This window comes from Lontra canadensis, unplaced genomic scaffold (genome assembly GCF_010015895.1).
Source record: "Lontra canadensis isolate GAN:19392208 unplaced genomic scaffold, GSC_riverotter_1.0 scaffold43, whole genome shotgun sequence".
NCBI classification, from domain to species: domain Eukaryota; kingdom Metazoa; phylum Chordata; class Mammalia; order Carnivora; family Mustelidae; genus Lontra; species Lontra canadensis.
This window is the reverse complement of record NW_022631037.1, coordinates 16,294,276-16,423,212: the sequence shown is the minus strand read 5'-3', so window position 1 is coordinate 16,423,212 and position 128,937 is coordinate 16,294,276. Positions and strand designations below refer to the sequence as shown.

At 44.9% G+C, this 128,937-nt stretch overlaps 4 protein-coding genes and 1 long non-coding RNA gene across 21 annotated transcripts; 3 read left to right on the top strand and 2 right to left on the bottom strand.

Moving 5' to 3' along the window:
* The first annotated feature begins 10,319 nt into the window (after positions 1–10,319).
* LOC116875958 lies at positions 10,320–12,877 on the top strand. The gene is made up of 3 exons (XR_004384296.1): positions 10,320–10,566; positions 12,373–12,437; positions 12,687–12,877. It is a non-coding gene; the product is annotated as an uncharacterized LOC116875958 (long non-coding RNA).
* A 4,581-nt stretch (positions 12,878–17,458) lies between these two features.
* On the bottom strand, positions 17,459–22,180 carry TMEM106A (transmembrane protein 106A). Of its 3 annotated transcripts, XM_032871758.1 has the most exons (9): positions 21,695–22,180; positions 21,023–21,088; positions 20,640–20,863; positions 20,232–20,295; positions 19,470–19,623; positions 18,812–18,952; positions 18,660–18,703; positions 18,113–18,166; positions 17,459–17,744 (listed from the first exon to the last, which is right to left on the bottom strand). In XM_032871758.1, the coding sequence occupies exons 3-9, from the start codon at positions 20,845–20,847 to the stop codon at positions 17,624–17,626; spliced, it is 786 nt and encodes a 261-aa protein (XP_032727649.1). In that variant the 5' UTR covers positions 20,848–20,863; positions 21,023–21,088; positions 21,695–22,180; the 3' UTR covers positions 17,459–17,623. The 3 variants fall into 3 exon arrangements, with proteins under 3 accessions (XP_032727649.1, XP_032727648.1, XP_032727650.1); XM_032871757.1 differs by lacking the exon at positions 21,023–21,088; XM_032871759.1 differs by lacking the exon at positions 21,023–21,088 and having other exon boundaries at positions 22,142–22,158.
* An 830-nt stretch (positions 22,181–23,010) lies between these two features.
* NBR1 (NBR1 autophagy cargo receptor) lies at positions 23,011–57,142 on the bottom strand. Of its 4 annotated transcripts, none has more exons than XM_032871753.1 (22): positions 56,675–57,142; positions 51,358–51,468; positions 48,288–48,350; positions 47,253–47,271; positions 45,993–46,015; positions 41,542–41,733; positions 40,597–40,674; positions 39,918–40,132; positions 39,250–39,417; positions 38,760–38,969; positions 37,437–37,596; positions 37,048–37,338; positions 35,748–35,897; positions 35,212–35,287; positions 34,444–34,554; positions 34,048–34,212; positions 31,449–31,872; positions 30,515–30,609; positions 29,793–29,850; positions 28,831–28,939; positions 25,155–25,406; positions 23,011–23,935 (listed from the first exon to the last, which is right to left on the bottom strand). In XM_032871753.1, the coding sequence occupies exons 2-21, from the start codon at positions 51,457–51,459 to the stop codon at positions 25,233–25,235; spliced, it is 2,883 nt and encodes a 960-aa protein (XP_032727644.1). In that variant the 5' UTR covers positions 51,460–51,468; positions 56,675–57,142; the 3' UTR covers positions 23,011–23,935; positions 25,155–25,232. The 4 variants fall into 4 exon arrangements, with proteins under 4 accessions (XP_032727644.1, XP_032727643.1, XP_032727645.1 ...); XM_032871752.1 differs by lacking the exon at positions 56,675–57,142 and adding an exon at positions 56,320–56,441; XM_032871754.1 differs by lacking the exon at positions 56,675–57,142 and adding an exon at positions 56,320–56,441 and having other exon boundaries at positions 40,597–40,671.
* Positions 24,030–24,599, top strand: LOC116875913 (putative protein SSX6). The gene has a single exon (XM_032871756.1). The coding sequence runs from the start codon at positions 24,030–24,032 to the stop codon at positions 24,597–24,599; it is 570 nt and encodes a 189-aa protein (XP_032727647.1).
* BRCA1 (BRCA1 DNA repair associated) lies at positions 56,586–122,955 on the top strand. 12 transcript variants are annotated; one of them, XM_032871745.1, is made up of 23 exons: positions 56,586–56,635; positions 58,446–58,531; positions 68,466–68,519; positions 78,568–78,645; positions 80,033–80,121; positions 80,699–80,838; positions 82,496–82,601; positions 83,605–83,650; positions 84,783–84,859; positions 85,686–89,129; positions 89,520–89,608; positions 94,699–94,870; positions 100,600–100,726; positions 102,700–102,890; positions 103,976–104,286; positions 106,552–106,639; positions 109,667–109,744; positions 110,182–110,222; positions 113,597–113,680; positions 118,520–118,574; positions 120,164–120,237; positions 120,617–120,677; positions 121,723–122,955. In XM_032871745.1, exons 2-23 carry the CDS (start codon positions 58,452–58,454, stop codon positions 121,866–121,868), a joined length of 5,631 nt encoding a protein of 1,876 aa, XP_032727636.1. In that variant the 5' UTR covers positions 56,586–56,635; positions 58,446–58,451; the 3' UTR covers positions 121,869–122,955. The 12 variants fall into 12 exon arrangements, with proteins under 12 accessions (XP_032727636.1, XP_032727635.1, XP_032727642.1 ...); XM_032871744.1 differs by lacking the exon at positions 56,586–56,635 and adding an exon at positions 57,303–57,504; XM_032871751.1 differs by lacking the exon at positions 56,586–56,635 and adding an exon at positions 57,303–57,504 and having other exon boundaries at positions 58,419–58,531; positions 82,499–82,601; positions 85,686–85,799.
* Positions 122,956–128,937: the final 5,982 nt, after the last annotated feature.

Here is a 128,937-nt window from a genome sequence, read left to right as displayed (position 1 = left end):
GGGGGGGGGGCAGGGTCAGGATGGAGCTGCTCTGGCTAAATAGGCCCTTACACTTGTTAGGGTCCGTGATCAAAGGAACGAGACTGATGCAAAGCGAAAGTCAAGCAAAGCTGTATTTCGCGCCAAGCATCAAAAATCAAACCGACTGGTAGGGGCCATCTCTTATGAAGAGAAGACGACGACGACCCCGACAAGGCCGCTCCCAGGACGAGGCCGCTCCAGACGAGGCCGCTGCCCACAAGGCGACTCACCAGGCAGGGCCGCTCCCCAGAATGATGCCGGGGGGGGGGGGGGGGGGGGGGCGGGGGGGCGTGGCTCGGTGGTGGCAAGGCCGCTCGCTGTGGCGAGGCTGCTCACCGTGGTGCCCCTGCCTATGACTACGATGACCAGGATGACCACGACGCTCCAACTCTCCCAAAGACTACCCTAACGGCCATCCGAACGGCTATTCTAACTCCTACTACTACTCCCCGCCACCCAGCCTCACAGACTAACCTTTATACAGGTGGTTGAGCCCAGCCCACACACAGGTGGCCAATGGGCTTTCAACTCACCACAGTAAATATATGCACGCCCCACTGATTGGATGTCTCCATCCGGCCTGGCCCAACCCTATAACCGGGGTTTACAAGTGAGTTCCTCTGGCTAACCAGACCCTTACATTACACTTATGATATTTTACATCTGAAGAAATTGAGGCTGGGAAGGCGCAGCTCCCAACTTCTTCAGCTTCCTCTTCCTCTTCCCACAGAATTGAGGGGACCCTTACTCCTGTCTGGTTTTACATCTTGGTGATTGGAGGGTCCTTATTCCCAACCACACTGTGAGGAAAGTGGATCCCCATTTAACAGATGAGAAAAATGAGAATGTAAGGGCCTATTTAGCCAGAGCAGCCCCACCTTGGTTGAACAGCCATTTTGTTGTTTATGCAGTAAAACTTACACTGACCCTGCCCGCCCCCCAGAGGAACTTACTTAAAAGCAAGTCCAGGAAACCAGTCCCGGGTAACAAAGCCCAAATACTAGGGTGGGTCAGGTCAGGTGGAGATAACGGCCCGGGCCGGAGTGCAGGGATGAGTCGGGTCAGGTGGAGACATCCAATCAGTAAAGTGCGCATGCTGTCTCCCTAGTTACCAAGGAGTGTGGGCCCCGCTTTTGGGCACCAATTCTGACTAAGGTGATAGGCTAGTTCAAAGAGCTACTATGGGGTAAATCGTAATTCAATTGGCCACCCGTGTGTGACCTAGCATGACTGTGCAGCTTTCTCTGTGTGTTACAATATCATTCGCCAACTGTGTGTCGCCAGGTCCAACCACATGGCCTTTGCTCTATAAAAGTTAGTCTGTGAGGCAGGGAGGGGTTGCCCTCCCTCTCTGTAAGGGGCGGCCCTGACCGGTCTGTTTGAAGGTCAGTTTGATTCCTTTTTTTTTTTTTTAAGATTATTTATTTATTTATTTGACAGAGATCACAAGTAGGCAGAGAGACAGAAGGGAAGCAGGCTCTCTGCCAAGTAGAAAGCCAGATGCGGGGCTCGATCCCAGGACCCCGGGATCATGACCTGAGCCTGTAAGGGCCTGCTTAGCCAGAGCGAGCCATTTTGTTGTTTATGCAGTAAACTTAGATTGACCCTGCCCCCCCAGAGGAACTTACTTAGAAACAAGTCTGGGAAACCAGTAAAATATGACTGACCAGCCCCTGATAACAGAGCCCATATACCAGAACATGTCAGGTCAGGAGGAGGTAACAGAGCCCAGAATACAAGGATGAGCCAAGCCAGATGGAGACATCCAATCAGGAAAGCACCTCCCTAACCACCCAAGAATGTGGGCCCTGCCTTTTAGGCGCCAATTCTGACGAGAGTGATAGGCTAGTTCAAATAACTACTATAGAGTGAATTATAATTCAATTGGCCACCTGTGTGTGGCCAGGCTCGACAACATGGCCTTTGCTCTATAAAAGTTAGTCTGTGAGGCTGGGAGGGGTCGCCTCTTTGCAAGAGACGGCCCTGGCCGGTCAGTATGATTCTCGATGCTTGGCGCGAAATAAAGCTTTGCTTGACCTTCGCTTTGTATCAGTCTTGCTCCTTTGACCATGGACCCAACACACACACACATAGGCAGAAAAATATAAGGAGACCTTGTAACTTGCATTTAAAAATTCCTGCCATGGGGGTGCCTGGCTGGCTCAGTTGGTAGAGCATGGGACTGGATCTTGGGGTCTATTTTTTCAAGTCCCAGGTTGGGCATAGTGTTTACTTTAAAAATGTCGAGCCGGGCAGAGAAAGAATTACTGCTGATGAAGTTTTGGACTACAGGTGAAGTTCCGTGGGGTGGAGTCCAGACCTGACAACCAAGGTGACACTTCCAAGGTGGCCAGATTTCTGATCATAGTACTATAGAATCCTTTCAAATATCTTGTCACATTTCAGTGTGGACAAGCAATAAATATTTCAGACTGTACAGCACAACCCTATTAATTTAATTTACTTTTCCCCTAGCTGTTTAAGGGAGTAATGTGGCAGTTTATAGAGAATCTCTCAGAATCCTATCAACTTTGGGGGGCATTCATGGGGGGCCCTCCTCTGAGGGTATATGTGGGGGCATTTGAGTTGATGTTACAGAATTTGTAAAGGGCCTTTGAGGACAATCTCTTCCACTATCCCAGTTGATTACCACTGAGATATCACCCTTTGGGCCTGTGTTTTGATGGTGGAGCCCTAGAAGGGTGCCATCTGGGAAGATAAGGAGTTCTTTTTCATGCCTGGCCTTGGAGTTGTTCAGCTGTAAAGTGAATAGCATGGTGGGCCTTGATTTACAGTCTTGTTCCAAAGTTGTTTCAAAGTGCTCAGTCACGGTCACGAGTTCCCGCAGAGTGGGGCCCTCCCATGATATATTCTGCCTTTCTAGCAATCCGCTAATCTCAGGAGATAAGCCAATTACAAACAGGGCGGCTAGAGCAGGTGGAGTGACCTTAGGAAGAGAGCTTCCAAACCCGCTTTCAAGTCAGACACCGTTTCCTCTTCCTTTTGTTCACATATTTGCTGTGGTTTTAAGGTTTTATATTTTTTAAGTAATCTCTACACCCAACATGGGGCTCGAACCTACAACCCCAAGATCAAGAGTCCGTTGCTGCATTCACTGAGCCAGCCGTGTGCTGCTCCTTGCATATTTGAATAATAGATCCATCGGCGCAAACAGGGAAGACTCTAGCAGCGGCTTGTCGAAGATCAGTTGCTATTTTGCAAGTTTTTCTATCTATGAGAACATATTGAAGATTGAGGACCTTGAATACCATCCTTGGGGGTTTGCTATTTTGCTTCCTGCTTCCATTCTTGGCCTTTACTGGGTTCTATGAACAAGTACATAAGTGGTAAGTACCTGGCAGCCCAGGCCCATAGGCCCCAATAATGACAAAATTCTTCAAAAAACTTGTGGGCGGGTGGGTGCGGGTGTCGGCTCTAGGCTTAGGAAATTCTTTAACTATGACCCTAAGTTTAGCCTTTGACTAAGGAGTGACCGATGCTAAGGAGGACTTTCATTTCATTTCATTTTTATTTATATCTTTTTATTTATTTGAGAGAGAGAGTGCAGGCGCACAAGTGGGGTGGGGGCCGGGGTCAGAGGGAGAGAATCTCAGGCAGAAATACCACTGAGCGCATATCCAAGGTGAACCCTGAGATCATGACCTGAGACTAACCAACTGAGCCACCCAGACACCCTGAGAAGTTTCACTTTATTATTTATTTATTTATTTATTTATTTATTTATTTGACAGACAGAGATCACAAGTAGTGAGAGGGAGAAGTAGGCTCCCCGCCGAGAAGGGATCTTCTCCATGTGGGGGCTCAATCCCAGGACCCTGAGGTCATGACCTGAGCCGAAGGCAGTCACTTAACCGACTGAGCCACCCAGGCGTCCCAGTCATGTGCTCTTTTGCCCTGTACCTTGCTTTTTTTTTTTTTTTTTTTACCCTGTACCTTGTTGCACAGAAATCTCCTTGGGGTTTGTGGTGATCTAGTGTCCATCTAACCTGTTTCATGACCAACTTATCTCAACGCGGGAGCCTTATTTTATTTTTTTTAAAGATTTTATTTATTTATTTGTCAGAGTGAGCACAGGCAGAGAGGCAGGCAGAGGCAGACAGAGAAGCAGGCTCCTGCTGAGCAAGGAGTCCATTGTGGGACTTGATCCCAGGATGCTGGGATCATGACCTGAGCCAAAGGCAGCGGCTTAACCAATTGAGCCACCCAGGCATCCCTATTTTATTTTATTTTTAAAAGATTTTAAGTGGGGCACCTGGGTGGCTCAGTGGGTTAAAACCTCTGCCTTCGGCTCAGGTCATGATCCCAGAGTCCTGGGATCGAGCCCCACATCAGGCTCTCTGCTTGGCAAGGAGTCTGCTTCCCCCTCTCTCTCTGCCTGCCTCTCTGCCTGCTTGTGATCTCTGTCTCACTTGTGATCTCTGTCTGTGGAATAAATTAAAAAAAAATCTTTATAAAAGATTTTAAGTCATCTCTGCATCCAACGTGGGACTCGAACTCACAACCTCGAGATCAAGAGTTGCATGCTCCGGGGTGCCTGGGTCCTGGGATCGAGCCCGCATCGGGCTCTATGCTCAGTGGGGAGCCTGCTTCCTCCTCTCTCTGCCTGCCTCTCTGCCTACTTGTGATCTCTGTCTGTCAAATAAATAAATAAAATCTTAAAAAAAAAAAAAAAGTTTCGTGCTCCATCTACTGAGCCAGCCAGGTGCCCTCCAACGGCTTTTAAATTCTCGACCCATGCTTTCCGTCTCCGGCACTTTTGGCTCCCAAGATTCCCGTTACCAGGGCTTTTTACTTATTGGACCCAGTTCAGTTTAGGTTGGACCCAGTCCGACTCCAGCTAGTAACCATCAGCAGTTCCCAGTGTGGCATCTGGGGACTGGGGAAAGGACTGAACCAGCAGACCCACAGAATGGGGACCGCGGACTGATTCTAACTGGGGAATTGCAGCTGTCACCACGCGGTTCCCAGCATGGAATCTGGGACAAAACCAAGGACAAGGGTTTCTGATCAAATAAGAATCTGTGCAAAGTCAATTACGTCAGGGCTTGATGCAAAGAGAACAGAGTTCAGACTTAGAACTTACCCATGGCCCTCAGAACCGGCCAGAAAGAGAAAGCGCAAGCTTCATGGGGTACCACACCTGTCTCTCATCCCCAATGCTGTCAGAAGTTTGCTTGGATGCTGTCCCTGCCACTAAATGTATTAAAACAAAACAAACAAACAAACAAACAAAAACAAAAACGGGGCACCTGGGTGGCTCAGTGAGTTAAGCCTCTGCCTTAGGCTCAGGTCATGACCTTGGGGTCCTGGGATCAAGCCCTGCATCAGGCTCTCTGCTCAGAGGGGAGCCTGCTTCCCTCTCTCTCTCTGTCTGCCTCTCTGTCTACTTGTGATCTCTGTCTGTCAAATAAATAAATAAAATCTTTAAAAAAAAATCAACGGGATACATTTGGAAAATAAATGTGGTCTTATTCACTGATTCGTGGGTTAGGTAGCATCCTATCGTGCATGTAGAAAAGGGCTCTGGGGAGCTGTACAAAATGGAAGACTTTTATAGGCAGAAATGGGGCTGGACAAGGAAGTTATTAGCAAAAGAAGAGAATGGGTTGTTGTGGGCAAGGTCCTTTGAACAACTTCCTTTGAGGAGAAATGCTGGACATCTAGCATGCAGATTTACCTAACTGGTGTGGATCAGAAAATTCCAGATTGACTGGTTAAAAGTCACATTCCTGCAATTAAGTCTTGATAGGCTGTCCTGGGGGCCAGCAACTCCATTTTGTGCCGTTCTTCCTTCCTTCCTTGTTTATTCTTAAGTCGTCTCTACACCCAATGTGGGGTTCTAACTCATGACCCCAAGACAGTGGTAGTGCTCTTGTGACTGAGTGAGCCAGGCATCCCACTTTCTTTGTCTTGTCTTCACTTTTCTCTTTTCTTCTTTCTTTCTTTCTTTCTTCCTTTCACACATGGTTGCACACCTTTTTTTCTTTCTTCCCTTCACAAGTACATAAAATCTCAATAACATCTTTTTTTTAAAAGATTTTATTTATGTATTTGACAGACAGAGATCACAAGTAGGCAGAGAGGCAGGCGGGGGGGGGGGGAAGCAGACTCGACGCCGAGCAGAGAGCCCAATGTGGGGCTCGATCCCAGGACCCTGGGATCATGACCTGAGCCGAAGGCAGAGGCTTTAACCCATTGAGCCACCCAGGGCCCCTCAAATGATAACATCTTATATTTATGAGATACTATACAGATGGCCCCCATTTATGACAGTACAACTGACATTTTCTTGAGTTTACTGTGTGTCAAGTGATAGGCATTCAGTAGACATTGTACTTTGAACTTTGAATCTGGGTCTTCCCTCGGACCAGCGATATATGGTATAATTCTCTCTCGTGATGTTGGACCACGGCAGCCACAGCTCCCAGGTAACCATGGGATCTGGAAGGTAAACCATTCTCTCCTGTACAACCATCCTGTTTCTCGCTTTCAGCACAGCATTCAATCAATTACATGAGACAGTCATCACTTTATTACCAAATGGGCTTTCTGCTAGATGATTTTGCCCAACTGTAGACTAATATAAGTGTTCTTGTAACCAGGCTCAAGGAGTTTGCTGCTTGGGATACATCAAATTGAACACAACCCAAGGAAGTGTTGAAAGCAAAGAGCTTTTTAATTACTTGTTGCAAGTAAGGAGACAGCAGATAGCTCTGCAAGCACTGTCTCTGGGGCTCCTGGCTGGCTCAGTCTGCAATGTGTGAAACTCTTGATCCTGGAGTCGTGAGTTTGAGTCCAACGTTAGGGATAGTGCTGACTTCAAAAAAAAAAAAAAGGTACTATCTCTCCTCGGATCAGTACAGGAGGAAGCTTTATAAAAATCAATTAATTAGGGGCACCTGGGTAGCTCAGTGGGTTAAAGCCTCTGCCTTCGGCTCAGGTCATGATCTCAGGGTCCTGGAATAGAGCCCTGCATCGGGCTCTCTGCTCAGCGGGGAGACTGCTTCCCTCCCCCTGCCCCCCTCTGCCTCTCTACCTGTGATCTCTCTCTGTTAAATAAATAAATAAAATCTTAAAAAAAAAATAGTGGCGCCTGGGTGGCTCAGTGGGTTAAGCCTCTTCCTTTGGCTCACGTTATGATCTCAGGGTCCTGGGATCGAGCCCCACATCAGGCTCTCTGCTCAGCAGGGAGTCTGCTTCCCCCCCCTCTCTCTGCCTGCCTCTCTGCCTACTTGTGATCTCTCTCTCTGTCAAAAAAAATAAAATATTTTTAAAAAATTAATTATGGATCAAATAATTTTAAACAAATTTTTAAATTTTAATTAAAAAAAAAGGATTTATTTATTTGACACAAAGAGAGAAACAGGGAGAGAGGGAACACAAACAGAAAGAGAGAGAGAAAGAGGGAGAAGCAGGCCTCCTGCCGAGTAGGCAGTGGATGCGGGGCTTGATCCCAGGACCCAGAGATCATGACCTAAGCTGCAGGCAGACCTTAAACGACTAAACCACCTAGGTGCCCTAAATTTTTATTATTATCTTTTAAATTTCAATTTTAGGTAGTTGACATGCAGTGCAATACTGGTTTCTGGAGTAAAATTCAGTGATTTGTCACTTATGTAGAACACCCAGGGCTCATCCCAACAAGTGGCCTCCTTAATACCCAGCACTCACCTGGCCCATCTCTCCCCACCTCCCTCCATCAACCCTCCATTTATTCTCTATCATTAAGAGTCTCTTGGGACACCTGGGTGGCTCAGTTGGTTAAGGGTCGGCCTTTGGCTGAGGTCATGATCCCAGGGTCCTGGGATTGAGCCCCCTGTTGGGCTCCCCACTCAGTGAGTAGTCTGCTTCTCCCTCTGCCCATCCCCCTGCTTATACTCCCTCTCTCTCTCCTTCTGTCTATCTCTCAAATAAATAAATAAAATATTTTTAAAAAAGATTCTCATCATGGGGCTCCTGGGTGGCTCAGTGGGTTAAAGCCTCTGCCTTTGGCTCAGATCATGATCTCAGGGTCCTGGGATTGAGCCCCGTGTTGGGCTCTCTGCTCAGCGGGGAGCCTGCTTCCCCCTTTCTCTCTCTGCCTGCCTCTCTGCCTACTTGTGATCTCTCTCCCCGTCGAATAAATGAATAAAATCTTAAAAAAAAAAAGTCTCTTACGGCTTGTTTTCCTCTCTTTTTTTCTTTTCCTCCTTCCTGTATGTTCCATATATGAGTAAGATCATACAGTATTTTCTTCCTCTGACATGTCACTTAGCATAATACACTCTAGCTCCAGCCATGTCACTGTATTTGGCAAGATTTCATTCTTTTTGATGACTGAGTAATCTTCGTGTGTGTGTGTGTGTGTGTGTGTGTGTGTGTGTGTGTGTTTATCATATCTTCTTTATTCATTCATCAGGTGATGGACATTTGGGCTCTCTCCATAGTTCGACTATTATTGATAACGCTGCTATGAACGTCGGGGTGCATGTATGCCTTCAAATCTGTATTTTTGTATGTATCCTTTGGGTAAATGCCTAGTCGTGCAATTGTTGGATACCAGGGCAGTTCTATTTTTAACATTGTGGGGAACCTCCATACTGTTCTGCAGAGTGGCTACACCAGTTTGCATTCCTACCAGTGCAAGAGGGTTCCCCTTTCCTCCTTGTGCCCACTGACACCTGTTGCTTCTTGTGTTGTTAATTTCAGCCGTCCTGACAGGTGTGAGATGGTATCTCCTCGTGTTCTCGATTTGTATTTCCCTGATGCTGAGTGACGTTGAACATCTTTTCATGTGTCTGTTAACCATCTGGATGTCTTCTTTGGAAAAGCACCTATGCAGGTCTTCTGTCCATTTCTTAACTGCGTTATTTGGGTTTTTTTGGTGTTGAGTTTAATAAGTTCTTTGTAGGTTTTTGGATACTAAATCTCTGTCGGATATGTTGTTTGCAAATATCTTCTCCCCTTCTGTAGGTTGACTTTTAGTTTGGTTGACTGTTAGGAAGCTTTTACTCAGTGTATTAGGGGGAAGGGGCGGGGACCTCACATAAGCACTTTAGTTGAACTGTGCATGTCTAGCATGTCAGCATGTTAGTGCATAGACGGTATAGTGAAAAAAAAAAAAAAAGGAGTGAACTGCACCCATAGGAGGAGATCTTACTATTATAATGAGCTAAAGGGAACTTCAGGACAACTCAGGGAAGCTTCTTTTCAGGTCATCAGCTCCATTCCAGCACAGTGTTTGAAACTGTGGCTGGCTATGACGGCCTTTTTCACCCATGCCCTTCACCTGCCCCCAGACCCAAAGCTGGACTCAGGCTCTGCTGCTTCTAGATTGTTTTTTTTTTTTTTTTAAAGATTTTATGTATTTATTTATTTATTTGACAGAGAGAGAGAGAGAGAGAGCACAAGTAGGCAGAGAAGCAGGCAGAGAGAGGGGGAAGCAGGCTCACTGCCGAGCGGAGAGCCCGATGCGGGGCTCGATCCCAGGACCCTGAGATCATGACCTGAGCAGAAGGCAGAGGCTTAACCCACTGAGCCACCCAGGTGCCCCTGCTTCTAGAAAGATTATCTGTGGGTAAGGGCATGTGGGTGTAGGAGGGACCCTAGCAGTCAATAGCCCACCTGGTCCCTCCCCCCAGAAGCCTTCCTGGATTGCAGGAAATGACCCCTTCCCCTGGCTCTTCCACCCACGGGGGATGAGAATCAGGTAGGAGAATAACAGATATCAACCTGCCACCAGATAATTTTCTGCTTTGTCTTGTACATTTCTCGCCCATTAGTCCACTTGGTTCTGAAGCCAGTCCTGTGAAGGAGGTAACAAGTAATACCCTTCCCATTCTACAGGCAAGGACACTGAGGCCCAGAGAGGTTAAGTGGGGTCTCCAGGGTCAGAAGATGAGGCAGACCCTAGGCTTGCGCCCAGCTTTGTAAATCCCCAGGCAAATTAGCCACCCTGCCTTCACAGGGGCTCAGACCCGAGTGAACGTCCATTGCATTTTATATTTTCTTAACACTTGTCTCAGTACAGCAGGAGGAGATGGAGGACTGGGGGATGGTAACTCCAGAGAACTTCTTCGTGGGAGGGTGGGTAGGGCTGGCAGAGGGCCAGATGAGGATGCTGGGATCCTGGGAAGGGCAGAAGAAAGAAATCGGAGAGAAAAGCCAGTTGACCTGGAAATTGTCCCTGGGGGCCCATGGAAACTCAAAGCTCTGGTGGGAAGGTGTCTACTACCTTCACAGGTCCTTGGAGAGAAATGCAGTTCACAGACATTCCCTAGGCAACTTAGGAAGACCACCTCCCTCCTCCCATTGTGAGGCAGTTCTGGGTACAGGCAGTGGGGTAGGGTGGGAGGAAACAGAGGCGGTAGGGGCAGTGACCTGGGCTCTGCCTGCTTCCACCCCCTTCTGACGCCTTTGGTCACCCCCACCATCATGGGCAGTGCTTACCACTGGGAGGCCCGGCGTAGGCAGATGGCTTTGGACCGGAGGAGGTGGCTGATGGTCAAGCACCAGCGGCAGCAGCAGGAACAGCAGGAGCAACAGGTGCAGGAGAGGGTCCGGGTTCATCAGGGTCCTTCCCTGGGGTGGGGGTGGGACTAGAGGGGAGTGGGGAGGGAAGACCGATGTCTAGGAAGCTATTATTTGGTCAATGTATTTTTTTAAGATTTTATTTATTTATTTGACAGAGAGAGATCACAAGTAGGCAGAGAGGCAGGCAGAGAGAGAGAGGGGGAGGCCGGCTCCCCGCTGAGCAGAGAGCCCAATGCGGGGCTCGATCCCAGGGCCCTGGGATCATGACCTGAGCCGAAGGCAGAGGCTTAACCCACTGAGCCACCCAGGGGTCCTGGTCGATGTATTTTGCTAGGAGTAGAAAGAAAGTCAAGGTCCTTCGACATTCTCTTAGATGGACTGTGTCTGTGTGTGTGTGTATTGTGGTAATTCAACTTTGCTGTTGTACTAGGCTGAGGCCTAGTGTGGGATCCAGGGAGGTTCAGGCCTGAGAGATTTTATTTATTTTTTATTTTTATTTTTAAGGACTTTATTTATTTGACGGAAAGAGAGAGAGAGAGAGAACCAGCAGGGGAAGTGGCAGACAGAGGGAGAGGAAGAAGCAAGCTCCCTGCCCAGCAGGGGCCCTGGGATCATGACCTGAGTGGAAGGCAGACGCTCAATGACTGAGCCACTCTGGCACCATGGCCTGAGAGATTTTAAGGCTGCCCTGTCCAATAGGGTGGCCACCAGCCTGTGTGCTGTTGAGCCTTGAGACGGGGCTAGTGAGACTGAGGAACTGAATTTAAAATTGTATAGAGGGGGCGCCTGTGTGGCTCAGTGGGTTAAAGCCTCTGCCTTCAGCTCCGGTCATGATCCCAGGGTCCTGGGATAGAGCCCCACATGGGGCTCTCTGTTCAGCAGGGAGCCTCCTTTCCTTCCTCTCTCTCTGCCTGCCTCTCTGCCTACTTGTGATCTCTGTCAAATAAATAAATAAATAAATAAATAAATAAATAAATAAATAAATCTTAAAATTGTATAGAGATTTAATTAATTTAAATCTAAATTTAAAACCAAATACTCTTTATGTATTGGAAAACTTTGAAGTATGTTTAGAACGACTTGGATAGAACAATTTTTCAACTGTAAATTAATGAAATCTAAATCTAAAGCAGTTATTATTATTATTATGTTAAGATTTTATTTATTTATTTGACAGAGAGAGGCACAGTGAGAGGTGAGAGAGGAAACGCAGGCAGGGGGAGTGTGAGAGGGAGAAGCAGTCTTCCTGCCCCATGCAGGGCTCGATCCCAGGACCCTGGGATCATGACCTGAGCTGAAGGTAGACGCTTAGCGACTGAGCCACCCTCGTGCCCCTAAAGCAATTATTTTTGATCAAAATGTAGAGTCCAAATTCAGATGTGCTGTTAAATATAAAATACATGCTGTATTTTGCAGACTTAGTACAAAAACACAGAATATAAACTATCTCACTCATATTTTCTTTTTCTTTTCTTTTTTTAAAAGATTTTATTTATTTATTGGACAGACAGAGATCACAAGTAGACAGAGAGGCAGGCAGAGAGAGAAGGAAGCAGGCTCCCCGCTGAGCAGAGAGCCTGATGCGGGGCTTGATCCCGGAACCCTGGGATCATGACCTGAGCTGAAGGCAGAGGCTTTAACCCACTGAGCCACCCAGGCGCCCCTCTCACTCATATTTTCATATTGATTATATGTTTTGGAGGTATTGGGCTAGATAAAATATATTAAAATCGGTTTCACCTGTTTTCTTCCTGCTTTTTCATGTGGCTACCAAATTTGTAAATTACTTGTTGCTTGCCTTATATTTCTCGTGGACAGTGCTGTTTCAAAGTGTTTGCAAGAACGTATCCTTTATTCTCCCCTTACTGCTCCCAAGGTAGGAGGTAGGTGAGCGGAGACTGTTGTTTCCTGGGCCGGGGGCTGTGCCAGGGGGCACTGTCACAGAAGAAACAGGTCTTTGGTGTTGTGGGGCGAAGGGAGATAGCCCAGCCTCCAAGTCCAGGGAACAGAGACTTTCACACCACCTCTGTCTCTCCACTGATCGCTTGCCTTGCTCCCTGCAGTGTCTCTGGCAGATGGGTGACTGGGTAGGGAGGGAGGAGGATGCCACTTGTCGGGGGGCTTCTTGCCAGGAACTGAAGAAACTCCAAGAGGAGAAAGGCCAATCTGAGAAAAAACCCCAGTCCCCTCGGGGGTCACGAGAGGAGCAGCAGCCACCACCGCCACAGAGGCCACCAGGAGCGCAACCACAGCAGCAGGCGCCCCCTGCCCAACCGCAGCCTTGCCGACCGCAGGTCCCCGAGCAGACACAGACCCCACGCGCCGGGCCATCGCAGCCACTGCAGCCACCGCCGCACCAAGGCAACAGAATGCCCAAGACCCTCTTACGCAGTGCACCTCTGTGCATGTTCTGACCCAAGAGTCAGGTCCCTAGCTTGGCTCAGTAGGGACCCATCAAGCTGAAGGGCAATCCAACTTTAACAGATTCCCAGGAGGAACAAAACCCCCTCAAGGCCCTAGTAAGTGAGATGCCTGGGAGGGCAGGTGGTGAGAACTTTCTGCTCCCAGAGTCCTATAACCCAGAGTCCACGTCCGTCTTCCCACTGTCTCTGATACCCTCTTGGGGCATCCTTGGCTTTTACTTGGGGGCCACTCCCCCTGGGATGTATGCCTCACTCCAGGGGTGCAAAAGAGGCTGCTGACTTTTGCAGGGGGCAGCAGCTCCTCCTCTGAGACGAGGGTGTCAGAGGGAGTGAGGGTGGGCTTAACAAGATACTTACCCAGCCCTGGCAAGTCTGGAACAGGGAAGGACAGTGCAGGGTTCCCGGTTGTGAATTTTCAGGGTAGGCTCCGTCGGTGCCTTGCCCTAGGTGGGGGCTGCCGCCTGGGCCCCAGACACATAGTAGAGTCCAGCTCTGCCGCGTTCCTTTTTCAGAAACTGTCAGATGCATGATGTTGTGCTTTCTCTCACCGTCAGGTTTCAGGAAGTCATTCCAGTCAAATCCAGATAAACACGCAGAGCACTCACGATTCACGGTGAGACAGTGTGAAAGGCAGGTCGACTCTGGCTGCGTGTGTAAGTGTGTGCGGAATCTAGGGAGGCTTCCTTGGTGGGAGGGGCTACAGTTATTTGTATTTTATGAAGTCAATTACGTAAAGCCTTTATACAGCAATTGTATGGTCACTGCTGGATGGCCCATTCCTTCATTTGTTGACTTCCCAAAAAATGTGGAGGAGGACCTGTCGCTCAGCACTTGGCAGAAACGGAGGGCTTGAAGATCTATTCAGAAAGACAGGACTGGGGCCAGAGAAGCAAACCAGAGGGGCTGTTTTTTAAGTGCCGGCTGGGGCAGAGGCAGCTGGAGCAGGAGGGCAGGACATAAAGTCAGAGATGGGAGTCTCGGGATCGCCACTCCCCAGCTGCGGGATAGCATCTCTGGGCCTCGAGGGCCCGTCCATAAACTGACAGTGATAACACCACTTCCTTGACAGACATGTCAGGACCACTGAATGTGGCAACTGAAAGAGAAGGCATCACAAGCCCTTAGCTTTGAACCTGGCTCAATCCAGGGCTTCGAACCCGGGGGTGGTCACCCTTTATGAGGACGTGACACAGTACAAGCTTTGGAAAGAAGGTTTCTCTGACACAGGTGCAAAGGACGAGAGAGCCCGATGCTAGCCCAGTTAGGGTGGGTGAGGACTGGGGCGCTCCATTTTATGTTTATTCCTCTGGCCTCAAAAGGGCCAATACAATGTTCTGGAACAGCAGGCCCAGAAATGGCTAACTAACCCGGTTTGCCTCCCGTCTCTCCCTCTTCTCAGTCGACGAATTACGTGCAGCAGTGGTGATCCAGAGACAGACCCTCAACCCCACTGGCCATCAGCAAAAAAACCCAGATGACCGCTTTCTCACCCCCTCCCCGCCCCCAGCATCTCCACTCCAAAAGTCACTCCTCTTGATTCACTCTAGAAGAGGAGGCTAGCTGGGCATAAAATGTGATTTCCTCTTGAAAAGAATCAAGAGACTGGTCAGCTCTGTGAGACTGGAAGCGAGGGGAGAATGAGGACCTGTGAAAGGGATGGAGTGGGTGGGAGAAGGAAGTAGGTGATTCCATGCTTCTGTAGGCAAAGCCAATGGGAGAACTTGGTCTTGACCATCCCAAGTCTATAGCTCCATTGCTGGCTCTTTTTTTTTTTTTTTTAAGATTTTTATTTATTTATTTGACAGACCGAGATCACAAGTAGGCAGAGAGGCAGGCAGAGAGAGAGAGGAGGAAGCAGGATCCTTGCAGAGCAGAGAGGCTGATGCTGGGCTCTATCCCAGGACCCTGGGACCATGACCTGAGCCAAAGGCAGAGGCTTTAACCCACTGAGCCACCCAGGCGCCCCCCCCAACTTTTTTTTAAAGATCATTGCTGGCTCTTCTTTAGCAAGGACAGGTCTGTTGGGGGCTTCAAAGCTTTTATTTATTTGAGAGAGAGCGAGAACATGTGTGTGCTTGAGGGAGTGATGGGAGGAGCAGAGGGAGAGGGACAAGCAGACTCCCCCCCCCTTTTTTTTTTAAAGATTTTATTTATTTATTTGACAGAGATCATAAGTAGGCAGAGAGGCAGGCAGAGAGAGAGAGGGGAGGAAGCAGGCTCCCTGCTGAGCAGAGAACCCGATGCGGGCCTCGATCCCAGGACCCTGAGACCATGACCTGAGCCGAAGGCAGAGGCTTTAACCCACTGAGCCACCCAGCCACCCTGACAAACCGACTCCTTGCTTAGCACAGGGCCGGACACAGGGCTCCATCTGGCAACCCTGGCTCAAGCCGAAATCAAAAAAGTCAAGTTGGATGCTTAACCAACTGAGGCCCCCCGGCACCCCCCCTGTTGGAGGCTCTAGGTTTAGGACTCTCGCTGGAACCATCACCCCTCCCCACTGGCAGATGCTTACTGAGAAGGAGGAGTTGCATCACACCAGAGCAGGCCTGGAGCTGGACTGGAGGTGGCAGGCAGGGCCCCCCTGAAGTCCAGTGTAATGCCTGGCCCATAGCGGGCACTGAGCTGTGGCATGGATGACGGGACGCAGGGCTGGAAAGAGCTCAGAGGAAAGGCGGACTGTCCCCTTAAACACAGGACACCTCATCTTGGGAAGGGGAGGCAGACTGGCCCACAAAACCCCACAGGCCTCTTCCTCCACCTCAGCCCTTCCCGGAAGCAGTCAGCCTTCACCCCCTCACCACTTCCTGAAGCGGACATCCGGGGTCTCTCCCATAGCCTGTCCCCTTTTCCACCTGGCGCTGATGAGGGGATGCCTGGGCCTTTCACGGAAGCCTACGCAGGCTGAAGGGGCCCCTCAGTGCAGTGTTTCCCCTGGGGGACCTGGGGTAGGGCACAGAACAGGAATATTAAAGTAGGGAGGGAACTTAAGAGACACAAGGTGAAGGAAGGGGGAGAGGGGATGGTTGGCAGAGGGGCTCAGGGCCTGGGGAGGAGAGCTTGGCACCCACTCAGACACCCCCAAACAGCCCAGCAGTGTCGCGCAGGTCCAGCTCTCCTCCCAACTCACAGGAGGCTCTTTGTTTACTCTTTAACACTGTGAAGTGTAGTTCACTGAATACAATATAAATCCTTTACATTTGGCAACTGACACTCAGCAGAAACTCCAGGCTGGCCTTTCCGGACTTTTGTGCTCCTGCCAGCCTCTTCCTGACTCTAGTTACTCAGGCATGAATGCGGGGAGACAGGACAACCTCTTTCCTTCCCGTTGTCCCCCGCAGCCAGCTAGCCAGGTGCTGTCCCCACTGCCTCCTCTCCACCCATCCAACTTGGCATTCAGCTTTCCCCACCACCTAAGTTCATCTCCAGGCCTGAGAGAAACCACAGCTGCCTTTAGCGAGCAATTACCATTCCTGCTCAGTGCCTCCAGCTGCAGCCCAGTGGGAGCCCGAGTTAGCTGGGACTTCGCTTCTTCATCCGAGTGACAGCAAAAGAGAGGTTAAGACCAGCCCCTCCTGATGTGCGGTTCCAGCCTGCCCATGCCCGAAGGAAAGCAGAGGCCTCTGGGAGCAGAGGATGGGCCTTGGAGCTAAGCCGGGGAGGCCGTAGAGCCCAGCAGCTTGTGGCCGAAGCCTGACAGCTTGACCTCTGTAAGCTATCGCAGAGCAGCAGCTGGGGCCACCGGCTGACTGACCTGGGTCCAGGGTTGTGGGCCAACCACCAGCCAGAAGCCTAACTTCAATAAATGCCTTCCCAAGTGACTCTGGCTTCATCTTCTTTTTTTTTTTTTACTGGAGAGACGGAGGGGGTGCCAGATGCCTCCCTCTCCTCCCCTACTATGTTTGCTCCTGCTGTCATGGGAATAATAAAACGATTTTCTGGTGAGAGCTTTAGCCAGAGAAAAGCTCTGTCTTCCTAGGAACGGGGGCAGCCTTTAACCGGGGAGGCCGCCGAGCTGCAGGCTCTTAGCCAACCTTGCCCCTTGCCGTCGGGCAACGGCACAAGTTCCCAGGAGAGAAGCCGACCAGCCCCACCCCTTTGTCACGTGACCAAAGCCAGAAGGAACGAGACAGCACGGACATCCCTCAAGTCACCCTCCCAACACTGGGTGGGGAACTTGAAAAAGATCCATGTTTTAAAAGCCAGATAAAATGAAAGATTTCTCCCTTCAGGCAGGAGGAAGGCCAGCCCCAGAGGAGCGAGGCAACCAAGGTACTCAGTACAGAGAACAAATGCCACCTCAAGGCTATATCAGGTCAGGCTCTCCTCAAGACAGACACAGGGGAAAGCCTGGCACTGGCTCCTAGAAGAACCAGACTTCTTTTCTGGTGGAAGTCAGAGGACGTGAGTGACGTGCATCTGTGCTTGCGTGCGCACGTGTGTGTGTGTGTGTGTGTGTGTGTGTGTGTGTGCAGGTAAAGTTAACGTCCACATAGGGCTTCCTGTGGTTGAGGGGGTGTGTGTGGTGGGGGGAGGTAGAATAAAGAAGAGCTTTTCCTTTGGCAAAGTCACCGTAGTCCTTCCTTGGGTTCTGGGAGATACAGCCCAGGCTGGCAGCGGCCTGGAGTGCGGGACCAGCAGGCAGGTCACGGAGGATGAGGGACCAGCAAGTGGGGCACTGAAGAGTTTCCCCGGCAGTCCACGTACTCATAGTTCTGGAAGACTAGCTGCTCTGAATGGCTCAGGTAGGAACAGGTCAGGGTGCCCCTGGAGAGGAAGCACGCTTTGTTGCTATGTCTGGTGGCGGAGGGGCAGGGGGAGAAGAGGAAGCTCTGGCCCTGCTCTGCTGTCTGGGGTGGGGGATCCCTCAAACAACCCCCCTTCCTTCTGCTCCCTGCTCTGCCAACGCACCTGGGACAGCTGTCCCACCTGTGATCCAGACAGCTCGGTGGCTGTCACACCGATGGCTTATAAGCAAGGCGGGGTCTAAGGAAGGGGTGGGATCTGCCTTCCCAAGAGCCAGCAAAGATCATGAAGTTAGCTTTGGAGGACCTCTCCCACAAGGTGAGCAGAGCACAGCTCTGCTGGGGTCAGGAGGCGGCGAGAGGGACACCCGGGCTCCAAGCCCTACTTACTGGATGTGCAAAAGCACGTGGTGGACTTTGATTTTCATCCAGGAACAGATTTTGCTGAGAGAGAAAGAACATGTGACCATGTTTCACACTGAGCAGCCCGGCAGCTCGGAGGAGACCTGCAGGTCGGTCCCAGGCTCCGGGCCTCTTTTCCATCAGGGGCCCCAAATGCCGTGCCCACTCTTTCTCCCTCTAAGGTGAGCACGTCACCCTTGCTGCAATGTCATTCCTCCAAGCCCTGTAGACTTGGCCCAGGGGTGTGCTAGCTCCTCCCTCAGCAGAAAACAAGACATTCATGCTTCTTAGTGATTTAGGCTGAAGAGTCCAAGGTCACCTATTGTAAGAATTAATTAAATTCTGGCCTGTTTTCATTCCATCCTAAGTCCAAACAGGCAGAGGGATGAGGACCCTGAATCCCTTGCAGATTGCAATCTTGGCCACGACAGTGAAGGCCAAATGCTGGCTGCAGGGAAGGAAATCTGGTAGGGATGAAGACTGGGTTTCCGACCAGGGATAGAGGCTAAGGGAGAAGAGATCAAGGGATACTTACTATGTGTTTTCATCCCAGATTTTGTTGGCCACTGCATAAAACATCTGTCAACCAAATGGGCACAGGGTGAACCCAGCTGCCCCTTCCAATCCCCACACGTGTCCACACCCCTGTGGGTAGGGCTGGCCCCGGGACGGGGGGTGGGGGGTCACCTGTTCACTGGCCAAAGGACCGATGTGGAGGAGGAGGCTATTGGTGACCTGCCCCACCACGAGGGACAGGTGCAGAACCTCGATGGTCAGCTGGGTCACCGTGATGGGGTAGTAGTTGCTATTGGAGATGTTCAAGATATTCTGAGGAGGAAGACAAGGGAAAGGGAAGTGGGAAGGTGACCATCCTTGAAAAGGAGAAGTCAAGTAGCTTCCTTATCCCTGCCTGCCCCTCCGCCTGACTGAGCCCCGCTCCCACTAAGGCCTCAGCTGCGGAAGTCCAGCGTCAGGAGCCCCCTGGAGTGGCACTTAATGGTGAAGGGTCACCGTAAGACATGAAGTTGGCCCAGGACCTAGGCTCATCCTGCAAGGCTTCTCTCTGTTCTATTCCGCCCACCCAGAGAGTCTCAGGCATGCCCTCCACACCCTGTGTTTTAGTTCTCTCACCCTGATTCTTCCCCCCTTGGGGTGTACAGTCCTAATTCTGCACGTTCCACTATGGGGCTAATGGTTGCACCTGCTTACCCCCAGGCTTCGACACCCTCTGGCTGCCACAGGACCCCTGGCTACCTGAGCCCAGGATGGCAACGCCCAACAAGGACCGCAGAGAAGAGTGGCTGGCAAGGCGGCATGGGGCTCAGGGGTGTGGGCGCCCACCCACCGTTATGTTGAGGTGGATGTCAGCCTCGTCAAAGGCCACTGTGGAGGAGTTGAGGCCCGCAGGCTGCACGGCGATGGACCGGGGAAACAGGAAAAAGACGATGAGGGAGGAGGTTAAAAGGCAGATGAGGACGGCCAGGAACACGAAAAGCTTCCTGTGGGAAAGAAAGCAGGATCCGGGGTAGAGGAAGGGACAGGTCTGAATGCCACAGAACCTTGGGCAGAGAGGGACACTCCTCTCCCTTGACCACTGAGCACCTTGGGCAGAAGGGGCAGGGATTCACGTCCAAGAGACCCATGACAAAGAGGGTCACGTCCCCCATCCGGGGACACTCAGGGCCACCTCCGAGGCTGTGCTGTACCTCAGAACAGATAGCAGCTCATTTTCCATCTCAACCAGAGAGAACAAGCAGGTCTGAGCTGCCACAGAGAGGGAAGCTCGCAGGAAAAATAACTTCCCCATATGAACCGCAGCCTGGGTCGTTTGCTCCCTCCCGAAAGACCTCGCAGAGTCAAGAGATCCTCCCTCTTTCCACAAGGGAGCCATGCTTCTTGGAAGCACCGAAGCTCCCGACAGCAGGTGGGCTCAGGTGGTACCTGCTGTGGCCCAGACTTCTTAAACCAGGAAAAGCCCTGGAAGCGGAGCCTCACTCAGTGAGGCTTCCCATGGAGAAGAACTGCGGTGGGGTGGCAGAATGGGGGAGACAGAGAACAGACCCCAGGGGTGACAGCTTGTGGAGCTGAGGTGAGAAAAGGGGCTTACGTGCGCCTGGGCTTCAGCCTCTGGTCCCCATAGGGGATGAGGGCCACTAGCTGCTTCTCTAGCTCTGTGGAGAGAAAGAAGGTAAGAGAGAGGGAGGGCCAAGAAGTGTGCATGACGAATGTTTCCTGTGCCAGCCTCCCAGAAGCAACCCCTTCACCCCACCGAGTGGGGGCAGAAGCATGCCACCTCTGCCCCAGAGCAGGACTGGGACCGCTGGGCAGATGACAGCAGCTCAACTTTGTCAGCTCCGGAATGGAAGTGAGATTTTCATTACCAAGTGTGAATTTCCGGAAGGCACCAGCAAATGAGAGAAGTCTAGCTTCTCTGGGAATCCTAAGGCACAGAGGAGGCTCAGAGGGACCTGAGCAGCTGGAATCCAGGCTCTTTCCAAAGCCTTGGGCCACTCACCTTGTGGGATCTCCCCGCTGCCCTGACAGGTGGGACAAATCACAAAGCTGGCACGGGCAGCCCCTTCACAAGGAGCTCGGGAACAGAAGGATTTGCTGCTTCGGGTGCTGGAGTATCGGGCAGCGTTGCTGCCAGTGGCCGGGCTGGGCGGCAGGATAGACCTGTTCTCCTCCCGAGAGCCCAAACGGGAGAATGTCTCACCCATCATTCAGGGGCAGTTTTCACTAAGGAGAAAAGAACAGAACAGAATTCACTAAGCTTGTTAGCACGGACATGGGAATGTCACTTTGGTTTTTGGGTTCTCAAGGTTGGCAAGGAGCACCACCTCAAATTCAGTAAGCTCCGGCCCAAGGAAGTTAGGATAGGGAAAACTGAGCTGTTACACGGGATTCTGGGATCAGAAATTTCAGTGTTATCTCCTTTCATTACTGCAGGGGAGCTCAATCTGCCTGTGAGAGGGAAGAGAAAAGAAAAGCAGAAGTTATTTCCCTAGAAGGGACTTCCAGAAGTGAATGGTGGAGCACTTTATTTTTATTTTCTGGGAAAGTTGCTGAGCTGTCAGTTGCTTCAGGGGAAGGAAGTGGACAGGGCTGGCGGGCGGTGGGGGAGGCCACAGTCCAGAGTCCCTTCACGCTCTGCGACAAGAGGACTCTGAAGAGGTGTCCAGGACCGCCCCCCCCTTCCGGGCAGAAATGCCTGCGATTTCCCAGCCTGGGAGTGGAAGGAAGGCTTCCATTCCTGAGCCCCGGCAGGTGCTGGCGGAATAGGAAGGCAGGGATTCTTTGAAACAAGAGAAAGGCGGCTAGGCTGGTCACAGGTGTGCCTAACAACCTTAAAAAAGCCCTGCCAGGGAGCAGAAATCTCTTCCTCACTGCTTTCTGTGGGGTAGGAAAGAATGCCTGGGGAAGGGTGGGAGCAATGGTCAGGGTCCATCCTACACTAAGGAATGCTAAAGGCTAAAAATCCAGATTTTCCCCCAAAGGGTCAGGAGTAGTAGCAGAATGAGAGGGCAAGGTGAGCCACACCTTGCTGGGCCAAAATCAAGGGCACCTCACCTGGTTCAGGTCTGGGATCCAACGCTCCTGTCAGCTAAGAGTGAGATTTCTGGAATGTGTCTTTCAGGAGAAAGGCTTGTAGGGCAGGGCGACCCGAGGGACAACGGGCTGGAGCTGGCCAAGCTACTGGCCCCCTTCCACTGAGTCCTGGGGGAGCGAATATGCAGCGTTGGAGAGGGGTGGGGAGTAGCGACCTCGGCCTACCAGGAGGAGCTAGGCTGCTTCCAGCCCTACTACCGGGCTCGGCCAGGGTCCCGAGTAGGAGAGCTGTCGCTCCGCAGAAGCTAGGATTTCACTGATGGAGAATTTCAAGTCCTTCCGGACACCCCGAGGCCGTCAGTCGAGGCTGTTAACCCCCGAGTGCCTACGTGAGGCTAGGAGGCACTGAAGGTCCCTCGGCCCTTGCCTCCCAAAGGGAAAGAAAGGAAAATCTGCGGAGCGCCTTACCCCACCCCCGGGCTGCAGCAGGACTAAAACGGCCGCAGGCAGAATCGAAAGTGCGCGAGGCCAGGGCCTCGCCCTACGCTTTGACTCGGCGTCGCGCGGGGGAGGCTCCGCCCAGCTCCTCCAGGCCCGCCCCCTCCCAGGGACACCCCCCCGCCCCCCTCCCAGGGGCCCGCCCCCTCTCGAGACACGGCGAGGGAAGAGCTCATCTTTTCACAGACCACCCCGCCGCCCCGACGCTGCTTCCGCAAGCACCAGCCACTCCAGGCAGGGCTTTCAAAGAACCTTTATTTGACCATTCTTGAAGCGGTTACATACAAGTACAATCGGACGGACGACTGGACCTCAGGGTCCTCCTGGACCCCTGCAATAACGATTCAGGAAGTCAGAACAGGTCCCGCCCCAAATCAACCCAATTAATTACACACACCCTGCCGCTCAGCCTCTACCCAGAAACCCGGATAAAAACGTTTTAAATAATGAACAGCCTGGTTGGCTTGCAGTCTGAATCTTGGTTTATTTAATAGCGGTCAAGAAGTATACTGTAAATAAACATCATGATGACTAATGATTAATTAATATCATCATTCATTATAAATACCAACCAGGTTAAATAATACTAGTTTACTATCCTTCCCCCTTTTGGATGAGGGTTAAGAGTCTTCTCTTTCTGGAAGTCATTTTCATGTATAATAGCTTTTAGTGTTTTTTTTTTGTTTTTTTTTTGTTTTTTTTTTTGTTACCTTTTCCTTCACCCATTGTACCCAAGACTCCTTTCTGTAAATAGAATGAGGACCGGGGGCCCTGTCAGCAAGCTTTCCAGTTCATTCTGGGGTTAACTCAAAAATTTTTCAGTTTGTCCCCTTCCAAGATTTGCAAAACAGTCTCCCCTGTGCTAGGCTCTCTCAGGCTGGATACCTTTGAGCAGATTTCAAACATTCAAGAAGCCATCAGCATTTCCTATTTGCCTGCCCCTGAACTGACTTTACTAGATAGAGCTGGGAGCCTGCCTTTCACTTTCCACCCTTCAACTGTAACATCTACCCTGACCTTAAGAAAAAAAGGTAACCGTTTTTTTTTTTTTCCTTTTAATAGAAGTTTTTCCCTTCTCTACAGTATTAGCAAAATATTTCACACTATCTACTTAAATTTGTTCCCTTAAATAAAGAAAAGTGTATGCAAAATGACTACAGTAAACACTGCTAACAGGTGCTGGTGGGTTAACGAGCACACTCCCTCCTCCTTTCACTGAAGTTCGGGGACCCACAAGGTGATCTTCCTGAATGTACCAGTGGGGTCTCTAGAAAACAACAGTGCTGATCACTAAGTCTTGCAGGGAACTGACTTTGCCCTTGAACAAGCTGGAGTAACAAGATTTCTCTGGGGCTCTGGGTGTCATTTCAATACCACACAGATACGAGACTTGGGGTGGGCTAGAAAAATTGTTAATAATTCTTGAAAACAACTTCCGAGATTAGGTTAATTTCTTTTAAAAACTGACAACAGATATCCCCATAGAAACATCCACATTTAACCAAAGGGAAATACTCAACTTTGATACAAGCAGAAAGAAAAACGGTTCTATAGGAAGTTCAAGTTATGCTCTTCAGATGCACTACAATGGAGACTGGAGCTTTATACAAATTAACTGAAAAACCGTTTTCCTACAATTCATCTGATGTCTCTGCTTCAGTTCTGGTCTTTGATTTGCTCCCCAAAATACTGTAATGCAGGTACTGTCTTAATAATTCAATAATGGGCTCTATAGATTCATCAGATTAAAAAATAAGCCAGGGCGCTTAGCCGCCACCGCTTCAACCCTGAGGACCTTTGGCCTTGTGGCTAGAGAGATTAGGCTACATCCTTCAGAGATCAAATTATTCCCGGCGCCATGAATAAAGGCAGCTCCTTTGCAAAGAACTCCAAGGAGGATACACAGAAATCAGAGAAGAAATGCAAGGCCTTCAAGGATATTTCCAAATACTTCTCTAAGGAAGAGTGGGCAAAGCTTGGATACTCAGATAAAATCACCTACGTGTACATGAAGAGAAACTATGACACCATGACTAGTCTAGGTCTCAGGGCCTCTCTCCTGGCCTTCATGTGTCCTAAAAAACGAGCCATGAAATCTAACGGGCGTGATTCTGATGATGATCAGAACGAGAATCAGGATGAATCTTCTCAGGAAGCTTCTGATGCTCAAGAGAGAGAGAAAATGAAGGTGATGCTCGAGAAAACAATAAAGGAAGAAAGCGATTCGGAACCAATACCAATAACACCTGGCCCTGAGCAGGCTCAGAAAGAGCCGTGCCCCCCAGAAGAAGCGAGTACCTCTGGTCAACAGAGTGAGAACATACCAGGACCCAGGAAAGTAATGAATAGCGTTTGGGCCTATAGACTGCGGGAAAGACAGACCCTGATCGTGTATGAAGAGATCAGTGATCCCGAGGAAGATGATTAAATCTGGATGTGACAAGTGCCCATGATAAGGAGCAGAACCTGGTGGCCTTTCACGAACATGGGCACGGCTGTGAACTCCTAGCCATCAGGTGTATAGCAAGTAAAAGAGTTCACAATAGTGAAAAGTTAAGCACGATTTTTCTTACTATGTGCCAGATATTCTGTTAGATAATAGAGCTCTGTTAATAAGCAAGACATCTACTCAATGCATATTTCTTTCTGTGTATCCATGCACTTACTTTAGAAAACAAAGTATCATGGGGGTATTCTCTGCCCAGAACAGCACAACCCTCCTCCTCGGATGCGATTGCTGGAGGGCAGCTCTGGGTGTTTGGTTCCACGTGTTTTTCTCTGCATTTACATGCACGTGCAGTACCACTCTAAGTATCTCCCACCTGCTCTTTCCCACTGCCAGCACGTCCTGGACAAGCACCCCTCATTTTGTTGCTGTCTAGCAGGTGCCCCATGCTGCAAAACCTCCTTTCTTCATTTGTGTTGCCTCAGTTGTTGATAATTAATAAAAATTTACAAGTTAAAAAAAAAAATAAGCCAGGGCTTTCTCCCCTACGCCTCCAAGGACAGAATAAAGATCATCTCTGAGCAGCAGGCTAATGATTTAATACGAGGGCCCTCCTCAGTAGCGGTGGCTGTACCAGTCATTGTTGTTGACCTGAAGCAGCTCCGTCACAACCTGCAGGATGTTGTAATTGTGTTTCTTCAGCAGCCTGAGGTTCAGCTGCCGGTCACAGAATCCCATTTCGAAGAGATGGGCCATCAGGGCTGCTGTCTGATCTTCAGAAACTACTGGCTGTATAAAGTCAAGAAAAGCAGAGCAACGTTTTCGGTATCACATATGTGCCTTGTCAATTGTTACTATCTTGCAAATCATACAAATCTTTCCAAGATCTGTTTAAAATATTACGGATTTCAACGCAAGGGTGGGGCCACTCCTGTCCACCTGCCACCATCGTGCGCGCCACCTGAGGGAGGGCTGGGAAGGCCCCGCTCTGGATTCCCCGTGTTTGTACCCAGAACTGGGCAACTCAGGAACTGTCCTTTGGCCCGATAAAGGAAAAGATGCAAGCAAGTACTGGAAACACTGTGAAGATAAAGCTAACTGTGCTGATGGGGCCAGTGGAGGCAGGGGCAGAGACGTCACCGGGAGATCGGGGTCAGCTACGCAAAGGGGCTAAACAAGAAACTGTTTGTGAAATGACATCTTGGGCGACGTTCTTGGCATTTCCCCCCCCTTTTTAAAGAACAGAAGCTGGGGCGCCTGGGTGGCTCAGTGGGTTAAAGCCTCTGCCTTCGGCTCGGGTCGTGATTCCAGGGTCCTGGGATCGAGCCCCGCATCGGGCTCTCTGCTCGGCAGGGAGCCTGCTTCCTCCTCTCTCTCTCTCTGCTTCTCTGCCTACTTGTGATCTCTGTCTGTCAAAATAAATAAATAAAATCTTAAAAAAAAAAAAAAAAGAACAGAAGCAATCCACGAAAGAGGGAGCTAACATTCCTTTACCTCCCTCTTTGAGCCAAGCCCTGTCATAGACACACAAGCTTCCTAAATCCTACCACTTTGGATTACCCTTTTTAAATTTTTTTATTAATTTTTTATTTGTTTTTTAAAGATTTTACTTATTTGACAGAGAGAGATCACAAGTAGGCATGGAGGCAAGCAGAGGAGGAAGCAGGCTCCCCGCTGAGCAGAGAGCCAGACGTGGGGCTAGATTCCAGGACCCTGGAATCACGACCTGAGCCGAAGGCAGAGGCTTTAACCCACTGAGCCACCCAGGTGCCGCCTTTTTAAAAAATTAACAGATAGTGTATTACTAGTTTCAGGGGTAGAGTTCAGCGATTCATCAGTTGCATATCACACCAACTGCTCATTCCATCACGTGCCCTCCTTAGTGCCCATCACCGTTACCCCAGCCCCGCCCCTCCCCTCCAGCAACCTTCAGTTTGTTCCCTAGAGATTTTTTTAATATATTTTTTTAAATTTATTTTTATTTATTTGACAGACAGAGATCACAAGCAGGCAGAGAGGCAGGCAGAGAGAGAGGAGGGGAAGCAGGCTCCCTGACAAGCAGAGAGCCCGATGCAGGGCTCGATCCCAAGACCCTGGGATCATGACCTGAGCTGAAGGCAGAGGCTTTAACCCACTGAGCCACCCAGGCGCCCCAGTTTGTTCTCTTATAGTTTGTCTCTTATAGTTTTGTCTCTTATAGTTTGTCTCCTTCTCTGTTTTCGTCCTATTTTAGTTTTCCTTCCCTTCCCCTATGTTCCTCTGTTTTGTTTCTTAAATTCCACATATGAATGAAATCATATGGCATTTGTCTTTCTCTGACTTTCTTTGCATAATACCCTCTAGCTCCAACCACGTTGCTGCAAACGGCAAGATTTCCCTCCTGAATTACTCTCTTACCAATTACTTACCGTCCTACCAATTAATTCTCTTGTGTAGGAAACAGATACAAAATACCTCGTTTGGAAGGGTTGTTGAGAGGATTAAGACAAGCGTGTGTATACATGTTGAACACAGTCTCTGGCATTTCCTCTACACCTAACTCCACTGTTCCCTTCTTCCCTCTTATTTCAGAATAAACTATCACCCTCCTTTCCAGAATCGTCCTTCCACACATCCTTTTGCTTGCTATTTTGTGATTTCTCATCACCTCAGAAATCTCTTCCTGTGTATCACCTCTTGACTGTTAACCACCTTTGCTACTGGCTCGGCCAAGTGTAGAAACACCACTCTCGCTCTGCCTTCTGCGGCCCAGCTTTCGCTCTTTCCCTCTGTGCTCCAGCTACCGGAGCATGAGGCATACTCCGAGGCCTCTCCGCCTGCTCCCTGTTCTCAGGCGGCTCTGGCCCTTCCTCCCCGTTCAAGTTCCCTTCCCTGAGCTCCATCCAGCACATCTTCCTCCCACTTCTCAGGCTCCTGGGCAAGGCCCTTCTTCTTCTCTGGATTTTTTGTTTTTTGTTTTTTAAAGATTTTATTTATTTGACAGAGAGAGACACAGCGAGAGAGGGAGCACAAGCGGGGGAATGGGAGAGGGAGCAGCAGGTTTCTGGCGGAGCAGGAGTAGATGCAGGACTCGATCCCAGGACCCTGGGATCATGACCTGAACCGAAGGCAGATGCTTAACAACTGAGCCACCCAGGAGCCTCTCTTTCTTGGATTCTTAAAGGCTCCATCTTGCTTTTACACCCTTTCTTCCTGGAAACTCACTGAATCACGTGGTTTCTGCTGGACTGTGTATACAGGGAACTTGACCTCCAGGCCAAATCACTCCTCTGAGCCACAGGAACATGCCCAGCTGCACTATGGGTAACGTGCCTCCAACTCCACACCATCCAAAATGGACCTAATTTTCTTCTCCTCCTGCCCAAATATATCCTTCTTCTTGGATATCCCCTCTTAGTGAATGATACTATCTGCCCAAAGCCAGAAACTCAGGATTCCTCCTTGACTTCTTTCTAGCCTCTTAATCATGGTCTCCCAAGTTCTGCCATTTCTCTTTCTCTTCTACCCTTCTTTTCCATCTACACATGGGTTCTCAAATGGATTTCCTTAGGGCTCCCCCAACCTCCACATGGTAATGGAATTATCTTACTAGGCACAAATCTGATGTTAATCACTTTCCTAAAGCCCATTCCCTGCTCCTCCCCCCACCACAAGTCTTAAAATAACACCCAAACCACTCAACACAGCACCCCTACCTACATAGATTGGGTTTTTCTCTTTTTACTCTTCCCAGCCCAAATTCACCTTGCCGGATCACGTTTCCAACTCTTTTTACTGGCTAGTCTCTGTCACGGTGCTTTCTATTCTCCCTTCCTGGCACATACTTATTTTGTCCTTAAGAACTCAGCTCAGGCGCCATCTACCAGGAAGCCTGGTAGCCACAGAGGGGCCCACAGCAGGGGTGCCCGAGGTGTTCCACCCGAGAACACTGGCGCAGGATCTTACACTAACTGTTCACCTTACTTGTGTCCCACTGTCTTTTGGGCAAGGACTGGTGTCTTCTTCACCTTGTAGCACGTACTTGCAAGAGCTCCCCACACGTAACAGGTCCTCAACAAACATTAGGTCTTTTTCCTTTCTTCCCTTAAGTAACTTGGCTAAAATCCTATAGCTAGAAAGTGCCAGAATGCTATACTACTTTCCAGCCTAGGCAGGGAGCATCATTTTCCCCAGTGATTTGGCTTCTGTCGAAGAAAAGGAAACATACACTGACCTGGGCAGTGACTGGTGGCCCAGCAAACAAGGCCTTGTATGCAGAAGCAGCAACAGACAAAGCCCCCTTCACGAGTCCTCCGGCAATGCTGCTCCCATGGTGGTGTTGCCTGGGGAGGAAAACCAAATTATCTCCCTAAAAAACACAAACTATTAGCTTCCTGTAAGCTAATCTGGGCTCTAATCCTTGAAAGAAAATGGATTTCCCTGAGGAAAAAAGTCAGATGTAAAAAAGAGAATGTGATCATTTTCCTATTAGTTTTATGGCTAAAACCTTGGTTTGATGTAGAGTCCAGCTCTACTGCTGCAAGGTTAAGGCATGCAGAAAAGACACTCCTCTTTCTGTAAACACTGGCTTTCTGTCCCAGCTGAATATTATGTGGTCAAGGCCAAAAAAGGGTATTTAGCAGTCTGTCTGCTTAATTATCATCTCAGAGGACACACCTCCAGAGGAAATGTGATTTTCTGGATACTGGAGGGAGGAATCACCTTGCCACGGAACTGAGATGATTGGAAGCAGAGAGGCAGGCATGTTTAAGAAACTACTATGAAGACGCACCGTGGGCTTGACCTTCCTGCCTTCTTTGGTACTAAGGTGAGGTAAATTTGAGAGTACTGGTCTGGACTGTGAACTTTTTTTTTTTTTTTTAAAGATTTTATTTTTTCAAGTTATCTCTACACCCAATGTGTGGCCCGAGCTCACAACCCCGCGATCAAGAGTCATACGCTATACTGGCTAAGCCAGCCAGGCACTCCTGGAATGTGAACACTCTTAAAACGTAACTGTAGCCCTCTGTTCAGTGTTGTTCACAAGCTTCAGGAGAAGTAAGAACAAGAAGGAATGATGGCTCTCCTTCTCTGCCCTCTGGAGGCACACGGTTTGAGAAGCTTGTGCAAGCAGAAGCAATACTAGCATATATATCCATCTGCTTCTGAAGAAGAGGCTGAGCAAGGTCCAGTTACCTTGAATGGTCAGAGCTCTTCTGTCTGCTGTTTACAAGTCCTGATGAGCCTCTGGGCTCTAAAAGCAAAAGAGCTATTGGTTAGATGCGGCATCCACAAACGCCTAGTGTTTCTTAACTCGTAGTGGGGCGAGTTTTGAGAGGCAAGCAGCAATCTGATCACAGCTTTTATTTATTTAAAATATTTGGGAAATTTTGCAGATGGTTTTAAGTGATAAGGAGGAACTGTCCAGAATGCAGTGCAAGGTAACTGTTCATTGAATCCAAAAAACTAAGTCTATAAAGCTATCACACCCATTTATTTATTAGTTTTTAAGTACTTTTAGGTTTTGTTTTTTTTTTTTTAATTAAGAGTGGGAAGTGACTTTGAAGGTCTACTAACAACTTCAAGGTGCTAAGAAAACAGCCCCACAGGTTTTATGACTGTGCTGAACCACTTCAAGGTCACACAGTGAGGAAAGGGGGAGCTGGGCCTGGAACCTAGACTGGTCTAGCGCCAAACCCTGTGTTCTTGCCACTGCAGCACAATGCCTACCTCTGTGATGTCTCACTTAATAAATATGAAGCTAGAGAACAGAAAAGAATGTGAGGGAGGGCCACAGAAAAAAGAGATGGGCAGGTTTCTGAATAATGCCACAAATCATGAAGACAGAGTGCCTATTTATGCCTGGTTTCATCAGAAAGGAGCACAGAAAAAGACATCAAGCTCAGGCTGGTCGTTACCTCCTCTGATCTGATCAGGGACTGAAGAAACTTCTGGTATGGTAACGGGTAAATCCAATCCTGTGGAACCATCCAGCTGTGTACAAGGAGGGCTCCTTTCAGAAAGACAATATTGAAAGTCAGTGGAAAAGACACCTATGGGAACGCTGGAGACACAGTACACATAGCACAGCTGTGGCGGATTCTCTACAAAGGCTTCCCTTTTCTGACCCAGACCTCGTGTCTGAATGCAGGGATCAGGTAGGAAGGGCTCATTCTACCTGTGGTTTTCCTCCTTAGCCACACTCAAACTAGAGAGCCCGGCTTGAGTCAGGTCACTCCCTGATCTATTAAATGGTCTTGATAAAGGGAAATGTCTAGCTGCCCGAGAGAGTGGTCTAAATCCTAGTCAAGGCTCCATCCTCTGCCACACCATGAGAGAAGAGTGACACACACAGATCAGATGATGAAAAAGAACTGTTCTCTGGTTTTAGAATATATTTTTTTCATAGTAGGTTAAGCTTTCTCTTGTACTTTGGGTTAACATAAGAATGAATTTTGGTGTCTTTACCCATGAGTCAACAGAGCAAGGGGGCGTTCAGCGACATTTGTGTTTAAAAACTGGCTCTCTTCGACCCTGGGTTTTGGCAGCAAAAGCAAAAAACCAAACCAAGCAAGAAACTGGCTCTCAATGATCAAAACAGAAGTAGACAGACTACGCTCAGATAATTAAGAACAAGCAAAGCTTTAAATTCAGAATCCACAAATTCTGGGAAATACAACTTTTATTCATCTAAATTCAGACTTTCCTATGGGAAAAAGTCTCCTCCTGTGCTCACAAACAACAACAAACAACAACAACAACAACAACAACAACACAGGTTTTGAGATGGGGCTGTTTCCTCCCTATTCCACCTGTGAACAACAGCCTGGCTGAGGGGGGTGCGGATGGTACCTGGACAGCTGTGGCGGAGGCCCCACCACCTCTGGCGTGAGGGGCACTGCGTCCAGAGTCTGTGAGGTCATGAGGATGTCACTGATGCTCTGCTCCTGCAGCTGGTTCTCCCCTCCAGTGAGTCTCTCCCCCGCCTCAACCCCAGGTTCGCCTTCAGCCCCTCGCTCCAGGCCCGGCTGTGAGAGCGCAGAGCTATACATGGAGTCACCCAGGGGACGACTGGTGTCAAAGCACTCGGGCAGGATGATGATGTAATCCTCTGAAGAAGCAGAGGACTGACTCTGAACTTCATCTTTGAGCTCGTCCTCCTCCTCCTCTTCCTCGTCCTCCTCCTCCTCCTCCTCCACAACAGCTTCTTTGGCGCTACGGACGGTCTCCTCTTGCTCCTCTCCAAGTGGTCCTTCTTCAGGGGAGGCAAATTTCACTGAAGGATGGAAGCAGTTCATTTTAAGCTATAAGCTAAAAGCAGCTCCCAGTGCTACCCTTACCTGATAAAGCCTTGTGGGTCATGAACTCTAATGAGAGCCAGAGGAGGGGGATGCCCAGAGGGAAAGGGCTGCCGCTAGAACCACTAATGGCCACATTCTAAGTCTGAAGCCCAGACAAAGCCAGAAGAACTGAAGCTCACGAGGTAAAGAGAAACACCAAGGCTTCTGAGAAGTGTCATGAATTTTTTTTCTTTAAAGATTTATTTATTTGACAGAGAGATACACAGAGAGAGAGGAACACAGCAGGGGGTGTGGGAGAGGGAGAATCAGGCTTCCGGCCCAGCAGGGAGCCTGACGCGGGGCTGGATCCCAGGACTCTGAGATCAGGACCTGAGCCGAAGGCAGATGCTTAACGACTGAGCCACCCAAGCGCCCCGGAGCACCATGAATCTTAAAGACAAATCAAAACTGATATATTAGCTAATGGTGCTACAGCAACAGAAAATGTTAGGTGGTGAGTACTGCATATGCCTACTTTCCTCTGCTAAGTAATGCACAGTCATGGCAGAAAACTGGGAAAACAAGGATAAGGGAGAAAAAAATACCTATAATTCTATCAGAGATAACTACTTCGAACATTTTTTGTTATGCATTTGTACCTAAGTCTGTGGGGGGAGGGGGAAATGAGTGTGTATCTTGAAACAAGAGTGAGATAAACTGTATTTAAAAGCATAGGCCGGGACGCCTGGGTGGCTCAGTTGGTTAAGCGGCTGCCTTCGGCTCAGGTCATGATCCCAAAGTCCTGGGATCGAGTCCCACATCGGGCTCCTTGCTCAGTAGGGAGCCTGCTTCTCGCTCTGCCTCTGCCTGCCACTCTATCTGCCTGTGCTCGCTCTCACGCTCGCTCTCTCTCTCTCTCTCTCTCTCTCTCTCTGACAAAAAAATAAATAAATAAAATCTTTAAAAAAAAAAAAAAAAGCATAGGCCACGGGGCACCTGGGTGGCTCAGTGGTTAAAAGCATAGGCCAGGGGTGCGTGGGTGGCTCAGTGGCCTAAAGCCTCTGCCTTCAGCTCAGGTCATGATCCCAGGGTCCTGGAATTGAGCCCCGCATCAGGCTCTCTGCTCAGCAGGGAGCCTGCTTCCACCCCTCTCTCTCTGCCTGCCTCTCTGCCTACTTGTGATCTCTGTGAAATAAATAAAATCTTAAAAAAATAAATAAATAAAAGCATAGGCCAAATTTCATTATAATAAACAAAAGAAAATTTTCCGTATTATTTTGATGCACGAGAATTTGAAGTTTTGGATAGTTCTTGAAATATATAGTATGGTCGCTACCTATCCAGTATCTACAAGTTTCTGTTACAAAGGAAATTGATTACAGCAGGATTTAACCTTGGGAAATTAATTTGGTACTCCTGCTTCTGCCCACTATTTCCTAGACTGTGTCCCTGGAGAAAGGACACAACTCAGCTGCCAGTGGAGGTGTCTGCTGAAGAGCTCGGTCAGCTTATAGGAAGACTCCTCAGTGTAGACTCCAGGCAGCTGGATGCTAAGGGCTGCTGTGCCTCTAAGTCATGCAGCTCTAATTCTGCCCCCGAGAAAGGGTGAAAAGGGGCTATGGTGGCTGCCTTGCATCCAAGGCTATAATTAGAAGAGTCGGGTAGGGAAGCCTGGGTGGCTCAGTCATTAAACCTCTGCCTTCGCCTCAGGTCATGATCCCAGGGTTCTGGGATCGAGCCCCACAACGGGCTCCCTGCTTCTCCCTCGCCCATTGCCCCTGCTTGTGTTCCCTCTCTCGCTGTGTCCCTGTCAAAAAAAAAAAAAAAAAAATCTAAAAGAGTCTGGTAGAGTATGTGGGGTCTAAAGAAACCACCAGGGGCGCCTGGGTGGCAGAGGGTTAAGCCTCTGTCTTCGGCTCAGGTCATGATCTCAGGGTCCTGGGATCGAGCCCCGCATCAGGCTCTCTGCTCAGCAGGGAGCCTGCTTCTCCCTCTCTCAGCCTACTTGTGATTTCTGTCAAATAAATAAATAAAATCTTAAAAAAAGAAAAGAAAAGAAAAAAGAAACCACCAACCCCACTCTCAGTAAGAGGAGCCCTTTTTCCTCCTCAGGTCCGGTAGTCACAATTCACACACCGCCCTGATAGCTGGGGGACCTCAGGGACACTCACTGTGCACGGACTTCTGTCTGCAAGGCGGGTTGTGATCCGGGGCAGCGTCCAAGGTAAGGGATCGGATTACGGTCTCACACACGAATTGGGTCCCACTCAGGTCAACTTCTGCTTCCTCCACTGAGGCACTGTTCTGAGCCTTCCTCTTCACTGAGGCTGTGGGATCTGAAAGACGCGAACCCTGCCTGTTGCTGTTGAGGGGCCTCCTGAAGCCACATACCCGTGTGGATTCTACGCCCAGAACAGCCGCTATAAGGCCCATGGGAAGGTGAGGAGACTGCAGAAAATGGAGAGGCTACAGACAACCCACGGACATGCTAATGTAAGTATAGGAAGGAGTATGGTGTAATACGGGAGGGGACAATGCAAACACTAGACAAATAATGAACCCCTTACCAGGAAGCACTTTAAATCCCGCCCCTTCGCTCTCTTCCTGTATCTGCCCCAAGCCTGGCTTCTCTATTAAAGGATTGTCATGCGGCAGAGGAGACATGCAGGGGGTCATATCTGGAGAATAAAAAAAGAAGAACCATCAACCAAAAAAAAAAAAAAAAAAAAAAAAAAAAAAGCAACACATCATTAACAGTCAGTGTCTAGAAGCAACAGCTCATAGGCTTCTTGCCTCTTGCAGGGCTGAAATAAACCTAGGTAGGCTTCAAGGCCTATAAAGGAATTCTTATAAAGAATTCCTCCAGACCATGAGGTGTACAAGTACCTCAGATTAATGAACGCAAGAAGGATCACAGTCGTCTGGCCTGAGAAACCATGGCTCAGACACAGAACCAGGAACATAAAGGATAAACATTTAGAGAAAAATGGAGAAGGATCCCCATCCCCCCTGCTTTCAAAGATTTTAAGTAAGCCCTACATGAACATGAGGCTCAAACTCACAACCCCAAGACGAAGAGCCATATGAACGAGCCGGCCAGGCTTCTCAAGGGTCCCTTTACGGCAGAGAAGCCTTGCACAAACATGTATTGTTGATTCCGACAGACAATAGGGAAAAGGAGGAAAATGGACCCATGGGTGCAGTTTTAACACCACACTGTAGGAGAAATCTTTGCCGTGCAGTTCCTCAGAATAAGATTCTCACTACCGGGGTCTAGGGTGTGGCACTTTTGTCTATTAATAAACTGAATGACCTGGGTGGAATGACATTCTTACCCACAGGAGTATTGTGGGGCACTCTCTCCAACTCTTGGACAATGTTTATATCCAACAGCTCAAAGGACAGCAGGTCCTGAGGACAAAAAGGGCAACGTTAGGTGACTTGCAGCGGATGCTGGAGCCAGGTTTTGTCTCAAGGGGACTTGCAGGCCACAGAGCTCCACACCTTCCTGGACTCTGTTCAAATTCATGCCTCCCCTCAATCAGGTGAAATCAAGAAGAGTGAAGCGGGAACTAGATGTCCAAATAACCAAGCGGCAGGAAAGAGACAAAAGGCAGTGGGGGTGAAAGTGAGCCTGAAAAGCAGAAACACAGAGGCAACTAAAGGGAAGCTGTGGGGAAGCCCGAGAGTGAGTTTCCGATGCAGAGAAGAAACATTTGGAGACCTGCTTCCACTACTGATCCTCCTTGCTATTGTAGGCAGATCTCTGACTTTCTGAGCACTGTCTGTCCCTATACCACCTTCTCGTCAACAGGGTAAGGACTCTCCACTGCCTTCTGTCCCTAGCCCCACAAAGCGCTCAGTCTTCTACCTGGGCAGTCAGAAGGTCCACGGATGGGATGTAGAGCTCCCTCTCATTGGCAACATTTTTTGTCTTCTGTGGAATGGAGGTTCCTGTCCCTTTGGTCTGCTTAGTCGCTTCATCAAGCTGAATTTCTTCTTTAGCCAGAAGAAAAGTCTCCTATATGGAAAAACCATTAGGACAAAGGGTTTTAGGCACTCAAATGAACAAAAGGTCAACTGACAGCTGCCTCCCTAAATATTGAAACACTGCTGCACGTCCACGTGTTTTAAAACTTGTTTCGAGATCATTTTAGACTTACAGATAAGCTGCAAAAAAACCCAGTGTTCACTTATTACCCCCTTCACCCAGCTTCCTTTAATGACAAGTTAGAGTAACCATAGTAACAACTGTCAAAAGGATGACGTTAACTTTGGTTAACTGAATCTAAGCAGTAAAATGCTCTAAAAACAGTACTCTACCATCTGGGGGTGGGTGGGGGAGGGGGGCAGTGCCCCACTAATGAAGGGAAATTTCTTTTCTTTTTTTTTTTTAATGTTTTTTATTTGTTTATTTGACAGAGAGAGATCACAAGTAGGCCGAGAGGCAGGTAGAGAGAGAGGAAGGGAAGCAGGCTCCCCGCTGAGCAGAGAGCCCGATGCGGGGCTCGATCCCAGGACCCTGGGGATCATGACCTGAGCCGAAGGCAGAGGCTTAACCCACTGAGCCACCCAGGTGCCCCTGAAGGGAAATTTCTTAAAAAAAACAAAAAACAAAAAACAAAAAACCCAGGGGTGCCTGGGTGGCTCAGTGGGTTAAATCCTCTGCCTTCGGCTCAGGTCATGATCTCAGGGTCCTGGGATCGAGCCCCACATTGGGCTCTCTGCTCAGCGGGGAGCCTGCTTCCTTCTCTCTCTCTGCCTGCCTCTCTGCCTACTTGTGATCTCTGTCTGTCAAATAAATAAATAAAATCTTTAAAAAAAAAAAAAACAAAAAACAAAAAAACTATACCAACTGAAATGAAAACAAGGGCAAGACTTCATTAGCATTTAGGGAACAGAGGCATGGAATGTTCAGGAGAGGTGATCGTTAAGGAGCAAAGCCATCGGTCTTGCCGTTCAACAGGCCAGGCAGGCCTGTCTTCCCGCAGATAGCAGAGAGGCTGGCCAAACATTATTACGAAGAGATAAAAAAGCACTGAGGGATGCCTGCACCAAGATCCTAAGGACATGCCTGCAAAGCCTGAGGAATGGGCCCAGGACAAGCACACAGAGGAGCAGCCAGCTCTGAGCGGGCTGCTGCAGCGTTAGTCTCCCCTTCCAGTGCTCACCTCTTGCTGGCAGGTGAGCTCATCAGTTTTGCTTGAGTGCATCATGCCCTTTTCAATGTTCTCAGGGCCCTCTGTGGAGGGGAAAGGATCCACTATGATACTGCACCAGACCCGAGGCCCGAACTGCTGTCCTTTGTGAGAAAGACGCCAATGGGAAGTGTACGTTCCCTCCAAGGCTGGGGCAATGAACTCCACAGACACAACCCCCACATGGCCAGCCTTCAGGCAGGGAACCAAAACATCCTTCTTTTCTGTAGAAGCCAAAGTTAGGTTTCCCCACATGAACTTGAGCTGAAAAGAACAGGGACAAGAGAAAGCAAGCTTGTCAGTCAGCTGAGCACTGTCACTTCAGGTCACCCCAGCTTCAGTCCGTGCGGGAAAAAAAATACCTTTGTGTCTCCACTCCACTTGACATTCCCTGTATTTTTCATCCTCCAGTGTTTGATAAACTTGGTTCCTGGCTGAAGGTGAGTCCCATCAGGCAAATTCTCATCCACAAATGCTGCACTGAGGGTCGGCATAACTGGGGCACAGGGCTGCAAAGGGAGCCTGAACAGAAAATTCAGATAGTCACTTGTGTTGGGTACAATGGCTTCTGAATATCTAACACATGGTTCAAGAGGCTGAGAATAACTTTTTTTTTTTTTTAAAGATCATCTGTTTATTTGTCAGAGCGAGCAAGCAAGCAGAAGCACAGAGAGCGGCAGGCAGAAGAGGCAGAGGGAGAAGCAGGCTCCCTGCTGAGCAGAGAGCCTGATGTGGGGCTCCATTCCAGGACGCTGGCATCATGACTTGAGCCCAAGGCAGCTGCTTAACCAACTGAGCCACCCAGGCGTCCCTAAACAAATAAATCTTAATAAATAAGTAAAAATAAAAAACAAGACAGATTTGGGGTACCTGGCTGGCGACTCCTGATCTCTGGGTTGTAAATTTGGGCCCCATGTTGGGTGTGAAGGTTAGTTAAAAACAAAATCTTACTCCTGAAATGAAGAGCCATGGTGAGGATAAGCATCCATAAATATAAGGACTACAGAGTCAGGCTCTTCAAATCCCAACCGCCTCCATCCAAGAGAGGTCCTACCAGCCAGTCTGGAACCTTACTGGCTACTCTGTCAACAAGGACTACCAAACCACCCTTTAAGAATGCTGGGATCAGAGAATGGGAAGTTTTAATTCCTTTTTTTTTTAATTCAAGATTTTTATTCATCTATGTGACAGAGAGAGAGACAGCGAGAGAGGGAACACAAGCAGGCAGAGCAGGAGAGGGAGAAGCAGGCTCCCCAGCAAACAGGGAGCCCAATGAAGGGCTTGATCCCAGGATTCTAGCATCATGACCTAAGCCAAAGGCAGACACTTCACAACTGAGCTGCCCAGGCACCCCTAACCATTATTATTTTAAGATTTATTTATTTATTTGAGTGAGAGAGAGGTAGTGTACATGCTAGCAAGTATGCAGAGAGGGAGAGAGAAACTTCATCAGACCCCCACTGAGCTTGGAGGTCTGACTCGGGGCTTGATCTCAAGACCCGGAGATCATGACCTGAGACAAAGCTGGGTGCTTAACTTGTCTGAGCCACCCAGGTGCCACTAAGATGGAAGCTGGAACAGCTTGGGTATTAGGAACTGCCAGTAAGTATGAGAAAACCTGGTTAAAGCCCCGTTTCGGCCGGCTGGACCACCAGCCCTGGTGCCCACCCTGGCCCCGCGCTTACATCAGTGTGTGTGACTGCAGCAGGCTCTCGGGTCGGCCCAAAGGGGACCTGGGGCTCTGCAGTCCGTGGATGGAACTCCACAGATGAATCTTCCTGTGGAGCTTAAGCTGCTTTTTGAGTTCCTTGACCTCTGCCTTTCGCTGTTTCTTCTCAGCTCGCAACCTTTGCTTTTCTGCCTTAAGAAAATTCTTGTCAACCTGTTTCTGGAGCCTGTGAGGTAACAAACGAAAAGTCTTAAAAAACAAACCTCATAAATCTTGAAGCTTATCTGAGCCCCTTGTAGCCTCCATCAGTGCCAGCTTCTAGCTTAACGTCTTCCTACAGTTCTCATTTCTGTCTCATTAGCTTCGGCTCAGGGTCCCTGTTGTCACACACTAACTGGAAACACGCAGGAACTACGGAGACTGTCTGAGGTCCTGTGATTCATGCCCCAACACCACAACCAAGAAGCCCTTCCGAGAACAAGGCTCCCGTGTACTTATGGCTTTACCTGGCTTGTTCCAGAGCAGCAGGGAGACGAGGGGCAGGGAGCCTCGGATGAGAGAAGGCTTCAGAGGAACCCACCACAGGCCTCCGCAACTTCAGCAGGATGTGGTTGGAGTCATGCGCGTACGGCCCCGATTCACAATCTTCACAGATGTTGTAGGATGGGCACAGACTGTGGGGAAAAGCATGGCAAGTGGGAAGTACCAGAGGGAGTGAGAGAGGAGACCGACTTCCATACTGGCTGTCCTACCAGCTAGGTGGTAACTGGAGCCTGTCACCTGGCCATGCCCTGTCTCAAGTTTCTTATTAATAAAATGAAGGCAACAGCACTTAACATGTATCCATTTCAAAGGAAAATTTACGGGAGCAAGCAAGATAGGAACGCATGTGGAACAACGGGGAGATAATCCCTGCAGATATAATTTTGTTTTGGGGGAACATAACTTTGCCTCTGTTAGTTCAAGTGTGTATCTGAACACATCAACAGTCTGAACGGTTACCCTCTCAAGAGTATTTCTCGTGGGTGATGAACAGCTTGTTTCCAGTCTAGAGCTGCTATGCGCGCCATCAGAGGTACGTATGCCCAGTTTCCCGACACCTCCCCAAGATGCCAGGAAGCCCTAGGGGTTCAGGGGTCTTCTAACAGCTCTGTGCTCTGAAGGGATGGCTCACCTGCACTGGTAGCGCACACCAACGATCCTCCTTTGGCAGCTGTTGCAAGCAATGTGCCAGCTGAAGTGGTTTTCTGGCAAAAACAGTGTTTCCTCTGAAATGGGCATTGAGACTTCTGATGGACAGGAACCCAGGGATGGGTTCTGGAGGACTAGCTTCTCGTGTAATTTCTGTTCAAGTTTCTCAACCGTTTCTTTAACCACCTGTTCTCTGAACTAGAATACAGAGCAGAAAATGGGGAAAAAAACCTTAGTTCCAACATTGGGAAAAAACCTGAAGACATCAAACAGACCAGACACCTCACCGTCTCTGGTGTGAGAACATCATAACCAGCTAGAAGCTACTGAACAAATGGGACAGAAATGTAGCCAAACGTCTACTCTTTCCACATGTACACTGGTTCAAAAGGGATACCAAGAAATCATTTTGATGAGTAAATTTTAACCTCTTTCTTCTCAAGCACAGAGACTTGGCCCTTTCCCTCAACTTAGAATTAGGCTCCCTCTTTTTCTGACACATCCCTGTAGAAGTGAGGAGGTTTCTGGACTGGAACTGCTCCAGTCTGGAAATGATTAGCTATCCCTCTTCATTCCCCTGCATCAGAGGCAGCAGACCTCTGGGTTCAGCTTTCTCCCACGCTCCAATGGCTGCTAAAACCCACACCAGAGAGAACACTCACTGTCTCCAGGTAGCTTGTGAACCAGTCTGGGGGCTTGTCTTGAGGCTGGTCCGCATCACGTGGAGCAAGTGGAAACTGCTGCAAGGAAATACAACCCAAGACCTTGGACGCTGCTTTTTTCCCCTAAGGTATTCATTTTTTCAAGAAGACTTTGACTTTTTTTTTTTTTAAGTAACTTCTACACCCAATATGGGGCTTGAACTCACACAACCCTGAGATCAAGAGTTCCATCTTCTACCAACTGAGCCAGCCAGGCGCCCTTGTTTAAAATCATTTTCCCAGGGCGCCTGGGTGGCTCAGTGGGTTAAGCCGCTGCCTTCGGCTCAGGTCATGATCTCAGGGTCCTGGGATCGAGTCCCGCATCGGGCTCTCTGCTCAACAGGGAGCCTGCTTCCCTTCCTCTCTCTCTGCCTACTTGTGATCTCTGTCTGTCAAATAAATAAATAAAATCTTAAAAAAAAAAAAAATCATTTTCCCATGGGGTGCTTGGGTGGCTCAGTGGGTTAAAGCCTCTGCCTTCAGGTCAGGTTATGACCTCAGAGTCCTGGGATCGAGCCCCAAATCAGGCTCTCTGCTCAGCAGGGAGCCTGCTTCCTCCTCTCTCTCTACCTGCCTCTCTGCCTACTTGTGATCTCTGTCTGTCAAATAAATAAATAAAATCTTAAAAAAAAAAATCATTTTCCCAAAATGTAGTACTCTGAGGTTTCTTTTGTCAAATGATATAAATGGTCAAAAAAACCCCAATAAAGTACATGAAGAAGTATAAATGGAAAATAAAGTCTCTATATCACCCTCCTGCCCCTTTCTCCAGGACCAGTTACCCGTTTCCAAAAGTCAAGCAGAGATGGGCACAGTAACTGCCAATCTCCGAGGGACAGTTCAAATGTTACACAACCAAGAGACGTAAGGCTAGGAAAACTGCAGACAGGCCCATTCCCTTCATACCTGAGCTGCAGGCTCCTCTGGGGTCTTCATGTCTGATCCTAAGACCCTCACCAGTGATGAATAATGTGCAAGTGGCTTCTTCCCTGCCCTCATGACGGGCCGTTTTTCTGGTACGGCTGGTGCCAGGGCTTCGTCGACACAGGAGCCTTCGTGGACTTGCATCTGGAGTTGGTTTCCCTGCTTAACTGCCATCTGAGAAGACACATTATGAAATTAAACGTATTGTGTGATTCTCCTTTCCCAAATGAAAACTCACAAAGACATCTAAACAGAAGGGGTACGATGATTTATGCTGAAATTAGGATTTACCTTTATTTTATCAAATCTAATGACAATGTTAACAGTCATCCTGTTTTTTGTCCAGTATGTTAATCAGGAATGGTTTTATTATCAAAAATACAATAGTTTTTTTTTTTTTATCAAAAATACAGTAGGTTTAGGATAGCGCTTTATTAGGTGAGATGTTCTCATTAACTAGGTTACTACTTTTCTGTTGAACAGGTTTTTATGTTATGACCCCACTTATGGATTGTGATCTCAACTTTTCAAAAAAAGTCAATCCCAGACTACCACAACCCAAACAAAGTTATAGCCTATAATTAAGCGTTTACTTTTCTTTTTTTCTTTTTTAAATTTTTAAAAAAGATTATTTAATTTATTTATTTATTTGACAGACAGAGATCACAAGTAGGCAGAAAGGGAGAGAGGAGGAAGCAGGCTCCTTGCCGAGCAGAGAGCCCGATACAGGGCTCAATCCCAGGACCCTAAGATCATGACCCAAGCCGAAGGCAGAGGTTTTAACCCACTGAGCCACCCAGGTGCCCCTCTTTCTTTTTTTTTTGAAAGATTTTATATATTTACTTGAGAGTGAGTGAGAGAGAGAGCTTGAGAGGGGAGAAGGTCAGAGGGAGAAGCAGACTCCTTGCTGAGCAGGAAGCCCGATGTGGGACTTGATCCCAGGACTCTAGGATCATGACCTGAGCTGAAGACAGTCGCTTAACCAACTGAGCCACCCAGGTGCCCTAAGCATTTATTTTTCCATTCAAATAGTGTTTTGGAAAGCATGCTGGAGTGGCTACCTCTTTTTGAAGAGCATCTTCTTAAAAATCCTATGTTGAAAACTCTACTTCAGGGAACATTTAAGGTTCCATGAAGATACTACAGTGTCCGTGAATAGATTAGAGGTCAAGTCCATCAGTTTCTAGATCTCCCCATTTGTCACCCAGAGACAAGAACTGTTTTTTCATCTATTTTTACACATCAGACTTAAGCTTCCATTTAAAAATAGCATTCTATGGCAAAAAATTTGAAAGGTATTATTTTAAGATCAGAGATCAGGAAATTTTCTTAAAGGGCCATATAATAAATATTTTAGGCTTCCAGGCCATACAGTTTTCCTCTCAAGTCTGCACAAAAGCAGCCACAGACACTATGTAATAGGAACAGCTAGGTTCCTATAAAACTTTATTTATAAAAACGTATTGGCTAGCCCACTGGCTGCTTTGCCAGCCTCTATTCTAGACCATAAGCCAAAAAGCTGGTAGAAAATGTATGGTACAGTCTGTGGAAAAAACTGCTCAAGAAATGACTATAATGCAATGTGTCAAAATATAAACATGGGACCTTAAATATCATATAGCAAGTATTATGTAAAAATGTATATTAAAAAGTCTTGCTTCCTGAGACAGGGCAGGCTTATACAACATCTAGACTCTCAAGGTCTGAGTATCTTTTTTAAGATTTTATTTGAGAGAGAGAGAAAGCAAGAGCACGCACTCAAGCACAAGTGTGGGGGTGGGTCCTTGCTCTGCAGGGACCTATGTGGGGCTCATCCCATGACCCCGAGATCACGACCTGAGCCGAAGGGAGACACTGAACCAACTGAACCACCCAGGGACCCCCCGAAGTCCAAGATTTCTGACTATGTAAACAGTGATTATGGGAAAGAATAGTTTTGAAGACCATAGGCTTTTTTTTTTTTTTAGTGAAACTACTGTAGCTTCTGAGAACAGGGCAAGAGAAAAGCCAGGAGGAGTTGGACAAGGATGAAAGGGTGTGGGAGACAGGTCCTTACAACAGCTTAAAAGCAAAGAGGAAATGGGGCACACCTGGGTAGCTCAGTCAGTTAAGTGTCTAATTCCTGATTTTGGCTCCGGTCATGATCTCAGGGTTGTGAGATCAAGCCCCAAGTTGGGCTCTGCGCTGGGCAGGGAGCCTCCTTAAGATTCTCTCTCTCCTTCTGCCCTACCCCCTTGCTCCCCTGCATGCTCTTTAAAAAAAAAAAAAAAAAAAAGGCAAAGAGGAAATAGAAGACCACACGAAAACTGGGAAGAAGGAAACTGTGAAGCATGAGATTGCTAAGAAATGAGTATCTCAGCTAAGAGAAACCACGGTGGGGCCCGAATGTCCAAAACCAAGAGACTAGCTGGTAAATAAGGATTTCTGAATAAAAACCAAGACTGGCTAAACTGTTGAATCCAGTGGCACCCACAATGGCAATTTTGACCAGGCAACAAAAAGGGTAAATCCAGCTCCCAGTTTAAAAACATCTTGCCCTGGGGTGCCTGGGTGGCTCAGTGGGTTAAAGCCTCTGCCTTTGGCTCGGGTTATGATCCCCGGGTCCTGGGATTGAGCCCTACATCAGGCTCTCTGCTCAGCGGGGAGCCTGCTTCCCTTCCTCTCTCTCTCTGCCTGCCTCTCTGCCTACTTGTGATCTCTGTCTGTCAAATAAATAAACAAAAAAAAATAAAAAATAAATAAATAAAAATAATAGGGGCACCTGGGTGGCTCAGTGGTTTAAGCCTCTGCCTTCGGCACAGGTCATGATCTCAGGGTTCTGGGATCGAGCCCCGCATCGGGCTCTCTGCTCAGCAGGGAGCCTGCTTCCCTCTCTCTTTCTGCCTGCCTCTCTGCCTACTTATGATCTCTGTCAAATAAATAAATTCTTTAAAAAAAAAAAAAAAAACATCTTGCCTTGGGGCACCTGGGTGGCTCAGTCAGTTAATCATCCGATTTCTTTTTTTTTTTTTAAATTTTTTTTTTTTTAAAGATTTTATTTATTTATTTGACAGAGAGAGATCACAAGCAGGCAGAGAGGCAGGCAGAGAGAGAGGAGGAAGCAGGCTCCCCGCTGAGCAGAGAGCCCGATGCGGGGCTCGATCCCAGAACTCTGAGATCATGACCTGAGCCGAAGGCAGCGGCTTAACCCACTGAGCCACCCAGGTGCCCCAATCATCTGATTTCTGATCTCAGCTCAGGTCTTGATTATGAGTTCAAGCCCCTCCTTGGGCTCCACAATGGGCGTGAAGCCCACTTAAAAAAAAAAAAAAAAAAAATCTTGCTTTTCCCTCCCTAGACCAAAAGTGATTATGGAAAAAAGTTTAGTCATGGTTTAGAAGTTCATAAAAGATAGTCAATCTTAGTCACAAAGGTGGTAATGAAGGGACAGCTGGGCACACCTTAAAGAAGTGACCTTGAGGAATGCTTTAAATTATTATTGACAAGCAAGAGATAGTGAACTCAATAGTTTGTACCTTAAAGTCTCCCACATTATCCTATAACATTCTATAGGAAACAAGATAAAGTTAGGAGATGGAAAGTGTGAACCAGAAAGCATCATTTCACAGAGTTATTTTTATTTTTTTAACTATAATTTTTTTAAGTAGCTCTGTACCCAGCGTGGAGTCTCCAGTGAGGGGCTTGAATCCTTGACCCCGAGATCAAGACCTGAGTGGAGATCAAGAGTCAGACACCCAATGAATGAGTCACCTAGGTGCCCCTTTGTATTTTTATTTTTAAATTTATTATTATTTTTTAAGATTTTATTTATTTATTTGACAGACAGAAATCACAAGCAGGCAGAGGCAGGCAGAGAGAGGAGGAAGTGGGCTCCCCACCGAGCAGAGAGCCTGAGGCGGCGCTTGATCCCAGGACTCTGGGATCATGACCTGAGCGGAAGGCAGAGGCTTTAACCCCCTGAGCCACTGAGGTGCCCCCTCCTTTGTATTTTTAAATGCTACAATGGTTATACCAAGACCAGAAATGAGAGGGAACAGTAACTAGAAAGAACCTTTAATAATAGGAGCTGCCTTTTGCTGAGTGGTATGCCCCACTTGTCACACTCTCTCTAAAAATCAGTTCTGCTGTGTTGCATTAGTTTCTGCCCATGGCTACCGGAGTTCAGGTTCTAGTTTTAGTCAATAAATGTTTTTTCCCCAAAGATTTTATTTATTTATTTATTTACTTATTTCTCTGCAGGAAAGAGAGGTAGAGAGCACGAGCAGGGGGGAGGTGGAGAGGGAGAAGCAGGCTCCCCACTGAGCAGGGAGCCCAATCCCAGGACTCTGGGGATCATGACCTGAGTCAAAGGCAGCTGCCTAATGGACTGAGCCACCCAGGCACCCCTAGTCAAGAAGTATTTTTAACAGAAAGTAAGATGAAATGACCATTACCTTAAGTGCTTCTTCATACTCTCCTAAAAAGACAAAGAACAAAGAACATACACTGTGATATTTCTTCACCAGCCCAAAATATTCTATTTAAGTACTGCCAATCTTTACTTTTAAGAATTTCCTGCTTACAATCCTTATACATGAGGAGCTGCTACCTTTTTGCTGACAAACTCCCCTCCCATCCCACTGCAAACAGAAACTACTTGTAGATTAGTTCTCTCTCTCACATCCTACTCTCTCTGCTACTGGAGCCTTCCAGCTATGAAACCTCAACCCAGCTGCCTCACACTAGGTTTAGTGACGCTCAGGATGCAAGGGAGTTCATGGGTAGTGTAATGCAGACAGACCTCAACATATTGCCGGTTTGGTTCCAGACCACTCACAAAAAAACAAGTCAAATGAATTTTTTTGTTTCCCAGTGCACATAAAAATTATGTTTCTATATAATAGATCTGCAATCTATTAAGTGTGTAACAGCATTATGCTTTAAAAATAAAAGTACATACCTTAATTTAAAAAAAATACTGCTAAAAAATGCTAATTATCATCTGGGCATTTAACAAATCATAATAATATATACAACAATGAAAAAGTTTGAAATATTGAGAGCATTAGCAAAATGGGACACAGAGTGAGCAAATGCATTTGGAGAAAGTGATGCAGGGTTGCCATAAACCTTCAATTTGTGGGAAAAAAAAAAGGCAGTATCTTCAAAGCACAATAAAATTATCATCATTAACTATCGTTAGAGCTGGTTAAAATAAGCTTGGTGGGGGGCTAGCCTGGGAACCTGACCTTCATATAGAACACTGTTCCTAGGGAAAAGGCGCTCCAAGCTCTGAACAACTAGCCATCTTATAAATAAGTTCTGGGAATACCACTTTATATGTTTGTAAGCTGACAGTAATATATGTACCACATCAGGGACAAAGTCAACACCAGGAGAATGGAGTTGTATGTTTGAGTGAGAGGCATATTTTCAGAAGATTAGCGTCTTAAGTGTTAAGAGAACCTTCCATTAAAGCTGTCTTTAGGGTCCAATCAAAGGTACTAATCTATACACAAAAAACTGCTACAAAATAAAAATCCACTATGTAACTAATGTCCACGGCTGAGTGAATGAGATGTCAACTTACTGTATACTAAGTTCCACTCTAAAGTAAACACTGCAGCAGTATCTGAGTGTAAATGGAAATGTATACACTCAAGAACAGACTAAAGCTTTTAAATAAAGCTGAACAGGTTCTTTCAGGAACTCACCTTGACTATTGATGGAAACCTGTAAAAAGACAAAATCAACAGTGAATTATAAACTTCCCGTCAACTGAACATTTTTGTTGCTAGGACCAGCCTCACAGGTAAGATGCACAATCTCAGACTGGGGGCTTTCCAGTATCATGAACTAATTGTGAGTAATAATTAAGGACTTTTTAAAAAAAGAGTTTATTTGACAGACAGAGATCACAAGTAGGGAGAGAGGCAGGCAGGGAGGGGCGGGGAAGCAGGCTCCCTGCCCCGCTGAGCAGACAGCCTGATGCGGGGCTCGATCCCAGGACCCTGGGATCATGACCTGAGCCGAAGGCAGAGGCTTTAACCACTGAGCCACCCAGGCGCCCCAATTAAGGACTTTTATTGCTTAATTTCTATACCCTCCTTTTATTTCAGGTACATTAAGAGGCAGCATTTACAGTGGTTAATAGCCTGGGCTCTGGAGCCAGAAGGTATGGAATTAACCCCTAACTCCACTATTTCCAAGCTTCTGTGCTTCTGGGCAAGTCATTTAGGCTCTCTGGGCCTCAGTTTCTTCATGGGTAAAAGACAGACAATAACTAACACCTAATGCACAGTATTGTTATTAGTCTGACACGTAACCACTCAATAAAGGTTTACCATAAACTAAATGGTGGCTTGTGGTATATTTCAACTACATCACTATATAGTTTTAAAAGTTTTCTCTCAGTGCTGTGAAGTGTGTAAACCTGGCGATTCACAGACCTGTAGCCCTGGGGATAAAAATATATTATATGTTTATAAAAAATAAAAAATAAATTAAAAAAAAAAAGAAATAAAAGCAAAAAAAAAAGCTTTCTCTCAAATTTCCTTCTTCAATGTTGCTTCCTTATTTCTCAATTCCATCTCAGATGCCACCGTCAGCTCAGAACATGCGATTATCAAGTACATTTAAATGACTACACAATGAAAAAACACTAGTCTGAACTTTTCGATTTGCCATCACTCTTGAGAAATAAGATCTGTTTTCTGAACAGCTGCCCATGGGTACCATCATATACTTACTTCTTCATTTTCCTCATCCAGGTATTTTATTTGAATAGTGGTCAGATCAAATGAAACTTTTACCTGCAAATGAAATGTACATGCTGTATGATCAAGGTATAAAAAAGGCAGGTTCTTAACAGAAACCCAGGAGTCATAAAAGAAAGGATGGGTATATTTCAATACATAAAAATTAAACATTTAAAAGGCATAAAAGAAAAAACTATGAACAAAGTTAAAAAACAAAAATAGTTGGGAGTATTTACAACTCATAACAAAGGGTTATTATCTGCAACACACAAAGACCATCTGCAAAACTGCTAATTGTTAAGATTTTTTTTTAAAGATTTTGTTTATTTGACAGAGAGAGATCACAAGTAGGCAGAGAGGCAGGCAGAAAGGGAGACAGCCTCGAAGAAGCAGGCTTGCCACAGAGCAGAGAGCCCGATGCGGTGCTTGATCCCAGGACCCTGAGACCACGACCGAAGCTGAAGGCAGAGGCTTAACCCACTGAGCCACCCAGGCGCCCCTGCTAATTGTTAAGATTAACGACCCAGGTAAAAGGAGGCAAAATTATACAGAGATTTCATACAAGGGAAATCACATGAGCCCAACAAATGTATGAAAAGATGTTCAAACTTAATGGTAGTCAGAACAATGCAAATTTAAGCAATGAGATGTCATCTCAACAGAATGGTGAAGAAAATTTAAAGCTATAATAGCCAACGTTGTCAAAAATTCAGGGCATTGTCATTTATTTATTGATTTATTTTTAAAAGATTTTATTTATTTATTTATTTGACACAGAGAGAGGGAGAAAGAGAGCGAGAGCACACATGAGCAGGGGCAGAGGGAGAGGTAGAAGCAGGCTTCCCTCACTGAGCAATGAGCCCCATGTGGCACTTGACTCCAGGACCCTGGGATCATGACCTGAGCCAAAGGCAGCTGCTCAACCAACTGAGCCACCCAGGCGTCCCTCTTTTATTTTTTAAAGGTTTTATTTATTTGAGAGAGAGAGAGAGAGACAGAGCATATAAGCCGGGGCAGCGGCTGGCAGAGGGAGAAGCAGGTTCCCTACTGAGCAAGGAGCCTGATGTGGGACTTGATCCCAGGACCCTGGGATCATGACCTGAGTGGGAGACAGACGCTCTATACCCCAGGGGCCCCTTGTCATACATTTCTATAAGGTGCTACAGTTGTTCTGCAAAGCACCTGGCAGTGTCTATTAAAATTTAAACTCACATGCATTGTGACCCATTAATCTCCCTTTAGGAAACCATCCTACAGAACAGTACGCAAGTTTTATAGACAAAGAGATCTCTCCTGTAGTTTATTATACAAAGGTAAAAAGCAAAACAACAAAAAAACCTATTTCACCTTGAGGGCACTGAATAAGTGAGATAACAATGAACTCAAAGATACAGATAACACACTGGTGGTCGCAAGTGGGGGTGGGAGGTGGATGAAATGGGTGAAGGTGGTCAGAAGGTACAAACTTCAGTTATAAAACCAGTCAGTTCTGGGGATGTAATGTACAGCATGGTGCTATACACTGGCGTATACACCTTGCTGTATATCTGAAAACTGCTTAAGAGCACAGATCTTAAAAATTCTCATCACAAGAAGAGTAACTGTCACTATGTGTGGTGACAGATGTTAGCTAGACTTATGATCATTTCGCAATATATAAATACACAGAATTGTTTTGCCATATACCTGAAATCTAGATAATGTTATAGGGCAGTTATACCTCAATTAAAAAAAAAAACTACATACAATCTTTCAGTAAGAAACAGTTAAATTATGGTATGAGAACACCAAAATACTATGGACAATCCATAGCTTTAAAAAAGGTAAGTGCGGACCCTTATCTATTGATTGAGAACTGTCTGTAATAAACAGCTGGGGGGAAGAGCATGCTGCAAAATTATGTTTATAATATGATCCTAGGACAAAATCTGTATGAACATGAAAAATGTATATATTAAGTATATACAGGGCTTTTAACACTGGTTATCCCAAAGAGGTGGGAATAGTGGATGGAAGGAGTAGAGAGATAGTAACTCTTTCTTTAAATATGTTTGGATTGTTTAACTTCTTATAATGGGCATCTATTACCCTTTTATAATTTAAAATTTACAGTAAAGAAAAAAGGCAAGATATCAGCTCATTTAACTACTAGAAAAAGAACACTAACTATATTTGATTTTTAGATCATTTTACAGACCCAACTTTCTGGTTAACCAGCTGTTTAGGACAGTATGAAGAAGTATTTGCTGGAAGACAGAGAACTAGATCAGATCATCTTGTGAAGTCTCCCTACCTTTTTTTTTTTTTTCCTTCTTAGTTATCATACCACATGACCAAATAAAAGCAAGTTTTTACCAAAGGGCTCGCTGGATAAACACAGCTGCACAGGAAGTAAAACATTCACTGTTGTAAACCAAATAAAAACAGAAGAGTACAAAGGGCAAACCAAGAGGAGGAAAGGCATTGACAACGTAAGAACAGGTAAGTAGCTAAGCACCTGTGGAAGTTTTTTCTGCTCAAAAAAATTTTAAGGAGGATCCACGCCCAGTGTAGAGCCCAAAGCAGGGCTCGAACTCACTACCCTGAGATCAAAACCTAAGCTGAGTTCAGAAGTCAGACACTTAACCAGCTGAGCCACCCAGGTGCCCCACTGTTCAACTTTTAGGTACTCGACCTCTGCCCCAGCAGTAACAACCATCAGCTTGCAAAACGTTAGGTCACATCCGTGGTGCTTCACAAACCACAATGACACAGCTGCTCAGGCAGGAGAACATTTAGCTGGGGCCTGGATAGGGTAGGGCCCGCACCAATTCATTCCTCATGCTGTTTCTAAAATTAACAGCTCTTTAAAGTTCTAGCTGCAAATTAAAGAATTTGTTTGTGCCCTGGTGCTGGTGGTGGTGACGGTGGTGCACAGCCATATGAATACTTAATCCCCGTAAAAAGTAATTTTCCAAAAGGCCTAGAAAAAGGCAAATAGGACAGCTATGAAACAAGAGAGCTAAAAATAGCTGTCTTGAAAAAAGTACACTTAAAGGAGGGAGAAACAAAGTACACTCACCATAGCTTCCACATCAGCCCAAGTTGTATTTTCTGGATCGGAAACCAGAAAGCTTTGAGTTTCATTTTTAAAAGTCACATTTAGAGTAACCTGTGGTTCCATGCTGTGGGGCTAGAGCAGAGAGGATGGGGAAGAGAGAGGACACACATTACGGCCGGTTCTATAAACTGCATAAATGGGTGCACCTGGGTGGCTCAGTCATGATCTCAGGATCCTGGGATCAAGCCCCGCCTTGGGCTCTCTCTGCTCATCGGGGAGCCTGCTTCCCCCTCTGTCTCTGCCTGCCTCTCTGCCTACTTGTGATCTCTTTGTCAAATAAATAAATAAAATCTTTTAAGGGGCGCCTGGGTGGCACAGTGGGTTGAAGCCTCTGCCTTCGGCTCAGGTCACGATCCCAGAGTCCTGGCATCAAGCCCCGCATCAGGCTCTCTGCTCAGCGGGGAGCCTGCTTCCTCCTCTCTCTGCCTGCCTCTCTGCTGACTTGTAATCTCTGTCAAATAAATAAATAAAAATCTTAAAAAAACAAACCTGATTTAAAAAAAAAATAAAAAAATAAACTACATAAATAATCATTCAACAAATGCTTGTAAAGACCTAATACAGGCTAGGCCAGAAGACACGACAGTGAGTAAGACAGGGTCTCTGCTCTTCTATCATCTATTTAAAAGATTTTACTTATTTACCCGAGAGACCAACAGAGAACAGAGTGAGTGCATGAGCAGGAGGGAGAGGGAGGAGCAGGATCCCAGAACCCTGAGATCATGACCTTAGCTAAAGGCAGACACTTAACTGACTGAGCCACCCAGGTGCCCTCTTCGGCTATTTATAATCTGGTGGGTTGCATAAAACACACCTCACTGTTTTGTTTTTTCTTAAAGATTTTTATTTATTTATTTATTTATTTACTTGAGAAACAGTGAGAGAGCGAGGAAGTTGGGGGCGGGGGGTGGTCAGAGGAGAGAGACAAGCAGACTGCGCTAAGCACAGCGCCTGAGGTAGGGCTTGATCCCAGGAGACCGAGATCACGACAGCAGCTGAAACCAAGAGTCGGATGCTCAACCAATTGAGCCATCCAGGAGCCCCTTTGTGTGTGCTTTTTAAAAAAGATTTATTTTTGAAAGAGAGAGTGCACATGAGCAGCGTGAAAGGCAGAGGAAGAGAAACAGACTCCCCACTAAGTGCAGAGTCCCACCAATCCCATGACCCCAAGACCATGATCTGAGCTGATATCAAAGAGTAAGAGGCCCAACCCAGGTACCCCCAAATCTCACTGATAAAAGTTTGCTGAGACAGTGTAAATTTTGGCCACACCCGCAGAAACCATCTAACATTTGCAAAATCCTTCTGGATTTTATGAGACTTAATATGATTAGTTAAGTCAATAGAGACTACTGAGTATCTGCTAGTAGTAGGACAGAACAGTAAGACCCATATAGGTCTCTAACCTCAAGGAATTTACATTCTCCTAACTCGAAAGTGACATTCTACATTTTTTCTTGGAAAAGCAGCCTTTCCTAAATTGAGCAACCAAGGTTCTTTATTATATTGGGTTTAACAATTTAGAGGACAAAATACTAGCCAAGAAATTACACCAGGGTAGCAGTCAACACCTTTCATCCAAGTTCATGGGTTTTGTTTGTTTGTTTGTTGTTTTTTAGTAGTTTCACTTTCTTTTCTTTTATGGAGAATTTCATATATAAAAGCAGAGTAATGGACATATAATTAGGAAACTCAAGGCTAGCCTCACTTCATTTATACTTCCGTACTGCCCCCACCCAATTCCCCCAACACAGAGTGACAGCAGTCAACTGCTTTAACCCAACTATAGCAATCGAATTAAAAAAAAAAAGTATTATGGGAAAATTTAAATATATATAAACGATTAATATATAATGAACCCCTAAGGACCCATCAGCTAGCTTCCATAATTATCATCAACACAGGACTAATCTTATTATAGCAATACCTGATCCCTATTGGATTATTTTGACAGCCATTACTTCTTCCCTAAAATTGAGCATGTAAATCTTAAAGTTATTTTTTTTTAAGATTTAATTTTTTTTTTTAAAGCTTTGTATCTTTTTTTTTTTAAGATTTCATTTATTTAGGGGCGCCTGGGTGGCTCAGTGGGTTAAGCCTCTGCCTTCGGCTCAGGTCATGATCTCAGGGTCCTGGGATCGAGCCCCGCATCGGGCTCTCTGCTCAGCAGGGAGCCTGCTTCTCCCTCTCTCTCTGCCTGCCTCTCTGCCTGCTCATAATCTCTCTCTGTCAAATAAATGAATAAAAAATCTTAAAAAAAAAAAAAAAAAAAAAAAAGATTTCATTTATTTATTTGACAGACAGATCACAAGCAGGCAGAGAGGCAGGCAGAGAGAGAGAGGAGAAAGCAGGCTCCCTGCTGAGCAGAGAGCCCGATGTGGGGCTTGATCCCAGGACCCCGGGATCATGACCTGAGCCGAAGGCAGAGGCATTAACCCACTGAGCCACCCAGGCGCCCCAAGATTTAACTTTTTATTTGACAGACAGATCACAAGGAGGTGGAGAAGCAGGCAGAGAGAAGAAGAGGAGGAAGCAGGCTCCCCTCTGAGCAGAGAGCCGGATGCGGGGCGATCCCAGGACCCTGGGATCATGACCTGAGCTGAAGGCAGAGGCTTAACCCACTGAGCCACCCAGGCGCCCCAAGCATGTACATCTTAAAAAAGGGGGGGGGGGCTTTTTGAAAACCATGATACCATTATCATGTTGAAGAAGTTAACAATTCTGTAACTGAATATCTACACTGGTCAGGTCAATTTTTCTTTCCTTTAAAAATTCTATTTTTTTTTTTTTTAAAGATTTTATTTATGTGACAGACAGAGATCACAAGTAGGCAGAGAAGCAGGCAAAGAGAGGAGGAAGCAGGCTCCCCACTGAGTAGAGAGCCGATGCAGGGCTCTGCGATGCAGGGCTTGATCCCAGGACTCTGGGATCAGGACCTGAGCCGAAGGCAGAGGCTTTAATCCACTGAGCCATCCAGGTGCCCCTAAAAATTCTATTTTTAAGTGGTCTCTACACCTAACATAGGGCTCAAACCTAAAACCCAAACCAAGAGTTGCACATTCTACCAACTGAGCAGGCCAGGAAACCCTCTGGTCAGTTGTTTTTAATTAAGGATTTTATTTACTGATGAATTGTTAGATGGATTTGTTCTTAAGACTTCATGAAAAATAGTTTGCTAAAATCCAAACCGAAGTTGTAACAAAAAAGGTCATCTTTTAAACATATTCATCAACAGATCTTTAAAAAATCTCTTCAAATAACCAGATTCTGCTCTAGGCATAGGAGGTAGGAGATGAGTAAGACTAAGTCTCAGCAGTTTGCAGCATACTGGGGGAGGGAGCAAAAGGGTTGAGAAGAGCTGGGCTCCAGACCCAGCTCTGACACATTACTAGTCACGTAATGGTGAGCAAGTCATTTAACCCGTGAGCTTCAGCCTCTTAATTTATAAAATAGGTCAAATAAAAACGGGTGTGCAAGTTCTCTGAAAACGTTACTCAAATGTAAAAATGATTACAATAAACCAGTCTTTAAAAACCAAAATGCAGTGCCCTGTGAAACAATACAATTGAGGCGGTCATTAAAAAGGACCTTGAAGTCTCTGAGGATCAGGGATTTTTTTTAATCCCAAAACAATTACCCTCCAATTTTTTCCATTGTCTTTATCTAGAGCCAAGTTCACTACCAAAAAAATACCAGTTTCTAGCACCAATCTGCTGACATCTAGTATTCATTTACATGGAATGCAATTCTTGGGCTCCTTAACATTTGGAGAGATTTTCTGTCAACTCCCCAGATTCTTGGGCAAAAAAAAAAATATCAGGGAAATGAAGTAACTGGTTCAGTCAGCCAAAAAGTAGATATTCTGAAACACGTTCTCACTTTTCAACTTCCGAGAAACCCTTCCACACTTTTGAGAATCCAGGAGGAAGGAAACTAACTCCCCTTTTCTCAAATTACACAATTAAAATTAGTTTAGTTACCCTGGAGCTCATCCAGCTGGTAAGGCTGATGAGAGAAAACAGGAAGTGGGGGATTCTAGCTAAGCTGGATCATATCCAGGTCTTCATAAAGAATTGCCTATTTCTGTTTGGCTTTTATGTGAAAATTCTTTCAGCAAGAGCATTAATCTTGAACTTGTGGAAATACCAAAGCTATGGTTAGGACCATCTGTCCTTGTAGGTTTAAAGCCAGTCAAGTCAGACGGCTGGGACCCAGGCCTTCAGCTTTCAAAACCGTCATTATTAGAAGTTCATGCCACTGGCTCACCTCTGCTTGGCACAAAATAGTTTTTCCTCTACGTCAGTTTTTTCAGGATACCAAAAATCCCGTTAATGAAGCAGACCTGGTAACCTGAGCTTTGATTACTATCTCCACCAAAGGCCTGACAAGCTATTTGGGGGTTAAAATGTGTGACCTATAGCTGGGTGTTTGACAAAAAGGAAAAAAGGTGCCCTTCCAATACCTGAGGTCCCTGACCAAGGAGACTTCTTTATGAGGTTCTCAACAAGCGGAGGGGGATGGGGTTGGGAGGCTATGGGCTGTGTCATATTTTTTTTTCCTTGCAGACTTTATCCTAGTCTTCCAGTTATCGTTTCCTAGCACTCCACGTCCCCAAGACAGTGTCACCACCCTCTGAGGACTCTCTCGTTTTCTTTGCTTAGGCCCCCTTTCTGCTAAGAAGTCTTGGCCTTCCATCAGCGGAGGCTGAGGTTCTGAGCCACGGACCCTCCATTTCTCTGGCAGTATCCGGCCGCTCAGCCAGCTCGGCTCTCTCATCCCGTCACTGACAAGACTGGCTGCCCACGGACACAGGAAAAGTAGCCCCCCCCTCTTTTTTTTTGCAGGATCCCTTCCTTAAACTTCCCCTAGCCCTCTCAGTGGCGATGTGCTACCACCCCTCCGTAACCGCAGCTGCTTTCTTACCAGCTCCCGGCCCCCGGGGGGCGCCTGCCGGAGGCCAGCGCAAGAACCGTTCGCTGCCAACTCCGCGGCTATCCCTGCGGGGTGAATCTAACATGGCGGATAGAAATAGGGCCTAGTCCCCAGTTTCTGAGTTTCCGACAAGGTGATTGGCTCTTATCAGTTGTCCCTCAAAACTACCATCCAACTGATTGGTCAAGCATGCGTGCCAGGGGCAGGGCAGGAGCTGCCAGAACAGCACAACAATAACAAACACTGGGGCAGAGGGGCGGAACTACGAGTGCGCAGTCGTGGTGCTAAGCCCATTTCCCCTTCCCAGGTAAATTCGGCGCCCTCCGAGTTCCCTTAGGTCACTGACCTTAGTGGACTCCTTGCCCGAGACTCGCGGGGCTGGATGGGAATTGTAGTCTTCCTGGGACTTGTAGGTTCTTTAGCCTATTCGCCGCTCTCAAGATACGAAAACCTAACACTCCAGTCCATATCTGTTGACGTGCATAAGCGCACGGAGCTCTTCAAACTATCAACTGGCTAGCGATGAGAATCGCGCCCGCTTCCGGTGTCCAAAGCGCCTCTCCATAAGACTACAGTTTCCAAGGAACACTGTGGCGAAGACCTGTCGATCCGCAATGCATCCTGGAAATCGTAGTTTTCCCCACACAATCCTTTTATTTACCTAAACTGGAGACTTCCATGCGGCAGAAATGGTGAGGGAACAGGGCCCCTTTTTTGCGACTGTTTCAGCCTATCTTGAGCTCATATTCGGGCTTCAGGTAGTGATTCCGGCCCTAGTCCAGCAAACTGTGACGTAATAAGCCGCCAGTAGAAGCGTAGAGGTGAGGGGGCAGGGGCCTAACAGAAAACTCCGGGAGAATTCCGTCTCTTCCGTCTCTTTCTAATTACGTAACGGTGGATAGAATGGATGACCAATCGGGAGCCCGGAGAGATTCTCGGCTCTTTCTGCTCCGCCCTTCCGTAACGGGTTTCGATGTCGTATTCAGAGAGGTTCTCGCTCAGTGACTGCGGCCAGTTTCCATGGCAACAGGAAAGCGCGGGAATTACAGACAAATTGAAAGTGCGACTGCGCAGCGTGAACTCGCCAAGGCTTTCAGGATTGAGGGTGGTCCGGGGGGTTTTCAGGGAACTGGGTCCCTGCACCCGGGAAGCCCCGACACTTTGCTCTGAGTGAAGGTGAGCGAGCCCATGGGAAGGGAGAGGGTCTCAAGTGTGCTGTGAGAGAGCAAGATGGGTGTTACCTGGCAGGGACCGGCAGAGGGTGGGAACCTGAGAAGACTAAGATGTGAGTCTGCGGAAATCCTGGGGATGGGGGCACTTTGTGGGTCTCGGGGCAGCGGAGGCACTGAGGATAAGGGAGGGGGCAGGGTGTGTCCGAGGGGGAATCCTGATGGCAGGAACCGGAATGTTTCCTGAGGAGCATCATAGTATAAAAAGACCGGCTGGTATATGTGAGAAGGAAGTCCTGAGGAGGGAAAGGGGGCAGGAATGTGTCTGAGAGTAGGAGGCTGGATTTTGTTGGAGGGACAGGCTTAAGAAAGAACTGGCTTCATACGCGTTTCTGAGAAGGGACAGGAAGAAAGTAGAGGGGCGTCAGTAGTCACCGATGCTACCGGCAGGGACGTTCCTAAAGAGGATCCTGAAAGAAATGCGACCAGTGGGAAACACTGGGGAAGAGCAGGGGTGGGGAGCGGTGGTTGGTGTTGGGTTTGTTTTTGTTGAGGTTGATTTTCACCAAGAAAAAGAAAAGAGCCAGGATCACTGGAGAAATAGGAGGCTGCCATCACTCACCCAGTCATTCCGCTGTGGCTTTTTTTTCTTGGAGACAGAAAAAGACCAAAAGGAAGTTGTTGGAGGCTTTATGGGGGGGGGGGGAGGCAATTTAAATGGTCTTAATTACCAAAAAAACACAGCTTTTAAATTAAAAAAAAAAAGCTTTTGTTATTAATTCTGTGATTGGTATGATTTTAAAGCACTCCAGTCTAAATTTCTTGTTTAAAAATCACATTTAATGAAACTAGGCTGTTCTTAGAAACCTTTCAAAGTAATGTGTGTGTGTGTGCATACAAATATACACATATATATTTAAGCTTATGCCTCAAAATTCACTGCAACAGGAAGAAATGGATTTACCTGCGGATCGTGTTGAAGAAGTACAAAATGTCCTTAATGCTATGCAGAAAATCTTAGAGTGTCCAATCTGGTAAGTTGACAGAAGGGTTTATTAATTTGAGATTCTTCTTTACTTGATTATATCCTATGCAAATAAGCAGAATTGACCTTGCATATATTAAGAGAAAATTATATCTATTAAGATTAGACTATTAAAGTTGCTGCTTTTCTTAACTTGAGAGCTTTGGGAATATAGGAATTTACTCCTTTTTCTCCACTTTGTCTCTCCCCTTCCTCTCCCTTAACACATTCCGCTCCCCTATCTTTCCTAGCTCGTAAACTGTCTTGATTGATTCTACTTGGGCTCAGAGATCTGGTTTGGAGTAATTGGCCTTTTCATCCAAGCTCTAAAAACAGCTCAGTCACTTGGAACAGGCATAGTTATTAGTGGCAAAATAAAATCACAAATGATTTGTGCTTGTGAGTGGGTAGGTCTTTGGTTGAAGTAGCCTTATATATTGAAATAAGAATACTTGGTGGAGGGGGGTGCGTGCCTGGGTGGCTCAGTTGGTTTAGCGTCTGCATTCCACTCAGGTTATGATCCTGGGGTCCTAGAATCAAGCCCCAAGTCGGGCTCCCTACTCAGTGGGAATCTGCTTTTCCTTCTCCCTCTGCCCCTCCCCCTTCTCGTGTTTTCTCTTTCTCTCTCTCTCTCTTTTTTTTTTTTTTAAGATTTTATTTATTTATTTGACAGACAGAGATCACAAGTAGGCAGAGAGGCAGGCAGAGAGCGAGAGGGGGAAGCAGGCTCCCTGCTGAGCAGGGAGCCCGATGTGGGGCTCGATCCCAGGACCCTGGGATCATGACCTGAGCCGAAGGCAGAGGCTTTAACCCACTGAGCCACCCAGGCGCCCCTCTCTTTCTCTCTTAATAAATAAAATCTTTAAAAAAAAATAAGAATATGGGGGTGCCTGGCTGGCTCAGTCAGCAGAGCATGCGACTCTTGATTTTGGGGTTGTGGGTTTGAGCCCCATGTTGGATGTAGAGATCACGTGAAAATAAAATCTTTTTTTTTTTTTTTTTAAAGATTTGTTTATTTGAGGGGCACCTGGGTGGCTCAGTGGCTTAAAGCCTCTGCCTTCGGCTCAGGTCATGATCCCAGGGTCCTGGGATCAAGCCCCACTTCGGGCTCTCTGCTCAGCGGGGAGCCTGCTTCTCCCTCCCTCTGTCTCTGCCTGCCTCTCTGCCTACTTGTGATCTCTGTCAAATAAATAAATAAATAACCTTAAAAAAAAAAAAAGATTTTATCTACTTGAGAGAGAATGAGAGAAAGAGAGAACATGAGAAGGGAAAGGGTCAGAGGGAGAAGCAGACTCCCTGCCCAGCAGGGAGCCCAATGCGGGACTCTTCACTCTCTCTGGACTCCAGGATCACGACCTGAGCCAAAAGCATTCGCCCAACCAACTGAACCACCCAGGTGCCCAAAAAGAAAATCTTAAAAAAAAAAAAAAAAAAAAAGAATACTCCAAATCATCAAAGCCTTTGGCAAGTCTCTGACTTTTTGAGTACGCCTTTATTTTTCTTCATCTATAAAGAGGGAGCTAGAATATTCAAAATATTCAAGGTTTTTTTGTTTTTGTTTTTAAGATTTTATTTAATCATTTGACAGAGAGTGAGCACAAAGCCGAGAGACAGAGGGTGAGGGAGAAGCAGACTGTCCAATGAACAGGGAGCCTGATGCGGGGCTCGATCCCAGGACCCTGGGATCATGACCTTAGCTGAAGGCAGCTGCTCAACTGACTGAGCCACTCAGGCGCCCCTCAAGGTTTTTTTTTCCAGTTGAAACATAATTTATGTACAGTGAAATGCAGAGATCTTAAGTGTGCAAGTCAATGAGTTTTGACAAGTGTCTATATCTGTGTGACCCAGTGAAGATATAGAACAGATCTGTCACTCCAAGAAGTTCTCTTGTGTGTATTCAGGAGCTCTTAATTTGCTGACCCTCCTCGACCCTTGGGGGCCTATGGCTAGAAATTTATTTCAACATAATTGGTTTCTTGTATAATTTTATATATTTTTTATTTAAAAAAAATAAAAGCATTCTGGGAAAGGTGTTTATGGGATTCACCAGCTGCCAAAGGGGGTCTATGGCACAATACAGGTTATGAACCCCAAGCAGTCACTAGGTGATATCTATGGCATTTGCTGAATCTACAAAATAATTAAAAGCTATACCTTAGGCTGTCTTGGTGAAAAGCCAGAAAGGAACCTTAGAAGAATTGTTGCCTACCCTCTTTCATCTTATTCCTTTTATTCTGGTCAATCTGGCCTCTTGGTTTTGTTTTTTGTTTTTTAAGTAGGTTCCATGCCCAGCATGGAGCCCAATGTGGAGCTTGAACTCACAACTCTGAGATCAAGACTTGAGCTGAGATCAAGAGTTGGATGCTGGGCAACTGTGTGGTTCAATTGGTTAATTGTCTGCCTTTGGATTAGGTCATGATGCCAGGGTTCTGGGATCGACTCCCACATCGGGCTCCTTGCTCAGCCAGGAGTCTGCTTCTCCCTCTCCCTCTGCCTCTCACTCCCCCCGCCCCCATGCTCTCTCTCGCAAGCGCGCTCTCTCTCTCTTTCTCAAATAAATAAGTAAAATCTTAAAAAAAAAAAACAAAACCTTTTTCAAAGAGGCATTTCCAGATAACCCTGTTTAAAGTGATAAAACCATCACCCCCAACACACTATTTCCCTTTCCTATTTTTTTACCCCCATAGCTTTTATTACTATCTAACATTCTGTATAATTTGTTTATTCTTTTTCTTTACCCTTATAGGATTTAAACTCCATGAAAGCAAGGGTCTTTATTTCTTTTGTTTACTTCCATGTCCTTAGTAGTTACAGCAATGTAGTTGGGACATAGTAGCCACTCACTAAACGTTTGTTGAAGGTATTAAATAATAAGCTAAATTGGTTCTTTGATAGTTTAATGGTTTTTAATATCATGATGGATAGTGGTGGGTAATATTCAAAAGGTAAATTGGAAAGCTTTACCTATTGCCCCTTCAATAAAGGAGAGTAAATTCAAGTACATTTCTCTTTTTGCTTGAAAGTTGTTTTTCTATTTGGAGTCAAGTAAATTAGATTAAAGAAAATGCAAGTCGTGTTTCCAGAGAGATACAAGATTTGTAAGTAACCCTCCTCTCCCTTGCCCCTGAACATTTCAGCTAAATAAAAACAAGAGCTAAATGAGATTTATAGCCTACTGTATGAATCATCAGAGCCAGAGAAGCAGGAAATGACAACCGGAAAAAAAAATTGCTTTTGAAATAACATAAAACTTACTCATGATATTTACAAAGAGTGATCAGAAAGTCTTGAATAGTGTGGCATCCGGGTCCATTTATTTTACATTTCCATGAGACTCAGTCATAAAAATGTAATGTTCTATCTCATTGTGGCAAATTAAACCATCAATTAAAAAGCTCAGATAATGTAAGAAGTACAGATGCAAGAATGAAAGTTAATGGTAAATTATCATTTTCAACTAGCTATTGTATGTTTTCCAATTCCCTATTTTTTTTATCTATTTTCTAAGTTTATTTATTTATTTATTTGACAGGCAGAGATTACAAGTAGGCAGAGAGGCAGGCAGAGATTGAGAGAGAGAGAGAGAGAGGAGGAAGCAGGCTCCCTGCTGAGCAGAGAGCCCGATGCGGGGCTCGATCCCAGGACCCTGGGATCATGACCTGAGCTGAAGGCAGAGGCTTTAACCCACTGAGCCACCCAGGTGCCCCTAAAATCTATTTTCTATTAACAATAGGCTTAGATTTTTATTATTTATTTTATTTTCTATTTACTTTATATATATATATATATATATATATATATATATATATTAAAGGTTTTATTTATTTATTTGACAGGGAGAGAGAGATCACAAGTAGGCAGGGAGGTAGGCAGAGAGAGAGAGGAAAGCAGGCTCCCCGCTGAGCAGAGAGCCCAATGTGGGGCTCCATCCCAGGACCGTGAGGTCATGACCTGAGCCGAAGGCAGAGGCTTAACCCACTGAGCCACCCAGGTGCCCCCACTTAGGTTTTTAAACTAAAACTTTTCTTCTCTTCATTGTTAACTTTAAACTTATCCAAATGGAAACTTCAAGGATGGGAATCATACCTACTCTATTTTTTGTTCATTTGTTTAATAGTCCCCTTGGGTTGCCTGGGTGGCTCAGTAGGTTGAGCATCTGACATCTGCTCTAGTCATGATCCCAGGGTCCTGGGAATGAGCCCCTGGGCAAGGGCTCCCTGCTCAGCAGGGAGTCTATTTCTCCCTCTTCCTCTGCCCCTACCCCCCGCTCATACTCATGAGCTCTCTCTCAAATAAATAAAAAGTTTAAAACAAAAAGTGCCCAGAACAGTATAATTTTCAATCGTGTCTCAATAAATGATTCCTGATTATGACTGGGAACAGTGTTCCAGGAGCTAAAGGGTAGGCTTCCAGCTTCTTTTTTTTTTTTTTTAAGAGTTTATTTATTTATTTGACAGAGAGAGAGAGCTCAAGCAGGCAGAGCTGCAGGCAGAGGGAAAACAGCCTCTCCAAGAGTGAGCCCAATGCGGGGCTCGATCCCAGGACCCTGGGATCATGAACTGAGCTAAAGCAGTTGCTTAACCAGTTAAGCAACTGAACCACCCAGGCAGCCCCCACTTTTTTTTAAACATTTTATTTATTTATTTGGCAGAGAGAGAGAGAGATCACAAGTAGGCAGAGAGGCAGGCAGAGGTGGGGGGGTGAGGCGGGGAGGGGGCGGGAAGTAGGCTCCCCGATAAGCAGAGAGCCCGATGCGGGGCTTGATCCCGGGACCCTGAGATCAGGGCCTGAGCCAAAGGCAGAGGCTTAACCCACGGGGTCACCCAGGCACTCCATGGGTTCCAGCTTCTTTGAGTTCTCTTGAGCTAAAATACCTTTTGTTAGCCTCTCTTTAAATTACCGATAGTGTTTATTTCTTATTTCTTTCTAACTTTTTATACAGGATTCTATAAAATTTTTGACTTTCAGAAGAGTCCTGGTAGGTGGTGGTGGTTTCCAGCTTATCTTTCTAATCACTTACACCCATACTGGAAGCCCAAAATGGAAATACAGTAAGTCTAAAATGTTGCCCAACACGAGAAGAGTTTAAAATATTTGAATCAGGGCGCCTGGGTGGCTCAGTGGGTTAAGCCGCTGCCTTCGGCTCAGGTCATGATCTCAGGGTCCTGGGATCGAGTCCCGCATCGGGCTCTCTGCTCGGCAGGGAGCCTGCTTCCCTCTCTCTCTCTGCCTGCCTCTCTGTCTACTTGTGATCTTGGTCTGTCAAATGAATAAATAAAATCTTTAAAAAAAAAAAATATTTGAATCACTTTCATAGTGAACACTTACTTTCATCAGATCTAGAAGAGGACTAACTTTTTTCATTCCCATTCCCTCTTCTTTTTTCTTTTTTTTTAAGATTTTATTTATTTGACAGACAGAGATCACAAGTAGGCAGAGAGGCAGGCAGAGAGAGAGGGGAAGCAGGCTCCCCGCCGAGCAGAGAGCCTGATGCGGGGCTCCATCCCAGGACCCTGAGACCACGACCTGAGCTGAAGGCAGAGGCTTTAACCCACTGAGCCACCCAGGCACCCCCCCCTTCTTTTTTTTGTTAAGATTTTATTTATTTATTTGAGAGAGAGAGCAGAGTGAGAGCATGAGTGGGATGGGGAGAGAGGGGAGCAGCAGGCAGAGGGAGAAGGAGGCTCCCCGCTGAGCATGGAGCCTGATGTGATGCTGGGCTTGATCCCAGGACCCTGGGATCATGGCCTGAGCCAAAGGCAGATGCTTAACCAACTTAGCCACCCAGAGGCCCTTTTCCCCATTTCCTCTTCAAGCTTTTTTTCAACAGTCCTTACCTTTTTACATTTCGAAGTTTTCATCCGTTTAAAGTTTGTGTTTACAGTATGTTTGTATAGCTCGGCTTATAATTACCATACTGAAACATAATTATTGCAGAGTTGAGTCAGTGGTGAGAATGAAAGCCATCTGGTATCATAGCTAAATCCAATTTCGCCTTTACTGAGAATTTCTTTGATATGTAGCTTATCTGAGGATTTGTAATTTAGTAGCAAATCAGAGCTCCCTTTGTCGGTGGTTTTTCTTTTTAAAATCATATTAGGTCCGGATAATAATTCTCGCTTTGGTACAAGTCATCTCAGGTTGTGAACATTTTCCTAAGTAACATTTAATTTTATTCTGACAATAACCTCAAGAGACTGTTAGAGTGGGTAACAGAGAAGGAACCCGTGATTCAGGTCGAGGGCTTGGCCTGAGGTCACTCTGCTAATAAAAAAAGAGACCGGGTAGTAGAAACCTGGCCTTCTGACTTCCTGTGATATTTTCTTCTCTGTTACCTGTGCTGCGTCAGAAACCGTGTGATCACAAGAGTTGTGTTACCAAACCTTTCACAACGAGGCTATTGTCCCCCAGCTTTTCTTGGGATCCTTTTCTAAAAAGTGAAACACGTAATGAAAAGACCCACATTCCTACCACACACAGATGGCCTGTTGTTTGATGTCCTGGCTGAACTAGACCAAAAACCCGTTGCTGAAGTTCTCATTCAGAATAAAAGATAAAGACTTAAAATGGCCTATAGGTTCCTACCTGCTCAGGTTCCCAGATGCCTGCCTGACCTCTTGTACTAGTGCTTGCCCAATGGCTTGCTCCCTGACCTTCAGAAATACCAGGCAGGGACCTGCTCAGAGTCTGCCTTCTCTGCTCCCTCTGCTGGAATGTTCTCCCCCCAGTGATCGCACAGCCTGTTTCCTCACATTATGCAACTGTCTGCCAATGTCATCTCAGCGAAGCCTTTCCTGGTCACTCTGTATACAATGTCCCCCCCCACCCAGCACTCTCTGTCCCTGTTACAGGGCTTTATTTTTATTTTTAGCTCTTATTCCCATATGTTCTTGTTTAATTCTCAGTTAACTGTCTTACCATAACTTGAATGAAAGTTCTATAAGGACAGGCTTTGTTTTGTCTCCTGCTCTACCTCCCCCTCTAGGAATTGTACTTGTGTATAATTCCTTGTTGTATTAGTAAGTGAAATAATCTCAGGAAGATACTAAGATTTTGTGAATAGACTGGTAGGGATGGGAATTTGGGTGACAAAATTTTCTTTTCTCAAAATTTTAATAGTTTTCTAAATTTATTTTTTTATTTTCTAAAATTTCTATGGTGAGTATTTATTACATTGTTTTTTTACAAAGTAAGCACAAGCCAAGCATCATGTACCTCCTACAGTGACATAATAAGTCCTAGCACACAATACCACCTGTGAAATGTTTTTGTCAAAAAGTTGAACCTGGGGCACCTGGGTGGCTCAGTGGGTTAAAGCCTCTGCCTTCAGCTCAGGTCATGATCCTAGAATCCTGGGATCGAGCCCCACATCGGGGCTCTCTGCTCAGCGGGGAGCCTGCTTCCCCTCTCTCTCTGCCTGCCTCTCTGCCTACTTGTGATCTCTGTCTGTCAAATAAATAAATAAATAAAATCTTTAAAAGAAATTGAATCTGGGTGTGCCTGGGTGGCTCAGTTGTTAAGCGTCTGCCTTCAGCTCAGGTCATGATCCTGAGGTTTTGGGATTGAACCCTGCATAGGGCTTCCTGCTCAGTGGGGAGCATGTTTCTCTCTCTCCCCCTGCCCCTCCCCTTGCTCCTACACGTGCGCACAAGCTCTCTCTCAAATAAGTAAAATCTGTTTTAAAAAATGGTACAGGAGGAGCGCCTAGGTGGCTCAGTGGGTTAAGCCTCTGCCTTCGGCTCAGGTCATGATCTCAGGGTCCTGGGATTGAGCCCCGCATCGGGCTCTCTGCTCAGCATGGAGCCTGCTTCCTCCTCTCTCTCTGCCTGCCTCTCTGCTTACTTATGATCTCCGTCTGTCAAATAAATAAATAAAATTAAAAAAAAAATGGTACAGGAGGCCTGGGTGGCTCAGTGGGTTAAGGCTCTGCCTTTGGCTCAGTTCATGATCTCAGGGTCCTGGAATCGAGCCCCGCATTGGGCTCTCTGCTCAGCGGGGAGCCTGCTTCCCCCTTTTCCTGCCTGCCTCTCTGCCTACTTGTGATTTCTCTCTCTGTCAAATAAATAAATAAATAAAATCATTTAAAAAAATGGTACAGATCAAATGACCTGCTTTTAAAAATAATTGACAAGGGGGAAAAGGGAAGCGAGATCTATAGATTAAAAGATACCTAAGATACATCAGTCAAATGCAGTGCATGGATCTTGTTTGAATCCTGATTTAAATAGATATTAATTATTAAATTTTAAGAGACAGGGATGTTAGCATATTGTATATTAGATGATATAAAGGAATTATTATTTTTTAAAAAATTCATTTGTGTATTTGAGAGAGAGAATGTGGCAGGGAGGAACAGAGGGAGAAAGAATTTTAAGCAGACTCCACACTGAGCACAGAGCTCAATCTCATAACCCTGAGATCAGGGCCTGAAACCAAGAGTCAGACACTTAAGCAACTTTCCACCCAAGCGCCCCTAAAGAAAATTATTATTATTATTATTATTTTTAGGATTTTATTTATTTGACAGAGACACAGCGAGAGAGGGAACATAAGCAGGGGAAGTGGGAGAGAGAGAAGCAGGCTTCCCACTGAGCAGGGAGCCCGATGTGGGGCTCGATCCCAGGACCCTGGGATCATGACTTGAGCCAAAGGCAGATGCTTAACGACTGAGCCAACCAGGCGCCCGAAAATTATTTTTTGAGAGTAGTATTGTTTCATGGTTACCCTAAAAAGATCTTTGCCTTTTAAAAATACGTTTTGAAATATTTATAGATGAAATGAATGACTCCTGGGATTTATTTTAAAATGATCTGGGCTTTGTTTGGGTGGGTGTTTGTACAGATGTAGTAAGACTGGCTTTGAGTTAATAATTGTAACTAAGTGATGGTACATGGGGTTTATTTTACTATGTTATTTGTGTAAATGCTTGAAATTTTCCATATTAAGAAATTTAAGGAGTGGGTATGCCTGCCTGGGTGGCTCAGTCAGTTGAGTGTCTGCCTTCAACTCAGGTCATGATCCCAGGGTCCTGGGATTGAGTTTCGCATCTGACTACCTGCTCAGCTGGAAGTCTGCTTCTCCCTCTGCCTGCAATTCCCCATGCATATGTTCTCTCTCTCTGACAAATAAAATCTTAAAAAAAAAAAAGAAAGAAATTTAAGGGGTACTTCTCTGGCTCAGTCCATAGAGCATGAGACTCTTCATCTCAGGGTGGTGAGTTTGAGCCCCACATTGGGTCTAGCGATTACTTAAAAAAAAAGAAAAGAAAAGAAAGGAAAAGAAAGAAATTTAAAATAAAAAGGCACTCACGCAAAAAAAAAAAAAGAAAGAAAGAAAGAAGGTGCTGTGAGATGACCCAAAAGAAATACAAGAAGTTTGTTATCTTCATGGAGCTTAAAGTTTAGTTAAGGTATAGGATGTTCCCCACAAATTTAGCTTGAAAAATGTATCAGTGAAAACTAAAAAATAATAGATTAATGTCAGCCAATTTTTTAAAAAGATTTTATTCATTTATTTGACAGAGAGAACATAAGTAGGGGGAGTGGCAGGCAGAGGGAGAGGGAGAAGCAGGCTCCCCACAGAGCAGGGACCCTGATATGGGACTCGATCCCAGGACCCTGGGATCATGACCCGAGCGGAAGGCAGTCGCTTAACCAACTGAACCATCCAGGTGCGCCTCAGCCAATCTTTTAAGTGCTAAAAATAATAGAGAGTATGGAAAAGAGTAATATATTCTGTTTTGAGGTTTGAAAGCTCAGAAATGTAAGGATCATATTCTCTGCTGTATTTTAGCAGACATTTAATATTTATTAAATGAACTTAAAGCCTTACCTTGACTCAATTATAGCAGCTTAAAATTGCACTTCTTTATCAAGAATTTATTTATATTGAAATGAATTATTGAGCCTTCTTTCTTTTTTTCTTTTTTTTCCCCATCCTTCTAGTCTGGAGCTGATCAAAGAGCCTGTTTCCACAAAGTGTGATCACATATTTTGCAAGTAAGTTTGAATGTTTCATGTGGCTCCGTTACTTCGCTTTTTTGCTTATTCTTCACAACACAGGAAATACCTAACTTTATAGAAGCTTTAGCTTAAGCGAAAGTTAAGCGTAAAAGAAAAATCTAACTCTGTTTCACTCTGGCTAGGAGTACTTAGAAAACCTTTGGAAGTTGGTTGTAACCATAGTTGCTGGGAAAATACTGGCACATTTATCTAGTGGGATATGAAATCATTCTGAAGTGCTGTTTGTGTTTGTGGCCGTGGTAAAAGCAGATTGCCAGCGATTGTGCAATAAGTAAGCAATGTCCCAGGTTCTCCTTTCTGTTATTTCTGTTCGTCACTCTGCTTTCTCCCTTCTGAGGTTCATTGTTTGCCTGCTTCATAATACTTGTGAAAATAGGAGAGGATCTGATATCAGTTTATATCTAGGCTGAAATTAATTCATACCAATGATTCAAGTTATATTTACAGTTTTAAGGATCTTCCTTTTTGAAAATGTTCCTTGATGAAAGAATTTGGGAAAACATTTGGTAGGTGATTTGGTGGAACAAGGGAGTTCTTTCTCTCCTCCTTGTAAAGCCGTGATTGACACTTGCTCTGAATGCCAACTAATTTGTTTTTAGATATTTTTCCTTTTTAAGTCGGAAATGAAAGCCGTGTCTGTGGTAATGAGTTTACCATCACAAAAGGTTATATGATGGCAGAACCTGTTTCCCTTCTGCCCCCTAGCCACTGCCTCTCCCTTCCCTCCATCTCTGCACCCAAAGTGGAGCTCAAATTTCCAACCCTGAGATCAAGAGTTGCATGCTCTACTAACTGAACCAGCCAGGTGCCCCCTCAGGAATTTTTTTTTTCTTTTTAAGGAATTTTTCAATTCAGGCATTCTTTTTTTTAAAGATTTTATTTATTTATTTGACAGAGATCACAAGCAGGCAGAGAGGCAGGCAGAGAGAAAGGGGGGGAAGCAGGCTCTCTGCAGAGCGGAGAGCCGGATGTGGTGCTTGATCCCAGCACCTCGGGATCATGACCTGAGCTGAAGGCAGAGACTTTAACCGACTGAGCCACCCAGGCGCCCCTAATTCAGGCTTTCTTAATTTGGGATTTGTGAATGGTTTTCATAAATGTCCTAGGATTATATTTGGTTTTAAACATAATTGTATTTTTTTTTTTTTATTTTATTAAAGATTTTTATTTATTTATTTATTTGACAGAGAGAGATCACAAGTAGACAGAGAGGCAGGCAGAGAGAGAGAGGGAAGCAGGCTCCCTGCTGAGCAGAGAGCCCGATGCGGGACCCGATCCCAGGACCCTGAGATCATGACCTGAGCTGAAGGCAGCGGCTTAACCCACTGAGCCACCCAGGCGCCCTAAACATAATTGTATTTTTTAAAAAGATTTTATTTATCTATTTGACAGAGAGAGATATCACAAGCAGGCAGAGAGGCAGTCAGAGAGATGAGGGGAAGCAGGCTTCCTGCTGAGCAGAGAGCCTGATGCGGGGCTGGATCCCAGGATCCTGAGATCATGCCTGAGCTGAAGGCAGAGACTTAACCCACTGAGTCACCCAGGTGTCCATTAAACGTAATTGTATTAGGAGCTACAGTCATGTGCAGTTTCCTGGGAAAGATAGTCCATAATTTTCATCAGATTCTTAGAGTGTTTCCATAACCTAAAAAACGTGAAGAGCTTCTGTGATAAGGATAATGAGGGCTGGCTGGAGCTGAAGGAAACCTGTTCCCCCTGGAGGGATAGCCGAACGCTAGCTGGCCCCTTCCCTTGCCTGAGTTCTACTTTATTCTTCCCATTTGTCTGTCCCAGTAAGGATCCAGAGCCCATTCCCACTGCCTCTCACCCCTTTCCCATGCCACCCCACTGTCCTAGATCTGCTCCCACGAGTTTCCTTCTGATTCCTGAGGCCCTTCTCCCCGTCAGGTGCCAGACTGCACAGCTTTTTCACTCTGCTTTAAGAATTTTTAGTTTTGGGGGCACCTGGGTGGCTCAGTGGGTTAAAGCCTCTGCCTTCGGCTCAGGTCATGATTCCAGGGTCCTGGGATCGAGCCCCGCATCGGGCTCTCTGCTCAGCGGGGAGCCTGCTTCCTCCTCTCTCTCTGCCTACTTGTGATCTCTGTCAAATAAATAAATAAAATATTAAAAAAAAAAAAAGAATTTTTAGTTTTGTGGCCCTTGGAGGGAAGCTTCTCAAACTATTGTGGTGTAGAACTGGTTTCTTTGAGATTGATACTTTTGTAAAACAAAATTTAAAAGTCCCAGTACTGGGATGCCTGGGTGGCTCAGTCGGTTGAGGGAATGCCTTCAGCTCAGGTCGTGATCCTGGTGGTCCTGGGATCAAATCCTGCATCTGGCTCCCTGCTCAGTGGGGAGTCTGCTTCTCCCTCTGCCTGCTGTTGCCCCTGCTTGTGTTCTCTTTCTGGCTCTGCTCTCTCTCTCAAATAAATAAAATCTTTTAGGGGCACCTGGGTGGCTCAGTCAGTTAAGCGGCTGCTTTCGGACTGAGGCCCACATCGGGCTCCCTGCTCCGCGGGGAGTCTGCTTCTCCCTCTCCCTCCACCTGCCACTCCCCTTGCTTGTGCTGTCTCAATTTCTGTCAAATAAATAAATAACATCTTTTTTTAAAAAAAAAACCTTTAAAAAATAAATAAAAGACCCAGTATTTAAAAAGTTATAGAAAGATGAAAATTAACCTTTTAAATGCTGGACTTTCACTGTTTCTTCATGAGAATCTTTCTGAAATGTACTGTATGCTTTCCTGTCACCTTGAGTAATGAATACATAATAATATAGCGAGTAAAGAAGAGATTGCATTGTGAACATTCATTACTTTGAGAGCTTGTGGAAGAAGGAAATTATAGGTAGAGTAAATAATATGAGCAAAGGTATGAAGAGAAGAAAGTAAACTCTCCAGGGAAAAGAAACTAACTTTGCAAACATGTATAGGATTAGTGTTGGGGGGCACCTGGGTGGCTCAGTTGGTTGAATGTCTGACCTTGGCTGTGGTTGTGATCTCCGCAATCCAGGCAAGTGATGAGTCATTGTCAGGGAGGTTTGATGGCTAGAGATATTAAGATCATGGTATCCGTGAATTCTGGAATTTAACAATGGGTTGGTACATCAGAGATGTAGAAATAGGCAAGACATGGAAAATCTAGCACATAGATTGAACATAGTCTCTCAGGAGTCTAGGAGCAAAAATGAACACAAGTGTAGGGTGGTGGTTATAAGGGAAGAGTTGTGGCAGGGATCCAGCCATAGGAGGCTGAGGGTTACAGTTAAGATTCCTGTCCCTAAGAGACAAGAACATTGACCCATGAGACTGGGATACTGGGCAAGGAACTTAGGCACTATCTTCAGGATGAAGAGCTCAAGACAGATTCTTAATCATTGGGACTAAATACAAACTAGAGGTTTGCCCGAGAAGATAGAGCTCTAATATCGAAACTGACGAGGTTTGGTGGGACCAGCAACACAGTGGATGCTGAGGTGCTAAGTTATGGAGCTCTCAGGGTCTTTATTTCCTTTAACTAAGGCCTGCATTGGTTCATGATCTGTTGGCAGGAATCCAGGGCACCCCCATTGTAATGAAAGGAAGCCAAAAGTCATCCTGCCTTTATTTTGCCCAGACTTAGAACTATTAATTTATTGCTTCCTGCCAGGATAGATTTGGATCAACAGCTCAAAATTAGATGAGTTTCCATAACATTGTTAAACTGCTCCAGGTACAGACGTGCCCAGAAATGTGTACTCTAAACGTCCCCCCAAATTAGTTTGTGTCACTGTGATTTTACTGTTTTCTTATCAGCTTTAAAAATCTGACTCCACTCTTTAGAAAACATACTACATTGGCTTAAAAAATATATTGTCTTTCCCTAAGCATTGGGCTTTAGAAATTGAAGAGGCTAAAAACTTGGGATGCCTGGCTGGCACGTGACTCTTGGTCTTGGGGTTATGAGTTTGAGCCCCACATTGGGTGTGGGGATTAAAAAAAAAAATACACTCTTCGGGACGCGTGGGTGACTTGGTCAATTAAGCATCTGCCTCCGGCTCAGGTCATAATCTTAAGGTCCTGGGATCGAGCTCCACATCAAGCTACCTGCTCAGCGGGGAGTTTGCTTCTCCCTCTGCCTACCACTCCTGCTTGTGCCCTCACATGCACATGCTTTCTCTCTGACAAAAAAAAAAAAAAAAAAAAAAAAAAAGACGACTCAGACATTTTTACTGAGAACCTCATGTAGATCTTATATATGTGTGTGTTCTCATTTGATTGGCGTATCACATGTATTCCTCAGAGCTCAGGAACAGAATTTAACAAATCTTCTCAGCCTTGAATGATATACCAATGTTCCATTGATCTGTGGGTACTTTCCTTATCTTAGTCTTTTCAAGTCATGTACAAGTTCATTTTCTCTTTTGAGTTTAGTAAATAACCTTGTAAATGTCTGTTCATATCTTTTTCTAGCATAAGGAAAGATTGGAACCTATATTTTGGTTGATTTCTACTTACCTAGTTCCCCTGCATTATTTGTGTAATTATTGTACAGGCTACAACACTCTGTAATGTAGCTTGTCCCTCTTGGCTTAGTTGCTCTATGCTGCAATATTCTATTTGGGAGATTCCCTCCCTTTCCCTCCCATGAACTGTGTGTAATTATACCATTTGCCAGTGTAATGCACTGATGCCTCCTAGGGCCATTATGGTAGGATATGGGTAGGATTTGCATCTTTTCAAGGAGTGGTAGCCTTGTCTGTGGCTCTTTAAAGGGGATTACATACAATGCAGGTAGCTTTTTTTTTTTTTAATTTTTTATTAACATAAAATGTATTATTAGCCCCAGGGGTACAGGTCTGTGAATTGCCAGGTTTACACACTTCACAACACTCACCATAGCACATACCTTCTCCAATGTCCATAACCCCACCACCCTCTCCCGCACCCCCTCCCCCCAGCAACCCTCAGTTTGTTTTGTGAGATTAAGAGTCTCTTATGGTTTGTCTCCCTTCTGATCCCATCTTATTTCATTTATTCTTTTCCTACCCCCAAAACTCCCCACATTGCCTCTCAACTTCCTCATATCAGGGAGATCATATGATAATTGTCTTTCTCTCTGATTGACTTATTTCGCTCAGCATAATACCCTCTAGTTCCATCCACGTCATCGCAAATGGCAAGATTTCTTTTTCTTTTGATGGCTGCATAGTATTCCATTGTACATATACCACATCTTCTTTATCCATTCATCTGTTGATGGACATTTAGGCTCTTTCCATAGTTTGGCTATTGTGGACATTGCTGCTATAAACATTCGGGTGCACGTGCCCCTTTGGATCACTACATTTGTATCTCTCTTTTTTTTTTTTTTTTTTTGGACACAGAGAGAGATCACATGTAGGCAGAGAGGCAGGCAGAGAGAGACAGGGGAAGTAGGCTCCCTGCTGAGCAGAGAGCCCGATGTGGGACTTGATCCCAGGACCCTGAGATCATGACCTGAGCTGAAGGTAGAGGCTTAACCCACTGAGCCACCCAGGCGCCCACTACATTTGTATCTTTAGGGTAAATACCCAATAGTGCAATTGGTGGGTCGTAGGGTAGCTCTATTTTCAATTTTTTGAAGAACCTCCATGCTATTTTCCAGAGTGTTTGCACCAGCTTGCATTCCCACCAGCAGTGTAGGAGGGTTCCCCTTTCTCCACATCCTCGCCAGCATCTGTCATTTCCTGACTTGTTAATTTTAGCCATTCTGACTGGTGTGAGGTGGTATCTCATTGTGGTTTTGATTTGTATTTTCCTGATGCCGAGTGATGTTGAGCACTTTTTCATGTGTCTGATGGCCATCTGGATGTCTTCTTTGCAGAAATGTCTGTTCATATCCTTTGCCCATTTCTGGGTTGGATTATTTGTTCTTTGGGTGTTGAGTTTGATAAGGTTGCAGGTAGCTTGTTGATACCCCTTTCCTCTACACTATAGAATTATTGTTGAGCACAGCACGGTCATGGAGCATCTGTACAGGTGAAGAAGAAACCTAGTCTCCTTGACTCTTCCTAGGGCCTGTCTTCTCTGTCAAATGAAGACAATACAGCAGGGTTGTTGTGTAGAGTAAGAGAAGGCACTGCGTGTTTGGGAACATGGTCAGTAAAAAGTGCTCTCTGCGTCTGCTGGCTTAACCATTCCTGCTGCCTTTTCAACTCCCTTTTTTCTTGAATGATCCTTTCACTGCCAATGCCTGCTCCCTTCCCCAGTCACCTCCCTTACCAGAATATTCTGTTCTTTATGATGGCAGGGATTTTATTTTGCCTTTTGCTAAATCCCCTGCATCTAGAACAGTACTGGACATGTAGTAAAGGTCGGTGGTATGAGTGAGTCCCTGCTCATAATGAGTGTCCCTGCAGCTGTCTCTACTGCTCTCTTCCTTTTTCCCCTTCCTACTTGTCTTTTCTCTGAATCTTCTGTCTTCTTCCTAAGGGCATTTTGATCTTCATAGATACCATCAGTCAGTAGAAATAGTATTTTTTTTTTAAGGAAGCAGACGTATGAGAATAAGTTGCATGTGTCCTTCATGTCTTCCTAGCCATATTTGCTGTCTGAGGTAACCACCAAAATTGTTTTCCACCCAGAGATGCTCTGAGAGCCCACCTGTCCCAGAAGGCTGGAGCCTTCCTCATTTTTTAGACTTCTAGTGAGGTGACTTGGTTTTATGCCAACTATCACGACACACATTGTGAATATGAAAATGAGTGCATTTTCTCCCTGCCTTGAGCTTTTTTTTTTTACATTTTTATTGAAATATAATTTACATGCTATAAAATTCACCCATTTTAAGTGTACAGTTCAGGGTTGTGGGTTTTTGTTTTTGTTTTTGAGGGTTTTTTTCCATATATTCATAATTGTGCAACCATCACTGCAATCTATGTTTAGAATTTTTTTTAAAAGATATTATTTATTTGAGAGAGAGAGAGTGAGTGAGAGAGAGCACCTAAGGAAGGAGGGTCAGAGAGAGAAGCAGACTCCCCACTGAGCAAGGAGCCTGACTCAGGGCTTGATCCTGAGACTCTGGGAACATGACCTGAGCTGAAGGCAGATGCCTCATTGACTGAGCCATCCAGGCACCCCAAGTTTAGAACATTTTCATCACCCCCCAAAAGAAACCCTGTACCCATTAGTAGCTACTCCCCATTCCCCTTCCATCTCCTCTTTTGCAACCATAAATCTACTTTTTGTCTCTATAGATTTGTCTATTCTGGGTATTTAATATGAGTGGAATCATACAACGTATGACCTTTTGTGTCTGACTTCTTTCACCGAACATGGTGTTTTCAAAGTTCATATTGTGGCATATCAATACTTCTTTTTTGTGGCCGAATAATATTTCACTGTGTGGATATATCACATTTTGTCTCTTCATTCAGTAGTTGATGGACATTTGGATTGTTTTTGGCTATAATGGGTAATGCTGCTGTGAACATTTGTGTACAAGTTTTGTGTGGACTTATGCTTTCATTTCTCCTGGGAAGAAACTTTAGGAGCACACTTCCAGAGTCATATGGTAACTCTGTATTTAACTTTTTGAGGAACTGCCGAACTGTTTTCCAAAGTAGCTGCGTTGTTTTATATTCCCACCGGCAATGAATGAGGATTTCAGTTTCTCCACATCTTCTGCAACACGTATTTTTTTAAATTATTTTTTAAAGATTTTATTTATTTATTTCAGATAGCGAGAGAACATGCACGCACAAGCCAGGAAGAGGGGCAGAGAGAGAAGCAGGCTCCCTGCTGAGCAGGGAGCCCAATGCAGTGCTCCATCCCAGGACTCTGGGATCATGACCTGAGCTGAAAGTAGATGCTCAACCGCTGAGCCACCCAGCCATCCCTGCAATACATATTTTTAATTATGGCCATCCTAGTAGATGTAAAGTAGCATCTCATCATGGCTTTGGTTTGCATTTTCCTAATGGCTAATAATATTGGACATCTTTTATGTGCTTATTGACCATTTGTACATCTCCTTTGGAGAAAATTCAAATCCTTTGCCTATTTTAGTTGGTTTATTTCTCTGTTTACTATTGAGTTGTAAGAGTTATTTATATATGCTGGATATAAGTCTCTTACCAGATGATTTGCAAATATTTTCTCCTTTTCTATGGATTGGCCCTTTCCTTCCTTCCTTCTTTTCTTTCTTTTTTTCTTTTTAAAAATTTTTATTTATTTGAGAGAGAGTGAGCACGAGTCAGGGAGGTAGGGAGGAGCAGAGGGAGAGGGAGAAGCAGACTCCCTGCTAAACAGGGAACCTTACACAGGGCTCTATCTCAGGACCCTGAGATCATGACCTGAGCCGAAGGCAGACACTTAACCAACTGAACTACCCAGGCTCTCCCTGGCCTTCACTTTCTTCATGATATTATTTGTAGCACAGAAGTTCTTAAGTTTGATTTAGTTCAGAGGCACCTGGGTGGCTTCAATGTATTAATGTATCTATTTTTTCCTTTGGTTATTTGTGTATTTAAGAAATCATTGCTTGAGCGCCTGGGTGTCTCAGTGGGTTAAGCCTCTGCCTTTGGCTCAGGTCATATCAGGGTCCTAGGATCAAGCCCCGCATCGGGCTCCCTGCTCAGCGGGAAGCCTGCTTCTCCCTCTCCCACTCCTCCAGCTTGTGTTCCCTCTCTCACTGTGTCTTTCTCTGTCAAATAAGTAAAAATAAAAATCTTTAATTAAAAAAAAGATTTTATTTATTTTTTTGACAGAGAGCATGTCAGTTGCTTGATGGAAAAGTCCTACAACTGGGTTGTGGGGATCGTTGTACAACTCCATCAAGTTACTAAAAGTCATTGAACTGTATACTCACAAATGAGGAGGAGCATGGTGCTACTTTTTAAAACCTGTTACCTAAATAAATAAAATCTTTAAAAAAGGGGGCGCCTGGGTGGCTCAGTGGGTTAAAAGCCTCTGCCTTGGGCTCAGGTCATGATCCCAGGGTCCTGGGATCGAGCCCCACATCGGGCTCTCTGCTCAGCGGGGAGCCTGCTTCCCCCTCTTTCTCTGCCTGCCTCTCTGCCTACTTGTGATCTATTTCTCTCTCTCTCTCTCTCAGTCAAATAAATAAATAAATAAATAATCTTTTTTTTTTTTTAAAGATTTTATTTATTTATTTGACAGAGATCACAAGCAGGCAGAGAGGCAGGCAGAGAGAGAGGAAGGGAAGCAGGCTCCCTGCTGAGCAGAGACCCAGACGTGGGGCTTGATCCCAGGACCCTGGGATCATGACCTGAGCCGAAGGCAGGGGCTTTAATCCACTGAGCCACCCAGGCGCCCCATAAATAAATAATCTTAAAAAAATAAAAAAAGAAAGAAATCATTGCTTAACCCAAGGTCAAATGGTTTATAGTTTTAGTTCTCACATTTAATTCTGTGATCCATTTTGAGTCAACTTCTTGGATTGTGTGTTAGGATTCTAGCTTCTTCTTTTTGCATGTGACTATTTGGTTGTCCCGGCACTATATTTGTTGGTACACTATTCTTTTTTTATTTAATTGTCTTGGTGCCATTGTTGAAAATCAATTGACCTCAGATAGATGGGTTTTTCTGTATTCTCTGTTCTGTTTCATCCATGTGTGTCTGTCCTTATGCCAACAACCACACTGTCTTGATTTACTGTAGCTTTGTAGTGACGTGCTGAGTTTTTAATTATAATCATTTTACTTAAACTATTTATCATTTATATCTCATTATTCAGCGGGAAATAATTATGAATCTATCATTAAATATGCCATATTGACTTTTTAGTAAGTTTTATTTGATCATAACAGTCAGCCATATGCATGTAAGTTCAGTTTTCATAGATCATTGCTTATGTAGTTTGGTTTTCTGCTTATCCAGCATCTAAAAACAATTAAAGCCACTGGTTGTAATTCACCTGCCATTACCTTTAAAATGGCTCTTAAGGGCAGTTGTGAGATTATCTTTTCATGGCTATTTGCCTTTTGAGTACTCTGTACCAAAAAAAAAGTAACTTGAATTGTTCTTTTCATTTATAATTTATAGATTTTGTATGCTGAAACTTCTCAACCAGAGGAAAGGACCTTCCAAGTGTCCTTTGTGTAAGAATGATATAACCAAAAGGTACTTAATTTGGGTAGTGATGGGAGGTTGGGCTCAGCAGTAGGGAAAAGTAGAAATTCCTTCATAACAGAGCCGGTGCTCCTGTCAAACTATTCATCAGTAGAAAAATGCATAAACGAGTGTTGGGCTGACAGAGTAAATTATTTCTGAAGTCATTTTCTTGAAAGTTTTGTGGTAGGTCTGTCTCACAAAGGTATTAGCAATTCATTACCTCTTTCTAATGCTTCTGAATGGCATAGAAACATGCAGTCTTACCTAACGTGGGAATGTACCCTTCTGCCCCCTTTGTCTCTAGGTCCTTCTTTTCTTTTTCTTTCTTGCGCTTGTTTCTACTTAATTATACACACACAGTGTGTTTATACATTTTGGGTCCCTCCCACCAGGATATAAGTTCTCTTAAGACACTGACTTTTTCTGTCTCCGTCAGTGCTGTTTTTCAATGTTTGCCACATGGTACTCACTTAGATATTTAAAGGAAATAATGAATTATATTGTCCTACAACTTTCCTAAACCAAAGTTTCTCTTTGGACATTATCATCTATGATGTGGGAAACAAAGGCAGAAGAAAAATTACTAAATTTCCTTACTACATACAGCCCATTGACAAGTCCCTGAAAACAGGCAGAGTGACGTTCTTTTAGGGACTCAACTGTTTCCATGTTGACACTTTGCTAAGGGCAAATGGTAATCTTACCCTGACCCTCCAGGATCTTTTTAAGTCTACTTTAACATATAAAAATTCCTTTATCTCTACCCTCCCAAGATCCATGTTGGCAATCATCTGCCAAGCATATGACCCACTGATATTCATCTGAAGAGTCTCATGACTAAGGTTTTATTAGACAGTAATAAATGACCTTTTCCTTACAATAGCTAGCCCCCTCAAGGTCCTGGATACCTTGCTTCCAAAATTCCTTAGACACTTACACTACCCCTAACCCCTTCCCAACTTGAAAGTGTATAATGGGCCATTACGTTACATTGAAGTAACATAGTCATCATTTCACAGAAATCCCTGAAAGCTCAAATTAGGAGGTTGGGTAGATGAGGTTCAGTTGTTAAGAATGAAGAATGGTAGGTTCTCTATGCAGTGAATTTATATCTACTATCGATTCAGAGTACAGTATTTTAGATAGTTACAGGCTTTGGGTAGGCTTGAATGGCCAAAAAAAAAAAAAAAAAAAAATTTATGAGAACAACCAATCCTGCCACACAGTTTGTTTTGATGTTTTGATGTTAGTGTAAGGTCACTAATAGCTCTTTTCTTGAATGTATTTTTACTGTTGCTACATCTGGCTTTTTGTTTACATATCTTTCCTTATTCTAGTGTCCTTAAAAAGTTGGTAATCCTTTGCTGAGTGTGTTTCTCAAACAATTTAATTTCAGAAGCCTACAAGAAAGTACAAGATTTAGTCAACTAGTTGAAGAGCTGTTGAAAATCATCCGTGCTTTTGAGCTTGACACAGGATTGCAGTGTAAGTGTTGCATAGCCCCAGGGGCCAGCACTCAAGTGGCTGTCCATTAAAACTCAGGAAGTTTTCACAGTTACTCTGTGAAGAGGCAATAACACCTTTTGGTCTAGGTTAATCTTAAGTCTTTATCTGTGATTTATTTTTTGAATCATTCCCACTGATCTCACACCTCATTTTATAAGTCCTGAAATACACATTTTTCACAGTTTAGCATCTCCAAACTTGGGAGCAATTTACCACCTGTGGTGTACCATTGTTAATTTAGTATGTTTTCTCTCTAAATGGCCCAGAAATAATTGTGTGTCTTGCATCATTGGTACCTTGGATTTAATGAAATATGATATTAATACACAAATATGTTAGTACTGATGTAGGAAAAAAAAGATTAGAAATAATTTTGACAGTCTGTGTGTTTCCTAGGAGTAGACTTTCCAAAGTAGATTAAAAAAATGGTAGGTAAGCTTTAATACATTGTCTTAACAAACCAGAGAGCTCATATACAGGATTTCTTTTGGTTCTTTGATACCCTTACTGTATTGTTTTAAACTATAACAATAACATTTTCCTTTGTAATTCATAGTTGCAAACAGCTATAATTTTTCAAAAAAAGAAAATAACTCTCCTGAGCACCTAAAGGAGGAAGTTTCTATTATCCAAAGTATGGGCTATCGAAACCGTGCCAAAAGACTTCGACAGAGTGAACCTGAAAACCCCACCTTGGTAAAGCCATTTTCATTTATTCTGGTAACATCTCGACTGAGCATTTTGAATTAGTGAAGGTGCTAGATGCTCATGGATTTATATAAAAAGGCAGTAAACATGGGTTTGTAAATAGTTAACATGGACTTACATAAAAAAGCAGTAAACATAAAAAGTCAGAGCCACCTGGGTGGCTCAGTCGGTTAAGTGTCCGAATACTGGTTTCAGCTCAGGTCATGATCTGGGGTCATGGGATCAAGCCCCACATTGGACTCTGTGCTCAATGCAGAGTCTGCTTGAGATTCTCTTTCCCTCTCCCTCCTGCTTGATTGCTAATAAATAAATAAAATCTTTTTTTTTTTAATTTTAAAGATTTTTATTTCTTTTTTTTTTTTAAAGATTTTATTTATTTATTTGACAGATAGAGATCTCAAAGTAGGCAGAGAGGCAGGCAGAGAGAGAGGAGGAAGCAGTCTCCCTGCTGAGCAGAGAGCCCGATGTGGGGCTCGATCCCAGAACCCTGGGATCATGACCTGAGCTGAAGGCAGAGACTTTAACCCACTGAGCCACCCAGGTGCCCCAAGATTTTTATTTCTTTATTTGACAGAAATCACAAGTAGGCAGAGAGAGAGGAAGGGAAGCAGGCTCCCCGATGAGCAGGGAGCCCAATGCGGGGCTCGATCCCAGGACTCTGGGATCATGACCTGAGCTGAAGGCAAAGGCTTTAACCCACTGAGCCACCCAGGCACCCCAATAAATAAAACCTTTAAAAAAAATAAAAACTGCTTAAGAAAAAGGCAGTAAACAAGGTCAGATAGTAAATTAAGTGCTTGGTCAAGAGTTAGAAGAGCCAAGAGATGGTCCACGTACCTCGTGTGGGCAAGAGAGACCTGGGTCCATCCCCTGCTTCAGTGCTTTTATCCATTCTGATGTTTGTCTAAAATAGCCTTGAGGTCACTGATGACTTTAAGATTTGGGCTTGCTAGTTTTTAAAATAATCACCTCACAGCAATTCTTCAGGCATGAGGAAGTATCTTCTAATTTATTTTCTTTGAAAAGTTGCCTGGGAAATAAAGTCGGTCTTTACCATTTGAAAATTGCTTCAACTTAAAAGGTGTAATTGTCAAAGAAAATGCAGTGATTTGCTCTGTTATTACTTGCATATGAATGGATAATGCAGATCTTAAAAATAATGGTTCTCATCGTACCAGTATTCATTTTTCAGTAGATGTTGAAGGACTCAAAAAGAAGGAAAGCTTCATCAAAGTGATATTGGATTTTTAAATATTCTTTCCTGTACTGAATGTTCATAGGATTGCTGGGTTTTTATTCATAACCCTGTTATCAGATGTGATTAGAAATGTAAACTAAATGATTCTCATTCCCTTTCTATACTATAATACAAAATATTAGCTTCAAAATACACTTTTCTTCAAAAAATTACATAGATAATACATATTCAGTTTAGAAACGTTTAAAACAACACAGAGGAAAAAATATCTAAACCACACATAACTCATATATTTTGATTTGTAGTTTGCCAAGTGTTTTTTCCAGTTGTCAGATTTTAGTTAGTTATAATAGTCTGGTTTGTCCATGGCCTGGAGTTTCTCTTCAAGAAAAGAAACAAAGAGCTGGTTTCAACAATTGATTGATCATTCTTTACTGTACTGCTTAGCAGGAAACCAGTCTTAGTGTCCAACTCTCTGACCTTGGAATTGTGAGATCTCTGAGGACAAAGCAGCAGATACAGCCTCAGAATAAGTCTGTCTACATTGAATTGGGTAAGAGACACAGATTTTGTAAGTTTAGAATGATAGTTGCTAGATTGTGGTCTTACAGTTATACCAAAAGCCTCATAATTTATACAATGTCAGGGAAATTTGGGAAATGGAAATAAAATAATTTTATTTTCCTAGCCTTACGGTGTGATACAAATAGTGTAAACGATGTAGCACTCACCGCTTTGTAAAACAAGACCCTTATTTTATAAAGAGAGCAAAAGGAAGTGTGTCTTGATTATAATGTGTAAACATGCTTTGGGAGGATAGAGAGTAGGGATAAGAAATAACATGATGGGATGGCCACAGCATTTGAAGGGATCCAGGATACATTGTACTAGACTAGGAAGACTTTTTTTTGTTGTTTTTAAAGGAAGACTTTTAAGAAGACCTGAGCTCAATTCAAACAGGTCTCTCTAGTTGTCTTACCTGTTAGAATGCATTTATAATTGGGAAGAGTGACCTTCTTTGGGCTGCCAACCACCACCATATGTCTACCATAGCACTTACCAGATTCTCTTGAAATTACCTATATGTTTTTTCCCTGCTTGAAGATCATAAGTCCTGAGACAACAGGTGTTGTCATAAAAATAGTATTTAGGAGAACTCACCGACGTCCAGACCCTGTTGGGACTTACTTGCGTAACTCATGTAAGATGCATAGCAACCCCCTGAGGTTGTTAATATTATTGTACTTATTTTGCCCATGAGCAAATAGAGGCACATGGAGGTTAAGACATTTTGTCGAGATAACAAAGATAGCAAGTGGCAGAGCTGTAATTCAAACTTGGGAATTCTGGCATCAGAGCCCGTGCATGTAACCACATCTCTGTGTTACCTGCCATATGTTTCATTGTGTCTACAGATTTTATACATAGTGTGCGGTAGTATTTCTTGAATGAATATCTGTTGTGCAACAAGTACATCTCATGACTTTAACCCTTACAGTAAAAATCCTTTCAGTAAAAATCCTTTTACTGATTTGTTATCTGGGGAATTTTTTTAGGATCTGATTCTTCTGAAGATACAGTTAATAAGGCAAGTTACTGCAGGTGAGTTAAAGAGAGCCTTTGTCTGTGAAGTTGGCATTTTTGTATTTAGTTAATAAATATTAAGGATTGGTATTTAGGTTAGAATCATGGCATTGGAATAGACCTTAGAGGTGAGACAACATGTCTTAGTGGAGTCCAGAAGAGTATAAACAGAATTCTGCTCAGACTTGCTTCCAGCAGATGGTTGTGTCTAACTTAGTTCCTCGTGCACAGTAGTATTTTGGCTCATGAAAATATTAAAGGACTTCATTTTCAATTATTTTTCTGTTCCTTAATTCCATCTATCTCTCAAGCTTTGTCTACATGAATTATACAATGATCTATTATCCACCCATCCCCCAACTGGGTTACCTGTCAAATTGCTTTCCTTAGGAATGATTGCTTGACCCTAAAATCTGTGATGGCTTGTCTGAACTATGCTGGTACCATTGCCAGTCAGATCTTGTTTGCAAATGACTTTTTCCTCATCTCTCATTGGGAGGAAATGTTTTTTAGCTGGAAGGGAAGCACAGAGGCAGTGTTGCATTCTGTTGTAATGTCCGCTCTATCCCAGTGCTCCTTTTAAGTGTCTTTGCTCTTGCTTTCTCATTAAGATACACTTTTATTTATTTATTTTTTTAAAGATTTTATTTATTCATTTGACAGATCACAAGTAGGCAGAGAGGCAGGCGGAGGGTAGGGGGAGCAGGCTCCCTGCTGAACAGAGAGTCCGATGTGGGGCTTGATCCCAGGACCCTGGGATCATGACCTGAGCCGAAGGCAGAGGCTTTAACCCACTGAGCCACCCAGGCGCCCCTAAGATATACTTTTAAATTATGTTGAGTTTTTTCCTTTACTATCTTTGGGCTATTGTTTGTCTACCATTTAAATTTTAATTCTCTTTTGCTCATCCATAAAGCAATGTATCTGTGTGACTCCGCTGATTTTTATGATTGTTTCTCCTCAGTCTTTGACCGTTTGATTTTGGCTGGAAGTTACTAAAGCAGAGTGCAAATTTCAAAAAGTGAATCAAATTGATCAACTTACTGCAGTCATACCTAGAGGAGCTGAAATACTTGATCTTGCTTATTTGACAACTCTGTGAGCGTAAAACTAGTGTTTTCTCATTGAAGTTTCTATCTTTTCTCTGTAGTGTGGGAGATGACGCGTTGTTACAAATCACCCCTCAAGGATCCAGGGCTGAAGCCAGTTTGAATCCTGCAGAAAGGGGTAATGACAAGTCTTCCCAACTTAACAGGCACTGAAGAGAGAATGGGTAGATTCTATACCGTAATCAGATTATTCTGAAGCACATTTGGGACATGTATAATTCACAATATCTCTTTGCAGAGTTAGAATGTCTTTCTCAAATGTCATGATACAGGCTGATCTGTTTCAATGGCACGAGGCTGATGTGATTATAATAGTACCCTGTGTAACTGGTTGTTACCTTTTACATTTTAATTGATGTGTTTGTGTTTTATCTTTTTTTTTTTAAAGATTTTATTTATTTATTAGACACACAGAGAGAGAAATCACAAGTAGGCAGAGAGGCAGGCAGAGAGAAAGGGGGAAGCAGGCTCCCTGCTGAGCAGAGAGCCCGATGCGGGACTCGATCCCAGGACCCTGAGATCATGACCTGAGCCGAAGGCAGAGGCTTAACCCACTGAGCCACCCAGGCGCCCTGTGTTTTATCTTTTATACACTAGTATTTAAATATAGGGGGTATGAGTCTGAAGATAGAATAGAGTGCTGTATAGCTCATTCCCAGTCTGCTTTTAGTCCACTGTCAGAGGTTAGGGAAGTAGGAGGTGTGGTTTATCAAGAGGGAGAATTCTGAAATTAAGTATTTGAGGTGGAAATAATGAGAATCTAGATAAATAGGAATTCTGTGAAAGTGCATGAGCTACATCTTTTGTATACTTGGTGGTTGATGAGGTCAGGTTCTCTAAAAATAGCCATGTACTTTATTTCCACCCCCAAGTTGTATTAAGTGTACATGTTTCTTCATGATAGTTCAGTTTTTAAGCACCTTGTTGTTTTTGTATGCTTTCAGCTGCTTTTGAAATTTCTGAGGACATAACAAATAGTGAACGCCATCAATCCGATAATAAAGATTTGACCACCACTGAGAAGCATGCAACTGAGAAGCATCCAGAAAAGTATCAGGGTATTTCTGTTTCAAACTTGCATGTGGAGCCATGTGGCACAAATACTCATGCCAGCTCATTACAGCATGAGAACAGCAGTTTATTACTCACTAAAGACAGAATGAATGTAGAAAAGGCTGAATTCTGTAATAAAAGCAAACAGCCTGCCTTAGCAAGGAGCCAACAGAGCAGATGGGCCGAAAGTAAGGAAACATGTAATGATAGGCAGACTCCCAGCACAGAGAGAAAGGTACTTCTGAAAGCCGATCCCCTGCGTGGGAGAAGAGAACCGAAGAAGCAGAAACCTCTACGCTCTGGCAGTCCTAGAGATTCCCAAGATGTTCCTTGGATAACACTGAATAGTAGCATACAGAAAGTGAATGAGTGGTTTTCCAGAAGCGATGAAATGTTAACTTCCGATGATGACTCACATGACGGGGGATCTGAATCGAAGACCGAAGTAGCTGGTGCAGTAGAAGTTCCAAATGAAGTGCACATATGTTCCGGTTCCTCTGAGAAAATAGACTTAATGGCCAGCGAGCCTCAGGATGCTCTGATACGTGAACGGGAAAGAGTCCACACCAAGTCAGTAGAGAGTAACATCGAAGATAAAATATTTGGGAAAACCTACCGGAGGAAGGCAAGCCTCCTTAACGTGAGCCACACGAGCGAAGATCTGCTTATAGGAGCGTGTGCTGGAGAACCTCAGACAGCGCAAGCTCATCCCCTCACGAGTAAAGCAAAGCGTAAAAAGAGAACTACAGCAGGCCTTCGTCCTGAGGATTTTATCAAGAAAGTAGATCTGGCTGTCGTTCCAAAGACTCCTGAAAAGCTAGTTGAGGGAACCGACCAACTCAAGCAACGTGGTCACGTGACGAAGATTAAAAATAATAGTCCGGAGGATGAAATAAAAGGTGATTATGTTCAGACCGAGAAATATGCTAACCCAACAGAATCCCTGGAAAAAGATTCTGCTTTCAGAAGCAGAGCTGAAGCGATAAGCAGCAGTATAAGCAAGATGGAACTGGAATTAAATGGCTCCGGTCTGAAAGCCTTTAAGAAGAACAGACTGCGGAGGAAGTCCTCCACCAGGCACGCCTGCGCGCTTGAATTCGTAGTCAGTCAAAATCCAAGCCCACCTGATCGCAGCGAACTGCAGATCGATAGCTGTTCTAGCAGTGGGGAGATGAAGAAGCAACCTGTGGACCAAAGGCCAGTCAGACGCAGCAAAACGCTTCAGCTCCTGGAAGAGGAGGAACCTGCAGCTGGACCCAAGAAGGGCAGGAAGCCAGGCGAACAGATACATAAGAGACTTGCCAGTCACGCTTTTCCAGAGCTGAGTTTAACCAACGTACCTGGGTGTTTCGCTAACTGTTCAAGTTCTAATAAACCTCAAGAGTCTGTCCACCCCAGCCTCCGAAGAGAAGACATAGAAGAGAGCCGAAGAACGACTCAAGTGTCTGGGAGTACCAGAGATCCCAAAGAGCTGCTACTGAGTGGAGGAAGAGGTTTGCAAATTGAAAGATCTGTAGAGAATACCAGTGTTTCCTTGGTACCTGATACTGATTGTGGCACTCAAGACAGTATCTCGTTACTGGAAGCCGACACCGTAAGGAAGGCAAAAACCACACCAAATCAACGTGAGAGTATGTGCACAGTAATTGAACACCCCAAGGAAACTATCCACAGTTGTTCTAAAGATACTAGAAACGGCCCAGAGGGCTTTGCGGATCCACTGACATGTGAAGATAACCACACTCAGGAGACAAGCATAGAAATGGAAGAGAGTGAGCTCGATACACAGTATTTACGCAACACGTTCCAGGTTTCAAACCGTCAGTCATTTGCTCTGTTTTCAAATCCAAGAGATCCAGAAAACGACTCTGCAGTGGTCTGTGCCCACTCCGGGGCCTTAAGGAAAAAAAGTCCAAAAGTCACTCCCGAATGTGGACAAAAAGAAGAGAATCGGGGAAGGCAAGAGTCTGAAATCAAGCATGCGCAGGCAGTTCCTGCAATGGCGGGCTTTTCTGCAGTTAGTCAGAAAGCTCAGAAGCCAGATGATTATGCCAAATGTAGCCTCAAAGGAGGCTCTAGCCTTTGTCAGTCATCTCAGTTCAGAGGCAAGGAAACTGAACTCCTTATTGCAAATAACTGTGGATTTTCCCAAAACCCTTATCATATACCACCACTTCCTCCCATCAGATCAGGTATTAAAACTCTATGTAACAAAAACCCGTCAGAAGAAAGGTTTGAGCAGCATTCAGTGTCACCAGAAAGAGCAGTGGGAAATGAAAGCGTCATTCAGAGTACAGTGAGCACAATTAGCCAAAATAACATTAGAGAAAGCTTGTTGAGAGAAGTCAGCTCAAGCAGTGTTAATGAAGTAGGTTCCAGTACGAACGAAGTAGGCTCTAGTACTAATGAAGTAGTTTCCAGTGGAGAAAACATGCAGGCAGAACTAGGTAGAAACCGGGGACCTCAATTAAATGCTATGCTCAGGTTAGGTCTTATGCAACCTGAAGTCTGTAACCAAAGCCTTCCTGTAAGGAATTGTAAAGATCCAGAAATGAAAAGGCAAGGAGAAAATGAAGGTATAGTTCTGTCTGTTAATGCAGATTTCTCCCCATGTCTAATTTCGGATAACCCCGAACAACCTATGGGAAGTAGTCATGCTTCTCAGGTTTGTTCGGAGACACCCGATGACCTATTAAATGGTGACAAAATAAAGGGGGAAATCAGCTTTGCTGAAAGTGACGTTAAGGAAAGATCTGCTGTCTTTAGCAAAAATGTCCAGAAAGAAGAATTCAGAAGGAGCCCTAGCCCTTTAGACGATACACGTTTGGTTCAGGGTCAGCAAAGAGGGGCCAGGAAATTAGAGTCCTCAGAAGAGAACACGTCTAGTGAGGAGGAAGAGCTTCCCTGTTTCCAACACTTACTGTTTGGCAAAGTAGCCAACACACCTTCTCAGTCTACCAGTCACAATGCTGTTGCCGCAGAGGGTCCGTCTAAGAAAACAGAGGAGAACCTAGACTCACAGAAGAGTAGTTTAAGTGACCTCAGTAACCGGGTACCATCAGCAAAGGCATCCCAGGAACATCACCTGAGTGAGGAAACGAGGTGTTCTGGTAGCTTATTCTCTTCACAGTGCAGTGCTTTGGAAGACTTGACCGTTAATACAAATACCCAGGATCCTTTCTTGATGTTTGATCCTCCTTCCGAACAAGTGAGGCATCAGTCTGAAAACCTGGACACTCTGAGTGACAAGGAATTGGTTTCAGATGATGATGAAAGGGAACTTGGTCTGGAAGAAGATAATCACGAAGAAGAACAGAGTGTGGATTCAGACTTAGGTACTGGAACCAGGTTTTTGTGTTTGCCCCCATCCGTATTCTAGAAATGAGCTAACTGTTGGTGCCTTGTAGGGGAGCACATTTTACAAGTTCCCAAGTGCAACTAAAGTCACTGCTTCTTAAACACATGTTCCTCTAAGGTGCCTTTCCTTAAAAGTGCTTTACCCAGCTGGCACATCTTCTCTGTTTGAATGAGATCTAATTGTTGGCTGACTTGTTTCTGGTTTGCTATTATGATTTCCAAGAGGAAATCTGGGTGTCCCAAAACAAGGAGCGTAATCATTCTGCATAACACAAAAGTGAAGTTTGTCCTGCCAGTACGAAGACGGGTATGGCAAGTTGTGGTATGTGCTGTTTTTACATCTGAAACTATTTTTATCATCATTTAAGGTGAAGTGGCATCCGGGTACCAGAGTGAAACAAGCTTCTCTGAAGACTGTTCGAGGTTGTCCTCTCAGAGTGATATTTTAACCACTCAGGTGAAAAGTTTGTGTGGGTGTGTACGTGTGTGTGTGTCATGTCCTCTGCATTCAGTAGCGTGCACCCCACATTCTGACCTTTGCTTGTATCATCCTTTTTTATTTTTTTAAAGATTTTATTTATTTATTTGACAGAGATCACAAGGAGCCGGGGGTGGGGGGAAGCAGGCTCTCCGCTGAGCAGAGAGCCCAAATGCGGGGCTTGATCCCAGGACCCTGAGATCATGACCTGAGCCGAAGGCAGAGGCTTAACCCGCTGAGCCCCCGGGGCGCCCCAGCCTTGTCATATCTTATGGCATTTTATATCATGAATGTTTTAGTACTGCAGAGGGAATAGTCTCAGAAAAGCACTCTATCCCAGCATTTTTTAAAAATATATTTTATTTATTTATTTGACAGAGAGAGACACAGTGAGAGAGGGAACACAGGCAGGGGAGTGGAAGAGGGAGAAGCAGGCTTCCCGCTGAGCAGGGAGCCCAATGCGGGGCTCGATCCCAGGACCCGGGGGTCATGACCTGAGCCGAAGGCAGACTCTTAATGACTGAGCCACCCGGGCGCCCTATTTATCCCAGCATTTAAAGATTAACACCAACATCTTCACAGAACGGTAATAGTAGTTGACCTTGGAGTGGGAAAATAGAAGACTGGGAGGAGAAAGAGGAAGCCCTACTTTCTCTGAATATCCTTTTGTGCCTTGAATTTTATACCATGTGTATTACCCAGTAATAATTATTATTAACTTATTACAGTTCTTCATTCTTCTTCATATATGTACACAAAGGCCTTATTTTAAAAAAAAATATATCAGGGGCACTTGGGTGGCTCAGTGGGTTAAGCGTCTGCCTTCGGCTAAGGTCATGATCTTAGGGTCCTAGGATCGAACCCCACATCGGCCTCTCTCCTCAGCGGGGAGCCTGCTTCCCCCTTTCTCTCTGCCTGCCTCTCTGCCTACTTGTGATCTCTCTCTCTCTCTCCGTCAAATAAATAATCTTTAAAAAGAAAAAGAAAACTCACTTTAAAAAAAAAAATATATATATATATATATGTATATATATATATTTATATCGGGACGCCTGGGTGGCTCAGTCATGATCCCAGGGTCCTTGGATCGAGCCCTGCATCGGGCTCCATACTCTGTGGGAAGCTTGCTTCTGCCTCTCCCACTCCCCCTGCTTCCTGCTTGTGTTCCCTCTCTCACTCTGTCTCTCTGTCAAATAAATAAATAAAATCTTAAAAAAAATTTATATATCTCATACTCCATGTACTTACATTGTAATGTTGTTTTTTCTATTGCATTAAGTTTCCTCCCATGACTCATTTCTAATTAGTATACAGTATTCTGTCTTTTGGATAAGCCATTTTTTTTTTAAGATTTTATTTATTTATTTGACACAGAGAGAGAGATCATAAGTAGGCAGAGAAGCAAGCAGAGAGAGAGGGAGAGGCAGGCTCCCCGCTGAGCACGGAGCCCGATGCGGAGCTCAATCCCAGGACCCTGGGATCATGACCCGAGCTGAAGGCAGAGGCTTAATCCACTGAGCCACCCACGCGCCCCCGGATAAGCCATGATTTTTATGACCTTTTGCTGAATATGAGGGTTACGGGCTAAGAGGCACAGTTTGCTATTATGTACAGCATACCTGTACATATCTTTTATCTGGTAATATCTTTAATTTTTTAAGTAATCTCTACACCCAACGTGGGGCTCAAACTCACAGCCCCAAGATCAAGAGTTTCATGCTCTACTTACTGAGCCAACCAGGCGCCCCTATAGCAGTATCTCGATAGCTAAATATTTGCCCATGTTCCCAGTGCTTTCCTTAGTATAAATTCCTAGGACTGAAATGTTTGGTCTTTGATACATATTGTTAAATTGTTCTTCAGAAAGATTGAACAAATCTAAATTCTTACAGCCCCTGTGGTACTTGATGGTTCCCATTTCCCTGTACCTTTGCCAACACCAGGTGGTATCCAGTTTTTAAATCTTCTAATTCTTGGCATTGCTGTGAGGACTATAAAAAGAAAGGGCTTGTCTTCTGCTGCCCACAGAGCAGATTCCTCAAGCCTGAAACCTGCTGGAGCCAGGAGGAAACCTCTTCCGTACCTGAGTTGTCACCAGTGTTCTTCCCGCCTACAGGATTACCATGGTGACTGAATGAACAAAAAGACCAAGGAGGCCTTTTCTCTGCAACTCCTGTGATCCTTTCTGTGTGTGGACTTGGGGCTCTGTCGACCTTTCACGAATGCCTGTCACCTTTTTGTGCCTTGTGTTTTAAGGTTGTGGGTCCTGGTTTCTGATTCTGTCCAGCCTCCTTGTTTTTTATATTTCTGATCTTATTTGCAGAGATACATCTGTTTGTTCAAGATGCATTCTGCAAATTGTTTTTAGCAAGCATCTACTCCAAAACAGACTTAAGGTCAGATTTCCTGGCTAACCTAAATCTAGAGTAGCACAGATGCAAAATGATTGAAGTAGGATATTTTCCCTCTATCTGTTTAATCAAACTAAGGAGAAGTATATGAGAGATAGAGAAATCCTAATTTGGTACCATTAGTATCTATTTTTTTTATCAAAGACTGACTGATTATATTCATTCATTCATTTCTGCATTAAACATTTACTGAGTGCTTAACTACCTGCTAGGCATTGGGAATACAAAAATGATTAAGGAAGGATTCCTCCCCTCAAAAAGGGTCAGTATTCCACTTCCATATACTAATGCATTAGCAGTATAAATGAGGTAGTGGGGGATCGTCTGTTCCTGATAGTAGATGTAGATGGTGGAACTTCTGAAGGAGCCATTTGAGCTGGACTTTGAAGGAGAAGAATTTTTCTAGGTTGAAAGAGGAAGGAGGCAGCAAGCAAGGCAAAGACAGAGGCATGAAATGTCCAGAAAGCAGAGTTGTCCCATGTGACTGGAAAATAGGACATAGGGGTAGTTGAGGGAAGAAATAAAAGATCAGGGTGTTTAAGGCCTTTTGAATGCTATGCTTAGGAATTTGGACTTTATCCTGAGGGCAGAAATGAGTAGTAATGATATAGTGTTCAGAAATATTAACTTATCTGAGCAGAGGTATACTACTAAGGTATTTATGGAAGAAAGAGACATGATAAACATGGCTTTTAAAGAACTTCCACAGTAATGCAGCTGTATTAAAAGAGATCAGAGTAGCATGTTGGGAATAGAAAAGAAGAATAGGGCTAATTCCAGAAACACTTAAGAATTAGAATTTAAAAAAAAGAAGAAGAAAAGAAAAGCCTCTGTAAGCAATTTGGTTTTGGTCTTCCGAATGTATCTGGGCAATTACCTAAAGGGGAATTTAGGTTATAAAGTAATTCCTTTGGGAAAACCCAAAGGAAAGTTCTCTAATTACAGTTCTCTGGTTACTATTTTTCCTGATTTTTCTAACCTATTTAATGGCCACAGGGAGGTTAGATATGATGGTCATGCCAGAAATGACTAATAGGGCTTCTGAAGCTTATCAGAGAGCTGTGTACCCGGTTTCCTGCCAGATTTACAGAGGCAGCCCCAAGGCCAGGGTGTGATTAGCGACAGAACTACCTACAAGCACCACGTGGTGGCAGTGGCTCTGCTGCACACGTTGGCTGCAAGGCGGTCTCAGGGCAGCAGCAGAAACCTTGTGACGCTGGGAATACATTTTCTGGCCATAAAACCTGCAAGCTGTGAACTCGGTGTCACGGGAGAAAGTAGATGGCTTGTTTTTAGTAGAGGGCAAAGTGATTTGCAAGGATCAGAAGCAACGGAGGGTGAAACAGTCTATTTCCCTGGGGTTCGCCAGCAGCCATGGATCTTCCTTCTAATAGTGATGAAGAAATGTGTGGTTTGGAAAGCTCCTTACTTACCAAGTACTTTGTTTATCAAAAACCTAAGACTTAGGAGCGCCTGGGAGGCTCAGTGGGTTAAGCTTCTGCCTCTGGCTCAGGTCATGATCTCAGGGTCCTGGGATCAAGCCCCACATCCGGCTCTCTGTTCCACTGGGAGCCTGCTTCCCCCTCTCTCTCTGCCTGCCTCTCTGCCTGCTTGTGATCTCTCTCTCTCTCTCTCTCTGTCAAATAAATAAAATCTTAAAAAACAAAACAAAACCTAAGACTTAGTAGATTTCTTCTTGAAATGAAGAAACAAACATCAGAAGCCCCGTAAGCAAGAAGAATCCAGTGTCTTGAATTGAAAACAGTAACTGTCCTTACAGGATTTCTCAGGGCGCTTTGTTAGATCCTTCCCTCCAGCTGATGATCTCTAGGTACCCTCTGAGAACAGCAACACCGTGAGGGCTCTAATCCCCAGCATGCCTCACATATAATAGATGGTCAGCAAATAATTTTTGAAGGAAAGAAATAGATAAATCAATGGGTTAGCTCTTTGCCCTCTCTCTTTTAGAGACTAAATGGTCCAAGAATGGCAGAAAAGGAGGAGTCCTCACCAGCCAGAAATCAGACATTATTTGTATGGACTAATCCAAATCCCATAAGAGTCCTACGGTACCAAATCTGTGAAACACAGCCTGTGTAAAATAGTAACAGAATCATGCTGATTTTAAATAACGTGTTTGAGTACCTTCATTGTTTTCTTTTGCTTCCTATCTTTAAAAGAAAATAACCAGCTTTGAAAGAACATCACAATAAAGCCAAGTCTGTTGGGGAGAGTTTAAGGAGTTTTTTTTTCAACTCTAACTCAAACATCATTCTGAAATAATTTCATGGGCATTAATTGCAGGAGTGTGGTTGGATTAAAAGGTGTTCAGCCAGAACTTATGATTCCATACTAGGTGGTTTCCATTTCCATGCTAAAATTAATTGGTGTGAGGGGCGCCTGGGTGGCTCAGTGGGTTAAAGCCTCTGCCTTCAGCTCGGGTCGTGATCCTGGGATCGAGCCCCACATCGGGCTCTCTGCTTAGCAGGGAGCCTGCTTCCCCCTCTCTCTGCCTGTCTTTCTGCCTCCTTGTGATCTCTGTCTGTGAAATAAATAAATAAAATATTTTAAAAAAAAAAATTGGTGTGACATACTTTTGCTCTCTGGCAAGTTGCTAAAAGAGTGTGACTTTCCTGGTGTCATTTCTTGTGTTTACAGCAGAGGGATACCATGCAAGATAACCTGATAAAGCTCCAGCAGGAAATGGCCGAACTGGAAGCTGTGTTAGAGCAGCATGGGAGCCAGCCTTCTCGAAGCTCCCCTTCCCTTGTGGCAGATTCTTGTGCCCCGGAGGATCTGCTCAATCCGGAGCAAAACACATCAGAAAAAGGTTTGTCGTATTGGCCAAACTCTGGTATGTTAAGCAGAATTCTTCTCCTCCCTAAGCCTTTATCGTGCTACAAAGTGTGGGCCTGGGGCGCCTGGATGGCTCAGTCAGTCAAACATCTGACTTTCTTGCTGTGTCTCTCTCTGTCAAATAAGTAAAATCATGACAAAAAGTGAACACGGAGCTGAGGAATAACATGGCATAAATGAAGGAAAGCGAGCTGAAAGGTTGAGTCTTTAACTGGACAGAGCCTTATGGTGTCGTGAAGAGAGCACATCAAGCAGGTTGTAAATAGGGGCAGATCCGCAGAAACAGGGGAGAGGCTATGCTCAGGCACAGGTGCTCGGCCCAAGGGGGGCAGGGAGAGGGAGGTAGGGGGCTGCCGCTTAGGGACCTGCAGGTGCGGTGAGCCCCCCTCCACCTGCCCCGCAGAATGTTCTTCACTACTGTCTCCGTGATAGCCACCTTGCTAACTTCCTGTGAAGGTTCCTTCTTCATCGCTCCCTTCTGCAGCCCTGCTGGGGGCCTTAGGCCCTGCCTTTTCGTCTTTCTAGGAACTCAAGTCTTAATTCTCCAGAAGAGTGTGGCCCTGGTCCCAGAATGTGCCTTGCAGTATTTTTGTGTTCAGGGAGAAACAGTAGCTCATGCATGAGGAGCTCAGGACTCTGTTGCTATGGCAGTGGTTCAAATGTATTTCCTTAAATGCTTTCTTTGTAACCGTACCTTCATTTAGTTCCTCTCCCAGATAATGAAGCCCAAAGTCTCGTCCCCGGCACAGCTCTCTTCTTTGGGGTGCTTTCACCCTCTTCAGTCTAAAAACAGACGAGACTTCCCATGTTAATGCACAGCATAGAAAATGTTACTGTCTAACTTTGAATATGTGTGTAAATCTACTGTCTTTGCTTTGGAGTGTAGTGTGTGCGCATTTATTTTTTCCTAAAGATCTGCAGGCAACGTGTTTCTTGTGGCTTTCTTTCTATTTATTTATTTGTTAAAGGTTTTGTTTATTTATTTCACAGACAAGAGATCACAGGTAGGCAGAGAGGCAGGCAGGGAGCGGGGGGAGCCGCCAGACCCTGGGATCATGACTTGAGCGGAAGGCAGAGGCTTTAACCCACTGAGCCACCCAGGTGCCCCTTGTGGCTTTCTTTCATTTTAAAATTTCATAAATGCTATATATTTATACATTATGCTTTACTTTGGACTTTTTGGAACCTTTTTGAAAATTTCTCCCGGATCTCTGTATAACATTTTTGTCAGGAGCTTTTACTCTATCCTTTATAGTAAACTTATACACAGCCTTCTTTTCCATGAAATTATAGTTTCCTCAGACTTCTGAGGTATGTGAGTAAATGTTAAGAGGAGAAAGGAGAAGCTTATGAAAATTTCCTAGTTTAAAAGAAAAAAGGAGGGGCACCTGGGTGGCTCAGTGGGTTAAGCCTCTGCCTTCGGCTCAGGTCATGATCTCAGGGTCCTGGGATCGAGCCCCGCATCAGGCTCTCTGCTCAGCGGGGAGCCTGCTTCCCCCTCTCTCTCCACCTGCCTCTCTGCCTACCTCTGATCTCTGTCAAATAAATAAATTAAATCTTTAGAAAAATAAATAAATAAATACATAAAATTTAAAAAGAGAAGAAAAAGAAAAAAGTCCTTTCTCCCAACTCCACAGAGAGCGTCCTCCATGACCTTGTACGTTGGCATAACTGCAATATGTTGTACAAATTGCTCAAAGCCTACTTCTCAATAAGATCTACCATGAACCACCATATTTTCTATTGTAACTTTGACCTGTGTGACTTCTCCAGCTCTACTCTCCACTGTTATTCTTTTCATAAGCCTTGCAAACTTTTAATAATACACAACTTGTTTTGCTTACTGTTTGGAGTTCTTCCTCACCTCCCACTAGAATGTAGATTCCATGAAGGCAGAGAACTCTGAGAACACAGTAGGTACTCAGTAAATACTTTAATTCACATTATTAAAAAACCCACCCCACGCTTACCGAAAGGAAATTTTGGGGTATGGATTCTGAAATTTGGGGGCTTTATTTCTGAAACAGTGTATCAACCTAATATCAACTCAAGTTTTGCAACTTTTCCTTTCTTAAGTTGGTTTGAATTGAACTAAAATTCAAGCAAACTTTTTACTTCTTTTTAAAGATTTTATTTATTTGTCAAAGAGAGAGAGCACAAGCAGAGGGAGCAGCAGGCAGAAGAAGAAGCAGGCTCTCCACTGAGCAGGGAGCCTGATGTGGGACTCGATCCCACAACCCCTGGATCATGACCTGAGCTGAAGGCAGATGCTTAACCATCTGTGCCACCCAGGCGTCCCTCAGGCAAACTTCTTGATCTAGGAAGAGTAGTTTTGTTTACCTTCAGCTATAAGGACATATTTTTTAATGCACTTTTTATTTTTGGATTATTTTAGATTTATAGAAAAGTAGCAACGATAGTACAGAGAGTTCCTGCAGGAATTCTACCACTTATCTAGTTTTGGTTTCCAAATATCACTCTACATCACCATGGTGCTTTTGTCACACCCAAGAAACCAACATTGGTACATTACTAGTAACAAATGAAACTCTAGACTTATTTGGATTTCACTGGTTTTTATTTTTAAGATCCTATCTATTTGTCTCTCTATATATATGTAACTTAAGATCCTGTATACATATTGTATTTATATATATACATGCATATATATATATATTTTTTTTTTTTAATCTCTGGATGGCAGGATTATGTTTAAGATCCATTATTTTTTTTAAAGATTTTTATTTTTTGAAGGATGTAGGTCCTATACTTTGTAGTTTATCATTTCTTAAACCTGAATTTCATTGTAGGTCCTGTATTTTGTAGTTTATCCTTTCTTTTCTTTTTTTTTTTAATATTTTATTTATTTATTTGACAGAGAGAGATCACAAGTAGACAGAGAAGCAGGCAGAGAGAGAGGTGGGGGGGAAGCAGGCTCCCTGCTGAGCAGAGAGCCCAATGCGGGACTTGATCCCAGGACCCTGAGATCATGACCCAAGCCGAAGGCAGCAGCTTAACCCACTGAGCCACCCAGGCGCCCCTAGTTAATCCTTTCTTTTTTTTTTTTTTTTTTAAGATTTTATTTATTTGACAGAGAGAGAGAGATCACAAGTAGACAGAGAAGCAGGCAGAGAGAGAGATGGGGGGGAAGCAGGCTCCCTGCCGAGCAGAGAGCCTGATGCGGGGCTCGATCCCACGACCCTGAGATCATGACCTGAGCCCAAGGCAGAGGCTTAACCCACTAAGCCACCCAGGCGCCCCTAGTTTATCCTTTCTTAATAGCGTTCCTTCTTCCGTGATTTTTTTCCTTTAATCCCCCCATACTTTTCATAATTCTTAGTGCATAATAGGCAGTAAGTTTATTAAATGTTTGATCTAGCCCATATTCCTTACCCATGAAGAATATAACGGGTTAAGACCCCCAGAAGAGGGGTACCTGGGTGGCTCAGTCGGTTAAGTGTCTGCCATTGGCTCAGGTCATGATCAAGTCCTGGGTCATGGGATCAAGTCCCATGTCAGGCTCCCTGCTCAACGGGAAGTCTACCTCTACCCCTTGCTTGTGATCTCTCTCTCAAATAAATAAAATCTTTTAGGGGGGGTGTGATGTAAGAGGGATCATTCCAGGACTTAGGCTCTGGGTCCTGCTTTATGAAATAAGGATTGAGGAAGAAGAAAAGCAGAAAACTTTTTTTTTTTTAAATTTATTTGACAGAGAGAGATCAGTAGGCAGAGAGGCAGGCAGAGAGAGAGGGAGAAGCAGGCTCCCCGCTGAGCAGAGAGCCTGATGCGGGGCTCGATCCCAGGACCCTGAGATCATGACCTGAGCCCAAGGCAGAGGCTTAACACATTGAGCCACCCAGGTGCCCAAAAAGCAGAAAACTTTTGCCCAGTGTTTCTTGTATACTCTTCAGGTATGGAATCCAACTCAGGTTAGTTTAATTTCTTTGTTGTTTGAGCCTTACTATATTGAAAAAAGCGGGGCACCTGAGTGGTTGAGTCAGTTAAGTGTCTGATGCTTGGTTTCGGTTCAGGTCATGGTCTTGGGGTCCTGGGATTGAGCCCCATGGGGTTTTGGGCTCAGCTCAGAGTCTGCTTATGATTTTCTCCCTCCCTCTCCCCCCGCCCCCATTCTCGAGCTCTATCTGTCTCTCTCTCTCTCTCTCTCAAATAATCTTTAAAAAGAAAAGAAAAGAGCAACTCGTATGTCAAACGTTTAGACGATGGAATGACTTTAATATCTGTGTTTGTATCTAAGGCTCCTCCCTGCTGCACACTCTTTTTTCTTCTGATTTCTTAAAGATTTTATTTATTTATTCGAGAGAGAGTGAAACCATGAGCAGGGGGAGAGGGAGAGGGAGAAGCAGACTTCCCACTGAGCAGGGAGCCCAACATAGGGCTTGATCCCAGGACCCCCAGGATCATGATCTGAGTTGAAGGCAGACACTTAACCAACTGAGCCACCCAGGTGCCCCTCACTTCTTTTTTTTTTTTTTTTTAACCCTTTCCAGTGGCTAATTCTGTTTGGTGTGATTCCTTAGAAACTATGCATTATCTTTTATCAGTTATCACCCTGTATTGGGGGGTAAATGATACACAGTTGAAAGAACATCCTGCTGGTTCACTGTAAGACTGCTTACTTTCAGCAGTTGGGAGTTCCTGTGTTTCTAACACACAGATCCAGAAAAGATAGGCATAAAGGAAACTAGAAATAATGCGTTGGAGGAGTAACTCAGGAGATCAATGATTATTTCCCCCCACCAGGCTACCCAGTGACTTAAAAAACAGTTTAATTAATATAGGCTTTTGCTTAAATTTTTCTGCCTTTGTTTTATGCATTTGAGCTTTTCTAATAAAAGCTCAAAATTAATTACAGTCATCAGTGACTTTTTAATGGGTAGAAGACATTTGTAATTTTAAGTGTTTGTTTTTGCTTTTTAAAAGATTTCTGCCTCAAAGGCATTTCCTAGAAAGCAGTGGTACAATAATACATTTGGAAGAATTAATAAATAAAAAGGATGCACTAATGTGCCAGAACTTTGCCTTGGGTCTATCGTGTGTGTTTTCCTTTTCCTGTGCCATTTCATCAGCAGTTCCATAGATTTACTTCAAGGTTCCTTATCAGTCAGCACCTTGGTTTATGTGTGTGTTGGTTTTTTGGTTTGTTTTTTTCTTTGTCGTTGAAAATGGGAAGCAAAATGTCACCTGTTTTTTCTTTCTCCTCCAACTGCTCCCCTCTTATTTCCCCAAACGTGCAAACAGCCCACGCCCCCATCCTCTATAGTCTTTGATGTGGAGGCAGTAGGGACTGTGCTTGGTGCTTTCCGGTACTTCTCTTCCCTGTTATCTCAGGGGATTTCAGAATAATTTATTTTGCTGCAGAGATAAAATTCATTTCCTCTTCTTGTTTCCTTATCATTCCGGGCCAAAAAAATGTATGTTTTTCCCAGCCTCGTCTCAGCCGGGTATCTTCATTTACTCCGTCCTAAAGTGTTTCCTTTCACTGTCCCTACAATTTTTGAGTCATTTAGTTTCATCTGGTGCCGCATCACTTCTGTTTACAAAATTCTGCCTGATGTACTTGTTTAAAAACCAATTTGATTGTCACAGGTTGCTGCTTTTGAAAAAATCAATATCCTCACCTGAATTACACCATCAGAACAAAGCAGTAAAGTAGATTTCTTTGTTTTCTCATTCCATGTAAAGCAGTATTAACTTCAGAGAAAAGTAGCGACTATCCTAAAAGCCAGAATCCTGAAAGCCTTTCTGCGGACAAATATCAGGTATCTCTGGATAGTTCCACTGGTAAAAATAAAGAACCAGGAACGAGAAGGTAAGAAGAAATAAATGTCTCGTTGTAGTATCTAAGTAACATCTTTACTTATATCGAACTCTTATTATTAAATTTTTTTCATTGTCCTTTTTCTTTTTTTTTGTAAAGAGCTGTTTCTAACCTCTCATTGCTCTAGGACACTTCTTTTGTTTAATTCCGCGTAGGTTTTCTGGAACTATACAAGGCCTGAGGTACGAGGTGAGAAATGCACAGTAGATCTGTCCCTTTCGAAGGGCAGAATAAAATACAGAACTGAAACCTAAAGCCTGGCAGCTGAGGCAGACAGGCAGCCCTGGCCCTGATTGAAATTTTGGCCTCTCTAGAAAAAGTTTAGCTATTGACTTACTCCGGGAAAATTCAGAATATCTCTCAGGGATGTCTTTGCAATTCATTATTGTAAGACTGTGCAGCACTTCATGTTTTCAAAAGTACTTTATCTGCTTCGTCGTTGGATCTTTACAATACTGTGAGGGTAAAAGGACAAGCTGGGACTGTTCTTTCTATGTGATAGTTCAGGACAGAACCTCAGAGCCGTTAGAGTCCAGCGTCTCACCACTCTAGGAAGGAAAAGGAATTCGTATTTATTGAGTTCCTACTGTGTATACATATACTTTTATTTTTTTATTTTCCTGAAAATAGTTGACAAGTTGTTGATAATCTAATCACACTGTCTTTCAATCCTCGTGAACTGAGGGTATATTTTTGAGGCTGGAGACTGACATTGTGGCTGTGACAGAATACAGAGATCTGGCCTCCATAAGCCCATGTTTAGAGGGAATGACCTCACTGCCATATTTTAACCTGTTGTGCTAACCATCCATTTAATATTTACGCTAAATATTCCTCTACCTCCTCCTCCTCCCCAGTGTACCCTACAGAGACTTCTATTAAAGAACCTGCACATTAGGGCACCTGGGTGGCTTAGACAGTGAAGGGTCCGATTCCTGATCTCAGCCCAGATCTTGATCTCAGGTTTGTGAGTTCAAGCTCCACATTTGGCTCCATGCTGGGTGAAGAGCCTACACAAAATATATATTTCATATATATTTATATACACACACACACATACATATTTGTATATATGTAAAGAAAAAAAACCTACACTTTGATTGAACGTCCTCTCTCTAGTAGGCTACCTGAGAGCTGTGGTTTGGGTTTTGCTCATCTTTAATGCACAGAGCCTACTTTTATTGCCTGACCCAATAATTGTTTAATAGACAATTATTTAATGTATTTTAATTATTAATATTATGTTATAATATCTTATAATCCATATGGTAGATTGCATATTATAATAATTTTATTATATTAAAGACCATTGTTTACTATTTAAAGGAAACTATAAATAATGCATTTGAGGATGAATTCCTCAAATCTGTTAAGTATCCTTTAAATCTGTTGCTAAGTATCTTATTCTGCAAAGCCCTAAACACCTGAAAGAGTGGAGGATGGAATCACTTGGCACATGTGCTCTTCTGACAGTATTTTATAGCTGGCTTTTGTTTTGAGAATGGCTTTGGACGTCGAAAAGGTAGGAGGTAGGCATGATTCTATGAATTCTGCTAAAATTGGGTAAAAAGAATGAGTGTATAAATGTCAAAATTAATCAGCTTTCTATTTTCATGAGAGATCTGATTCTAATACATCCATTTGGACTCAAGTGGAGTAGCACATAGAATTTGATTGAGTGAGCGGCAGTGGAGAATTTGGTGAAATTTGCTGACACGCTTTTAAACAGCTGAGAGATGGCCTGCCTCAGCCCAGGCCCTAAGCAGAGCTGTTATATGTCAGCCCTGACATATGGCAGGCTTCATGAATCCAGGCTTCTGGGCAGTCACTCGGGTTCTTTTTCGCTAGTCATTCCCCATGTCCCTGACAATGAGCTGTTCCACTTGTGTGTCCACTGCCCAGGAAAGGTGATGAGTCCTTTCACAAACTGTCGTGGTGTGTTTCTCCCTTCATCCTTCTTCTAGGTCTTCTCCCTCTCAGTCTCGGTTGTTAGATACGAGGTGGTATGTGCACAGCTGCCCAAGGAGTCTTCAGGACACGGACTGCCCTTCTCAAAAGGAGCTCATTAAGGTTGTCAGTGTAGAGGAGCAACAAGCGAGTAGGTCAGAGGCGCGAGATTTCATGGAGCAGCCTTATTTGCCAAGACCAGATCTGGGTAATACTTCATCTGTTGTAATGGAGAAAACACATCTGTTTTACTTTGAATCTGACCTAAAGATATTTTGGTTAATCAACTTTTAAGATGTCTAGCATGTCTAGTCTATAGTGAATGCTTCTCTTACACTTAAACCCATTTTAGAAAAATAACTTGAATATTAATCCAAATTTACATGAAAATTATTGCAGTTCTTAGTCTGTCTTTATTGGTCTAACTCCAAGAGTTTTGAGGATGGGAGAGTCTTATGTGCTCTAAATATTTTATTTCAACTGTTAAGTAAGAATTCTAGGGCCCTAGGGCCGCCTGCCTGGCTTAGTCAGTAAAAGAAGCAACTCTTGATCTTGGGATCGTGAGTTTGAGCCCCACAATAGACATAGAGATTACTTAAAAATAATAATAATAAAGTAAAAAAATAAAGAATTCTAGGGCCCTAGAAGTTTTCAGCCTGTCCTTTATTGAAAAATGAGTCCGATCTCCAAAGTAAGCTCTTATTTTATGAATTAATGAATATAAATGACTATGTATTTTATGCCTTATAAATCACTTTAAATGCGTGGTGTGTTTTATGGCTTATAAATCAAAGTTTTAATCAGTAAAGAAAGTTTTAAATTAGTCCTCAAAAACACATTATCATAAAAGGTGCTCTTTGGCACCTAAATGTTGTATTTGGCTGTGTTCATTAAGGTCATTTTAGGAATCTCACGTTTTCTTTAGCTATGCTTACTTCCTGGTGGAGTGACATTTTCTGAAGCATTTCAGAAATGTTCTTCCAAAAAAAAACCAAAAGAAATGTTCTCCTAGGGGCGCTTGGGTGGTTCAGTGGGTTAATCCTCTGCCTTCGGCTCAGGTCATGATCTCAGGGTCCTGGGATCGAGCCTCACGTCGGGCTCTCTACTTGGCAGGGAGCCTGCTTCCTCCTCTCTCTCTGCCTGCCTCTCTACCTACTTGTGATCTCTGTCTGTCAAATGAATAAATAAAATCTTAAAAAAAAAAAAGTTTAAAATATAGAATCATGATGAATACTATTTATAATTGAAGATTCATCGTCATGTGGGTTTAACTTCTCCCCCCATGCCTTTCAGAGGGAACCCCTTACCTCGAGTCTGGAATCAGCCTCTTCTCTGATGACCCTGAGTCTGATGCCTCTACAGACAGAGCCCCAGAGCCAGCTCATGTTAACAGCATGCCAGCTGCAACCTCTGCATTGAAATTACCCCAATTTCAAGTTGAAGAATCAGCCAAGAGTACAGCTGCTGTCCATATTGCTAATACTGCTGGGTATGATAAGAGGGAAGACAGTGTGGGCAGGGAGAAGCCAGAAGTTATATCTTCAATAAAAAGAGTCAACAGAAGAATATCTATGGTGGCATCAGGCTTAACCCCAAAAGAATGTGTGAGTGTATTTATGTATCTCCCTAACAACTGAGACGTCTTAACATATTGCAAATAGTTTTCAATACGTACTAGCAATGAATAACGTATAAGAAATCTAGGAACCAAGAACAATTCTATGTAATCTAATTTCCATTGCTAATTTCTGAAAATTGGGGCCTAGGTAAAGCTGTAGCATAGACTATTTTGTATATATTTACTTAAGAAAATAGTTATTAAATATTAGCAGAAAGGGTATAGTTTTGAGTATAACAGAGCTTTTTAATTTATTTTTTTTAATCTAAAAACCAAGTAAGTATAGTTTTAATCCCCAGAGGAAACACCTTGGTTTACATCTGAGTGAATTTACAACCATAATTAACTAAATCCAAAGTGCTTCCAAGCAAACGGCCAGATAGTGGCATTTGTCCAGTGTTTGTCTTTATCCCGGCTTGTAACACAGTTATTCCATAGCTCGCTCTATCATTTCTGCCCTACAGCACCCCTTCCCTATTAGGATTTGACATGTCCTTGGGCCCCTGGTACCAGAAATAGGAATTGTTTCACATTGTAGAAAATTATCCATTAAAATATTAAGACCACTGAAATTTTGTTTCTGCTTGGGCTGAGTGTAGATTTCAGACCTCTTAGGAAATTGATCTCCCTGGTAATTAATCACCATTGGTATCCTTTCATAATAAAGTAGTTGAATGAATATTTCTTTAATATCATAGAATAACACACCAGCGTATCAGATGGATGAAATAGTGGGTACCATTTATTGCACACTGAGAGATGACCCAGTCATTCTTAAGTATTTTTCTTAATATATTCTTCCTAGGCTTCCTTTAACCCTTTCTTAATATAACCTTCCTAGAACCATTTCTCGCTTCTCTATAGGTAGTGGCTCAGGGGCCAAATGTATCCCACTGCTAATCCCGCTGTATCTACTATGTCTGCCGTAGTAGATACAGTGAATAAATTCTCATCAATAACGCTAAAATTCCCATCTCACAGCCATGTGCCCGGATCAGCTATTCATTCTGAAAATTCATACCTTTGTCTGCTTACATTGCTCTTGATCATCTACCTATACCTCTAGAATCCCCATTTATTCATTGAAAATTAGCATTCCGCTTTGTTTTGTGAGTTCAGCTGTTCAGAGAGGCTAAAATGATCTAATCTTTCCTTGCCACGGACGACTCGGTGGAGCTGCAGATTAGACTGTAAGCGACTTGGGGACGTGTTGTCTTTAGGCAAGCCAAGAAGAAAACTTTTCGGCTCCATTCAGACTTGCTGAAGTGTGTTAAATTTATTATGAAAGCTGCTGACTGTAGTACACATGATTAATTCCGAAGCCCACATTAAGATGATCTTTTCAGCAGTTGCTGTTCTAACTGAACACTGTTTCAAGGCTGGGATTTCAGCAATTAATCAGTTCAGAATTGCTAATGATCCTGGCAGAGGGCAGTGGCAAAAGGGGGAGGATGTCATTAGCTTCTCTAGCCTCCCTTTTGCAGTGCCCTGTGGCAGTAGGGAGCAAGCAGCTTAAAAGAAAGATGACTGCTCTCCGTTGCAGTTTTGCGCAGCGTAGAAATATTGGCAGAAGTGGCCGTGACTAGTACAAGATGGCCCTTAGGAAGAGAAGTTTTTTACCAAACAGTAGCTACTGATTATGTCTACTGTGTCCGTAATGGATCTGGTTAATCCCTTTTACTGCTTATTGATTTTTATTTGATTGATAGATCATAGCTAGAAGGCTGTAGCTTTCTTTTCCGATGCATCTGAGTCTCTTCCAATCCTTATTCTTAAGGGGAAATTGATAGCTTTTGCACTGACCTTTAGAAGCATCTTGAATGTTTTGTAACTCTTAGAGGGTTGAACCTTGTTTTTAGCCACGTACCCGGGGCATAACTTTCTGAACAGGCTGGTTACCTCTTGGCTTATAAAGTGTAGGCAGATAACCCTAAATTATAGTAGAGTATCACTCTGCAAAGGAACTGGCTTAGGGAATCAGATGATATGGGGTATTAAAAGGAAAAATTATTATTTTTGAGTCCTGGGCTGTAATTCTGTGTCTGTGAGTGCAAACTATTTTAGAATTTTTTCCAATGATTTCTACATAATTTTTTATTAAGTTACTATTTATTTTGGGACTTCAGGCATGTTTGAATAAAAGGGATGTACGTTTTATGAGGAAAATGGAGAGTCAAAGCTAGGGTAACTAGCATTCGAAGCTATGTACTAGAGGTAATTGATTATAATGTAATATTTGATTTGATTTCAGATGCTTGTGCACAAGTTTGCCAGAAAACACCACATCACTTTAACTAATCAAATTTCCGAAGAGACTACTCATGTCATCATGAAAACAGGTATACCAAGAGCCTCACAGAGCATGTTATGTCTGTTGCATAAAACTACATGAAGAAATGGGAGAATCTGTCAGGCAAAGGATGGATGACTGTCTTCCAACAGTTGATCAGTTATTTATGAAAGAAAAATAAGGGGCGCCTGGGTGGCTCAGTGGGTTAAGCCTCTGCCTTCAGCTCAGTCATGATCTCAGGGTCCTGGGATCGGATCTCAAGCCCTGCATCGGGCTCTCTGCTCGGCAGGGAGCCTGCTTCCTTCTCTCTCTCTCTCTCTCTCTCTCTGCCTGCCTCTCTGCCTACTTGTGATCTGTCTTTCTGTCAAATAAATAAATAAAATCTTTAAAAAAAAAAAAAGAAAGAAAGAAAGAAAAGAAAAATAATAGTTTTGTTATGTCCTGACCCCCTTTTGTTTGGGGTAAGATCTGGAGAGTAGTGAGCCAAGAATGGTGAACCACTTCTAGTCCACCCTGCCTAGATGGCACTGAGTGAGGGGCTGTCTGATAAGGCAGATCCCAAGTCCTGGAGGAACGCATGGGGCAAAGAGGGGAATGAAGTGAATTCCCAGTCTAAATCTGGGCAGTTGTGGGGGGGCGCCTAGGTGGCTCAGTCGGTTAAGTGTCTGCCTTTGGCTCAGGTCATGATCCCAGCGTCCTGGGATCAAGTACCACATCAGGCTCCTGAGCAGGGAGCCTGCTTCTCCCTCTTCCACTCCCTCTACTTGTGTTCCCTCTCTTGCTTTCTCTCTGTCGATAAATAAATAAAATCTTAAAAAAAAAAAAACGGGCAGTCACAAACACTAGCTCCATGTCCACCCTGTGTCCTAGCTCCACTCACGCACTCCACTCAGTGGACTGAGCATGTTGACAGTTTTTCCGGGAAGCAAGTCTCCTGTCAGCTCTGAGGTAGCCTAGCGTATGAACCAGGAAAAAGAGAAGGGGAAAATTCATTTGTTCTACACCTTCCTCTTTTTCAATCTTAATTATGGCTTGTGTGATAACGGAGACCTCAGAGGCTTTTAGCTAAATCTAAGTAAACATTTCAAGGCCGCTGAAAAATCACATTTGGAATTGGGCCTTATGTACACAAGCCTAGTGTCCAGAGCAAGAGAAATGTAGATGCTGACCCTCCCCTCCCCACACAACACATCCTCTGCAGGAGCAACTGCCTGGAAGGTAACGTGCTCTCCTTTGGCTTTTTTTTTAAGCTGGTCACTGACCAACTAGAGTGTTTCTGCAGAGGTAGAGGTAGAGGATGAGGATGGGGGGAAAGGAATTCAAAGCAGTGTCATTTGAAGAACAAAGGAAAGAATGGAAAGACCAGGGGCGCCTGGGTGGCTCAGTGGGTTAAATCCTCTGCCTTCGGCTTGGGTTGGGGTTGTGATCTCGGGGTCCTGGGATGGAGCTCCGCATCGGGCTCTCTCCTCAGCAGGGAGCATGCTTCTCCCTCTCTCTCTGCCTGCCTCTGCCTGCTTGTGATCTCTGTCAAATAAATAAATAAAATCTTTAAAAAAAAAAAATGGAAAGACCAAAGGCAACGAGCTAGCTGTCTCCCCAATATTCAGAGAGCTGCATTCTGGAAGAGGAGGTGGACTCAGTTGTTGGGCCCCAGAAAGCAAAGAAGAGTGCATGTAGCACACAGAAGTTGCAGATTGTAGTTCAAGTCTTAAACCCTTTTGAACAAAATGGACTCTCCAGAAATATGGTGGCCCTCTCCAGGATTTTTCTGTCTTATAGCTGATGGCGCTTGAGCATAGGGGTCCAGACTCCTTGGCAGGGACACAGTGCCTTAGAACTCTAAGATCTTGGGATTTCTAAGGTGCAAACACTGTCCCACTGGGTCAGAGGATAATGCTCCCAGGAGTCAGGTGCCAGGACAAGGTACTTTGAACTAATTACTATTTTAGAGATGAATGTCATTTATGTTTAATATATCTTAATCTGTAGTTTTAGATCAAAGCTGCTAAAAGGTGAAAACTTTAAAAGGCAAATCAGGAGTACCTGGGTGGCTCAGTGGGTTAAGAAGCCTCTGCCTTCGGCTCAGGTCATGATCTCAGGGTCCTGAGATGGAGCCCCTCATCAGGCTCTCTGCCTACTTGTGATCTCTCTCTGTCAAATAAATAAATAAAATCCTTAAAAAAACAAACTTCAAAAGGCAAATTAAATCTACAGTCGTTCGATCTTTAAACAAAGGTGATACATTTGCTACTTTTAAACTAAAAATGAACTAAAACAGAAATCTGAGTTTAAAGCCTATTCCTGAATCAACTCTTACAACATTTAAAAGCTTTAAAAATTGGAGAAAGAAAAAAAAATTTTTTTTTTTATTTGTGAAGAATTCTGGGAGAGAAAATGGCTATTGCTTCCACTGGCAGATGGCCTACTGTGTTTAGTATTTAGTTAAATCCATTTCTCCTGTTTAAAACTAAATGTACCTCCATTTTGTTTAGTTCTTCAGAGGTGGCCTTTGAAACACTATGGAACAAACAGAACTGATTTTTCAGCTACTGCTTTCTGAGATATATAGAAAGGAGAAGAGCTGTGAAAATAGTCTATTTTCCTGGCCCTTTAAGAGGAATTGGGAACTAAGCAGTTAGGACTTCCCAGGTAGACTTCCTGGTGGGTGAAACTTTGTCGCTTACATGGACATTTCAGATTCAGGATTTCACATATTCGTATCCCTTCACATTTTGCCATCCAGTGAAATAGACCTTCCCATCCACATGTATCAGTACTCTTGAAACGGGGAATTTCTTGAACACAGTGACCGACATCTTGAGCACCTAGAAGATAGAGCAGATGTCTCCTGTGGTCTTAACCTCATATCAGCCTCTTCTAGACTTCCAAAGATGCACACATGCTGGTTATAATTAGGGATGCTTCCAGCCTTGGAGTCTATCACAGGGCTTTTGGAATCATCAATCCGGATTGCTCTTAAGTGGCATCGGACTTGGGGGCATTTTAGCTTCTTAGAGCAGAACTTCCTGATTTTTGTTTTCAACTTCTAATCTTTTGGGTGTTTTTCATCCTGCAGATGCTGAGTTTGTGTGCGAACGGACACTGAAATATTTTCTGGGTATTGCAGGAGGAAAATGGGTAGTTAGCTATTTCTGTAAGTACAATATAATGTCTCCCCTCCTCCCCTTAACACCTCAGAATTGCATTTTTACACCTAACATTTTTTTAACACCTAGGGTTTTTGCTGATGCTGAATCTGAATTACCAAAAGGTCTTTAATGGTAACACTTAAACTAGCTTTATCTTGAATGCATATCTCTTTGTTGGGATAAGCTGGTGATGTTGGGGGAAATGGATTTCTTTTCCTAACTAATAGGACCTAATCTGCTCCTAGCAAAGTATGCCTATAACTAAGGATTTATTTAATACCAGGCAGAAATCCATGTGCAGCAGGCACTTTTATAATGTTTAAATTCAGCCACCACAGTGTTTCCAGAAGAAAATCTATTAGGGAGCTGTGGCTTTACAGAGAGAGGACCTCTACTCCGTGTTCTGCCTTCGTGTGACCTGTCTTTTCTGTCATCTCTTTAGGGGTGACCCAGTCAATTAAAGAAAGGAAGATGCTAGATGAGGTAGGTACTTGATGTTACAAGTGAATCAGAAAGACTTGGTGCCATCGAGTCACAAAATCACTGAATACTTCTCTGCTGCCTTGTTTGTACTACTTTGCAAAGACTTTCCCCAGTGATGTGGATCATCAGAATTGCACGGAGCAACCCAGGAAATTCTGTGCTTTTGCTCATTTGTTCAAGCTTCAGTAGAAACAGTCCTTTCCTCAGAGAAAGGAAAAGGAATTTATAAAGCAGAAAGATTCATAAGCCTAAGAAACAGGCCAGCCCGATCGCACAAGCATAGACCTTTGTAGAAAACTGGTTGTCCACTGTCTTTGAAGAAAAGCCCTTCGTATTAATATGCAAATGTAGGGCGCCTGGGTGGCTCAGTGGGTTAAGCCGCTGCCTTCGGCTCAGGTCATGATCTCAGGGTCCTGGGATCGAGTCCCACATCGGGCTCTCTGCTCAGCAGGGAGCCTGCTTCTCTCTCTCTGCCTGCCTGCCTCTCTGTCTACTTGTGATCTCTCTCTGTCAAATAAATAAATAAAATCTTTAAAAAAAAAAAAATATGCAAATGTATCTGCTTAAAACTCAGATGCCTTCAAAGAGATGTTACTTTTATGGTTTTGAGAACAGTGAGGTAAATAAGACGGAGTGTAGGAGGAGGAATAATTTTAGAACAGAGCCATCGAAGAGCCGCTGGTGACAGATCAGGCAAAATAAAAGTATAAAAGCACTTTTAAACTACTATGAGCTCTTTGGCATATTCATTATTAATCAAATGACGTTTTCGTTGGTTTTAACTTTGATTCTGTGACCTAATAGAATTGGGAGCCTACTGTGGCCTGGGCAGTGGGAATACAGCCGCAAGACTGATGGGTCCCTGCTCTGCTGGGACTCATGTTCTATCGAGGGGAGGTGTACAATAAATAAAGATGCATTTAAAATACCAATAAATAGGAGTACCCAGGTGGCTCACTTAGTTAAGTGTCCTGACTCTCAGCTCAAGTCTTGATCTCAGGGTTGTGAGTTCAAGCCCTATGTTGAGCTCCACAATGGGCGTAGAGCCTACTTAGAAAACGCGAACAAAAACAAAACCAATAAATACTGTGAAATAAAAACTTTTTAAAAAAGTGATAGTAGGGGCGCCTGGGTGGCTCAGTGGGTTAAAGCCTCTGCCTTCGGCTCAGGTCATGATCCCAGGGTCCTGGGATCGAGCCCCGCATCGGGTTCTCTGCTCAGCAGGGAGCCTGCTTTCTCCCTCTCTCTCTCTGCCTGCCTCTCTGCCTACTTGTGATCTCTGTCAAATAAATAAATAAAATCTTTTAAAAAAAAAAAGTGATAGTAGTGAGATAATTAAAAATACATACATACATACTTAACTTGGAGAAATATATGTAACAGACTAGCACCTGAGTGGGGACAGAGGTTGACTACCTAGGGACACCAGGGAAGCCTTTCTGAAAAGCTTGAGCTGAGATCTTAAAGACCGAGATTTGGCCTGGATAAATGTAGGGAACAAATGTTAACAGGCAGAAGAAGAGCGAGCATAAATGTCTTGAGCTAGGAATGAGTTTGGTTTATTAAAGAAGAATAGTATAGCTGGAGAGTAGTAATTGGTGAATCATATGTAGGGAGCAGAGGTTGGACCAAGGTTTGGAGAAGGTCACAGACAAGGGTTAGATGAGGCAGGATTTGGTGGAAGTCATGGTAAGGAATTTGATTTGTAGGGTAATTGGTGGCATGGAGTTGGTAAGAAGAAATTGAGTTATGTTTGGAGAGGACCTGCTAAAGGGTTAGATTTGGAGGATGAGGTAAAGGGAGGCATTGAGGGGCTGAGGCTTGGGTTTAAAAAAAGACTTTATTTATTTGACAGACAGAGATCACAAGTAGGCAGAGAGGCAGGCAGAGAGAGAGGAAGGGAAGCAGGCTCCCCTCTGAGCAGAGAGCCCGATGCGGGACTCGATCCCAGGACCCTGGGATCATGACCTGAGCCGAAGGCAGAGGCTTTAACCCACTGAGCCACCCAAGTGCCCCAAGGCTTGGGTTTTTAGCCTGAACAATAGAGTGGATGTTAGTAATAGTAAATCAGATAAGGAAGACACAGAGCAGGAGGAGCATTCTGAGAGAGGGCAGAACAGGAGGCAAGATCTCTGTTTCAGATGTGTGAATTTGGGGATTTATTTATTTTAAGATTTTATTTATTGGGGCGCCTGGGTGGCTCAGTGGGTTAAAGCCTCTGCCTTCGGCTCAGGTCATGATCCCAGGGTCCTGGGATCGAGTCCCGCATCGGGCTCTCTGCTCAGCGGGGAGCCTGCTTCCTTCTCTCTCTGCCTGCCTCTCTGTCTACTTGTGATCTCTCTCTGTCAAATAAATAAATAAAATCTTTAAAAAAAAAAAAAAGTTTTATTTATTTATTTATTTGACAGAGAGAGAGAGAGATCACAAGCAAGCAGAGAGGCAGGCAGAGAGAGAAAGCAGGCTCCCCGATGAGCAGAGAGCCTGATGTGGGGCTCAATCCCAAGACCCTGAGATCATGACCTGAGCCGAAGGCAGAGGCTTAACCCACTGAGCCAGCCAGGTGCCCCAGAATTTGGGGATTTATATTAGACTTCCAGGCAGAGAGCTTAAGTAGGCACCGGGGTACAATCAGGATAAGAAATTTAAGGGTCAGCTTCCAACATGACCTTTTTAGCACTAGACTTCTCCCACTCAAGTGACTATGAAATGTTAAGTGTTTTTTCCTCTAATAACAGCCTATGGTGACATTCATGACTCTGTCCTCCCTACAATCTAGTTTCGATCAGAATTGTTCCCAAGCATTCTTCCCCCAAATTCTCCTGAAAGCTCTAACCTCCGTAATCCTATTATTCTTTTATTTCCTCATCCTTGAACCAGTGAGTTTGAAAAAGTGCTAACTTTAGTGTGTTCAATGTATATCTTATCATTTTGGTCTCATTAACTGTAAATCTCTCAGTGGACATCTGAGAGCCCTTATTTCTTTAGATGGCAATACACAATTGATTTAAGAGGTCGGGATTTCTCCAGTTTCCTTTGTAACAGCACAGTATTAGCAGTTTAATCTCAATGCGAAGTGACTATTTTGAGAAGAGACAGATGTTGAAAATTAAAATACATTAAGTCCTGATGAGGTGAAAAGCCAATTGTTCATTTCTGCCCACAATGATTTGCTTCAGTGAATTGATTTCAGCAGCTGAGATGCTGGTCATCTCATTCAGTCCACCAAAAATGATTTTTTTTGCGGGGGGGCGGTACGGGGTTGTCAACATTCTACCCAGCAGTACTAGATTCCTTAATAGGATGTATCTACTCTACTCCCATCGAAGGACGCTTCTCTTCTCTGATCTCTGTGGTTTGCCTTGGGTTTCTTCCAGCATGATTTTGAAGTCAGAGGAGACGTTGTGAATGGAAGAAACCACCAGGGTCCAAAGAGAGCAAGAGAATCCCGGGACAGGAAGGTAAAGCCCCAATCTGCCCTGTGGGCAAAAACCCCACCCACCTTGCTGCATTCCGGTCCCCTTGGTGGAGCGTGTCTCAGGCACCTGCAAGGGGCATAGCATCCTCACTCATAGAGTACCAGCTGGGTGCTTCCTTGAGGTTCTTGTTTGCTTATTTTAAGGTTTTATGTATTTGAGAGACAGAGCACAAGGAGGGGGAGGGACAGAGTGGGAGGGACAGGCAGACTCCCCTCCAAGCAGGGAGCCAAACTTGGGCTCAATCCCAGGACTCTGAGATCATGAGCGGAGCCAAAGACAGACACTTAACCGACTGAGCCACACAGGCACTCCTTCTTTAAAAGATTTATTTATTTATTTATTTATTTATTTATTTATTTATTTATTTTAGAAAGAGAGAGTACATGAGCAGGAGGGGCAGAGGGAGAGGGAGAGAAAATCTTGAGCAGACTCTCCACTGAGCCTGGAGCCCAACATGGGGCTCAGTCCCACAACCCTGAGATCACAACCCCAGCCGAATCCAAGTGTCAGGCGCTTAACTCTGCACCAGCCAGCCTCCCCCAGGTTCTTTCTCAGTTCCCCTAGCTCGACAGGGTAAGTAAATATTCTCTCCGTTTTATGGATAGGGAACTTAGAGGTATGAGAAGCTATGTACTTTGGACTCTAGTCTGGGGTTCAAATCTCAGCTGATAAGTGGCAGGGCTGGGATTTGAAACAGATGTGAATTTAAGGCCTTTGCTGTTTCCACATCCTCGTGGCGTCTTTCTGTAACCTAGAGCGGTTGTTGCTGTGAGGCAGATGTACACAGTGCTGTCTGTGGCGGCAGAAGAGAAAGTGACTGTTAAGTCAACAGCTAACATCTTTATAGTGTATACTGTATGCTAGAGTCAGCTCTGAACACATGATCATATTTTAACTCAGATTTTCACAGCAGCCCAAGGCGCCTGGGTGGCTCAGTCAGTTAAGCATCTGCCTTCAGCTCAGGTCATGATCTCAGGGTCCTGGGATTAAGCCCCGGGTTGGGCTCCCTGCTCAGCAGGGAGTCTGCCTTTCCCTGCTTCCTCATGCTGTATCTCTCTCAAATAAATAAAATCTCTTTTTTTCTGAAGATTGTTTATTTATTTGACAGAACAAGCGCACACAAGCAGGGGGAGGCTTAGCTAAGCCACCCAGGCGCCCCACAAATAAACAAAATCATTAAAAAATTTTTTTTACAACGGCCCTATGAGGTGTGTACTATAATTACACCTTTTCTGTTTTAAGCTTTTATTTATTTATTTGAGAGAAAGCACGAGAACGGGGTAGGTGCTGAGGGAGAGGCAAAGCAGATGCCCTGCTGAGTGGGGAGCCCAACACGGGGCTTGATTCCAGGATTCTGAGATCATGACCTAAGCTGAAGGCAGACACTTAACCAACTGAACCACCCAGGTGCCCCTAATTATACCTATTTCATAGATGAGAAAATGACAGCTCAGAGAGGTTGAGTAAATTGCCTAAGCTCACACAGCTAGTTGGGAACCCATGACTAATTGAACACATGGACTCAAGCTCCAGAAGCTGAGCTCTTAACAGTATCATAGTTTCTTGGGGCCCGTGGCTGGCTCTGTCAGTAGAGTAGGCAACTCGATCTCAGAATTGTAGGTTTGAGCCCCACATCAGGTGTAGAGATTACTCAGGGGAAAAAAAAAAAATCGTAACAAACAAAACAATAATAGGGCTATCTGGCTGGCTCTGTCAGTGACTCTTGATCTTGGGGTTGTGCATTTGAGCCCCATGTTGGGTGTAGAGATTACTTAAATAAAACCTTTAAAAAATAAGAATACCATAGTTTCTTGGAAAGGTACAGAAGATTTCACAGAGGAATAAAATAGATTATTCCGGCAACTTTACAAATGAAGGACTAGAGGCCCAGGAAGACTCCATGATTTTCCCCAGGTCATACTGTAGCAGATGATAGAGCTGAAGCGATGTCGCCCTCTCAGGGAGAAGGCCCGGCAAGATTTCACACCTGCGTGTCAGGCCTGCATTGGCTGCTTTCTCAGGTCACTGACTGAGCACTTGCACGCAGACTCTGCGTTTCTTCCTTTTTAAAATGTGCACCACTGAGCATTTCAGAACAGCCCCATACAGAGCACCGTCTGTCCCTTTTATAGAACTTGAGCAAGAACCAGTAGGGGTGATTTTCTAGAGAGAACTTTTTTGGGAGAGCTCTGAACCCTTGGGGTCAGCCCACCCCCACCCTCTGAGCCTATCAAGTAACTTCCAGATGCCAAGAAGAGCTGCTGGGCCTGTTTCTGTTTTTGCCTCCGCCCCAGGGGAGTTCTGTGTGAACCAGGCATTTGTTTTTATTCCACCGTATGCCAGGCAGTGTTAGTGCCAGATTCTTCCTCCTTCAAAGGAAATTCCAGTGTTTGGGGATTTTTCCTGATTTGGGGATGGCAGTGAAGGAAAGTGCTTCGTCAAAGTAATGACATTCTGAAGATACTAAATGTCACTATAGTATTTTCCTGGGCAAGAGAAATGTATTTGTAGAGATGAAACTTCAAATTTCTTATCTCATAACTAGACATCCTCATCAGTGAGTGTCAGCTTGGATATAACAATTCCTGATCTTTCGTACATTTCACAGCAACACTTGGCTGCGGCCAGCTGCCTGGGGAGAGCTTTTAGTGTTATGAGCATCTAGAGCCTGTCAACAGGTTGGGGTGTGGTTTAGTCGTATAGATCCTAAGAATGGCATGTGTGGATGTTGTCACAACAGAGACAGACTTGGCCTGCTGCTCTTTTTTTCTTTTTTTAATTTAATTTAATTTAATGTGTTTTCAGTGTTCCAAAATTCATTGTTTATGCACCACACCCAGTGCTCCATGCAATACGTCTTGTTTTTTTGCTTTGTTTAAAGACTTTATTTATTTGAGAGCAAGAGAGAGAGAGAGAGAGAGACAGTGAGAGAGAACACGAAAGGGGAAGAGAAGGAGCAGCAGTCTCCTGCCAAGCAGGGAGCCCGAGGTGGGGCTCGATCCCAGGACCCTGAGACCACTACCTAAGCCAAAGGCAGATGCTTAACCGGCTGAGCCACCCAGGCTCCCCGAACTGGTGCCCTTTCTTATTCCTGTGGCTGTAGTTGAGATGAGAGTGGAAGGCTCATTTCCTGAAGGCCATCATGAGTTTTTAGCTCCTGATTTTTCTGTACCCTGGTCTCTCTTATTTGAAAGGAGGTGAGTTCCAGGCCTAAGCGATTCTCTTTTTTGTGGAATGGGGAGAAAGAGGGTCAAGAGATAATGATGGTTACCCAAATGACATACATGCAGCCAACTGACACAACTTTACATTTCTTTTAAATGATACCCTAGTGGGGCACCTGGCTGGTGCAGTCGTGTAAACATCCAACTCTTAGTTTTAGCTCCGTCATGATTTCATGGGTTGTGGGATCAAGCCCCATGTTGGGCTCTACATTCAGCGGGGAGTCTGCTTGAAAGGCTCTCTCTCCCTCTGCCCCTCCTCCCACAGGTGTTTGCGCATGCATACGTGCTCTCGCTCTCTCAAATAAGTAAATAAATCTTCAAAAAAATAAATAAGAACCTAGTGCTTGGGGCGCCTGGGTGGTTTAGTTGGTTAAGTGTCTCTGACTTCTGCTCAGGTCATGATCCCAGGGCACTAGGATCAAACCCCATATTGGGCTCCCTGCTTAGTGGGAAGTCTGCTTCTCCCTCACGTTCTGCCTGCTGCTCCCCCTGTTTGTTCTCTCTCTCTCTGTCAAATGAATAAATAAAATTTAAAAAAAAAAGAAGAAGAAGAAGAACCTAGTACTTGCCTAAGAACCTGAGCTAATGTATGTATAAGAATCTCTCTGTCTCATGAGCCACACAAGGCTGTTTAAATTCTACATAACTAGATTAAATAAAATAGGAAGTTTAGTTCCTCACTCACCGTAACCACATTTCAAGAGCTTGGTAGCTACGTGTGACTTGTGGCCCCCTTACTAACACCTTATTTCCATCATCACAGAAAGTTCTTATGTTTTGTCTTTTAAAGTTTATTTACTTATTTAAATAATCTCTACACACAGCATGGGGCTCAAACCCATGACCCCAAGATAATGAGTCACACGCTTCACCGACTGAGCCAGCCAGGTGCTCCCCAGAAAGTTCTTGTGGGCGGTGCCAGCGCTCACTAAACAAAAGTGGGGGAGGCACCTTGGAGGTGCCAGGTAATCTGTGTCTCCCGGAAACCAGGCATGACTGCCTGGTCATCTCAGTGAGGAGTGGCAGAACCAGGCTTCACTTCTAGATTAGATTAACTTCTGGATGAAACAGTTAGGTTGCCTGAAGGAACAATGGCTGTTCTTAGAGCAGCGTTAAGGTAGGAAGAGATGTCAGATGCCAGAAGACAGAGGAGAAAAGGAGCATGTGAAATCAACGTAAACTTCCCCACCAGTTAGGGTGATGGTCAGCCTTAATGTACCAAGTCCGGATAAACAAACTGCAACTTAGATCTTGAATCTCTTGCCATCCAAACCTCTTATTAAATATAAAGAAGACCTGGGTTTTTTTTATTTCAACAAGAAGTGAAGGAGTCTGGGCCTGACTGGTGGCAGGTGGGGGCTGCTCAGCCTCTGAGTAACAGGGAATGACTGTAGAGCAGACACACCTTTCTTAGAAGTCTTCTAAAGTCCATCAGTAGCAGATGTCTCAGGAAGTAGCAGAAATGAGCAGGTGGTAAAGAAAAATGAAACTCCTTCATTTTGGAGACTCTATTATTTTGTTTTTAATGCATGCTCTTTTATAATTAGTATTTCTTTTCTCTCCATCCCTCTGTCCCTCTGACTCACTCTTCTCCCAGATCTTCAGGGGCCTAGAAGTCTGTTGCTATGGGCCCTTTACCAACATGCCTACAGGTAAGAGACTGGGAGAAGTGCAGAGTCCAGCACCAGCCTTTCCGCTACGTGGTGGAGTGTTACAGGAGAGACTGTCTTAAGGGGGCTCCTTGGTGAGGTGCTCTAGAGCTCATTCTGTTTCTCTACCATCTGTCAGACAAAACTGCCCCTAAACGTTGCCCTATGTCAAAAAAACAGTCCTGTGCCCCTTCTCAAGAACTAGCAGGCTGTGAAAAGTTAGCTTCTAGGATGCAGTGTTCTGTGCTCAGAAGGGATAGAGCTGCCCTTACTGCCCTTTGGTTTAAGAAAGGAGGGAGAGAATGAGGTGGGGAGAAGATACCTTTCAGGTTTGTGAATGTTAAGAAAGAATTCTGCTCTTCCTAAATCATTTTCATTTGATATTGAGAAACAAGCATAGCGGCTACTTAAACCCTGTGGGCCTGGGCCCCACACAGGCCCAGAGCAGGCAGGGAAGGACTCTAGATGAACATTTTCTAATTAACTTTGACATTGAATGTGATGTTCTGTTTAGGAGTGCTATGGGGCTCAACCTTGGAGTTGTGTGGCCCTGAGGCCCTGGCGTGTGTATAGATCTGGTTTGTTCTTCTCGAAACAAAGTCCACCCACCTTTGCTTCTATGCCCACTTCCGCCCCAGGGATCGGGTTCTCTGGCTCCTCAGAAGATGGCCTCTGGTCAGGGACAGATGAGTGGCAGCAAGAGAGCCCAGCACATTTTCCTTCTGTCTTCTTTATTGGTTATTGATTGGATTTTTATGAAACTTCCAAGTGCCACTCGGGGATTTCTCAGTGTTTTTGTTCTCTGGTGTAATGAAAACCAGGTCTCTGGTAGGTATCATTTTGGAGATGAGTCAGTTGACCTCAGTTCTTTAAGACAAACAGGAGCCACCTCCGCAATCCCCAGAAATGGACTGATGGGAAAAGAGCTCCCAGAGAGAGGCCCCGAAGCCATTCACCGGTCCGTTCTGCTGATTTTCCAGGAGCGGGTGGGACATCCCTGCAGGCCATTTTGATTTCTGCTCCCCTGAGTGTGTCGATTTCAGCTCAGCATGGAGCCCCTCCCCACTGACAGGCTGAGTCTCCATTCAGGAGGCTGTGTATTTTTTTGACTGAATGAATTATCTTCCTGTCTCCTGACATTTACAGTAATTACCGCCAAGTATGGTGTCCTCGGTGGCCGTGATTATCGATTGCCAACACAGAATTAGGCAAGGAGGGAGGCAAGGCGAGCGGGCATTTTTCACAGTTTCTTAGCCAGCAATTTAGCAAATGAAGGGAAACTGCCTCTTGGATTCTTTTCTTCCAAGTGTTTTGTTTGAGAGACTGTCAAACCTTATCTACCAAGGGGCCTTCTGGGGACTGATAAGCAGGGTAGGTCGCATATCGGTGGCAAACTGACTTCGAATCCATACCTGGTATAGATTCTAGTTCAAGGCCTCTCTGTCTTGAACTGCTCTCTTTTGGAGCAGAGCTGGAGACTCTCGCCCTTCGAAGTGTTGCTGTAAGCCTTCTCCCAGAGGAGTACGGAGTAGAGGGCCCAGGGGAAGTGTGTAGAGTACTGTGGTGATTTTAGGTCTCCCTGTGCTATTTAGATCAACTCGAGTGGATGCTGTGCCTCTGTGGGGCTTCTGTGGTGAAGAAGCCCTCGTTATTCCCTCTCAGCAAGGTGAGTGTTTGATGCCCTGTCAGAGGGGACTGCACACAATCTGTCCTGTGACTGAGCAAGGCTGGCACCTGTCTGTCCCTGTGAGCCCTGCCAGTGGGCCTCAGAAGCCTGTCTTTAGCCTGAGCCTTCCCCGATCATATGCCAGTGCCAGAAAACTCCCGTGTGTGGAGGGTCAGTGAGGACTGGAATTCTCAACGTATTTAATTAAAGGAAGGCTCTCCCTCCAATGCTCCCTTTCGGCCTCGTGCCCTTCCCCGTCCTTTCTGTGGCTGCACCTGTAGTGTAGTCTGCTTCAGCACACCGTCAAGAAAGGGCGACGTGACTGTTGCACAGGTCCAGCTCTGATAACCTCCATCCTGTTTCCTTTCTGGGGATGCAGGGTGCTCACCCCGTGGTGGTCGTGCAGCCAGACGCCTGGGCAGAGGACAGTGGCTTCCACGGTAGGTTTTGCTAAGCCTTTGTCTGCAAGAGTATGGGTGGCGGGGCCTACATGAATTCTGCAGGTGACTGTGGTGATTTTAGGTCTAAATGTCCTGTTTCAGTCAGCTGGAGCAGATGGTACACCTGTGTGGGGCTTCAGGACACCATGGGCATGTGCCTGTGACATGTGGAGTCCTGGGTGATGGGGCTGGTTCACCACAGATCACCCAGTGTTTGGTTAACACAGTAATCAGGACCTTCTGGGTGCTCAGTGAATATTTGAATGAATGAATGGCTAAAGTGTCCTTTTAAAACTTCTTGTGGTTTACTCATTTTACTTTATAAAAGTAATACATGAACTATTTCCATTGATGGGAGTTAACTATTAATTACTGCTCATCACATAAAATATAAATGAGCACAAACAATGAAGTAATTCCAGTAATCCCACCATGTAGAGATGCTGATGGGAAGATTCTTCCAGGCACATGTGTGTATATATGTACAAGCATGTATTTTACACACATGTGATTGTGCTCATCATACTGTTTTGCTTTTCCATCTAAGATGTTGCAAAATCATTAAATTGCAATGTTGTTTCAGGCTGTCTGGTCACTTTTTTTTTTTTTTTTTAAGATTTTTAAAATTTTTTATTTGGGAGAGAGTGTGAGCAGGGGAGGGACAGAAGGAGAGGGAGATAACCTCCAGCTGAGTGCAGAGCCTGATGCAGGGCTTAATCCCAGGACCCTGGGATCATGACCTGAGCCTAAACCAAGAGTTGGTTGCTCAACCGAGTCACCCAGGTGCCCTTGATGACTTTTCCTTTAACAGATTGCAGCTCCTTTTAGGAAAGTTGCCAGAGGCTGTAGGTTTTCACCAGCAGTCACTCCTCAGGCTTCTGAATGAGGTCCTGTGTCCTGAAGCATTACTTAAGATGAACAATTTTGCACCCACCCGAGTGACACTATGAACTCATACAACCGGGTCCCCGGAGTAGATTGACAAGAGTCTGGTCTAGGGAAACATGAAGTGACACTAATTTCTGCCTGTGTTCTCTGTCCTCAGCGATTGGGCAGACATGTGAAGCACCTGTGGTGACTCGAGAGTGGGTTTTGGACAGTGTAGCCCTCTACCAGCGTCAGGAGCTGGACACCTACCTGATCCCGCAGATCCCCAGAGCTGCTGTTCACTCCAGCCAGCCGTGCGTGTAGCTTCTGGGGCCTGTCTCCACAGGACCCTGAGAATGATCCTAAAAAGCAGCCTTTTCCCAGGCCCTGGGAGCTCTTCCTCAGTCCTTCCACAGTCCCGGTTACTGAATATTTAATGTCCATCAGCCTGAGAAGAAATTCTGGCTATGTAAGGGTCCCTTAAAGATTTTCTGCTTCCAGTCGCCCTTGGAAATCTACCATGAGCACAAAATTGTGGTAATTTTTCACCTGAAAAGAATTTAAAACCGTTTAAACCCCACCAGTCGAGCAAGATGCTGATTCATTATTTATCAGCCCTATTCCTCATACTGGGGATGCTGGCTTAGAGCTGCAGGCGCGGAGTGGCTGGCCTCGGGAGAATAGTTGGTCTCCATAAGTTTGCGTCTCTAAAACCCCGTGTTCATAAAGGCCAAGAGTCAGACCCTTCAGGGGGAGGCGAGTACTTCGGGAATCGGTGACGTGACTTCAAATCAGAACAGTCCTCGGGGGCTCTCAGATGTTGGCGTGGTGCATGGGTGGGGCTGGAGGGATTCAGAGGCAGGGAGTAGATGGAAACACAAACCCTGGGGGTCAGAGGAGAGAGGAGTCACACCGGCCCTGATCCCCAGAAGTCTGTGCTATAGTCACTGGATTTCTAAAGAATTGCTTAGCACTGATGTCCTCTGAAATAGAATCTTTTCAAGAGCTGGTGTCCGAAGAGAGTCTTCTAATTCCCCGTCAGAAATAAATACAGGGTTTATTGTCGCAGCTCTGATGTGTCACCCATTCCTCTTGAAACATAAGATCTCTGATACAAATATTTCATGTCTGTGAAATGACGGATCCCACCAGGAAAGGAGCTGTTGCTTTCCTTGAGGTAATTTTTTTCTCTTTGCCTCCTATTGCTGAACGGTTCAGCTTCATAAATAATTTTGTTTGCCGAAGGAAAAGAAAGTGTTTTTCATCAACTCATTATCCAGGACTGTTTATAGCTTTGGAAGGACTGGGTCTTCCTTAGCCCCCCAGTGTGTGAGGGCAGTACAGATCAGATTGTACAAAATGTTGTGTAAATGTTGTGCTGTTTACCTGCAAATAAACTTGGTAGCAAAGACTTCTACTGAGCATGACTCCTTGAGGCTTACAGCTGCAGACCTGTTCAGACCCTTTCACTGTCCTTCAGGCTCCTCATCTGTAAGATGGGGGTAACAATAGTACCAACTCCAAGCGTTAATCGAGGAGACTTCAGTACCTACTGTATTTGCTGTTGCTTCCATAGCAAATTGCCACAAATCTAATGGCTAAAAACAACATCCACTTATTATCTCACAGTTCTGTAGGTCAGAAGGCCAAGTTGGCTCAACTGGTTTCTTTGTTTCAGGTTTCACAAGGCCAAAATCAAGGCAGCAGGGCTGTGTTCTTCCAGAGGCTCGGGGGATGAATCGCTTCCAAGCTCATTTCATGTTGTTGGCCAGATTGTTCCTTGCAATTGTGGGACTGAGAATCCCCGTTTCCTTACTGACTATTGGCCAGAGGTCATACTCAGCCCCTCCCACATTCCTAGACTCATGAACCCCTAGTTCCATCTTCCAAGCCAGCAACCAACACTGGTTAAGACTTTCTCATGTTTGGAGTCTCTCTGACTTCCCCTTCCTCATCTCTCTGACTGTCGGATCTAGCTCCTGCCAGAGAAATTTCTGTTTTTAAGGGCTCAGGAGATTAGATTGTGCCCACCAGGTAATCCAAGGTGCTCTCCCTATTGTAAGGTCCATAACCTGAATGACAGCTGCAGAGCCCCTTCCCAGCAGGACCTAGATTAGTGTTTGAATAACCAGGGAACGGGAATCTGGGGAGGGTATCTTGAGATTTCTGACAACCACTCCTATTTAACATACTTAATCCACAGATGAGAATCTATATCGGTTTTGTTTGTTTGTTTGTTTGTTTGTTTTTTGGTCTTCACATGTTCAGAGATTAGAGTCCTCTTAGAGACAAAGAGAATTAAATCCCCCTACGATTCAGCACTGCCACCTTTGTAAGGAGGGTGGGTGGGTGAGGGGAGAGTGGAGAAAACGGAAGGAACAGGCATCATGTTTGTCTCATATGGTCGTCATCGCAGCCCTAGGAAGTGGGTATTTGTCACCTCATTTGAATAAAGGAGAATGGGAAAGAGAAGATTTTGCTCCAAGTTTCCATAGCTAGTGACAACCTGGAAATCAAAGCCCATGCGCTCTGTGCCCCATCATGGAGCTTCCTGCCCATGTCCGTCATCCACCCAGTCAGAGGCACTGGCTTAAGCCTCGAGGGAATTTGGGGAGAGGAGTGGGTTGTGAGGGGAGATAGCACTCTAGACTCTGGTGGGCCACAGTGGGAGGCAGTAGAATGTTCCTGCCTTCTACCAGGCAGCTCTCCCTGGGGAAAGCAGCCCTTCTTTGCCCTCAGTAGAGACTAACAGGATTGGCTCACAGCTGCCAGTTTCCACCTCCATCCAGCCTCCTGCTTCCAACTGCTTACCTTTCAGTGATCAAAGCCTTCCAGTCTAGGGGTGCCTGGCTGGCTCAGTCAGTAGAGCATCTGACTATTGATATCTGGGCTGGGAGTTCAAGCCCCAGGTTTGGTGTGGAGATTACTTGAAAGTAAACTCTTAAAAAAAAAAAAAAAAAAAAAAGCCTTCCAGTTCAGTGTCACCTAGGGCACCACGTGTCCTGGGCTCATGCCAGCGCACTGTCAACCCGGCGGGGAGCCTTGGTGGGAACAGTAAAGGCAGGTGGGAAGCAAGTGCTTCAGTCACAGCGACAAGCCATGGCTTGCTGGACCCTGGGGGTGAGCCAGGCCTCAGCCTTCCCAGGAAGAGTGAAAGCAGGGATGACTGAGACACATAAAAAAAGTTTTCTATAATTATCTCTCAAGGTCTTCCAACAAATATCCACCCCATCTGTTTCTCGAGCTCTGCATAACCGTTCCCGGAAGTCAGCCTCTGGCCCTGGCCTCATGATGCTCCACTGGGTTTTAGAGGCTTATCTGGTGATGAAGTAAATCTACTTGCTCCTTTGACCTCCGGCTTTAAGATGTCCTCCCACTTTTCCATCCCACAGTCTAGCCCTCTGGGCATGGCAGTGTTTGGGGCACTAGTTCCTGTGTGGCCTTTATCTCATCTTACAAATGAACTGCAAAGGAGCTGGAAAGGCAGAAGAGGCAAGGTTACCATGCAGGTGCAGAGACGGGGGCCTAGAGAAGAGCTCTAGATTATCTCCCTCCTACAAAATGCAACCAGAATCATCAACAAAGTATCGGCTCAGAAACACACAGAAGAAAAGAAAGGAATCAGTGTTGGGGCGGTTGGAGCGGAAGAAGCCAAGCTGCCCAGAGTGTATCCTGTGAAGGCTGCGAGGAGCAGATAAGAGGGCCCCAGAGGCGGGCAGCACGGGTAGAAGGGCAGCTCGAGGGGGAATGGCAGATCTCCCTGCAGAAAACCAAGAGAATACGGCTTGCTAGCCAGGGACCCAGGGAGCTTGCCTATCAAAGGCTGTGTAGACTGGCTGAGCCAGAGGCCCCTTTACCATACTTCGACGATGATAAAACAACCTGTAAATCTGCCCATAACGAGGAGAAAATTAAAGAAATGAATCTGAGCAAATGGAAAATTAAGGGGAACTGGAGACAGCCAGCTCCTGTAGAGAGCAGGGCTTGGGGACATGCAACCAACGCAGGGGGTGGGGGGTGTTATCCTGAAATGAGTCCGAATGATCAGGAAAATCAAAGCAATGGTTGGAGGTTCTGGAAGGGATGGAGAACAGGAGAGTTCCCCCCCTCCCCCCAGGTTACTGGCACAGACGAACTTTGAAGACCTAGTTTCTGGGACCCAGAATGATAAGGCAGTTTCACAAGCAGCTTAGTGCAAGGATTCTCAAACCCTGGGGAGTCTGGGTGGCTGAGTCTGTTAAGCGGCTGCCTTCGGCCCGGGTCAGGATCCCAGGATCCTGGCATCGAGCCCCACATCAAGCTCCTCGCTTGGCGGGGAGCCTGCTTCTCCCTCTCCCTCTGCCTGCCTGCAGCTCCCCATGCTTGTGCTCTCTCTCTCTCTCTCACTCACTCTCTCTCTCAAAAAATACAATCCTTAAAAAAAAAAAAGGGGATTTTTCAAACCCTGATCCTCTGATGGGGACTGAGGCAGGGGTCCCCACCACTAGGATCTTGTTAGCTAAGCAGATTCTGGGGCCTGCTCCCCACATTCTGCATCAGAAACCAGGGGTGGGGCCCAAAAATCTGATTCCGAAGCAAGCTCTCATTTGAGAACCACTAGCTTAGTGGAAGGGGCTGCTGATTGGTATAAACAGTTACCTGAGGTCTATTTTGTCTCCAGGAGAGGTGACTCTTGGATCTCTTAAGGAAACTAAGGTCCGTGGGCTGGTTAGTGGTTCTTATCTACAAGGTTGCAGCAGCTGGCTTCAGTTGACTCTAAAATGGCCCTTTAAATAAATACAAAGGACAAAGATTAAATTATATTAGCAGCCTAGGAGCAGAAGGCCCAGACTGCTTAAAAAAAAAAAAACAGCTAGAGATTTTATTAATATTTAAATTGCAGTGAAACCCCAGCTGCAGCCTTCGACTCCAGCATAGAGATATGCAAATGGGGCTTTCTAAAGAAAGGCAATTTCAGACAGCCCGCAAGGTAACAAGAACAAATAAAACAAATGATTTTGTAATTTATCTTTATTGACTGATGGAGAGCAAGGCAAAGAGATAGCCCTCACCTAGCAAAAGCCAGCCACCAGCCGGTTCTCAGGGGATAAGAGAGGGCTGGCCTGGAGGGAGAAAGGCAGGCAAGACCCACCAAGTGGGGACAGGAACGCCCCAAGGAGGACAAAACAGAAGGAGGCAGATGGGAGGAGAAGAGGACTCAATCAGAAGGAAAGAAAAACGGAAGGCCAGCTCTGGGTTCCGCAGACCATCTGAATCTTACCAGCTCTCGGGGCCAACAGCAAAAGTGACCGTTAATGACTATCATTTGCCACATTCCTACTAAGTGCCATGCACTATTCCCAACCTACAAACGAGGAACAGGACACTTCAAGAGGCCAAGCAACTTGCCTGAGGTCACACGACAAAAGGAGGTGGCAAAGCCTTGTTCAAAGAAAGATTTGTGGGGAGCTAAACTGTGCTGGGAACCAGTCCTAGGAGGCGGTGAGTAACAATCGGGTTAATGATTGAGGGGAGACTACGTGCCCAGTTCCCTGGTAGCCTCTGTGTGCGTGTGCGCTGAGATTGTGGAAGGGAGGGAGAAAAGACCCATTTCTGGCCTTCAGATTGCTTACTATTCAATGCGGGAGGCAAGAAAGCCATGGAAAATCCTTAGAGAAAATATCTGCTCCTTCTGGTTCAGAAGCCCTCTGGGGGTTATGTGGCAGCACCCCTCGGTGAGGCATCTCAAGCTGACCCTTGGAGCTTGGGTAGGATTTGGCTGGTGAAAGGAAGCTGGGAGATTCCAGAAGGCCCAAGTGAGAACCCCTGCAGGTGGCGGAACCAGTGGAAGCTGATCCAGAAAGAGTTGGGACAGTCTTCTGCGGATACCAAAGACTCTGTCTCTGACTGCCTCCCCACCCCCACCGCCCCCACCCCTTCTCCTGGGCTTCCTAAACCAGCCATCCCAAGCTGAAATCCAGCCTCTCCAATGCCCCACCTGCTGCTTCCCTCTCAGGCACCCTGGCCACCAGACATGGTGACCCGCAGGTTCCGCGCACACTGTAACTTGTCCTCAGCGAGTCCCGCTCTGCCATCTCCACAGGCCCAGTCCTGCCCACGACACCCTCCTCCCCAGAACCTCCACCGATCTTTCCGGCCAGACTCTCCCCGCCCTGCAGAACACCCCAGAAGTTTGCTTTATTTAATGACACTTTCTTCCATCAGTAAGTTATTTATGTGTATATTCTGTTTTCTCCATTTGACCAGAACGTCCTTAGGGGCAAGATGAGTATGATTTTATCTTTGTTTGGAGCCCAGCCCCAGTACCCAGCAGCTATTTTGTTAGGTACCCAACGAGGATTTGCTGAATGAATGAGTTCAAGGATGAATGAATGGACACACTGAAGGGCTTATCCAACCGCCCCAACCCCACCCCACCAGGAAACACTAGTCGCTGGGAAGCCGCCGCCTTCTGCCCCTGGGAGTGCTAATTCCCTTCAGTCCTTCCAACCCACTTTTCTAGGATCCTGATTTACTCCAGAAACAGTGTAAGAAATCTAAGTGTCGGGGCATCTGGGTGGCTCAGTGGGTTAAGCTTCTGCCTTTGGCTCAGGTCATGAGTTCAGGGTCCGGAATCAAGCCCCGCATTGGGCTCTCTACTCAGCGGAGAACCTACTTCCGTGCCCCTCTCTTCATGCCTCTCTGCCTACTTGTGATCTCTGTCTGACAAATAAATAAATAAAATTAAAAAATAAAAAAGAAATCTAAGTGTCCAAGAATCACTTCCTCTCAGCCCACACCTACAGATTTTCTCCTTGATTCTCTCTTGCCTGCCATGATGCCTACTCCTTTGTGATTAATCAAGCCAACACCCACGCAGACGGAGGACATCCATTTCCCCTACCCCTGTGTCTTCCACAAGGTCCCCTCCAGGCGGGATACTCAAGACAGATAAATGGCCGCCGCCATCTCTGGAGAGATAATTACGATGTTCCTGAGAATCTCTTCGCAAGTTCAAAGCACTGGCACAACTATTATTTCTCCCTCCTCACTTGTTCCCTGGGAGATGGCTAGGGTAAAAATTGTTATTCCCACTTTATAGGTGATAAAACTGAGGTCCTTGTCAAAGGTCACCCAGTGAATTGGTGGCAGAGCCAGAACTAACTAGCCCAGGACTCCCTATTCATTAGAACACAGATGAAAATACCCTCATTATGTTGTCTGGGCTGTGTTTGTCTGGGAGAGAGGGAGTTATGGGCCCCAGTTGAGCAGGGATAGGGGCCAGAGAAGCTAAAAGAAAGTTTGTGACCCTGTAAAATTTCTTTCTCTGCAGTGCTACAGACGTTGGCACTGGTTAATTCCAGGAGAATCTTGTTCTGTTTTTGTTTTAAAACACAATCACATGTCCTAGATG

Bases quoted from the DNA above. Each gene is read 5' to 3' on its own strand.
- TMEM106A (XM_032871758.1), bottom strand. From the start codon at position 20,847: ATGATGGGTGAGACATTCTCCCGTTTGGGCTCTCGGGAGGAGAACAGG. The intron at 18,953-19,469 runs GTGGGTGGGCGC...CTTCCTCCTCAG, and splicing joins ACATCCACCTCAACATAACG to AATATCTTGAACATCTCCAA. The intron at 18,704-18,811 runs GTGACCCCCCAC...TTTGGTTGACAG, and splicing joins GTCCTTTGGCCAGTGAACAG to ATGTTTTATGCAGTGGCCAA.
- LOC116875913 (XM_032871756.1), top strand. From the start codon at position 24,030: ATGAATAAAGGCAGCTCCTTTGCAAAGAACTCCAAGGAGGATACACAG.
- NBR1 (XM_032871753.1), bottom strand. From the start codon at position 51,459: ATGGAACCACAGGTTACTCTAAATGTGACTTTTAAAAATGAAACTCAA. The intron at 40,675-41,541 runs GTATGAAGGGAA...ATTTCCTTGCAG, and splicing joins CAGAGGAGCCTGCAGCTCAG to CAGTTTCCACTTGCTCCACG. The intron at 30,610-31,448 runs GTACCATCCGCA...TCTTTCTGAAAG, and splicing joins CCTCCGCCACAGCTGTCCAG to GAGCCCTCCTTGTACACAGC.
- BRCA1 (XM_032871740.1), top strand. From the start codon at position 58,422: ATGCCTCAAAATTCACTGCAACAGGAAGAAATGGATTTACCTGCGGAT. The intron at 104,287-106,551 runs GTGAGTGTATTT...ATTTGATTTCAG, and splicing joins GCTTAACCCCAAAAGAATGT to ATGCTTGTGCACAAGTTTGC. The intron at 106,640-109,666 runs GTATACCAAGAG...TTCATCCTGCAG, and splicing joins TCATGTCATCATGAAAACAG to ATGCTGAGTTTGTGTGCGAA.